Source organism: Myotis nattereri (assembly GCF_964212035.1).
Source record: "Myotis nattereri genome assembly, chromosome: 13".
NCBI lineage: Eukaryota > Metazoa > Chordata > Mammalia > Chiroptera > Vespertilionidae > Myotis > Myotis nattereri.
In genome coordinates, this window is record NC_138088.1 from 8,614,241 (window position 1) to 8,757,249 (window position 143,009).

The 143,009-nt window shown below is 50.1% G+C and overlaps 2 protein-coding genes and 1 pseudogene across 16 annotated transcripts; all 3 read right to left on the minus strand.

The window, feature by feature from the left end:
• Positions 1–7,927: 7,927 nt before the first annotated feature.
• Positions 7,928–47,805, minus strand: CSGALNACT2 (chondroitin sulfate N-acetylgalactosaminyltransferase 2). 3 transcript variants are annotated; one of them, XM_081104454.1, is made up of 9 exons: positions 47,715–47,805; positions 36,506–36,581; positions 30,989–31,924; positions 28,388–28,604; positions 26,387–26,488; positions 20,981–21,159; positions 19,287–19,381; positions 15,413–15,494; positions 7,928–10,192 (listed from the first exon to the last, which is right to left on the minus strand). In XM_081104454.1, the coding sequence occupies exons 3-9, from the start codon at positions 31,647–31,649 to the stop codon at positions 9,900–9,902; spliced, it is 1,629 nt and encodes a 542-aa protein (XP_080960580.1). In that variant the 5' UTR covers positions 31,650–31,924; positions 36,506–36,581; positions 47,715–47,805; the 3' UTR covers positions 7,928–9,899. The 3 variants fall into 3 exon arrangements, 2 of the variants coding, with proteins under 2 accessions (XP_080960580.1, XP_080960579.1); XM_081104453.1 differs by lacking the exons at positions 36,506–36,581; positions 47,715–47,805 and having other exon boundaries at positions 30,989–32,851; XR_013996726.1 differs by lacking the exons at positions 20,981–21,159; positions 36,506–36,581; positions 47,715–47,805 and having other exon boundaries at positions 30,989–32,851.
• A 3,651-nt stretch (positions 47,806–51,456) lies between these two features.
• Positions 51,457–52,604, minus strand: LOC308528793 (casein kinase I-like; annotated as a pseudogene). The gene has a single exon. The product of its transcript is annotated as a casein kinase I-like (transcript).
• Positions 52,605–67,642: 15,038 nt separating this feature from the next.
• RET (ret proto-oncogene) lies at positions 67,643–115,565 on the minus strand (the record flags this gene model as incomplete). 12 transcript variants are annotated; one of them, XM_081105109.1, is made up of 20 exons in its annotated part: positions 67,643–67,800; positions 69,040–69,187; positions 70,429–70,528; positions 71,599–71,736; positions 72,926–72,996; positions 76,767–76,889; positions 76,969–77,183; positions 78,115–78,222; positions 80,291–80,438; positions 82,862–82,983; positions 83,927–84,046; positions 84,590–84,700; positions 85,808–85,933; positions 86,676–86,934; positions 88,545–88,744; positions 90,267–90,462; positions 91,558–91,802; positions 93,709–93,996; positions 95,548–95,811; positions 115,496–115,565. In XM_081105109.1, the coding sequence occupies 20 exons, from the start codon at positions 115,563–115,565 to the stop codon at positions 67,643–67,645; spliced, it is 3,210 nt and encodes a 1,069-aa protein (XP_080961235.1). The 12 variants fall into 12 exon arrangements, with proteins under 12 accessions (XP_080961235.1, XP_080961233.1, XP_080961229.1 ...); XM_081105107.1 differs by having other exon boundaries at positions 69,100–69,187; positions 82,862–83,118; XM_081105103.1 differs by having other exon boundaries at positions 82,862–83,118.
• Between the last annotated feature and the right edge of the window lie 27,444 nt (positions 115,566–143,009).

Consider the following 143,009-nt stretch of genomic DNA (forward strand, 5'->3'; position numbering starts at 1 on the left):
CCATCGGCCCTGCCCTGAGTGTGACAGTGGCGGCGCCCCAACCCCCTGATCGGCCCTCCTCTGTGGGTGATAGAGGACGGCGCCCCAACTGCCCCCCACGGACCCTGTTCTTTGTGTGACGGGGTAGAGCCATAACCTCCCCATCGGCCCTGCCCTGAGTGTAACGGTGCGGTGCCCCAACTCCCCTATCGGCCCTACTCTGTGAGTGACAGGGTGGAGCTCCTCAACCCCCTGATTGGCCCTGCTCTGTGCGTGACAGGGTACGGAGCCTGCCCTCTGCCACCTGGGAGCAGGCCTAAGCCAGCAGGTCGTTATCTCCCGAGGGGTCCCAGACTGCGAGAGGGCACAGGCCGGGCTGAGGGATCCCCCCTTCCCCCCCGAGTGCACAAATTTTTGTGCACCGGGCCTCTAGTATATATATAAAAGCCTAAGCAACTGTTATGACTGAATGACTGGAAAGACCGGTCAACCAGTCGCTATGATGCACACTGACCACCAGGGGGCAGACGCTCAATGCAGGAGCTGCCACTTGGTGGTCAGTGATCTCCTACAGGGGGAGCGCCACTCAGCCAGAAGCCAGGCTCACGGCTGGCGAGTGCAGCTGCGGTGGCAGGAGCCTCTCCGGACTCTGCAGCAGCGCTACTGAGCAGGGAGCTGCAGCAGCAGGTACAGCAGGCCGGGATGAGCGTGACTGGTGTGGTGACCGGCCGCGGTTCAGGCTCCTCCCCAGCTGCCTGCTGCTTGGCACACTGCTACATCCCCCAAGGGGTCCTGGAATGCAAGTGACTATGTCATAGCTTATAAAGTAATGCATCCCACACACAGTTAAACAAGGAAGGTTACTTCTGCAGTATTTGAAAAAGAGATCTGTGGCTGCTTAATCCTAAATCATCAGAAGAATCTCCAAAATGTCCACATCCTGTTTATTCTACATGGGGGTGAACATGCATTCCTATATATTGGGAACAGTCTCTTAGATTTAAAAATTAAAACCTGGCAAGGCTACTCTAACACTGAAGAAACAGGATGATGCAGTGATGACATGCATGGACTCTGGCTTGCACATTTTGTGGTCAGCCCTGATTTGGACACTTATAACTGTGTGACAAAGCCAATTACTTAACTTCTCTCTGCTTCAGTTTTTCCACCCATAAGGTGGGGAAAATGGTACTACTGCCTCAGAAGGATCATGTTACGTACTCCTTTTAATAATCAGGGCAAAAAAAAATGTAGCTGCCCATACAGCAGCAAGATGCCTTTCATCTGTATGAAAAGTATGGTCACTGGTGCATGCAGCATCCCAGATTGCAAGAAGGATGTCCGACTGCCGGTTTAGGCCCGATCCCATGGGATCGGGCCTAAACCGGCAGTCGGACATCCCCCGAGGGGTCCTGGATTGTGAGAGGGTGCAGGCTGAGCTGAGGGAGGGACCCCCCCCCGCCCCATGCACAAATTTTGTGCACCAGGCCTCTAGTTTGCAATATAAAAATCTGACAAAAGACTCACACCCAAAGTACAGAAGTAACTCCTAGAAATAAAATGTTTAAAAAGGCAACTAAAAAATGGCAAAACTTTAAATAAACATTTTACAAAAGGAGATAAATGGCCAATAAGCATATGAAAAGATACTTAACATCATTTCCTTGATGATAAACTATAACCAAAACGGTAACTTTATACAGGGATTGACAGAAGTAGTTTTACAGTGTGAGTGCATGAAACAGTTTATTTTCTTGTATTATTGTTTAACAATAATAATGAACAACTATAAACTAACACTTGCTCACCTTTGTATACCCAACAGAAATTAAAAAGTCTAAATTAAAAACATTGAAAATACTGTTTTGGGAGGATGTGAAGCTGGATCTCTTACATGTAGCTCGTAGGGGCGAGTTATTTGAAAGGATTGGAAAAATCTGCCAACCTCTGGCAAGGCTAATAATAAAAGAGGCACAAATAAACAGTATCAGGAATGAAAGAGAGGCTATCACTACAGCTCCCATACATACTACACAGATAATAAGAGGACAGTGCAACAACTTCAGAGATTTCATCTAAATTTACAAATTTATAGTATAAATTTCTAGAAAATGTCACCTTACCCAAAAGAACTCAATGAAAACTGACTAGAAGAAATTGAAAATCTGAACAGTTCTACAATCATTAAATAAACCAACGATAAAAAAATCTTTCCTCATAGAAAAGTCCATGCCCAGGTGGCATTCAGGGAGTTCTGGAAAATATTCAAGAAGGAAGTAGTTCCAGTCTTACGAAACTTTTCTAGGTACAGAATAAGAAGGAACACTCGTAACTTATTTCATAAGCTAGCATATTTTAATAGAAAAGGTCAACAAGGATGAGAAAGGAAGGTCTGAGGCGTTCTTACCTATGAACATACATGAAAAACACCTGAAATACACATACTCATGTACACATAAATACACAGATATGGCCCTGACCAGTTTGGCTCAGTGGATAGAGCATCGGCCTGCGGACTGAAGGGCCCCAGGTTCGATTCCGGTCAAGGGCATGTACCTTGGTTGCGGGCACATCCCCAGTAGGGTGTGTGCAGGAGGCAGCTGATTGATGTTTCTCACTCTCTATCCCTCTCCCTTCCTCTCTGTAAAAAATCAATAAAAATATATTTTAAAAAAGTACATAGATACGCACACACTCAAGTGTCTGTGTGTATGCAAATTGGATCCAGCAATCTATATATATAAAAGCCTAAGCGACCAAATGACCAGTCAACTGGTTGCTATGACGTATACTGACCACCAGGGGGCAGACGGTCAATGCAGGAGCTTCCCCCTGGTGGTCAGTGTGCTCCCACAGCCAACCTCCTGCGGCCCCTCCCCCTGGCTGGCCGGACCCCCGATTGGCCCCTGTGCATGAATTCGTGCACCAGGCCTCTAGTGCAGTGATGGCAAAACTATTACACGCGTGTCAGAGATGACACGCGAACTCATTCTTTTGGTTGATTTTTCTTTGTTAAATGACATTTAAATATATAAAATAAATATCAAAAATATAAGTCTTTGTTTTACTATGGTTGCAAATATCAAAAAATTTCTATATGTGACACGGCACCAGAGTTAAGTTAGGGTTTTTCAAAATGCTGACATACTGAGCTCAAAAGATTCGCCATCACTGCTCTAGTGTGTAATAAAGATAATACATCATGACCCCACAAATGCAAGGGTACTTCAGAAAACTGATTAACTCATTTCACCAATTTAACATATTGAAGATAGAAAAGAAATCATGATCATCTTAATAAAGTAAAAGTATTTGACAAATGCTCTCCAGCATGATAAAAACTCTCCAAGCAGTGATAGAAGATAACTCTGTTAACTTTATAAAAGGGTATTTAAAAAACACCTCCCGTGAATATCATACTTAGTGATGAAACACAGCACATTCCCCAGGGCTTTGGAAACATGGGCAGGAAGTTCATTATTATCATTTCCAGTCAACACTGCGTGACAAATCCTATTTAGCATAGTAAAACCAAAAAAAGATATAAAAATTGAAGGTAGAAACAAAAGGTTCACTACTCATATATGATTATATAAGGCAAAAAATGCAAAAGAAACTACAAATACATTTTAGAATTAAGTGTTTTTGGCAAAGTTGCTGAACATAAAAATCAAATTTTTCTCTAGACACCAGCAATAAGCAATAAAAATAAAAGATAGTTACAGTGGCATCAAAAATGCAAAACATCTAGGAAAAATTTAAAAATAATACTTGTTTAAGTCCACTATATTAAAAGTATAAAACTTAATTGAAGACAATAAAGACCTAAACAGATGGTTCACATTCAAGGATTAGAAGACTCTATAGCATAAAAATGTGAATTTTCTCCAGTGACCTTATAGATTCAATGAGACTTCAATCAAATTCATAAAAGTTTTTGTGAAAATTAATAAGCTTATTCTAAAACTTATATGAAAGTACCAAGGCTTTGAATAGACATTTTTTAAAACAGGGCAAGCTCTCAGAGATGATGACTTGTATTAGGTTACAGAAGTTAGACTGTGATGAAATGGCATGGTGATGGCCTAATTGAACAGATGAGACCCCAAATCAGACCCGTGAAAGTATGGATGAGAGTGGTTTTGCAGGTCAGTGGGTAAAATATGGACCTTACAGTAAGGTGATGCTGGAAAGAAGTAAAATGTAATCATTACCTCACACAAATTCACAAAATCTCTTCTACTTAGGTTAAAGCTCTAACGGAAAAGCAAAGCCATGTTTGAGGTATTCAGAAGATAGTATTATTCACCAAGATATATGCATCCCTATGTCCATTGCAGCACTATTCACAGTGGCCAAGACATGGCAACAATCGAAGTGTCTTTGGATAGATGATTGGATGTGGTACATACATACAATGGATACTACTCAGCTGTAAGAAAGAATGAAATATTGCCATTTATAACATGATGGATGGATCAGTATGGTGGTTACCAGAGGGAAGAGGAGTGGGGAGCTCATAAAGGGGGCCAAATATTTGGTGACAGAAGATGATTTGACTTTGGGTGGTGGGCACACAATGCAATATACAGGTCATGTATCATAGAAGTATACACTTGAAATCTGTATAATCTTATTAATCAATGCTGGTCTAATAAATTGAATTAAATGAAATAAAATACATTTTGGTTCATATTTCTTCTGGGTTTAGATTAAGCAGATGACAGAATCAGATGGTTTTTGCCTCTCCCATTCTCCCCCAGGGGAGGTCTGAGTGAGGGATGAGGCAAGAGGCCTGTAGGATTGCCCTGGGAAAGCTGAGGAGTGGAGAACAATGTAACCCCCCTAAAGTGCATCATAAAGTCCAACTTCCTTGGTAAAAAAAAAAAGAGGAGGAGGAGGAGGAGGCTGCAGCAGTGGCAGCAAGGAGGCAGGAGGAAGGGGAAAGGGGAGTGGGGGAGGGGGAAGCAGCAGCAGAAGGAACATAGCTTTAAGATATCCTTCCCTTTGAGGGCATACATCAATAATAAAAAGTAGAATACATAAAGGAAGATTAGTCACAGTAAAATTAATTTTTATTCATCAAAAAGTACCATCAAGAATGGGAAAAGACACATCCTGGGAGAAGATATTTGCAAACCTGTAACCAACAATAATTGGTATCCGGAATATGTGAAAAATTCATATGAACTGTTAAAAATTGACAAAAAGACTAATTCATGCCTAAACCCACTAGATTAGAAGAATTAATAAGCCTGACAAAATTAAGCATTGGCAAGAGTGCGAAGTGAACTCTCGCACAGTGCGGGCTGTGGTCAGTGTACTTGGGAGAATAAGCTAAATGAATGACCCAGCATCATCCCTCCTAGAGAAATTCTCGCACACTGTAAGAGACCCATAAAATAGCATTTATAAAAACACTGCTGCCCTAGCTGGTTTGGCTCAGTGGATAGAGCGTCGGCCTGCAGACTGAAGGGTCCCAGGTTCGATTTCGGCCAAGGGCACATGCCTGGGTTTCAGGCTCGATCCCCAGTAGGGGGGGTGCAGGAGGCAGCTGATTAATGATTCTCTCTCATCACTGATGTTTCTATTTCTCTCTCCCTCTCACTTCCTCTCTGAAATCAATAAAGAAATATATTTTAAAAAACCAAACAAAAAACACTGCTTGTGACAGCAAAAGCAACAAAAACTATAGACAACTCAAGTATCTATAAACAGTAGAATTAATAAATAGTGTAGTATACAGTACATGCCACTTAATGACGGGACACATTCTGAGAAATGTATCATTAGGCAATTTCATCCTTTTGCGATCACAGAATGCACTTAGCAAACCTAGATGGTACAGCCTATTGCACACCTAGGCTATATGGTATAGCCTATTCCTCCTGGGCTACAGCCTGTGCAGCATGTCACTGTACTGAATACTGGAGGCAATTACAACAGAATGGTAAGTACTAGTGTATCCAAACACATCTAAGTATAGAAAAGGCACAGTAAAGATACAGTATGAAAGATAAAGTGGAACACCGTGTAGGGCACTCACCATGAACGGAGCTGGCAGGACTGGAGGCTGCTGTGGGTGAGTCAGTGAGTGAGGGTGAGTGCCAGGCCAGGTCATGACTGCCCACTGCTGGAGACTTCACACACCCTGTACACTCAGGCTACACTACACCATGAGATTCCCTCAAGCACAAGAGAAAATGGTGCAATCAAGAGCAGCAGTAAACATGAGACGTGAGCGTTATGCTGCACAGTTTCACAGACTTTCTCTAAGTGGGAGTGCACTCTAAAACCATGGTAACAAGTATAGTGAATGCAGAAACCAGTAACACACTCATTTATTATCACGTATATGTACTGTACTGTATTGTATGACTGGCAGCACAGGTTTGCTTCCACCAGTATCATCACAAACACGTGACTACTGCATTGTCTCTCCAGAACTACAATATAAACTCCACTATTCTTGTTCACGGTTGCACTCCATGTCTAGAACGGTGCTAAGTAAGCATATAGTGGGGTTTCAAAAAACATTTGGAAACAGTTGGTTTAAAATGCAATGGTGTGCTCCATTATAATCCTATGGGACCACAGTCATATACAATGACCCATTACTCACCAATAGGTCATTACATAGTGTATGACTGTATTCATACAGTGGCATACTAGTCAGTAATAAAATAATTTTGAGATTAACATGGGTGAACCTCAAAAACATAGTATTGAATGGAAGTTAAAAATAGATAATTAAATAATCTAGATAATAAAAGCCTAAGCGACTGTTAGGGAACGACCAGAATGACTGCACGCTATGATGCACACTGACTACCAAGGGCCAGATGCTCAACGCAGGAGCTGCCCCCTGGTGGTCAGTGAGCTCCCACAGGGGGAGCGCCACTCAGCCAGAAGCCAGGCTCACAGCTGGCGAGCGCAGCGATGGTGGTGGGAGCCTCCCGCATCCAGGGCAGCACTAAGGAGCACCAAGCCAAGCTGCAAGGAACAGCGAGCAGGTGGGCAGTAAGGGGTGAGGAATCCCGGACTGCAAGAGGGCGCAGGCCGGGCTGAGGGACCCTCCCCCCCAGTGCACAAATCTCATGCACTGGGCCTCTAGTAATGTATATAAATTCAAAAACAGGCAAAACTGCCCTGGCTGGGTGGCTCAGCTGGTTGGAGCATTGTCCTTTCACCAAAAGGGTTGAGGTTCGATTCCTGGTGGGAGCACATACCTACACTGTGAGTTCAACCCCGAGTTGGGGCGCTTATGGAGACAACCAATTTATGCTTCTCCCTCACATTGATGCTTCTCTCTCACTGATGTCTCTCTCTCTCTCTCTCTCTCTCTCCCTTCCTCCCTCTCCCTCTCTTTCTAAAATCAGTAAACATGTCCTCAGGTGAGGATTTAAAAAAGTAAACAGTTCATTGGGTAGAGATACTACATACACAGTTGGGAAAACTAAGAAGAAAAACAAGTGGCCCTGGCTGGTGTGCTCAGTGGTTAGAGCGTTGGCCCACACACCTAAGGGGTCACATGTTCGATTCCTGATCAAGGGCACGCACCTGGGTTGTAGGTTCAATCCCTGGCCCAGGTTGGGGTGCGTGTGGGAGGCAACCAATTGATGTGTCTCTCTCACACTGATGTTTCTCTCGTCTCTCCCCCTCCCTTCCACTCTCTAAAAATCAATTGAAAAAAATATCCTTTGGTGAGGATTAACAAACAAACAAACAAAAAAGAGAGAAGAAGAAAAATTACCACAAAAATCAGGAAGTGATTAGAAGGGGTACACGGAAGACCTTTCACTGGTAATGTTCTATATCCTAATTTGGGTAGTTGGTGCCCTGCTGTTGCTTTATTATTCTTTAAAGTACATAATTACACGCTTTACACATTTCTATACTTATGATATTTCACAACAAAAAGAAATTATCACATTTTCATTTAATTTTTGATAAAAAATACTTTATTGGTACCGTTTAATGTCAAAAACATAGTACTGTTTTCATTGTTTAGCTTCCATCTTTAAATTAAAAGCTAGTTTAAAAAAAAACAGAAGAAAAGATAAAATCATTTGATTATGTCAAAAAAGAAGCTGAAACTTACCTTTGCAAATAATTAGGTTCCCTCACTTTTCACTGGTCTTCATAATAAATAGTTGTATAAAAATGAGACAACAGCCTGAATAATTTTGGACATTTTACATATTTTCAAAAATAAAACAAGCCTAAGTGCTACCCCAACTTAAAACTTATAAGAATAATTAGTAAGAGTTATTGTAAAATTGAATTCATGTAGCACCAAGAAATTTAGAATTTATAATATTTCAAATGGTATGATTTACTGAGCCAAAAGAGAAATGATTTTTCTTCTGTGATTTTTCAGGGGTTTATATACAAATAGAAAGAATACAGCATAGGTCCCTTTTTAAAAACCAAAGATTCAAAAATCTATGCATGCCTTTCACCGTATCTCTAATTTCTGGATCTAGCAATTGACCCTATGGTAAAAGATCCATGTTTGATAAATAACATAGTATAGTCCTATCTGAATATAATTTCTTATTTATCTTTTCTCATTAATATAATTTATACCTCAAAACATCATTCTATCTGCAAGTAATATATATCTCTAAAACAATTCTATAATTCAGATTTCATACTGCTTCCCCTTTTCTCAAATCAGTGTGATCTTATGGCATATCTCATTAAATTGTTTTTTTTCTCTCTTCAGTGAAACTCTCAAAGTATTATAATGCAAATTCATATGTAGAGATAGTAACTTATTAGGAAAGAAGGACAGTAAATACATATGAACCCATGCTAAATGAGATAAGACAAACACACACAGCACCATGCTATGCTCATCTATTTTGAACCACCCACCACTAATGGCCCTGATAGTGCAGGCTCATGTACACTGATGCTCCCTGACACCACCAGTGTCCTGTACTCCAACACAGTAAGTGTCTGTTAAGATGTTTCCATGTTGATTTCAGTTTGTTCAAAACAGTCTACACTCTACAGCAACTTGACTTCTAATCCCCAAAATGATGACAAAGTAATAACACTTTATATTTTAATCAAATCATGGATTCTCATCTAAGTATTTCCCACAGTTACCCATTTGTTTAAAAACAGACATTGAGGGGACTAAGCAACACCGAGTTAAGGGATCTTTACTTCTGTTTCCTCCTGATTGGGGATTTCAGATGTGTCATGTAATTGTCCTCTGCTTCACTGAAAAAGGATTCTTCAAGCAACTGACCAAAAATCTCCATTTAAAAACCAAGCAACAGCCCTGGCTAGGTGGCCCCGTTGGTTGGAACATGTCCCTTATAACAACCAAAGGTTGCGGTTTTAATTCCTGGTGGGGGCACATACCTAGGTTGCAGGTTCAATCCCCAGAGCGCATAAGGGAGGCAACAACTGATATCTCTCTCTCTCTCTCATCAATAAAAAAATAAAAATAAAAACCAAGCAAGTTGACTCAGTGGTCAGCGAAGAGCCCTTGTCCAGACACTCCATCTGTAACTCTCTACCTCTGCGGGAACGGGATGCTCCTTATTGACCATCATCACAACACATTCTATCCCTTAGCCCAGATGCAACCAGGAAACATCAGAACATGGACTCGGAGTACAAACTAACTCAAAACGACTTTGGGACCAAACACCAAATTTTGATTTATCAATGATTCCATAGTGCAATATTCTCACAAACAGGCTTTGCATTGAAACAGTTGCTTTTTCTTCTCATATGAAGTTATACTGCTACGGTAAAGTAATGTCGGAAAGAGCACAGAAGACAAGCATGTATTCTTTGAAAGAGGCACTGCATCTGGCACTGGAATTAAGGCTAAATAAATAGTGCTGGTTGTGGTTTGCTGCTGGTTTATGGTTCAGACTAATGTGTCGATGGTTAGGTTAACCAACAGCTTCACTATTTGTCCGGTATGCCTGCTTGCGAAGATGTGTCTCTATCTCTTCCCTGAAGACCAGCATTCCCATGTGCGAGTGAGAGGCTTCATTCATGGCTTTGGACTGAATGCACATGCGGTACTGCTCAGGGGTCAACTCGTCAGCACAGCGTTTCTCATGCCACAGGTGGAAAAGACCCGGAACAGGGGTCCGAATCACAATCAGGTCACCGTGTAAGTATTTTCGATAAAGATGAACATCTTCTCCACCCCAACCTTTAACTTCCATGTCAAATCCACCTGTAGGATCAAAATTAACACTCTAAGTAAACTGCCTGGCAGCCAGAACAGTTAAACTGGGGAAGTCTAGTTACCAGATGACACCCAGGAACTCGAGGACTGTTGTTGAGTGTTGGAATTAAATTAAATACATATTTGATATTGCTTTGTAAACTTGAAAGATCTATAGAAAATCTTTAGAAAGTCAAGTAAAGAAGGAAATATAAATCACCCATAATCTCACCACCATTAATATTTTATTACATTTTCTTTCTAACCTTTGAAATGCAAGTGTTTCTGGGTCATATAAAACTTACCAACGGGGAAACATAGAAGAAATGGCTAAGCTGGAGATATAAGTCTGAGAATGACTACACAAAGGATTTAAAGCCACAAGGAATGGATGAAATGACTGGTTTACAAGGAGCGTAGAGCCCAGGTCTAAACAGAACTGCCAACATCTAGAGGTTAAATAGGCAGAGAAAGATAAGAGACTGAGAAATGGCCCCAGAGGGAGAAAATATCACAGTGGTCAAGTGAAGAGAGTGTCTTGAGGAGAAATGGTCAAATATATGCAGCTGCTCAGTTAAGAACATAAAATGAACCATAAATATCACTTATAACCTCACATAGAACAATTCTGATGGAGTAATGGGGCAGAGGGCTAACTAGAGGGGGCACAGGAAATGGGAGTTAAAGTTGAGACTAGATTGAGCTAAACAAAAAACTTTTTAAAGAAGCACAAAGAATATTTCTTCAAGTAGATTCTCAATGCCACTGGCTCCTCTCCTTCTGGTACCTCTATGATGTAGATGTTACACTTCATGTTGTTCCAAAGGTTTCTTAAACAACTCTAATTTTAAAAAAAATGTTCTTTTTGCTACTATGATTAGGTGTTTTCTGTTACCTTGTCTTCCATATCATTAATCCAATCCTCTGCTTCATTTAACCTATTGTTTATTCCTTCTAGTGTATTCTTTTTTAAAAAATACTTTTTATTTTTATTGATTTCAGAGAGGAAGGGAGAAGGAGAGAGAGATAGAAGCATCAAAGATGTGAGAATCACTGAATGGCTGCCTCCTGCATGCCCCACACTGGGGATTGAGTCTGCAACCCGGGCATGTGCCCCTGACCGGAATCAAACCCAGGACTGTTCAGTCCGCAGGCCAACGCTCTATCCACTGGACAAAACCAGCTCGGGCTCTAGTGTATTCTTCATTTCAGATATTGTATTCTACTTTCTGACTGGTTCTTTTTTATGGTTGTTTCACTTGGGACATGTTATTTGTCTCCGCATCTTGCTGCCTCTTTGTATTTGTTTCTGTGTGGTGCTGACCACACACAGCAGAATTTGATTCAGCAGGTTCTAGAGCCTGTTGAGATCTCCCTTTGGATGCGCCACTTCTGAAGCTAACTGGATTCTGCTCTGATGTTGTGTGAAGCTCTCAACTGGGTGTGTTGGTTCTGGGGTCTCCTGGGAGGGAGTCTGGTGCAGATCAGTATCAGACGCTGATTGTGACTGGCCCTGGGCAACCTGCTTGAAGTTACAAAGTGATCTACTTTGTGGCTGCCGCTGCATGAGAACCAAACTGTACACCAAGGAGAGCTTCCACCAGCAAGAAGCCTGAGGCAGGTCAGCACAAGGCCTCCACCTGATTCTACCTGCCTCCCCTGTTGGCTGCCTGTTAAGCTGGTTTCTGAGAGCCTCTGGTGGTACGTGAGTTGTGTGCGCTAGGTTCTCAGTGAGTCACCAGGGTGAGTGGTGTCCACCAGCTCAATACAGGTTCAACCTCCATGGCAGTGCTGAGTCTGTGGCCACTCAGCAAACGTCCCAGAGCACAACAAGGCTACCTGCCACTTGCCAGTGCCTGCAGAGCTTTGTGGTAGAGTGGGGTGTCAGGGAGTCATCAGGATGAGGCCAGCAGAGTTTATCAGGCCCAAACAGACCAAGATTTGGTTGTGTGAAGGGAGGGCTCAGCAATGGTCAGATGTGTGAGGGAAAAATGGCCATGGCCTAGAGCACGGGTGGGCAAACCTTTTGACTCGAGGGCCACAATGGGTTCTTAACCTGGACCGGAGGGCCGGAACAAAAGCATGGATGGAGTGTTTGTGTGAACTAATATAAATTCAAAGTAAACATCATTACATAAAAGGGTACGGTCTTTTTTTTTTTAGTTTTATTCATTTCAAACGGGCCAGATCCGGCCCGCGGGCTGTAGTTTGCCCACGGCTGGCCTAGAGCCACACAACTCAGCCTGTTCCAGATTCTGCCTGGACATCCCAGAGAGTTCAATATCGGCCGTGCAGGGTCACCAAAAACCCAAAGGGTGGGGCTGGTGGATCTCCCCTTAGTCACTAAGGTTTAGTGGGAGGTGCTAGCCAGGCTACTGGGATGGTGGGAAAAATGGCCTTGGCCCACTCAACTCAATCACTGACACCCCGAGTCTGCCCAGACCTCTACACCTAGGCCCAGGCAGCTGATTCCTCTGCAGGGTGTGAGCTCTGCAGCATGGGGCCGCAGGGAGTCCAGAGGTGGGACTATGCATTCCCCCAGGCTGATGCCATCTAGAAAGGTGAGCGCCACACAAGAAAGATGGCATCCGCAGTGTGTGAGAAGAACTGTGTGAGGGACCCTGGCAGCTGTCCCTGCAGCCACAAAACCCAGTCTGTCCTCTCAGGATTCTCATCAGCTCTGCCTTCCTTCTGCCAGAGCCCAGGCAGTAGCTGCGAATGAGATCTTGTGTGCTGACCTTTTAGGAGGGTGCTAGGTCGTTAGCAGACTCCGTCTTGCCCTGGTGGTCAGAATCCCAGCTGACTTTCACAGCCAGAGGTTATGTGGGTGCTTCTTCCACACAACACGTGGTAGTCTGGACTGGGGAACCAGTGTGGGGTTGAGACCCATACTCGTAAGGGGGAACCTCTGTAGCTGAGCTATCCCTCAGGAATCTCAGCCAACACCTGTGGAAGTGGCGCCAGCCCTTTCTGTGCCTCTGCCCTTCCTGCCAGTCTCCATGTGGCTTCTTCTGTAAACCTGTGAGCACAAGAATTCTGTTCAGCCAGTCTTCAGTTGGTTATTCAGGTTGATTGTTCTATATTTTTATTGTAATTCGGTTTGGTACTGGGAAGAGGTAAGTGAAGTTACACTTGGGCCGCTGACTAGTTCTTTTTTTATGATTTCTGTCCCCTTGTGTAAGGTCTTACTTGTTCATCTATTCTTCCCCTAAGTTCACTGAGCATCCTTATAATGTTTTCACCTCTGTATCTGGTAGATTGCTTTCCTCCTTTTTGTTTAGTTCTTTTTCTGAACTTTTGTCCTGTTCTTTCATTTGGGACATGTCATTTTGGCTGCCTCTCTGTGTTTGTACATTTTAGGTAGATTTGCTACATCTCCAAGTCTTGGCAGGTTGGCCTTTTGTAGTAGGTTTCTTGTGGGGCCCAGTGGCACTGTCTCCCTCGTCACCTGAGCCTGGTGCTCCAGGGCTATCCTTTGTGTGGGTTGTGTGTTCTCATCCGTTGTAGTTGAGTCTTGATTTCTGTTGGCACTCCAGCAGGTAGAACTGACTCTCTAACTGACTGGCTGTGATGACAGAGGATGAGCTGCTGACTGGGATTTGCTGTCGTGGGACTCTGGTTTCTTTGGAGCCCACCCTTTTGCTGTGTCTTTTTGGAGCTAATTGGTTGGTGCTCTAGTGTGGTCTCCATACAAGAAAGATGGCATTTAGTTCTGTTGGTCCTGGGGCCTCTTGGGAGGGGCTCCAGTGCAGGCCCAGGTCAGCCTCTGCCTATTCCCTCCCTGAGGCCACTTGGTAGGAGGTACAAAGTGATCAGTTCTTGGTAGCTGCCTGTTCTGGGCTTGGAGGCACCTGGGTGTGGTTATGCTGTGAATCAAGGCAGGCTGCTGTTAGTGCCAGGCTGAGGGTCACTTAGCAAGAAGTCCAGGGCATGCTGAGGCCAGCTGATGCTTGTCTGGGGTATGTGGACTTTTCAGAGATTTAAGGGAATTCACAGCATGGGTTGCAGCCCATTGCTTGTGAGGAACAGCTGCTGAAAGATGTTCAGGCCGGTGCACAGGTTGGATGGGGCGGGGTCTCAGGGCATCACTAGGGCGGTGGGAACTGTGTTATCTAGTTTCATGCAGACTCAGATTTGTCACTGCCTGCACCTGCAGGCTGGGTGGGGGAAGGGCTCAACAAAGGAAAATGGTGCCTGCCAGCACTTGTCTTGGACCTGCCTCTCCAGTGCGCACCCCAAAGCCCAACAGTTCAGTTCCTATTTGTCGCTGGTGTTTCTTAAGCTGCTGCCCCAGCACTGGTGGTCTGGGCTGCAGAGCCTGGCGTGGGGCTGGGATCCCTTGTTTCTCAGGGGGGACCTCTGTGGACAACATATCCCTCCTAATTCACATGTGAGTGTGAACTAGCCTGTTACACAACTCTGTCCAGTTAACAGTCCCGACATGGCTTCTTCTTTATATCCTTATATAGAAGAGTTCTGTTTACCTAGTCTTCAGGTGGTTCTCAGGGTGGTTGTTCTGTAATTTAGTTGTAGTTTTGATGGAATTGTGGGAGCAGGCAAACACAGTGTTCACCTACTTTGCCATCATGACTGGAAGTCTCACCCTGCTTTCTGAAACTGCACTGACACTATTTTCTGCTGGGTAAGAATGGAGTCGGGGTGGGGCAGGAAGCTTCAATTAAATTCTTCATGGTCATCTCTGGTTTAGGGGACTAAGCTAGTAACTTCTAGCCCCCCCAATTCTAAATTCAACCAGAGTCAGAGAGAGCAGCTGTTTTTTCATTTGTTTTAGATACTAGAATTTTGCATAACAGTTCAATAGACAATTAAAGGGGGTTTCATTTCTCAATAAAAACAAAAGCTTTTGGACTAGATAACTCAACATTACTTTCTGCTATAACAACCCATGATTACAACAGATCTATTGTTAGAGAATTCAAATCAACTGCAAATATGGTAACAAGTCACACAGATATCAAAACTAGTGTTTTAAAGAAACAATAATATATTACACTTTTATTTTATCTTTATGTCCTCATTTTTGCTATTTAAAGACAATATAATTATAAACTCACGTTGCCTTTCCTATATCCAGGCTCCTCTTTACAGCTATTCTCAGACATTTATAATTTAATAGAAAAATACTCAAATCTGAAACTTTTTAGAAATTTCCATAAGGTAGTACTGTAAATTCATAAAGTCCCATCCTTAAATGTAAGGTATACTTACCAATGGTCAGGAAATCTGATCGGTACTGACAAGTCATTCCAAAGCCAAAATCTCGCCAAAAGCCTGAATCCTTTTTGTGAACCTTACGTTAGAGAAAGATAAATAAATAAAATTAGCCCCTTAAGGACTAGAAAAAGTTTTAATCAACAATAAAAAATTAATGCTTTCCAAATAATTTTCCAGTCATTTATATAACTGATAATGAAAACATTTATATTATTAAATCCTTATAAAACCACAAAATATACAGAGTGGGGAATAAGGTTTACAGTTGTTTATATGGCAAATAATAATTAGTAACTAATAATACAAGAATAAACTCTGTGTTTTGCATATTCACAACTATAAACCTACTCTTTTCCCCACACCTTGTTAAGTAATCCCCAGAAGCAAGGATCTGGCCGCTTTCAATATATTTGAATTCAAGCCCTGTACAAGGTGCAAGCTGAGGCTACTAATAATCAAGCAGTGTGGGGCCTGACCTCAAGGGCCTTCATTCAATCTAGGAGCACAACAGATGCACATACTGTAATACACTGTGATCAAGTGTACAGAGTGGGCCTTATTTGGTGCCTACCCAGCATCCATTCCCCTATTCCCTTCCTGAGTATGTACAGTTTTGGCCCCATGCAACCATGAGTTTCAACTAAACTCCTCCCACCTGTACCTTCAGACTGGGCACTGAGGGCTCTATACCAATCTGACAGTCTCACCCCACTTAAGTAAGGAACTGGTTCATTAATAGGCTTTAGAAAAAAGGGGAGGGGTGTTGAGAACTTTAGAAAACAAAGCCTCCTGTCCCTTTGAGAAAGCTAAAGAAACTAGAGAAGAAACTTGCTCTTTTTGGATGGTGTAGGGCAGAAGTCAGCACATTTCAGCCTCTGGGCTAAATCTGGCCTGCCACCAGGTTTTGTAAATACTATTATTGGAATACAGTCATACTCATTTGTTTACAAATTTCCTATGGCTGCTTTCATGTTATAATGGTAGAGTTGAATAATTGCAACAGGGACTGTATGGCCTGTAAAGCCTCAAATATTTTCTATGTGGCTCTATACAGAGTAGGTTTGCCAATTCCAGGTGTAGGATATAGCAACGTTTGGAACTGCTACAGTCCTTTTCCACCATGAGGGAAACCAGCTTTGAAATAAAGCTGTCACTTCTGAAGTCCAAGCAAAGAAAGAAACTCAGGGCTTTGATGATACTGAGTCCCCAGAATCAAATAAGTTGAAGCCTGATAACCCTCTTTTATTTTACTGATACTCCACTGCACATCAATGTGTTTAATCTGTGGACATAGTTCTGGGAGCTGGGACACAGCAGTGAGTAAGAGGTGACAGAGATCCTGCCTCTTTCATGTCACTGGTTTTTCCCGAGTGTCTAGCTGATCTTACTTAACTGCTACTCACCTTTGTTACAAAATCACTGTTCAAAACCCACGGCTGTTAGCTATGATCACAGGGGCCTCTCTCCAGTAACAGTGGAGGGAGGCTGAACATGGTCTAGGGTACAACGTATCAACAGCAGCTCATCTTTGAATTCTGGGGCTCCCTATTCTCCCTACAACTCAATATTCTCAGTACCCTGTCCCAACTTTATGGCTCCAGGGACTATGCAGACTGCCTCAGACTGCAGGCCAATCTCTGGATGCCTGCTGCTTAGCAACCCCCTGGAGAAGCAAGAATACATATTCCACCATGTCCTCCTGAACATGTTCCAGATTGTTCTCTCCTCCATTAATCCTTTATCTACTGCCATTTTACAGAGATTTCTCAAACTTTAGACTATTAAGGGTAATTCTCTAATTTTCCAATATGAATATGCTTTTTTCTTCTTAATTCATTTTTACAAAGGATGCTACATAAGGCAGATATGGGTGCTTGATTTGCCATTTTTACCCCATTTGTATCAATATTCCTAAGTAATAAGATATAGGTAGATGTGTATGTGTGTGTGTGTATGTACATTCTTTGCCAGGTATTGGTATGAAGATATACTGGTCTCATAAAATATATTAAGTGGATCATATGGCATTAATATTACCTCTTCTTTGAAAATTTGGAAAAACTCACTAACAAAACATTAGTGAGTTTTTCCAAATACTAACATCAGCTTTTATAAAACACTAACAAATTTAGCTCATATTAATGGTTTATAAATTCTCATCTATTTCCTTTTATTTAGAATTTTTAAAACATATATAAAATTCATTTTCTCAATGTTTTCTTATAAATTTCAATGCTGTATTTTCCTTTTTACCTTGAATTTACCTACTATGATTAAAAATGTTTTTGCACATAATAAATAACCTCCTATATTTGTCAAACTATTATTTTTGATTCATGAATTTATGACTTTATATTTTTTCCCTCTGAGTTATTCAATTTTTTAGTATCTTAAATTGATTTCTTAGTTCATTTGTTTCCATTTTTCCCTAATGTTAACAATAAAGAATTAGGCTAAATGCAATATAGTATTCTGGACTGGATCCTGGAACAGGAAAGGGATTAGTAGAAAAACTGGTGAAATCCTAATAAGTTCCTTAGTGTAGCTAGCAGTAACTTAGCAATATTAATTTTTTAATTTTGACAAATGTACCATGGTTACATAAAATGTTAAAATTAGGGGAAACTGGGTGAAACCTAGGAACACTTTATACTATCTTCCCACCTTTTCTGTAAACCTAAATTATTATAACATAGTAAGTTATTTAAAATTAAAAATTCATCCTATATAATAAAAGCCCAGTGACCGAAAAGCAGAATGACCACAACGACCGGTCGACCAGTTGCTATGACACACACTGACCACCAGGGGGCAGATGCTCAATGCAGGAGCTGCCCCTAGTGGTCAGTGCACTCCTACAGTGGGAGCGCAGCTTGGCTAACCTGGATGAGCAGCCGCTCAGAGGGTGGGTCCACAGCTGCTATGCTGACCAGGATGAGCAGCGCTCTCACAGCAGGCTGATCCCCGCAGGCCACACCCCCACCAGTGCATGAATCCCATGCACCAGGCCTCTATTGTAACTATAACTATTATGCTGATATAAGTACCAGTATAAGTTCCGACATGTGACATTCCCATGCCATGACTTTTTAAGTAATTTCCTATAGTATGTTATTCCTTTTTAGTTATCTAATAGTTTTAATTTCTAGTTAAAAAGGTTTTTAAAATTTATTTTTAGTATTACTAAAAATATGTTGGCAAAAATAAAATTTTCACATTCTGAAACATGAAGTTTTCTCTGTGGCCCAAACTTTTTTTTCCTCTGGAATGACAGAATTCTATTTATTTATATATTTTTTTAAATCCAAAGATGACTTTTATTTTTTTATTTTTATTTATTTATTTATTTATTTATTTATTTATTTATTTTATATTTTATTGATTTTTTTACAGAGTGGAAGGGAGATAGAGAGTTAGAAACATTGATGAGAGAGAAACATCGATCAGCTGCCTCCTGCACATCTCCTACTGGGGATATGCCCGCAACCCAGGTACATGCCCTTGACCGGAATCGAACCTGGGACCTTTCAGTCCGCAGGCCGACGCTCTATCCACTGAGCCAAACCGGTTTCGGCTATTTTTTTTTTTATTGCTTAAAGTAATACAAAGGGTATTACATATGTGTCCATTCCCCCCCCCCCGCCCCCCCCCCCCCGCCCTAGACAGTCCCCTAGCCTCCCCTTGGAATGACAGAATTCTAAAACAATAAATATGAAAATATTTTATGGGGATAGCAAAGAGAGACTATGAAAATGTGTTTATAATAACTACAGATTTTTATTGAAATTTTGTTTTCTACTTGTGAAACAAATATAAAGGAACCTAGAAAGGATCTTTGTGGCCTTTCTTAATACAGCGATAGTCTTACCAGCTGCTGCTCCACGGGAGGGGGCACATTCTGATTGGCATAAACAATGGCAGGGTTGTAAAGACTGAACACCACAGGGTAAAACACCTTCTTACCTATAAATTAAAATATACATCTATATCACACAAGGTCATAAAATGAAGAACTGATCTATATTACAATATCTACTAATATTATGTTATCATGTTAAAGTCTTTCTTTGATCCCATATGATGATTTTATTATATCAATATTGTACTTTATTAATATTCAGGCTACTGAACATCCTACTGATTTGATAAACATGATGATGATTTTATAACATATCAGTAGGCCAGGCCAAGGAATTATAACCTTGAAAAACAACAGAGCAAAAAAACACACTAAAGGGTGCTCCACACATTTATTCCCTTGACTTTGGAGAGATACACAAAGCTATTTTCTCGGCTATTCATTAGGTGAGCCATTTATTACTCATTATTTCATCTAATTAGCAGGAATATACAGGTTAACTTTGGCAGTCACCAAGAAACTTATGTTAAATTCACCCTTCAGAATTAACCATAGAAACAGTTAGTAAATCCAAAGAATACTGTACAGAGAATAGAAATATAGAGAATAATGAAAACACAGAACTACAGATACATTTGAACAAGATTTGGAAAAGTTGGAAAGGTAAGAATAAAAAATACCTGATGTACAGCCCCTGCAGAAAGTCTTGTCATTACCATTCAGCTTGATAGCACTGAAGGGACCTTAACAGCTAACTAACTAGCTCATCTCCCCTTAACGGGGAACCCCTTGCTAAGACTGGCCTCAATCAGATGAGATAATATAAAGTGCTCAGTAGTTGTCAAGGACCCTGTATGTAAGGTAGCAGCCTTCTTATTACAAGAATCCTAGCAGATACTAATCTCACTTTCCTTAAAACCCACTTAGGGATGAGGAGCTCAGTCTCCCAGAAGCAAAACTATTTCTGGATATAAAACCATTTCTTTCACATTGAGCAAATATCTCCTTCAACTTACACATTTTGAATTTCATGCTGTCTGGTGTAACAAAGTAAACCTAACCCTTGCTTACTCAATAGGCTCTAAGAGAGTTCCTGACATCCCACCAAACTAATTAATAAGGTGGTAATAATTTGCATGATATAAATAGTTCTACATTGAAAAAACCCACTATGAGATTCTTAAAATACAGAAAAGCTTTTCATTTCAAGATTTAAATTACATTTAAAAGCATTTATAGATTTTATTTATAAAAATGCCATTTGCTCATACATTTGAAAGTATCTATAACATAAAGCAAACTATAGTAAATCATGCCACATGCATAGTCTGGAGACCAACCATGTGTGAAGACCCGTGTGTGTACCGGTGCCATCACCTGACATGGAGTGCTTTTGACTCCCATATCTCCACACAGCTGGCTTGGCTCTTTATCTGATGGGTGCTGCTTCCTCCTTGTCAATTTCAAGACTTTTTATTTCTTTGCATTTGTTTATTTGCATTCAAATGTAGACATTAGAATTTGGTCATAAGAGAACAAGGCGTATGAACTTCAGAGGGACAAATTTTCACCTTTTGACTTAATATTGTTAAAGTATAACTAATATAACTTTTATAAAACATAATGAACTTAATTAAAAATATGCAACATGCTGACCTTGTTCTAAATTCTACACTCAGCTCATCTACTATCATTTTACGCACCTGGCTCAGCATTTAACCGGCAGCTGTTAAGGAATTCGGCTGAGAAATATATATCAACATCACAGAAAAACATCAAGACCTCTCCCTTGTCCCAAGCTCGGGCACCCACATTTAGTCCTCGTCCACGATTAAATTCTTCATTCAATGAGACCAAGGTGTAATTGTGAAAATTAGACTCACTATGAGGAAAGCACATATAACAAATTATAAGTCCCACTTCAAGTTTAACAACTCTCTTCCTTCATTACAACTTACAATGACATTTCAGATAATATTATGTTGGTTCTACATTCATATAGGGAAAGGAAATCATAAGCTTCATGTGTATAATCATCATCAGGGATATAGCTTCACTAAATGCCCACCTGTGAGACAACATGTTGAGGGACCATAGCCCTTCAGAATCTTAAAAGCCTATTGGAGAAGATAAGAACTGTACACATGGAAAAATAGCCAAAATGTTTGGTAATAAGTAATACATTCCACATGAATGATACAAAGAATGCTCTTCTATTGAGTTTCAGATCTTTGCTCAAACGTCCTCTTAGAGAGCTACCCTCATACCCTATGGGAAGTAGCTCCATCCTCCTCTTTTATCTCTATCCCTTGCCCAGCTTAGCTTTTCTTAGTCCCACCAGACATAGTTGAGTGTCTCCCCACTGGAATGTAAGCTCCATGAGAGCAGGGATCCTGTTTTGCTCATTACCCTGGACACAGTGTCCCTCATAGAGCAGGAGTTTAGTAAATGTTTGCTGAATAAATGAATAAACGGCGGTTCTGAGAAACAAAGTTTGCTTCTATCTGGAGTAGAGATGATGTTAGAATTTAAGTTATGCCTTGGTTAAAATCCTGAATTCAGTGGTGAGTAAAGTTGTTCCAATTAATTATTCTCAAAGGCAATGAGGTAAGAAAGTATAAAACATTTTAAAGAACAGGGATCAGACGAATCAAATTGGCAAAGAGGGATCCTAGAATGGGAACAGTGAGAGAAAAACAGAAAAGGGTCAGAGGGAGGAGTTCCTTCCATGAGATCGTAAAGATCTTGGTCAGTGTCCTAAAGGCAAGGAATAGTCAGGGTTTTGCCATCAGGGCAGTGGTTCTCGCTGTGAAGTCCCTGCACGCGGAGCATCAGCTTCCCCTGCACACGTCAGAAATGCAAATTCTCAGGTCCCACCCCAGATTCCTGGATCAGATGCTAGTGGGGTAGCTGAGCATCTGTGTCATAACAAGCCTTACAGGTGACTCTGATGTTAAAAATGGAGAAATGCTGCACTAGAGTATGGTCGGATCAAAAAGGAACTTTCAGAAAGAACACTCTTACCATAATATAGACTGGGAAACGGAAAGATGGAAGCAAAGGCTCAAGTAGTGTATGGAGTGGACTCCAAGTGCTCTGAGTGGCCATGCTCCCCTTCTTAGGGGATATAAATCTCTCCCTACTTTTGGGGAAACTGCTGATCAACACCCCACACTCCCAGCAGCAAGTAGAGGAAGTAATCATAGAGCACCCCAATCACAGTAATTTCCTAGGAGCAGGGACCAGATTCAAGCTGGGCTAATCACAATACCCCCACCTGGCTATAATGATTGGCTCAAGAGTGGGCAAAGTTCTTCGCTGGGATTTTCTCAACTGGATGTGGGAGAAAGCTCTTTCCTCTCTGATGGCAAAGCTGAGAAGAAGTGAGCCAGAGCTACCAACAGCCATACACCTCACATGTGGAAGAAGACAATCTGCAAGTGGAGAATAAAGTCAATATGCAAAGAAAACCAGATAAGAAGACAAGAGAATTTTGATAATTTTCAAGTCTCTGGTTCCAGACCCTAAAGATATCAAAGCTGTTTTGGTTTTCTTCTCCAAATTTGGTTGTAATGACCTCTTTAGTTCGGCGAATTATTCAAGATTCGTCAATAACACTAATTTTCCTTAAGCAAGCTCAAGATAGGTTTCCATCATTTACCACAGAGGAGTTTTGATTAATGCAGCTGAAGGAATACCAATGTGAGTGCTTGCCACTTAGTAGGTGACCTAAAAATGGTGAGGAGGGAAGAGAAGAAGGGAAGAAATGAAGCGGGGGAGGGAACCTGGGTGGTGACAGCGGCAAGGAAAGGACCTAGAAGAGGAACTGACTAATCAGAGGTAGAGAAAGTGAAAGATGTGGGCTCTCAGACATCAACATCTCAGGGGATCATGAGAATGGTCTTCGTCTGAACTGAAAGAGTGCCATCAGGAGGAGAAGGCAATGTTTGTTTTTACACATCAATGCTATGAGAGAGCCCTTAGAAATAGGGACTACAATTTCCTCTTCCATGCCCAGTCCTATTCCTACTACCCGTTAGGCTCCTAAAGAGGGTACCTCAAACATAGCTGGTGGGACTCAGTGAAAGTTATTTGAATGGCCAACCAAATCTGCACTCCTAGGAAGTGTCCACAACTAGTAGAAAGGCAAAGAAGCAAGTAAAGGATACAGAATTGGTGTAGTCAGAAAAGAAAATCAACTTAATAGCTTACATTACAAAATATTTATATTTACAAAATATTTACATTTTACAAAGAGCAGAGGAACGTTTCAAGAAGAAAGTACTCATCGGGTGTCAAATTAAAAAAAGTAATAAAAGAGAGAACCAAGATGGCGGAATAGGTAAACACCGGAAATTGCTGCCTCCCACAACAACTTCAAAAATACAACTAAAAGACAAAACGGACATCATCCAGAATCACAGGAAGGCTGGCTGAGTGGAAATTCCACAACTCGGAACTCGAGGGCGGCTTTCTCTCAGAGGTGCTTGCAGCGATTACCGGGATGCTGAGACGCCGGGCCTCTTAGGGCAGGGCTGAGGATCAGCCATAGTTGCTTGCTCCGCCCTGTTAATTCCCTGAGACCCTGCCCCACCCAAGCTGCAGCAGAGGCTTTTGCATATGAATGCCCTGGCCCTTTGCAATCTGAAAATTACCTAACAAACTGCAGCTGGGCCAGACAGACCAAGAACTTCCAAGAGAAGGCCCAAGGTCCCACAGCAGCTTCCTTTGCTTCACAGCTGGGCCTCATCAGGGCACCTCCAAACCCCAAACAAGGAAGGGTAATCTGCAGATCTCTTTGTAGTTCCTGCTGGGTAGCTTCATGCAGAGGCTAAATTAGCACCTCCTTAGATTCAAGAGCCAGTGTACCCATTGGTCAGAGTGGGATTATCCAGATTATAACTCCTCAGATCCATAAGGGACACACTCAGGGGGCAGACTCAGTGAGCACCAAAGCCCCACTGAAGCAAGTCTTGCCCCAGAAGGGTATCTTCAGCACAGAAGTTCTCCCACCATAGACACAGCTGATGCTCACAGCCAATTGGCCTGGAGGTCAATTCCTCCCAGTGATAACTACAACAATCAAGGCTTAACTACAACAAGACTGTGCACAAAGCCCACAAAGGGGTGCACCAAGAGTGTCCACCTCAGGTAATTGGAGAGGCTGAGCCACTGGGCCCTATAGGACACCTAGCACACAAAGCAACTCTACCAACACAGGGAAGCATAAAAAATGCGGAGACAAAGAAACAGGTCACAAATGACAGAAATGGAGAAAAGCAAACTACTTGATATAGAGTTCAAAACCACGGTTATAAGGTTTTTCAAGAATTTTCTAGAAACTGCTGATAAATTTAGTGAGACCCTGGAGGATATGAAAGAAGAGCAATTAGAAATTAAGCATACACTGACTGAAATAAAGAATAATATACAGAGATCCAACAGTAGACAAGAGGATCGCAAGAATCAAGTCAAAGATCTGAAATACGAAGAAGCAAAAAATACCCAACCAGAAAAGCAAAAAGAAAAAAGAATCCTAAAACATGAAGATAGTGTAAGGAGCCTCTGGGACAACTTCAAGCGCATCAACATCTGAATTATAGGGGTGCCAGAAGAAGAGAGAGAGCAAGATATTGAAAACCTATTTGAAGAAATAATGACAGAAAACTTCCCCTACCTGGTGAAAGAAATAGACTTACACATCCAGGAAGCGCAGAGAACCCCAAACAAAAGGAATCCAAAGAGGACCACACCAAGACACATCATAATTAAAATGCCAAGGGCAAAAGACAAAGAGAGAATCTTAAAAGCAGCAAGAGAAAAACAGTCAGTCACCTACAAGGGAATACCCATACAACTGTCAGCTGATTTCTCAACAGAAACTTTGCAGGCCAGAAGGGAGTGGCAAGAAATATTCAAAGTGATGAATACCAAGAACCTACAACCAAGATTACTTTATCCAGCAAAGCTATCATTCAGAATTGAAGGTCAGAAAAAGAGCTTCACAGATAAGGAAAAGCTAAAAGAGTTCATCACCACCAAACCAGTATTATATGAAATGCTGAAAGGTATCTTTTAAGAAGAGGAAGAAGAAGAAAAAGGTAAAGATACAAATTATGAACAACAAATACACATCTATCAACAAGTGAATCTAAAAATCAAGTGAATAAAAAATCTGATGAACAGAGTAAACTGGTGAATATAATAGAACCAGTGGCATAGAAAGGGAGTGGACTGACAATTCTTGGGGGGAAAGAGGTGTGGGGGTGCAGGAAGAGACTGGACAAAAATCATACACCTATGGATGAGGACAGTGGGAGGGGTAAGGGCAGAGGGTGGGGTGGGAACTGGGTGGAGGAGAGCTATGGGAGGAAAAAAGAGGAACAACTGTAATAATCTGAACAATAAAGATTTAATTTAAAAAAAAGTAATAAAAGAGGATGACAGAGAAAAAGCTTAATTTGGCAAGTAGGTCCTTAGAGATGAAAAGGCTGAGGAGCTATGGAATTAATAATGGAGTATTAAGGAATTACTAATTCATTCATTCTAACCTCTGAGCACCTACTATGTGCCAGGTACTATACGCATTGTTTGGTTAGAGAACTACTGTCCTGTGAGGTTTAGCTATGAAAGGACAGGAACCTAACAATAGCGACTGGATACTGTAGAGTCCAGGGGAAGTGTTGTAAGGATAAGGGGAGAGTTCACAGGGTGAGAAGAAGGAACTTGGGGAAATGGAAAGACAGGTAACAAGGGACAAGCTTAAGAGATGATACCAAAGCGAAGGGATTAGATTTAGAAAAAGGGAACGAGTTCAACAGGAGGAAATAAAGAAGTAATAAATGGAGGCAAACATATAGAAGTGAGTGGGCTGCAGAGTGAGGGCACCCTGATGATGCCAGGCTGTCTGCTAGGAAGTTAAGGGAAGATGGGTCACTTAGAGGTGCATGAGTGAACCTAGAGGTAAAATGAGGAACTTATCAGCACCATTCACATGCTCAGCCAACTTTTAAACGGCGACTATTCCAAATTAACTCATTAAATATCTGACATTCTCACTCTTCTAACGTTATATAACAAGGACTTCTAAGTGGACATGGCTCACCCACCTTGTAACAGACTCTAGGATGGACTTGACTTTAGACAGTCCTTCTTTACCAAAATACACCACTGTGAGATGAATCCTCTTGTCCTGATGAATACATACGTCCCTAACAGAATTGAAAAATAAAGTTCATTCAAGAAAATATATGAAGCTCTGCTCATTCAGAAAGCAATCACATGAAGCTTTAACAAGAAAATGAATGAGGCATTACTAATTAATTTAAAAGAAAATCACATGAAGTTTTAAGTAAATATAGAAGTGGCAATATTGTTGAATTATTAAAGGCATCATAGCAAATGAATAGCAATGTATATGTCTTAAATGACTGTAATCCTGGAAAGGCCATGGAAGCAATCCAACAACATTGCCACTCTTCAAAACATTTTGGGAACTTTTGCTTTGGTATTGCCTTCAGAAGCAAAATACAAGCTACTGAAAGAATTAAGTCCAATCAGTTCAGAGACAAATAAATATTTATCTTTTGATTTGAGAATTATTTTGTCTTCAGACTGGCTAGTACCAGAAGTTACACCTATCATCAAGGAATATTTGCCATGAATGAGATTTACTGTAAAGAATAATGTAGCTTCTGAAGGCAATTCCAAGAAAGGCAATAAAAAATGATTTAGAAAATCAGATCTCAAGTGAGCTATTTTAAAACATACAAGACTCATTTGGAAGCATGATTTTTAGATATTCTGCTACACAAGAGTGTTAACTAACTTTTAAATCCATTAATTTCAATATGAGTATAAAGACTGGGCTTACAAAGCATCAAAACTAGCATATTACAGTATTTAAAACATGGCAATTATTAAAACAAATAAGCAAAACTCTCCAGATAGTTATTCTAATGTGTGGTTATCTTTTAACACTGCAGCATTTTAAAATATCCAAATTAAATGGCAAAAAATTCTTTCAAAAATTGTTAGTCTCTGCTTCCCAACATGGAATAACTTTCTCCCATTTTTAGTTAAATGTTTGTACAGGCAGTCCTCGGGGTATGTCGGACTTGACGCATGTCGTTTCATGGTTGCGTCGCCATCTCCCATTTATTTATTAAAAAAAAAAAAGTTCCGTCATTTCAACGTACGTACATATGTACTTTATGTTTTTTATTATTTATTTACCACAAGTAAAGGTCAGGAATTGTTATCTTTCTTTTAAATTCTTTTTACTGTTTCACTTCATTACTGCTGTGTATGTGCTCCGTGTGAGTGACATAGGTGCTTATGTAGGGGGTTCCGACTTGCACTTGCAGCGAAAATCACGTCAGGTTACGTTGCACTGCAGGAACGGATCTCTGACGTAACCCTAGGACCTACTGTATTTTAAAAATTTATTTTAATTTTAAAATTCAAATTGTCCTTAAGGGAATTTTCTGAGGAGATAGCAATGTTCTATATCTTGATTAGGGAGGTAGCTACATGAATATACATTTGTCAAAAGTCATGAAAGCTGCCCTGGACAGTTTGGCTCAGTGGATGGAGCCTCGGCCTGTGGACTGAAGGGTCCCGGGTTCGATTCCGGCCAAGGGCATGTACCTTGGTTGTGGGCACATCCCCAGTGGGGAGTGTGCAGGAGGCAGCTGATCGATGTTTCTAACTCTCTATCCCTCTCCCTTCCTCTCTGTAAAAAAAAAAAAAAAAAAAAGTAATGAAAGCCATATACCTAAAATATGTGGATTTTATTGTATGGAAATTATGCCTCAATAGTTATTTTTTAAAATTCAACTTGTCCTAACATGAATTCACACACATTTATAAGGGTCATCAAATGTAGTTTCTCATAGTTGTCACCCTCAATTTACTTCACACTTCAAATTGTCAAAAACACAATAAGCTACACATGCTTAAAAAAAAAGAGAATATCAAAAAGTAAAGTTCCCTAAAGCCTATACAATTATCCTGTAATTCTAAGTAATCATACTCAGTGAAGACAAATAAGTGAAGTGTAATTTTTTTTTCAGGCACACTAAGCCAAATCATTAAGCCCTGAGAGTTACCTGAAGTTCTGCATAAATTGCGCAAATGCTTCAGTTCTTTCAGCAAGTGGCACGATTATGTTAATAACTGATCTAGTAATGTCAATCATTTCGCTCTTCACTTTCATGAGAGGTCCAAAAGGGCGGAAGAGGGTCACATGTCTATATTCCATAAGGTCTGCTTTCTTAAAAAAGAGTTCATAGTGTGTGCCCTTATCTCTCTCGGTGCGGTAATAACCTAAAAGAAAGAGTGAGGGACAAAGATGTCTCCATGTCAAAGTTTATACATACAATGTGAATACTGATTTTACTCAAAGATCAAAAGTATGAAACCAGATCTGTAGGGTTTTTATCTGTTTGTGAAAATATTTATCCCACTATTTATCCCCACAACTAACTATCTATCTATCTATCTATCTATCTATCTATCTATCTATCTATCTATCTAAAAGCCTAATATGCAAAGTGTCCCCTCGGGAGTTTGACCAACCGGGAGTTCAATAGCTTGCTATGACAAGCACTGACCACCAGGGGGCGGTGTGGAAGCCCTGGTTGCCAGCAGCCAGGGAAGGGAGGCCCCAGATGGCAGCCAGCAGCCACTAGGGACCCTACCCATGCACGAATTTTGTGCACTGGGCCTCTAGCTCCTTTATAAAAGGAGAGGTTAAAAAAAGTTCACTGCTCTGCATATTATTATTCATTCAATCTATAACATATACTTAACATGACAATTATTCCTTTTTACATATGCATTTTTAAATAGTAGAGCCTATTAACCATCTGATGAAAAGAAAGAAATTACTTCCAGCAATATTAAATTCTAGACCTGAGAGTTAAAACTTCTATTGCTTGGTTCAGCTCAACAAAAAGTAAACTGAATGCCACTGTGTCAATCACTGGTGGTATAAAGAGGGCTACATGGTCCCAGTTTTGAGTAAGGGTCAGTTTAGTGATGGAGACAGAAAAATAAAGAAATAATAATATAGTGATAAATACATGTGTGCACATATATACACACACATACACACACACACACACACATACACACTGAATATAGTGAAGTCAGACAAAGAAAAATTAGTATAGATTTAAACATGGTGACTTGAGATGCCTTTGGGAGAAAAACATGGAAGTTTACTGGGCTGATTTTTAAGAGTGACACTGAGGAGAAAGGTTAGACCTACAGATGTGTGAGTCACTGCCAACGTCTGGGAATAAAACGGAGATAGACTGTTCTCACTCTTCCTGAGGCTTACAGTCAAGCAGGAACTACAAATCAGAAAATGAGCAATACCATAAGACAAGAACTATGCGAGGGAACACAGGCAGAGGCTACAAGCGCACACAGGAAGCACTGCTATCTTAGACTTGCAGGTTGGAGATGACTTCCCAGAAGTGTCTTCTAAGCTGAAGTCTGGAAAGAGGAATAGGAATTGCTCAGTTGTCAGTAATTATTTTTTGGTGAGAGGAGGATCACAGTGGAAGAAAACCGAGGGACAAAATATATTCCACACAGAGAAAAATCTTGTAAGTGACAGAATCCAAGGAAAGTTACAAGCAGAAAATAAAACTGGCCTTGGTTTCTTCTTTTCAGGCAGATGTGAAGACATTTTACACGTTACGTAGTTATCTTTCTCAGCAGCTTTCAATTCTGCTATAACTACAAACATAGAGTGAAAAGACAAAAACCTGAGCTTGCAGAAGAACTGGAAGAATTCTGAGAGAAGCAACCCACTGAAAATGGCAGTAAGTGACAGCAGAAAAAAGAGGTGGCAAAAGGGAGAAGACAGTTGAAATACCAGAAAAGTATAATGCTTTCCCTGATGGCCTCCAAAAGCCTCAAGGTATTACATTTCAGTATAGCAAGTGACATCCATGCTGATTCAGGGTCAAAATCACTACACTGTTTAGAGTTAAGCAAAGAGAAAGATTTATATCTAAAATGGTTTTAAGCTTGTAATTAAATATTCAGCACAGGATATTAAGATGGAGATGAGTGGGGATCTGTAATTATTCCTGTTTATATCAATCAACAAATATCTCAAATTCGTAGCAGTGTTTCTCAACTTTTGAGTCATGTCCCATCTTGATATATAAAAATCCCATGCCCTTTCTGCAGTTTGTATTAGGAAAATACTTTCCCAAATGCCAAACATGCATTTTTAAATCCATGTATGCCTCCTTGATGTTCTCACACATCTTCTCTCCTCTCTCCAAAATAGAGAATAACCACTAATCTACAAAATTAGTTTTTTTCATTACTTTATCAAATGTTTTTTAAATCTTGAGCCTTAGTTCATACATTTTTTTAAAAAAATATAAGGAACAAGACCAGATGAGAGAGAAATGCAAATACATACACATGTAAATACAGAAACAATCCTAAGAGTTTTCAGCTTGGGTAGCAGTCTTCTGAATAAGCTTAGATTTATTCTATTTCCCTGGTTCTTATTCTCTACTTTATTACAATCATATGATAACTTTTTTCAAAAAGCCACTTCAAACTCCTGGTGGAATGCAGTGGATAAACACTTAAATGTTTTGATACTGTGGAAAATGACTGACTTATCAGCATACAATAATAGCATTCTGTCATACTAACATAACTATTTTTCACATTACCTTCTATGAAGTCATTCTCATTAAATATCAGTTTCTCTCCAAGGGGACCATCCTCATCTTCCTGTTCATCATCTTCATCAGGATTATTAATGACCTCCAAGCCAGCTTCAATAACTTCCATCAATTCATCTCTCTTGTCTTTTCTAACTGGCTTTTCCTCAGGATGGCGAGTGAGACCCATTTCCAATTGGAATACTTTCATTAACGTAAAACTTTCAAAGGGAATGACCCCATACTCACTAGGTAGTTTGGCTCCTATACTAACTTCAGCTTTGTCAATCTGGGAATGAAGAAACTCTAAAAGATCACTAGATGCTTGTTCTTTGTGGCCTTGATAGCCTATGCCATTAGCCCCTACATTCTTTCTTTCTTGTAATGATCTCATCTTCTCACTCATTTCTACTAATTCTTGTTTTAGTTGGGCAATTTGGCGTTTCAGGCTGGTTGCCCTGGTTTGATAATGTTCTTCTTGCTCCTGCAGTAGGGCTTGATAATACTCTTTACCATAATTTTCTCCAATGACTCCAGGAAGAGATGCATTTCCATCAGTCTGTGGGGCACATTCCAGAAGATACAAAAACAGTACCAAACTACAGAGTAAAGCAAGACCCAACAGCAACCAGTGGGTCCGGGTTTGAAGAATCAATCCTCTTCTAGGCATTCTTATTAATGTGGACTTGCCAAACGAGGTAAGTTCTTTGAGTGTTCATACCTTTAGTAAAAGGTTATCAAAAAATTCAAAACAAAATCAGGATTTTATAAAAGGCACCAAAATGAATTCTTCTGTAGCTTAAAAAATGTCTTCCTTTAGCACTCAAGTCTACTTGCAGAAATGAGAAGTTATGCATACTTCCTATATTGTTACCGCAATATCCAGAATGAAGAAATCTGATCTACAGAATCAGATAAAATTCCATTATATGGGTGGTGACCTTTCTGAAAGAAACAGATCAGAATCAATCAGAATTTTGTTTCCTTAAGTATATCCACTAATTGTTGGCAGCCTCAGTAAATTTATGTGACAACTATATGTTGAGCACCATGAGAGGTATTAATACAATTTAGAATATTAGTAAATTGCGGGAGAAATTATTAAGAAAAATATTTTATAAAACACAAAAATATGACATGTAATACTCCTAATCAGAGTAATGAATTAAAGAAACATTAAAATTACTTTTAGCATAGTCTGTGTTAATAGATTCTACTGTTCTCTAATTATTTGGACACTAGAGGCCTGGTGTGCAAAATTTGTGCACAGGGAGGTGGGGGGGGGGGGCTCAGCCTGGCCTGCACCCTCTCGCAATCTGGGAACCCTTGGAGGATGTCCGACTGCTGGTTTAATCGCAATCCAGGACCGCTGGCTCCTAACTGCTCGCCTGCCTGCCTGATTGCCCCTAAATACTTGCCTGCCTACCTGATCGCCCCTAACTGCTCCCCTGCCTGCCTGATCACCCCTAACCGACTCTACCTGCCCACCTGATCACCTCTAACCACTCATCTACCTGCCTGGTCACCCCTAACCGCTTCTGCCTGCCTGCCTGATTGCCCCTAACCACTCGCCTGCCTGCCTTATCACCCCTAATTGCCTCTGCCTGCCTGCCTCATCGCCCCTAACCACTCTGTCTGCCTGCCTAACCACCTCTGCCTCAGACCCTGCGGCTTCATCCGGAATGATGTCCAGAAGGTCGTTCAGCTGTCTGGTCTAATTAGCATATTACGCTTATATTATTATAGATTATATTGCATGTAGCTCTATATTAACATAATATTTCAATCAACACACCATTCCCCACCTATTCCATATCACAACTTGGATACTGAGTTTCTAGAAATTGTTTTTGTTATATTAATAATGGCTTGATAGATAGATTTAGGTTCTTTCAGTTTACTCAAGGCAAGAATTTTACTTCATTAATTTCTATGATTCAAATCAGTCAATCTAAGAGCCTTAAAATTAAGTGAAGGGAAAAACAATTTTAAAAGGTCACAGACATCTGAAAAACACATTAAGAAACATTTTTACATCCAAAATCCTCCAGTAGATTATTTGAGCATTAGATCACATAATTCTTTCAGAGTAACAGATTTCCTACACTTCTGGAAAGGCTTAGAGTCTATATAAAGAAAAAACATGAACATTTTAATGTTTTTTGTTTTGTTTTGTTGTGGTTTTTTTTGCAGGGAAAAAAATAAAAAACCTTTTATAAATTTACAAAATTACATGGTACCATCCATACCACAACCAGCTGTGTGAGCTCTCCCGTGTTTCTCTCTGAACAAAGGATTCTTAACTCTAGAAGTAAAGATGGTTAAACTTAGCTGTCAGGAGACAGAGAGAACTTCCATTCTAATGAAGTGTTTGCCAAGAAGGATACGTAATAGCACAGGAGGCTTTTAACAGATGTTCTCTACCAGTGCAGCAGGACCTATGGAAGAAGATCACCAGGAACAGGAGTCCTAGTCACTTTCTTACTGATTAGGAAAGCCTGGATGCTTTCTGTGAAAGATGCGGTACTGTGTGTTTTTTGTGGAACATATATGTATAAAATGTAGGATAGAGTCAAACTTCTTATGGTTAGTAGACCACAAACAATGGGTACCCTTAGCCATTTATTGCTTTAGTTAACCAAATGATAGCGAAGTAGCTTGAAAAATTTAATTCACCACTGAAATAGCAGTGTATATCGCATATACTTTTGTGTTACAATTATATATACATGTATATTTATAAGATTTCCACATAAAATCTTATATAATAAAGATGTAATATGCAAGTGGTTGTTATGCCATGAAGCATATAACAACAGGATCACGGATCAGCAGGAGGGTGGGGCAGCGAGCTACAAGTGGGCGGGGGCGGAGAGCTACAGGAGGGGGCAGGGCAGCAAGCTATGAGGTGGGTGGAGCTACAAGAAGGCGGGGCAGCAGGCCAAGAGCTACTGGAGGGCGGCAGCGAGCTACTAGCACACGGATTCATGCGCAGGGCTGTGTATTTATAAGTGGGTTGAGCTTTAATATGACAACATCTATTTTACACATTATAAATTTTGTTTAATTATAAGTGATGTAGAAAACAGAACAAAATTTTGGTATTAAGAAATTATCTAGAGAGCATATGAGATCTTACTCCCTAGTGTATGCCATCAGTTTGGCTCAAATAAACTCTTAAAAATTCTCTACACATTGGCGTTTAATTGGCATAGTGTGACAGAATTCCGAAGAAGCCCACCCAGGACCATGCTGTGGCCCTGGACCGATACTAGGTAAAGCAAGGGCTCATTGTACCCCACAGACTCTCCACTTTGTATCAAGTGAACTTGGGTGAATCCTGGGCCTCCTTGCTTTAAGTAGCAGGCCATGATTTTATTTGAACTGTTTTTAGAAAATCTTTGAGGTAGATAATGGTTGGGATAACCCGGGGAGAGGGGAAAAAAAGTGGGTTGCTGCTTTTAATTTCAGCTTTTTGACTGGATTGCTTACTGAGAGTCTGCACAAAATCTTTGCTAATTAAATGAGAGACTGAGCTCTCTTTAGCTCTGAGAGAGAAAGAACACTTGCTCCTCAACCCATTAACAGTTGCTCCACACCCGAATCCAGAGGCAGAGAAGGTGCCAGTGAGGTAGTGCAGCCAATCCCAGAGAAGCATGCAGGACCCTGGGAGGACAGAGAGCCTTGAAATGGGTTCACCCTGAGAGAGGGGGGCCTGAGAGAGGGGCCCTGCCTTGGAAAGCATCACTATTTTTGCTGCATTTGATAAGCTCTTGCTGTCCCTTGTTTGAGTATTCTTAGGTGGCAAAGAATCTTTGTGGGGTTTCCAGAGAAAAAACTTTCTCTAGGGTATAAAGCAGTCCTATAAAGATATCCACTGCAATTAGCTTGTCTGGAGATGTGCATGTTTTCCCTAGAACTTTGTTCACACTCTACAGATCTCAAAATTAACTTGGGAAATCATGCCACCCAGGCCAACAAGGCCTACCACAGTCAGCCTCCCATTTATAACTATGGCCAAAATGAGGATCCTCTGATACTTTAAAGGATTATTTGCATGCACAATTAGGAATAGCTGGCTATAAAATTAGGCAGAGTGAATAAAATCATATTTAATTGGTCTCTTGAATCTTCAAAAAGAATATATAAATAAATAGATCACCTATGATGTTGTTTAGGTGTCAACACAATTTTTTTGTGGTATTAAAAATGGCTGTCTTTACAGCCGATCAATGATCCTCTCTCATCATTGGTGTTTCAATCTCTCTTTCCCTTTCCCTTCCTTTCTGAAATCAATAAAAATGTATTTTAATCAATCAATCAATCAATCAATGGTTATCCTTATTTTAAAAGGGAGAAGGTCATTTGGAACTTGACTTGTCAAGGACAGATATGAATTGTAAATGCCTCCTAAACAGAATTTAGATTCAACTGTTCTCTCTTTGTGTCTGTGTCTATATATATCTGTGTTATAAATGTGAGATAATTTTCTACCTCTGGATGACACTGTTAAAATGAATTTAAAGCCAACCACTTGTGAGAATTGAGTATTTTAAAATTCTCAGAAATATAGAAACTAACTCAAATGCTTTTCAAGTATACATGATCTAAGGTTAATCCTTAGTAAATAAAAACTTGCTTAAGTTTATTGCTTTAAATAAAACATGTCTTTATTTTGCCTGGGTTTTACAAAAATAAGTCATTGTTAATAACTGACTTTTATGTCTATATAAAATGTTTTCAGAGGTTATAAAATGTCCAGTTAAAGAACGCTTTCCAGCCCTGACTAGGTTTGGCCTGTGGGCTGAAGGGCCCCAGGTTCGATTCCAGTCAAGGGCATGTACCTTGGTTGCAGGCACATCCCCAGTAGGGGGTGTGGAGGAGGCAGCTGATCAATGTTTCTCTGTCATCAATGTTTCTAACTCTCTATCCGTCTCCTTTCCTCTCTGTAAAAAATGAATAAAATACATTTTTTAAAAAAAGAATGCTTTCCACTAGAAATTGATGTTTTCATTAGAAATTGGAGGTTTTAAGGGTTAAAAGTCTCAATATAGACAGAAATAAAGTGTTCCAGAAAGGCCCCTGAAATATGTCAAAAGACTTGTCTTTTATGGTAAATTGCAAAGGAAAATCAGAGGAAAAAATATGAAGAGTTAGGGCTATGGAAAACCCAACACAGCTGCTTGGTTTTTCCCTGCTCCCTGGCTCCCCATTTTCCAGTTTTTGCATTCTTTCATGCATCACAATGCATTTAAGCTGAACTTAGATGAAGAAACTTATGGACTGACATTACTGAAAGGAGGCATCTTACACTATCACCAAGGTTTGACAGAGCCATTTCAAGACAATGCCAAGTTGGTAACTGCGTCCTTTCACAGTTAATTCCCAGGAGACAAAGACTTTAAAATTTTATTATTGAAAAGGTCATCAAATAAAAGATACTCTTCAACTCCATTAGAAGGGGCCTTATCAGGCACCTAACCACAAATGGACATCCACCCATCTCTGATACTCACTTCCACTTACCACAGTCATCAAAGCCCTCTAGGGTGAGTAACTGCTGACATCAGAAGTAGACAGCTATCCCAAGACATCGACAAACCTGTATACATATGGATTGATACTGAACTCAGAATCCATTTTGTTTGACTGTCATAATAAGTTATTTGTTCTTTGTGTGTTTCTACATAGTTCAGCTGTTTATGATTACTGAGCATGTATAAGAAAACTGTTAGTACTCTTTTCATGAGTTATGTAATTGTTATATTAGATGCCAAATACAGAAAAATGAGACAGAAGGCAAAACCTGGATCATGATAGTCATAAGACAGAAATGATCCAGAGTGTTTTTTTCCTAATGAAGGCCATAAGACCTGTCTTCCATTTACCTGCCCTTTCCTTTTGGGGGGAAAATTTGGCCTCAGTTCAGATCATATGGTTCCAGTATTGCCCCGTCCCCAGTGGTCAACAAGATGAAGTCAATACTAAGACTTCCTAGGAGTGAGCCTTCCTAGCACTGTGAGAACACACTATTTAACCAAAAAGTCAGTCATCAATGCATTCATCATGTTGATTTATTACCAAAAGGGGAAACTGTGAATGAAAAAAAAGTGGGTTCTATAGAAAGTAACCTTACATAGTGATCTGATTGTGTTGTAATTATCTATACTAATAAAAGAGTAATATGCTAATTAGACCGGGAGACCTTCCTGGGGCTTGCCTGGCCTGCAAATCACCCCCAAACGGCCCTCAGCCCCTTGCCCAGGCTGGCCATACCCCCCTGCAGAGACCCCCCCCTCATCCTGATGGGGGCGTGGCCAGCCTGCAAACCTCCCCAGTCCCTCACCCAGGCCAGGCCTGCCTCCCAAGGGGACCCCCACCCTGATCCTGGACCCCCTTCAGGGCAGACCAGCCGGCCCCCACCTGTGCACCAGGCCTCTATCTATACTAATAAAAGGGTAATATGCTAATCAGACTGGACGTCCTTCCGGACAAGGCCATGGTGGCGGGGCCAAGGCAGAGGCAGTTAGGGATGATCAGGACCACAGGGGAGAGCAGTTAGGGGGATCAGGCTGGCAAGGGATGCAGTTAGGGGTGATCAGGCCAGAAGGGGGGCAGCTGGGGACGATCAGGCCAGCAGGCAGAGTGGTTAGGGGTGATCAGGCAGGCAGGCAGGTGAGTGGATAGGAGCCAGCTGTCCCGGATTGCGAGAGGGTGCAAGCCAGGCTGAGGGACACTACCTCCCCCCCCCCCCCAATGCACGAATTTCGCGCATCGGGCCACTAGTACATATATATGATCTCCACAGAATTGTATTTATACATTTTTTTGTTATATTTTGATTGCCATCATTCTATGCAATGTGTTGGTATCATAAATACGGCTCACTCATAGCACAGATTTAATCCCAAGCAAACTTCTAAGCATACACTGCAGATAGTTAAGTGTTCTGAGGAGAGAATGGGATATACTGTGGAGACAAAAAAATAAGCTGTTAAAGATGTGGAATACAAACTCAAAGATCTCAGAGTTGCAAAAAACTTTAGAAGCCATCAATTCTTACTCTCTAAAACAGACTAAAGAGACTTTCTCTTACAGCCCAGATGGAGTAACAGAGACCAGATTTACTCTCACACTTGAAATAACCAAAAACAAACAAACAAAAAAACCCGCCAAATATGAAACAATGGTTTCAAGATACTGAATACTGGTAATAAAAGAGAGTGATCACTGGAGAAACAAGAAACAATTACCCAACTTACTGCCTTTGTTTCAGGCCATAGCAGAACCTAAGCAGAGCCCAACAGACTCCTTAAGCTGATGAGATGGAGCTGACAGTCTGAGCAGACCAAGGCAACTAGGTTCTCAGGATACAATCTGAGAGGTGAGATCTGCACAGAGAAGAGAACTCCAGAGATCTGAAGAGGACAGTCTTTGGGAATTCCGCAGAGCACTGATAAGTGCAGGCATGTGAAGAAATTGATGCTAAGGAAAGAACCATACAAAAAGTTAGAGGACACAGAACTCAGCACTCATATAGGGCCAGGAATAGCGCACGTTCCCACCAGACAGACTGAAAAACCTCCCAAATTCATGGGGAAATGAAATGGGAAGAGTATTCAAAAGGGTCTTGTCTCCAGACTGAACATGGCTCTGGTCCTGCCTAACAAATCTTTTTAAAAAAATCATTTTGAATTTTCAATTACAATTGATTCATATTATTATATTAGTTTTAGGTGTACACCCCAGTGATTAAAAATAACTTACTAAATGATCATCCTGATAAATCTCACACAATACACAGTTAGTAGAATATTACCGACTATGCTGTACTTTACATCCCCATGACTATTCCATAACAACCAATTTGTACTTCTTAATCCCTTCACCTTTTTTACCCATCTCCCAACCCCCCTCCTATCTGGCATCCATCAAAAAGTTCTCTGTATCTATGAATTTGTTTCAGTTCTGCTTGTTATTTATTTTGGTTCTTAGATTCAATTGTTGATAGATAGATATGTATTTATTGCTGTTTTATTGTTCATATTTTTTCTTTTTCTTTGTAAAGAAGACCCTTTAACATTTCATATAATACTGATTTGATGGTGATGAACTCATTTAGCTTTTTCTTGTCTGGGAAGCTCTTATCTGTCCTTTCATTCTAAGTGATGGCTTTGCATTATAGGACCTTGCTTTTCATCATTCTGAGTATTTCTTGTCACTCCCTTTGGCCTGCAAAGTTTCTGTTGATAAATCAGCTGACTGTCTTATGGGAGCTAGCTTGTAGTTAACTAACTGCTTTTTTCTTGCTGTTTTTTTTAAAATTCTCTCTTTGTGTTTAACCTTTGCCATTTTAATTATGATGTGTCTAGATGTGGGCCTCTTTGGGTTCATCTTGTTTGGGACTCTGTGCTTCCTGAACTTGTATGTCTATTTTCTTCACCAAGTTAGGGAAGTTTCCTGTCATTTTTTCAAATATGTTTTTAATTTCTTGCTCTCTCTTCCCCTTCTGGCACTGCCACGATGCAAGAGCCTTCCTAGCACTGTGAGAAGCACTGTTTCTCACCCTAGAGGGCTTTGATGACTGTGGTAAGTGGAAGTGAATACAGTAGGTCCTTGGGCTACATCGGAGATCTGTTCCTACCGATCGACGTAACGCGATTTTCGCCGTAAGTCGGAACTCACCTACATAAGCACCTATGTCACTCACATGGAGCACATGCACAGCAGTAATGAAGTGTAATAGTAAAAAAATTTAAAAGATAACAATTCCTGACCTTTACTTGTGGTAAATAATAAAAATCATAAAGCACATATGTACATACGTCGAAATGATGGAACTTTTTTTTTTATAAGTACTGTAAATGAGAGATGGCAACGTAACCACGAAACAACATACGTTGAGTCTGTCATAACCCGAGGACTGCCTGCATTGGTTGAAGTTGTCCCAGAGACTCCTTACACTATCTTCATTTATTTGGATTCTTTTTTCTTTTTGCTGTTCTGATTGGGTGTATTTTGCTTCCTTATATTCCCAATCGCTGATTTGATTCTCAGCTTTATCTACTCTACTGTTTTTTTATTTTTTTAATATTTTTTATTGATTTCAGAGAGGAAGGGAGAGGGAGATACAGAAACAACAATAATGAGAGAATCACTGATCGGCTGTGTCCTACATGCCCCCTATTGGGGATCGAGCCCACAACCTGGACATGTGCCCTTGGCCGAAATCGAACCTGGGACCTTTCAGTCCGCAGGCCAACGCTCTATCCACTGAGCCAAACCAGCTAGGGCTGTTTTGTTTTTTAGATTCCACAAATAAGTGAAATCATATGGTATTTGTCTTTCTCTGTTTGACATATTTCACTTGGCATAATACTCTCTAGAACAGGGGTGGGAAAACTTTTTGACTCGAGGACCACAATGGGTTCTTAAACTGGACCAGAGGGCCGGAACAAAAGCATGGATGGAGTGTTTGTGTGAACTAATATAAATTCAAAGTAAACATCATTACATAAAAGGGTACGGTCTTTTTTTCTTTTTAGTTTTATTCATTTCAAACGGGCCGCCCGCGGGCCGTAGTTTGCCCACGGTTGCTCTAGATCTATCCACACTGTCACAAATGGCAAGGTTTCATTTATTTAATGGCTGAGTAATATTCCATTCTATATATGTACCGCTTTTTCTTTACCTGGTCATCTACTGATGAACACTTAGGTTTGGGGTCTGAGTGAAAAAGGCAAAAGGATTAAGAAGTACAAAATAGCAATTGTAAAATAATCATGGGGATATAAAGTATAGAATAAAGAAAATAGTCAATAATATTGTAATAGCTATGTAGGGTGCCAGGTGGGTACTATACCTATCAGGGGGAACACTTCATAAGTTATATAAATGTCTAATCACTATGCTGTACCCCTGAAACTAATATAATGCTGAATGTCAAGTGTAATTTTTTTTTTTATAAAGTATGAAAAGACAAGCCACAGACCTGTAGAAAATATGTGCAAAACATTTATTTCATAAAGGACTTTTATTCCAAATATATTGTAAAAACTATTAAACAAAACAATTATAACACAATTATAACAAAACAAACACAACTCAATTTAAAATTGACAAAAGATTTGAACAAAAACTTCAAATAAGTACAGAAAAAAAATGTTCAACATTATTAGTCATTAGGAGAATGCAAATTTAAACCACAATGAGATACCACTACTCAAAATGGCTAATTTTAGAATGGCTAAAATTAAAGACTGATGTGTTAGTGACAATGTGGAGGAACTAGAAGTTTTTCATAAACTGCTGGCAGGAATGTAAGATGTTTTCACAGTTTCTTAACAAGTTAAACATAAACCTCCCATATAACCAAGTCACTCCATTCCTAGATATTTATGCAAGATAAGTGAAAGCATATGTCCACATAAAGAGTCGTACATAAATGTTCAGAGCAGCTTTATCACTGCTCAGCAATAAAAAGGAATAAACTACTGATACAAGCTTTGACATAGGTGAAACTCAAATTACTCTGAGTGATAGAAGCTAGACAACAAAGGAGTACATACTGTACAAATCCAATTATATAAAATTCTAAAAAATGTAAGGTAACTTGTAGTGAAAGAAAGGAGACTGAGTCAGTGGTGGCCTGGAATGGGGGGAGAGTCAGGGAGTGGGGATGTGGTAGGGTGTAAGAGGTGGTATCAAGAAGGAATTACAAAAGGGCACAAAAAAACTTTTGGTAGTGATTGATAATGTCCATCATTTTTGATTTGGTGATGATTTCACAGATGCATACATATATTCAAATTATCAAATTGCATGCTTTAAATATGTATAGTGCCCTGGCCGGTTTAACTGGGTGGGCAGAGGACTGAAAGGTCTCGGGCTTGATTCCTGGTCAAGGGTTTGATCCTGGCCTGGCCCCCGGGTTGGGACATGTGTGGGAGGCAACCAATTGATGTGTCTCTCTCTGATTCTATAATTTTATGGTCCTACTAATACTTATTTCATACATAATTTCCGGGATACATATACTGCAGTATACCAAACTAACTTCTGATATAAGAGTATCCAACGGCCTTTTGCAAAATATAAATAATCCATTTGAATCTACTTATTTTTAAAATTCTATTCTGTATAATCTTCCTAAACTTTCTGTATAGAATAATTATTATTAAAGTTTTAAACAACTGAATTTATAGTTTTGAGTTTTCTTTTTACACAACAAAAACAAAGTCACAAAATTATTTGGAAAAGATGAACACTGTCAGAAAATAAAAAGAAAACAAACTAAAACTGAGGCATAAATATTTGTGAAGGAGGGAATTACATTTTATTTCTTGAGTAATTTATGAATATTAAAAACGATACATAGGTTATTTAACATGTCAATGAATCAACTGTAAGTATTTAAAAATAAAAGTATGATCATCATAAGACAGCACCTCATTCAACAAATATTTTGAGTACTTAGTGTGCGTCAGGCACTAACTGGAAATGTCACTTATCATAAGCAAAATTCCTGTATATACAGAGGTCCAGTTTCTGTCCTCTAACCAGGGGTTAGCAAACATTTTAGGTAGAGTCAGACAGTAAACATCATAATCAGTCAGCTCCATCTTGTAGCACAAAAGCAGCCACAGATGATGTGTAAATGAATGATCATAGCTGTGGTCCAATGAACACTGAAACTTGGACTTCATATAATTTTCATGTCACAAAGTATTCTTCCTCTTTTTCTTTCAAGCACTTAAAATGTAAAAACCACTCTTAGGTAACAGGTCAGATCAAAATAAGTGGCCAGCTAGGTTTGGCAACCCGTGCTCTAAAGTTTTACATTTTTTACACTTCCCCCAATTTTTTATATTTTCCCCAAATAAATACATGTGATTAAAATGTTACCCATGGTATTAGGCATACAATGAAACCTCTCCTTTCTATCTCAGAGGCACAGTTCTCCTCTTTCCAGTTTTTGTGTATCCTTCCAAATCTATTGCCACGATTACACATCCTATCTAATAAAAGAGAAACATGGTAATTGGCATACGACCACTACCCTTCCCATTGGCTAATCAGGGCAATATGCAAATTAACTGTCAGCCAAGATGGCGGCCGGCAGCCAGGCAGCTTGAAACTAACATGAGGCTTGCTTGCTTCAGTGACGAGGACTCCAACGTTCCCCGCCTGCTGCTGCAGACCTCTGAGCTGCAAGCAACTATGTAACAAACATAGAAGCTAAACAAAACCCCAGAAACCTGCCTGGCTTCAGCCAGCAGGATCGCAACATTGTAAGCAAAGGCCAGGAACCTACTTTCAGCAGCGGAGGCCTAAGAGCTGGAGCCAGGCCTCAAAGCTAAAGCTGGCCCAGAATAAAAAAAAAAAAAAGAAAAAAAGAGCGGTTGGGAGCTTCAGTCACCCCCAGCCTGAAAACAGCCCTCAGCCCCTCACCCAGACTGGCCAGGCACCCCAGTGGGGACCTCCATCCTGAAGGGTGTGTGACCAGCTGCAAACAGCCATCATCCCCTCACCCAAGCTGGCCAGGCACCTCAGTGGGGACCCCCACCCTGATCCAGGACACCCTTCAGGGCAAACCAGCCAGCCCCCACCCGTGCACCAGGCCTCTATGCTATATAGTAAAAGGGTAATATGCCTCCCAGCACCGGGATCAGCGGAGCCACAAGGCCTCCCGGCACTGGGATCAGCGTGACAGGGGGCAGCGCCCAAATCCCCTGATTGCCCTGCGGCTCTGTGTGTGACAGGGTGTGGCGCCCCAACACCCCCTCCCCCCCACGGGCCCTACTCTGTGTGTGTGATGGGGTAGAGCCATAACCTCCCCATCAGCCCTGCCCTGAGTGTGAGAGTGGCGGCACCCCAACCCCCTGATCGGCCCTGCTCTGTGGGTGATAGAGGGCGGCACCCCAACCCCCTGATGGGCCCTGCTCTGTGCGTGACAGGGGGCTGCGCCCCAACCCCCTGATTGGCCCTGCTCTGTGAGTGACAGGGGGAAATGCCCCAACCCCCTGATTGGCCCTGCTCTGTGCATGACAGGGGGTGGCGCCACAACCTCCCCATCGACCCTGCCTTGAGTGTGACAGGGGATAGTGCCCCAACCCCCCAATCGGCTCTACCCTGAGCGTGACTGAGGGTGGAATCACAACCTCCTGATCGCCCTGCTCTGTGTATGACAGGGGGCGGCGCCCCAACTCCCCAATCGGCCCTGCTATGAGCCCGACCAGGGGCTGCACCTAGGGATTGGGCCTGCCCTCTGCCACCTGGGAGCAGGCCTAAGCCAGCAGGTTGTTATCTCCCAAGGGGTCCCAGACTGTGAGAGGGCACAGGCCGGGCTGAGGGGCCCCCCTCTCCCCTGAGTGCACAAATTTTTGTGCACCGGGCCTCTAGTTTCAGTATAAAAGGCCTTATATATACATGACTCTCCACACGTATTATTCCATCTATAGGATGAATCCCTGGAGATGGAACTGCTGAGTTATATTTCCTTAAAGAGTTTATTCTAACATGTAATTAGTCAGTATCTACAGCTTCTCCCTGCTCAGGATAAGTCTTCCAAAAAGCCTTTACCTATTTCCCACCATCACAACCAAGTTTAAAAAAATCAGGTTGAATGTTTGTTCCAAATTATAGACTTATTATACCTACTCTGTTTTATGAATCCTTCCTTAGTATTGCATATTTCTTAGCGATGGTTGTCAATACCTTAGAGTTGAGAAATGTTTTACTGTTTTCTTTGATCACTATTTCTTGAACTCCATCTCTGTTTTTCTTAGATTATTTTTTATTTGATGTAAACATGCTGGGGTATTCCTGGGGTCTGGCTGAAAACGACTTATTTTGCTTCTGCTCTGAATGACAGTTTAGAGATAAGATTCAGAGTTCAAAATATGTCCCATGAGCACATTTTAGTTAGATAACTGCTCCACTGTCATCTAACATTCCATGTCCAGATTAAAAGTCTAATTGCAAGTCTGGTTTCCATCCCTTTATAGGTAACCATATGCTTCTCTTTGGAAGCTTATGAGTGTACATTTATCCATGAAGTTCATAAATTTCATCAGAATGTATCAGCCTTTTCTATTCATAAACTCAAATACTTCTACTCAGAGAAATTTCCTTGTTCCTTTTGACAATATTTTGGTTCCATTCTACTATTATAAAGTAGGAATGGGAAATCTGGCATTTAAAGGTGAGTTGCACGGGGAAGAGGTTGGGGAAAAGAAGCTGTTAAAACAGCCAGAAACCCTCAATTTGTGCCGCATCTTTCCAAAAGCTTTCTGAAAAGGTACACTTCCCCCACTGCACAGACGAAGAAATGGGGACCAGGGAGGGAAGGGTTGGTTTATATTCGCCAGCACTTTGTCTCCTAACTGATACTGTCTTTCTGTCTGGCTTCAGCTGTCCAAGACTCTGCCTGGATACTCCGACTCTCATGATCTCTGTTTTCTTTGTGGTTATTTCTCCTCTTCCAATTTCTTTTACCTCCTGGAACTCTTATGAGATGTAAAATGGCTCTTCTAGATCTCTTTTCGATGTTATGGCTATTTTCCAAGTTTTAATATTCAAGAACTGACTGATTGCTTACTTTCAGGGCAGCTTGTATGCGTTCAAATGGCATGATATCCTTCTAAATCTAGCACACGAATATTTCTTTTAAAGTTTCTTCTGTTTCTTACATGGACTCCGTTGTTTCAGGTCTAGTTCTTATGTTTGTTCAGCCTGGGGCATCTCTTCCATGTTACGGATTTCCCACAAATGCTTAGTGATTTTTGTTGCTGATTCCCATGATAAATGTATCAATGCATCGTAGGACCCTAGAAATCACTGTGATCCTGTAGTAAATTCACATTTGTAACTAACTCTATAATTCAATTATATATTCTACTCATACTTGTGTAGGATGACAATAACAGTGTAATAATTCTTTGATGTGCAATCCCATGATTCTTCAATCCATTTTTAGTCATATCTTTCTGGTGTTTCATTTCCCCTAACAACCACTGACTTGAGTAACACAGGTCTTACCTAAGTGTTATACAACAAGCCTCAGGGACAGATCGCCACCAGCTCTAACAGACTTCAACAGACAGTTAGAGCAGCAGTAACAGTCTGGGAGAAGATCATCCCAGGGATGCACCCCAAGGATTAAATAAAGTAATAATGTGATAATGAGTCACTTAAGTTTTGAAATCATAATAGTGATGCCTTTTACCAATCTTTAACATTATAGAAGTTAAAACAAGACATTCTACCTTTTCAAAAAGGCTTCATGTTAAAGATAATTTTCTGCCTATCTGATGATTCAGACATTTCACAGCTGACAGAAACGCATACAGATGTTCACCAAGACGTTTACAAGACTGTCCACAGCAGTCCTCAAAACATAATATACAAAAATTGGAAACACAAATATAACATCAACACAAGAGTAATCGTATAATCACACAAACAAGTATTGCAGAGCAAAAAAGAAAAAAAATGAACCAATGCTACATGAACCAATCTCACCATACATAATGTGCTGGGCATACTGTACAATTATTCATATGAAGCCCCAAGTAGACAAAACTAATATATGAAGACAGAAATCCAAAGGCTGATTAGGGGCAAGAGGTTGGGGAAAAGAAGCTGTTAAAACAGCCAGAAACCCTCAATTTGTGCCACATCTTTCCAAAAGCTTTCTGAAAAGGTACACTTCCCCCACTGCACAGATGAAGAAATGGAGACCAGGGAGGGAAGGGTTGATTTATATTCGCCAGTACCGGAAGAAGCGGAGGGAAATTCCTGGGGGGACAGAAATGTTCTATACAAATGCAGGGGTCACTTCATCCAGCTGGTGGTGACCCAAGTTCACAAACACACAAAAATTCACTGAGCTGTACAATGAAGATTTATGCGCCTGATGACTTCACTCGTGTCTTACACCTCAATTTAAAAAAAAAAAAAATAAGAAAAAAAAATGTAATTTCCAAACTGGTTGGAACTAAAACTGTGCTTCTGTGTGTCAACATCCTCTGAGCCATACATGCTGGAAGCCCAACATCGCTTTTCACGCTGTTTTAGTCACAGGGTCATTTTAAACGAACGGTTATCAAGATGACAACACAAAGCGAGCGTGACCTTCTCAGCCGTCAAACACTGGTCCCCGCTCCGTCTCCGAACGCTCCGTCTCCGAACGCTCCGTCGCGACAACACGCACAGGCCGCGCTCACCGCCCGGGAACCAGCCCCAGCCCGGCTCCGCGGCCCCGGCTGGACGCCAGCCCCAGCCCCAGCCCCAGCCCCGGCCCCACACCAGCCCTGGCCCCGGCCCCGGCCCCGGCTGCAGGGCGAGCCTGCTCTACGGCCACCTTCTCATCCTGCCGACACCACCACCACCAACGGCCGCATCGCGACTGCGTTCACACGCGATTCCTCAGCAAGTGGCTCCAGAACAGCGCAATTTTCAAGATGAACCCACGCCGGAGGTCCCCCCCGAGCGCTGCACCCCTAGGCGGGCGGCCGGGAGGGAGCCGGCACAAGGAGGATAAAAATAAACCCGCAGACAGCGTTCTCCAAAGAACACCCACTGCCCGGATCCGCGGCTCTTCCTGACACCAGAGGCGGCTTCGGGGGGCTCGTCCGCTGCGGCCCCCGGTGACCCGACCCGGACGGACTCGCAGCCCCGAGCCGCGCCCGGCGGGGCCGCAGGCGGGCCAGGCCGAGGGGGACCGGGTACTCACCGCGCTCACCAGCCCCGCACGGAGCCGCCGCCTCCTCCTCCTCGCAGCAGCCGGTCTGTGTTCTGCCCGCCGAGGGCCGCGCCGCGGCGCCCGCCCCGCCACTTCCGGCAGCGCGAGGAAGCCCGCCCCGCGCGCGCGCGCGCCCGCCGGCCCGCCCCGCCCACGCCCGCGGCGGCTCCGCCCACGCCCGTCGTTGCCCAGGAAACGCCTACAAAGCTCAATAACTGGCATACAGTATGGATTAATCGATTATCTGTTAAAAATGTGTGTGCCAGTGTCAACCGGAAATGGTCTGCGGAGGCGAAGAGAGTGCCCGAAGCAGGAAACTGCCCTCGCCCGGCAGCCGCCCGCGGGGAGAGGGGTACCGGCTCAGCCCCAGCGGCCGGCTTTGCGGGAGGGCGAGCTTCGCCGGGGGCCGAGCGTCCTGCCGAGCGTCCTGCCGGGAGTCCTGCCGGGGAGCCCGCAGGGGCGGTGTGTGCTGCCTGCGTGGGCGCTGGGCCCAGGACTGACAGGTCGCCAGAGGTGTCTGAATATTCTGGGGAGCTGGGCCGTTCCCCGGGGAGGAAGCCCGGGGCTGCCAGGGACCTTTAGGCTCCCCCCTCCACGTCTTTGAACCCGAGTTTCCTTACAGGTAAAATGAGGGAAACGTGCCTGGAAATGGCTTCTTGGTCTTACATTGTATGAGTTCAGGGAGGGAGAAGGAAAGGCCCTGCACCCCACTGCTGGCTCCGGGGACAGCCCCATGGCCCTGAGCAAGCGAGGGGGCGCCGGGCAGCAGCCGCCTGCCTGCCTGGGGGGACGGGCTGCGCGGAGTGCCAACGGCTCTGGGCCTGCCTCCCGCCGCGCCGCCTTCCTCACCCGGTTATCTCGGCAGGCTCCCGGGCCTGGGCTCTCCGAGCCCGTTTCCTCAGCAGCCTTGTGGGGACAAAACAACAGCATGTGCTTCCCAAGGTGGTGGTGAGGATGAAACACAATTCCTACTTGCAGTGTTCGGTGCGGTGCTGAGCGGGCTGCAGGCTGCAGGCCGGGAGCTCACTGTGGTCACCAAGTGCGCTAAGTCAGAGCAGAAGGCTCAGGTGGCTGTGGGTGCACCCATAGGAGCGGCATTCCGGGAGAGGATTCTTCCTAACAGCCCTTCCCGCCAGCCCGGCCCAGGAGTACAGAATTCCCGGAGTCGTGGGTCCCCTGGGCCTGTGAGCTCCGGAAGAGAGGAGCTATGCCTCTTCACCTCCTAGTACTTTTTTTGCACATAGCATGTGTCTGATACATATGGATTGAAATGAGCGCATGCAAGAATCTTTGCCACTTGACCAGCTCCTCAAGCAGACAGCATGCCTGATTAAATTGACCACTGGTCAGAATTAAGCTTTCTGCCTGGTTTCTGGTTATTTTTTAGAACTGAGACCAGCCTGGTGAGAGTCTCCTGCCATCTCAGTGGAGTAGGTTATAGTCCTCCGTTTCCGTTGGAGAGAACAGAAACTTGGAGAGGGAACTTCAGAGGCTCTCCCAGCACAGAGCCTGGCATGAAACTGAAACAGCAGGGTTGATCTGGGTTGTCATTTCTTTTAAATTGTTATTTGAATCCTCCACTAGAATTGTTTTCAAAATAATTGAGGTTCCATCAATGGATTTAAATTGTTAGCTTATTGTTATTTTGACTGCCAAGCCAAAATACAATGTATGTAATTTGAATTCGGAGAGAAGATAATGCATAATTCAAATTTTATGGCAGACAATGAATGATATACTGGGGCTTATAAATTAGTAGTTCCCTTGGGGAAAATACTAAAGTACTATTATGGTATGATTAATATTAGAAGAATGTAGTTTTTCTAAACACACACACACACACACACACACATTTCCTCTACTCTGAGGCTTAACAAAATAACTATAAAGCTTTCCCACCCCCCTGGCCTGCCTTTGTGTCTCTGCCAAAGCACGTGATGGGGGCTGACTCCACTGCTACCTATTTTCATTTAAGTGATCTTCTTTCCTCTTCATAGTTTTCCTGGTGACTCCACCAGGACAGGGTCTGCACTACTTGTTGCCTCCAACCGAAGCCTTGTCAGGTGTAGTATACACACAGGCCTCATGTGCCTTGCTGCCCTTAACTTATCAAGTTCTCAAGGCCATGGTAAGTCGGCATTGAGTCTGACCTCACTCTCTTTGCATTGAATTCCTTGGCTATTTATTCTCAGCTTGGTACTCACGTTTTGTTACTGATTCCCATTTGCTTGGCATCTTTGATGGAACCAGGCCATTCATTTCATTTTGCTGTCTTTTTTGTTACTGTTTTGTGTGCTGTCTAAAAGTGCTGTTTATTATAAGAAGGAGAATCATAGGATAGACCACAGGCATGGGCGTCAGAACACTGCTGCTGAAGCTGGCTGGCCTCACAGACCTGTGAGTTTGGGATTCTCACCAGACCAGCATCCACTAGGACAAACTTTGCTGTGGAGTCACCAGTGAAACCGGATGAGGTTCTTCCATCTAGATTTTGTGTCCCGAGAGGTGAATAAGCCTTCTTCTATTCCTAGTCACTGTTTCCAGTTCTCATGGTATTGTCTAAATCTACATCCTCGCCTCCTCCAGGGAAAACTCCTGCTTCTTATATGTACTCTCTTTACAATTCCAATTTTTGCGCCTACTTCTCTAAATGGCATAACTTCAAGAATTGTGGGGCCTTCAGTAACCACGCAAAGGAACATTTAATTTGAACAGGTTGTTCATTTGAGAGATACATTAGAAAAGAAAGGGAATAAGATTTGCCAGACCCAATGGCAGCATTTTTTATTGATATTTGAAGGATTCCAAATAATGTTCTGATTCAAAAATTGTATCACTAAAAGATTCTTTGGCCAGCTAATGAGCAAGCTGACATACTTAAGCAACAAGAAACTCATGTTCCTAGGAGAACGCCCTCGGCCCGTCCTCCTGCCTTCCTATATATCCGGGTCTCCCTCTTCCCCTCATCCTTCTGATCTCTTTCCTACCACACCACTACCCACCTCTCCCTCCTCTTTCCTTGTCTACACCCCTTACTTTTCCCCAGCAACTTTTTTTTTTTTTTAGTTTTTAATGAACTTGTAAACAAAAAAGCTCCCATTTCAAAATAAAAACAAAATCCCAGATCATATAGATGTTTACAGTGATTACATTTATTTAAGCAACATACATACATAATTAGTTTTAAGATGTTAACTAAATTTCTGTGACAAATATGCTTTTTTTAAATACCAAGAACATTATAGAGTTAATGCAGAGTCCTAGGGATAATCTAGTAGTCACTAGTTTTTCTTAAGTCTTCACTTTAGATGCTGTTATTTCTAGCACAGGTAAGCAGGCAGTCTTTCATGTGCTCAAACACTGGAATCTTTGGTTGCCACCGTATCAGCTGGCTTGCAAACAAGAAGCCAACCATTTTAAGAATGTTTTAAGTGAACAACTTGCAAACCCCAGGGGTGGATAAACCCTAAGACTGCACAATTGTGAGCATTTACAACCATCACAGCTGTGGCTGAAGACTGTTCATGCTGTTCTTCTGAAATGAGATCTCAAAGCAATATAGTTCAAAGAAAAAGATTTTAACAAAAAATTGGCATATGCACAATCTCTCCACCAGTTTGTGGTGTCAACCATTTAGTTAACTTTTCCACTTGAAAAAATGCAATAGAAAACTGGACACCATGTTTCACTATCTCAGTTAATATTCACAATTACTGCGGCTACAACTCGGGACACAGCATCACCAATGCTGCCCAGAGCCAGTCTATACTGAAATTAAGTCCTTTACACCAAGTAAATGGTTGTCTACAACCACTGGCTAGTGTACATATGACCTAAAATTTCTAGGTTTTGGGAGAAACAAATGCTGCTCTGATCATCTGCACTGCTTCTTCTGTTCCTTGATTCATGCTTTGAAACCTGTGGGGGTTGGGCCTGCTGACCCTGCCCACTTGAAGAGGCCGCCTGCGGTGCTGCTTTCTGCTTTAACATTGTCCAGTCAAATGTGTAGTCATATTGGTGGTTCAGGGTTCTGAAAAGAATGCGGAATTGCTGCCTCAGATACATGTAATCCGGGGCTTCCTCAAAGCGCAGCCCACGACAACAGTTTAAGTACATGGCAAATTCTGCCGGAAACCCCTTACATAAAACTTCCACAGGAGTGGACATCATCTTTTCACTAATTTTTCCATATTTTTGTTTCTTTGTTGCAGCCTGTAATCCTTGCCATGGCAGGCTGGTTCTATTAAAATACATCAAAACATATCCTAACGATTCCATGTCATCCCAGCGACTCTGTTCAATACCAAGATGTGCATTGATGCTAGCATATCAGGCAGTGCCAGTGAGATTTTTATCTTCACTGTATGGTATGTGTCGCCTTGTTCTGATGTCTCTGTACTTTCTGGCCAGATCAAAATCAATAAGGAATAACTTATAACAGTGACGCCCAATGCCATTAGGAAGTTATCTGGTTTCATGTCTCTGTGTATAAAATTCTTTGTATGCACATATTCAATTCTACTGATCATCTGGTCAGCGAACATAAGGAGTTTTCATTGTGAACCTTGCACAGAAATTGAAGAGGTCTTCCAGGCTGGGTCCAAGAAGACCCATGACTAGCACATTGTGGTCTTTTTCTTGACCATACCACCGTATGTGGGGGATGCCAACCCCACCTTGAAGAATCTTAGAGAGTTTGCTCTCGTGCAGCAACTGCGGGTGCCTGGCCTTCTGAGACTCTAGCTTCACTGACACCTCCTCGCTATGGGTGATGCTGATCGCCAGATAAATGTCCCTGGAGGAGCCAGGCGCAATCTTCCGCACCAGTTTGTCTTTCCCTCCGACGATGAACTCGGCCTTGGAGCCGCTGCTGCTCGCCATCCTGGGAGACGGAGGCGGAGGCTGAGGCCCAGCCCCGACACCTCGGGGAGGAGGATGCGGGGCTCTGGGCTGGTCTGGGGAGCAGGGCTGCGGAGGAGGGCGGCAGGGAAAGGAGCACGTGGGCTTCTGGCCTCTCGGCCGAATCCGCAGAGGGGAACCCCATCACCGCCGCCCAGTCAGGTGCCTTTGTGCTCGGCTGCAGTTTGTGTGGGGTTCCTGCGGCTCCTCAGCTGGGCCACTTGTGTCGGGGTGGCCGCCTGGCCTCGCTTTCGCTTTCGGGGCGATGTCGGGGGGGGGGGGGGGGCTGGAAAGGGGGCTCGGTGAGTTAGGGCGGGGATACCGCTGCCCCCGGCTCCAGCCAACGCAAAATGCCCCCAGTCCCTGGGAGCATTTCACCCCCCAACAACTTTCTAAGACCGGAAATTCCATTTGCCTCTGAATGTCCAGTCCTCTTAGGAACTAGGTATGTAGGCAACTGTAGCATTTAAACCAGGGGTGGGCAAACTTTTTGACTCGAGGGCCACAATGGGTTCTTAAACTGGACCGGAGGGCCGGAACAAAAGCATGGATGGAGTGTTTGTGTGAACTAATATAAATTCAAAGTAAACATCATTACATAAAAGGGTATGGTCTTTTTTTTTTTTTTTTTTTTTTTTTTTTAGTTTTATTTCAAACGGGCCGGATCCGGCCTGCGGGCCGTAGTTTGCCCACGGCTGATTTAAACCTTGGATCCAAACTGAATTAAGAGCTATAATTAAGGATTTCCTCAAACCCAGAGAAGACCAGCAATTATTCATAGAATTATCTAGAACAGTGGTCGGCAAACCACGGCTCGCTAGCCACATGCGGCTCTTTGGCCCCTTGAGTGTGGCTCTTCCACAAAATACCACGTGCAGGTGCGCACGTACAGTGCGATTGAAACTTCGTGGCCCATGCACAGACGTTGGTTTTCAGCCTGGGTGAGTCTATTTTGAAGAAGTGGTGTTAGAAGAAGTGGGGGGTGTCGGTCGGGCGATGGTATACGAAGCGCAGGGGAGGTGCGCGCTATTCATGCAGGAGTTGAGTGAGCCAGTCAGCCAGCAGTCTCATGTGCAGTGGTTAGTGCTAGTTGCGTCCGCAAATCTCACGCCGGTGACAAAAGTACCTACTCGAAGCATAACTTACCTGTATTTTTCCAACCAGCTGCAAAACCTACAGATAGTTTTGTCATCAATTTAAGAATTGTAATTATTTTGTGTTGGTGGCTTTATTATTATAAAATGAAGACGTTTTTAGCAAAGGCCAGCTTAGGAGTACCCTAATTAAGTTAATAACAATGTACCGACCTATATAGTTTAAGTTTAAAAAATTTGGCTCTCAATCAAGAGACATATGAAAACATGCTCAAAGTCACTAATCATCCGAGAGATGCAAATCAAAACAACAATGAGGTACCATCTCACACCTGTCAGAATGGCTATCATCAACAAATCAACAAACGACAAGTGCTGGAGAGGATGTGGAGAAAAAGGAACACTTGTGCACTGCTGGTGGGAATGCAGACTGGTGCAGCCACTATGGAAGACAGTATGGAGTTTCCTCAAAAAACTACAAATGGAACTCCCATTTGACCCTGTGATCCCACTTCTAGGAATATATCCCAGGAAACCAGAAACACCAATCAGAAAGGATATATGCACCCATATGTTCATAGCAGCACAATTCACCATAGCTAAGCTCTGGAAACAGCCTAAGTGCCCATCTGTAGATGAATGGATTAGAAAACTGTGGTACATCTACACGATGGAATACTATGCTGCTGTAAAAAGGAAGGAACTCCTACCACTTGCAACGGCATGGATGGAACTGGAGAGCATTATGCTAAGTGAAATAAGCCAGTCAATGAGGGGAAAATACCACATGATCTCACTCATTCATGGATAATAGAGACATTATAAACTTTTGAGCAATAATAGATACAGAGGCAGAGCTGCCTCGAACAGAGTGTCAAAATGCAGCAGGAAGGCCGGGAAAGTTGGGGGGCAGGAGGGAGGGGTATAAGAGATCAACCGAAGGACTTGTATGCAAGCATATATGCATAACCAATGGACATGGGACGCTGGGGGGTGGGGGAGGCCAGGGGATAGTCAAGGGCGGGGAAAAAAAAAAGACACATATGTAATACCCTTTGTAATACTTTAAGCAATAAAAAAAAAAAAAAGAAAGAAAAGAAAAAAGAAAAGAAAGAAAAAAAAATTTGGCTCTCAAAAGAAATTTCAATCGTTGTACTGTTGATATTTGGCTCTGTTGACTAATGAGTTTGCCGACCACTGATCTAGAATATTGTGGAATGTTATGTGACCCAGTGTTATCTGACCTATATCCACTTGTACATATATTGTTTAAAACCTCAGGTGCTAAATGGAAAAGTTGACTGGATTCACCTGAGAAGGGACTTACAGAATCTTTTCCACAAGAAAGAGAGTACACAAAAAGGTTCTCCTGAAAGCCCTCTGTAAAACATTTCCAATAAAAACAGATGAACCACAATGCAGAGAAAAGAGGAATCTACAGGAGACTTTGGGATAGGCTAGGAACTGCATTGTGTTCTTGCAGCCAATTCAATGCCAACAATAACCCCCAATTTATTGGGGTGCAGTGAGGAAGGAAACTTTATTCAGTGCAAAACATCTCAGCTGTTATACAGCAAGCACTGCTGTGAAAACAGCACAGCTGTGAGGCAGCCCTGGGGCCAAGGCAGTCTTGGGATCAGGCCTCTCTCTGGCTGGACAGCTCTGCTCTGCTCCTGTGGGTCTGGTCTGCCTGGCTCTCAGAACTGTACTCCCAGAGCCAGCTCTGGCTTATATAGACAGAAGTCCCCAGGCCTTGCTCCCTGATTGGTCTGTCCTCATAGTTTGATTAGTCCAAAAGACATTTCCCTAATTGGTCAGAGTGGAGCTTCTCTGATTGGTCTGTAAAGATGTTGACGGGGGAGGGGGGTGGGCGGGAGAGAGATAGCTGTGCAGCTCTGATTGGATGGGGAAAGCCTCAGTCCTATTGGTTGAAATAGGATTCCAGGAACTCCTCTATAAGGGTTGGCTCAGCTGGCAGAAGCACAGTGCAGGCAGGCTGTTCAGTGCTGGCCGCTGTGAAGTGCAGCTTGCAGGAAGGCCTCTGTGTAGAATAAGTGGCTTCTAGGCTCTCTTTGTTACAATTTGAGACCAGTTAGCCACCAGGAGTTCTTCTTAGTAGGTGTCTTCTTTCTCAGGGCCCACAATTGCAACAATATTTGGGAGTTTAAAAAGTTGCCCTTTCACCTCATTTTGTTAATGAAGTTAAACCTGAAACTGGAGACCACATTCAAAAACCGAACTTAGAATGGGAAATAGTTCCTTGAGTGGAACGACAATACCTGGCAGGCATTTTAAAAGGGTTTTAGAACAAATACAAGACAGGACACAAAATAAACTTGGGGCCCTGTAGGTCAGCAGTGAGGTCGCTTACTCCCCAACAAACCACCTACTGACAAGGACACTTGAAAAAAGAACACTGAAATAAAGATGGTCTCATCTTATGAGACAAAGAAAAATTCCTTAATTCTGACTTATGAGGGTGCTCCAAGGAAGAAAAGTACCCGATATCCTGCCATACCCTTAAATACTCCAGGTGAATTAACTAGAAATGTAGATAGTGTGTGAGTTTCCTAGGGCTGCTGGAACACACTACCACAAACTGGGTGGCATATGACTACAAAAATGATGTTGTGGCTTAAAGTCCAACATCAAGGAGTCAGCAGGGCCACCCTCTCTCCAAAGGCCCTGGGGGGATCCTTCCTCACCTCTTCTAGCTTCTGGTGGTTGCCAGCAGTCCTGGGTGTTCGTGGCTTGTAGATGCATCACTCCCATCTCGACCCCCATCTTCACATGTGTTATCTCTGTCCAGATTTCCCTCTTCTGCTGAGGATACCATCCTAACCCAATATGACCTCATCTTAACTTGATTGCATCTACAAAGACCATGTTTCTAAATAAGGTCAAACTCACAGGTTTTGAGGGCGAGGACTGGAACATATCTTTTGTGGGAACACAGTTCTACGCACTATATACGGCAACCTCACGCATTTCTGGTAGATACAAGTAATACTCTTTCTGCACTAAACCCTGCCATCTTTGCTCAGCCTCCTTTTTGGAGTAAACATAAAAGAGCCACAGGTGGCAGGCATTCCCACGAACCCACAGATATTCTCTATTTCCCTGCCCTTAACTATGAGCCTGGGAGCCCTTGATTGCAAAAGATGCCTTCCTGCTCTGTGACACCCTCCTGCAAATTTCATAAGGAGAAACTTACTTTGCAATTTTAAATGAACACCAGAGTATTTGGAACTGAAAAGCACACAAACACATGGAGGCTAAATAACATGCTACTAAACACTGAATAGGGTAACAATGAGATCAAGGAAGAAATCAAAAGATACCTTGAGACAAAGGAGAATAAAAACACAGTCACCCAGAATCCATAGGACATAATAAAAGCAGTCCTAAGAGGAAAAATCATGGCAATACAGGCCTACCTCGAGAAGCAAGATTTCTAGTTTCATACCGATGTGGCTGGAGATGATGCTTGATCGATTTCAGTCTTTTCAAATGTACTGAGACTTGTTTTGTGCCCTAACACACAGTCTATTGTGGAAAATATTCCATATGCAATTGAGAAGAACATATAGCCTGATCTAATTAGTCAGAAACAGCGTTTGACAGTGTCCTGCACTAGTGATTGAGAGGCGTAGCAGATCTACCTAATACATAGTCACAAACCCGCATAGGCAGCCAAAATGAGACAGAAAAAACCCTCAGATGAAAGAACAAGAGAATTCTCCAGAAGAACAGATAAAAGAAATGGAGATAAAGAATTTATCTGATATAGAGTTCAGAATAACGATGGCAAAGATGCTCAACAGCATGAGAAAAGATATAGCCCTAACTGGTTTGGCTCAGTGGATAGAGCGTCAGCCTGCGGACTGACTGGTCCCAGGTCCGATTCCAGCCAAGGGCATGTACCTTGGATGCGGGCACATCCCCAGTAGGGGGTGCGCAGGAGGCAGCTGATCGATGTTTCTCTCTCATCGATGTTTCTAACTCTATCCTTCTCCCTTCCTCTCTGTAAAAAAATCAATAAAATATATTTTTTTAAAAAAGCCCTGACTGGTTTGGCTCAGTGGATAGAGCATCAGCCTGCGGACTGAAGGGTCCCAGGTTCGATTCTGGTCAAGGGCATGTACCTTAGTTGTTGCAGGCACATCCCCAGTAGGGGGTGTGCAGGAGGCAGCTGATCGATGTTTCTCTTTCATTGATATTTCTGACTCTCTATCCCTCTCCCTTCCTCTCTGTAAAAAATCAATAAAATATATATTTTTAAAAAGATATAATATGAAAAAAGAACAGTCAGAAATACAGAATGACATAGCACAAACAATGCAATCTAAAAATGGGGAAAGGACCTATATAGACATTTCTGCCAAGTGGACATACAGATGGCCAAAATACATATGAAAAAATGCTCTAAGTCACTAATCATTGGAGAGATGCAAATTAAAATGACAATGAGGTATTACCTCACACCTGTCAGAATGGGTACCATTAACAAATGACCAGGGCTGGCGAGGATGTGGAGAAAAGGGAACCCTGGCACGCTGCTGGTGGGAATGCAGACTGGTGGAGCCATTATGGAAAACAGTATGGAGTTTCCTCAAAAAATTAAATATGGATCCGCCTTTGACCCAGTGATCCCACTTCTAGGAATATAACTAGAAGAAGCCCAAAACAGCAATCAAAAGGAATGGATGCACCCCCATCTTCATAGCTCAATTTACAATAGCTGAGATCTGGAAACAGCCCAAGTGCCCATCAGTAGAGAAATGGATAAAAAAGCTGTGGTACATTTATGCCATGGAATACTATGCAGCAGTAAAAAAGAAGAATATCTTACCCCTTGAGAGAGCATAAAGGTACCTGAAGAGTATCATGCTAAGTGAAATAAGTTAGTCAGAGAAAGATAAGTATCACATGATCTCACTCATACATGGAATCTAATAATTAACAAAATAAATTGATGAATGGAGTGGATCCAGAGACATGGAAGCATGGAATAGAGTGTGGAATCTTGGAGTGAAGATGGGGGGAGGGTTGTGGGTGGGAGGTAATCAACCAAAGAATTTGTATTCATATCTGCATAACCCAAGGACACAGACAATAGGGTGGTGAAGGCCTGGGGTTGGGGGGAGGGCAGGCTGGAGGGGATCAATAGGGGGAAAAAGGGGACATATTAATACTTTTAACAATAAAGACTGAAAAATAAATAAAAATTTTTATTATTTTGTATAAATAAAATTTCACTGACTTTGACTTCTCATACTTTACTTTTAAACCTGAGATTTTTTTTCACTTATTAAAAAAAGAGAAAGAAAAGAATGTATATTCTGCAGCTTTGGGGTGAAATGCTCTAAAAATATCAATTAAATTAATTTGGTCCAATTTGTCACTTAGGGCCACCATTTCCTTGTTCATTTTGTGACTGGAAGATCTAGCCATTGATATCAGTGGGGTGTTAAAGGCCCTTACTATGATTCTATTACTGTTGATCTCTCCTTTTATAGCCTTCAGTATTTGCTTTATATGTTTAGGTGCTCTGATACCTTGTTATGAATTGACTAAGTTCTCAGAAATTGGTTCTCTCCTCTGAGAGCCCAATTGATCAGGACTTCTGGAACCTGAAGACAGCTTCTCACTAGCCCCCTTCCCTAATCATTCATAACAACTAGAGCCATTTTGTCTATTCGTGTATGAGCAATCTCAAGCTGCCCTTGGAGTTTCGTGGGAACCATCCAAAAACCTATAGCTTATTAGTGCTATAGCCTTCCCTTGACCACGTGCAAAGACTTATCCTCCCCGTGATCTGCTGCAAAATTACTTAATGCTTCTTCTGGGCTCTTTTTAGGCTTACTACGTGGCCTCATGGTTCTCCTGCAGGACAGACATTACTACCAACTGAGAACTCAGCACTTATTAGCCAGTTGATTAACCTCTTATGAAATTCTATTGCTCTCCTTCTATTATTATCCACTGCCACAATACCCTGAATCCTGCTAGTGGAAGGAGGGGAGCCCTGTGATGATCTAACTTCAGATAATTAGGGACCTCTCTGTACCTCACTCAGATTTATTAGTTTCCCATTGAGAATCCTTACCTAATATTGTTTGTTGATACCTCAAAACTAAAGCTGGAAGTTATGAAACAGCATACATTTTCACTAAAGATCTCTTTTAGAATCTAGTCCTCTTATCTGAAGTAAAATCAGCCCAGATGGCAGAACCTATTGAATTTTTTAGCGCTTGTCAACTAAACAAAGAATAGACAGTAAACATATATACAGATAGCCAAAGATGCTTTTGTAGTAGTACATAAGTTTGGGATTTTAAATCTCTGACCAAAATGGATAGGAAGTTAAGCAACTTTCAGATGCACTCTATTTCCTAGAGAGTTGGCTGCAAGAAGAGATAATGTAGAAGCTAAAAGGAAATGTTCTAACAGATTATCCTGACAAATAAGGTCTTAACCAAGGTCATGACCAAATCCAAACCCTCCAAGGATAAATCTCTGCAGGGACTGAAAGACACCATTATAAAATACCCATGTTTAGTCCCTGATTCTGAAAAGGAAGAGTGGGAAGAATCTGACTGTGCTCTTCATTTACATAATCTGTGGTGCTCCCAAGATAGTTGCTTGGTAGCATCAGAGGAGTTCAAATGGATATTAGCTAAATTTCTCCCCCAAACTACTCATAGGGTATAAATTGATTACTAGCTTAAATCAACACTGGAAGAGAAGCTTTAAAGAGACCACAGGTTATTTTTGGGTCATGTGTCACCCGTCAACAACATAATCCAGGAAGAACTATAAAAGTGGGACATGGTCAGGAACCAGAATCTCACGGGCCCTTTCAACATCTTCAGATGGGTTTTATCTAGTTTACACCCTCCAAGGGATTTGAATATGTTTTAGATTTGCATGTGTCACAGAAACGAAACTTTATGGCATCTGTCCCTGGGTTCATGTTTACAACTAAAGAAGAAATCTGGAATTCCGCACAATTGGAAGGCTACTCCAATAGGCAACTTCAAACTGAAGATTCTCAGAGATCTTCTAAAAGCAACCAATCTTCAGAAGCAGACAGCTAACTCAAGACTTGTAGAATGAACACATGATCTAGGTTTGTGGACAACTTCTACCAAGATCCCTGTCTAATTTCTGTTTGTTTTTTAATGTTTGCATGTAACCATTCTTTCTATTTCCGATAGACCCCAGGTTGTCATTTACCAATAACTGGCCTTTTCCTCGCATGTCTCCTCTTTATGTAATTGTTAGGTCAGAATATACTAACGCTAATCCTAATAGTATTGTTAGATTATCCCAAACAGTATGCACGGCCTTAAATCTTACCAATTGCCATCCACCAAATCTTACCAATCACCAAACCTCCACAATGAAAACCTCTGGGAAATTCCAGTCTCATTGAAGATCCATTTGCAGTATCATGAACAAATTACTTTAAACAAGTTAACCTGTGACTTTGCTAGTATCCTGCTTTCCCAGAAAAAGAATCAATTGTTAGAGTCTACCAAGCACACCCTAAATTCAAATTCAACAACCTTCAGAGGGTGATGAGCCAAATACTTGTTTCCTATAAGATACCACTATGGGGTCCAAACATGTAACCAGCTGATGTAAGGCCTGGCTCTGGCCTTCTGTCAAGAACAGATTTCCCCCCTAGATCTCCATGTGTCCCTGCCAGATATCTTTAGTGGTTAGGATGCCTGGTTCTGTTTGCTTCAGACTAACATCTCATGCATGTAGGAATAGCATTTCAAAACTTGTCTGTACACAGAAGTCCTAATTCTATAAATCATCAAGGCTGAAAATTCAGATTCAGACACAAGCTCCAAAAGGAAGTCACCCTTAATTATTCAGTACTCTTCCTGGGGGGATTACTTGCTCATTGCTTAGCAGATTTCCATTGGTGGGAATTATATATATATCCTGTATAATAATGCAAATCGACTGAACAGCGGAACGACTGGCCCCTATGATGTGCACTGACCACCAGGGGACAGACGCTCAATGCAGGAGCTGCCCCCTGCCAGAACCGGGGCTCATGGCTGGTGAACACAGCAGTGGTACAGGAGCCTCTCCCGCCTCTGCCATGGCACTAAGGGTGTCTCAGGGGATGTCCGCCTGCCGGCTTAGGCCAGCTCCCCAGGCCTAAGCCGGCAGGCACACATCCCCCAAAGGGTCCCGGACTGTGAGCGGGCACAGGCTGGGCTGAGGAGACCCCCCACTCCAGTGCACAGACATCATGCACTGGGCCTCTAGTAGAATAATTATAAGAAACTTATCACTAACTCTGGAAAAAGTCATTAGTGGTACCATCTCTTCCCTAGGTGGAACACAGATCAATCCCAACTGTTTGGCATGACAATGATGGATGTTGCTCTAGATTTCTTGTTGGTTAGTCATGGTCTGTGCCAGTCCTAATACAATACTTGGATCCTCGAAACCAGGAAGGTGGAACAGGAGATATGATGCCTTAAGGCAAAAGCTACTTGGCTCTCTAAAGTGGATCTTTATGGCCTATATAGGACTTGTTCTTGGCTTGGGTTGGAGTTCTTGGTTCAAAGGACATTACAGGGATTATTAATTGTTCTTGTTGTTGTCATAGTGATCATGATATTGGTTTATGGCTTTCTATCCAGGGTCTGAAATGCTTCTGCACAGCCACTTTCTTGTCAGATGATCATTGTGATGATATAACAGAAAGATCAAGAAGACTTCATGATGTTGACCATGGAGATGACTGAATAATCAATCTTAAAGTGGTAAAGATCTGGATTTTTTACTTCCTTGAATTTTTCTTTTTTAAGTTTATCTTTACTGTTTAAAGTATTACAAACGTCATCGTTTTCTCCCCATTGGACTTCCTTGAAATTTTCAACCTACAAGCAAAAAAAAAAAAAAAAGACCAAATTTGGGAACGGAGAGACAGAATATGCAAACAGACAATGGCTAGACCACATATAACCAAAGAACTCTAACCCACAACCTTTGCAGTCATCAGCCGGAATCATCAAGACTTGGCCAACGACTGCTAGCTTCTCTACTTTGTGCTCCCATTTCCAACTCAAAACCAGCCTAAGAAAGCCAAATATGCTCCCCAGGTGAGTCACATGACATGCCCTGCTTCCAGTGACAGCCTCCCGCTTGGCCATGCCAACCCCCTCTGATGACAGCCCACCTGAGGCCTCCCACCTCCTTTTGTTTCCACGGACTCCTCTGCCTGCCTTGAGTGTCTGCCAAAATCAGAGTGGAGTCCCCTGCTAGAGCAAGTTCAGAGTAAGTAGCTCTGCTTGTTCTCACTTGGGTGGTCTTTATTTCTACAAAGCTAAGGATTATAGATCATCTGGCCTCTCTTTAAAAATACAACTTTCTCCCACAATACTTCTTTTAATGACTGTCTTGAGAGAGACCAGAATCTTCCTCTCCTCTGTATTATTCCTAGTCTTAAAAATCATTTCCTATAATCATCCCCCTGGCCCCCAGACATTCATGAAGTCTCCCAAACCCTTTGGGTGTTCCTGGCCTCTCAGGCCCTGTGGCCACAGAGCCTTCAAGAAAAATTTCAAGGTCTTTAAAACTCTCTGAAGAAAGGCACAAGCATGGAGCAAGTCCTATGACCTTGGTGAGAAGAGCCCCCAGGCCAGGGGCTGTGAGGCAGGCACTGAATGGGCTCCCTGCAGCCTCTGGACACAGTCCCTCGCCTCAGGTAGCAAGAGGCAGCTTTATGCTCTTCCTTCTCCGGGGCTAGGCCCTTCTCAACTCACAGGAATGACTTTCCTCTCCTTGGTGGGGAAATGACAAGTGCAGAAAGGGACTTGGGGTGGGGGCAGGTGAGAAACAAGAGCAGCCAAAAAAATATGGTTTACTTTGGTGCTATTTACAAATTAACAAAGATCAATTAAAACATGGACATTTCAAATGGACTATGCATTTTTATTCAAGAACTTGACAGTGTGGTGCATGGCAAATATTGTTTGTATTGAAGCATCAAATGACTTCCTTCTCAAAAAATAAATATTTTTCCTTTTTATATTTTCAGTTCTAGAATGCACTTTTCTTACCTTGCCTGTCCACATTTTGAACTTGAATTGTTCCTTGTCATCAGAAGGGATGCAGGATTATGGTCTTTCCTGGCGTGGCACAGAAGTCTTGAAGTCACAGTGGTGGGAGTAGTCTCAGATCATTGCCCTCTCCATGCTGCCTGGCCCAGCGTCCTGTGATGTCCACGTCCCTGCAGCCTGAAGCCAAATGGCCTCCCTGTCATGTTAGCTTGCCTGGGCTCCCGCTGAGAGATCTTGGTTGGCCAGGTCCTGTGTTTTAACACGTCAGAAACATCTGCAAAAGTATCTTGTCACTTGACAGGGCAATCGAAACCTGAGTCGCAAAGATTAACCGTGCTTTCTTTTGGGTGTTCGCAGTGTGCGCCCCATTAACTTGAGGAGTGAAGCTTATTCTCCCAGCTGTTAGACAACCACCCGCCCAGCCTGAGCCGCAGGACAGGGTAGCGTGCCTCAGATCGCAAACTTCTCTACCTACAGGTTCTGGTTTCGTATCACCTCAGCTAAGATAATCCTTCGTGGGAGTCCTAGCTTCCGAAAGAGGTGGGGGACTCTACACAGTTCTAATAGGCCATCCAGGCTGCAGAGTTGGAGAAGGGATGGGGACAGGGCAGGCAGGATCAGTGGCGGGGCACTTCTGTATGTAATGGCCCAGGAGCAGAGGGTAAACTCCACACGTGCCTTTATGCTGAGATGCACCCCATGCTGCACCTGCAGATCCACTCTCACTGCATCTCCCAGGGCCATAGAATTTAGGCATTTCCCAGAACCGCCCTAAACACCACCAACTAAATACCCTTTGTGTGTGTATGTTGGAGGAAGGAGAGAAAGCCATTTACTGTGTGTGTATATGTGTGTGTGTGTGTGTGTGTGTGCAGTGTGGATTATACTGCAAGAAACTGTGCTTTTCCTTCAAATTTTCTTCTATGTGTAAAGTATTTGTCCAAGTCCTTTTCTTAGACATTGTATTCAACATTTGCACCCAAATAAGCTGGCCTTGTGGTGGGAAGGGATTGTTTGTGGAGGCTGGCGGAGAATGTGCTTTTTAAGAAAAATAAACCAGAGACAAATGAAAAAATAAACCAGACAGAAACTCCTTGGTCATGTAAAGGGGTGTTTAGTATGTTAGTATTCACTTTCCTTGTCATGGGTTTCTAAACATGCAGAGGTAAAGGCTGTAGCAAATAACTGAGCCCTAGAAATTAGGTTTATTTCCAGTCCCTGTCGTCCAGATTGAAGAAGAAACTGAGAGCAGACTCAGGCCCTGGGGCGAGCAGCTGCAGTGCCCGGGACGTGGGCAGCCCCCGGGTAAGGCACAGGGAGTCCGTGTGTGCACACGCCTGACCCAGCAAGTGACACAGGCCCTCGGCAACCACACGTAAGATTTATGGTGGCAACAACTTGTGTTTGCTGACTGACCCACTCGTTACCAGGAACTTTGAGGAGGAGCTCATAGAATTTCTGCACAGTCCAACGGGAGGATGGAAACAGAAGCACTTGGTATATTAAACTTCAAAGTGCTTCGGGGCATAATTTCCCCTCCAACTTCCAATGGACTTTCAGTCATGACTATGCATTTTACATCCTCTCTCCCAGAACTGTCCAACTCCAGCCTCAAGAAACCAGGGGCAAGCGCATTGCCAGGGAACCATAAACACCTGAACGTGGCCTTGGCTGCTGCTCTATTCTTGGGAAGGAAACCTGAAGGCAGGGGTTCTTTGAATAGCGGGACTGGCTGAATTTTCAAGTTACTGTCAATGTGCCTGTTCACCTACATATTGTGCAAGACAAGTCCCTAAGACCACCCAGAGCCTCCTGACCTTCCACCACTGTGAGCTCCCCAGGGGCTACCCCAACAGATTCCCTTGTGACACTTTAATCCTTGCACTGCAACTTCCAAATAAAAAACCTGATGTTTCCAATTAGGCAGTTAAATAGAGGAAAGAAGTTTACACATTTTATGATATATGATTTTATTTACATAACTAAAATTATTTTCTTAGTCACCTTGATTTACAAAAACAAATGAACACGGTATGGTTTTAATAACCTTTCATAAATAGATTTTACAAATTTTCATAACTGACAGATTGCTACTTAATACTCAGTAACACTTAAATACTTAGTAACTTCTGCATATATGCATGAAAATTCTGAGAGGACTAGTAGGCACGAGTACTTTTATAACTCAGGACTAGACAATTAGGTTATTAGTCAAGGATTAATTCCCCATCACTGGGTCAGCCACTGGCTCGGAGTCCTCACCCTGCTAACAAACCTGCTATAGCAACTCACTGAGTAGGCATTTTTAATAATCTGAAAGTGAACCCTTAGTTAATAAGACTAGCATTAAGCATGTCTGAAACCATAAACTCCCAACGAGATATTGGTAAAAGAACTGATAGGGCATCTGAAAAATGGCTCCAGCTTCAGCTGTGTTAGTCTCCAGTAAGTGTTTTTCCAGCTTTCTCCGGGTGTGTACCCAGCGCACACCATGAGGCTCCAACACATACTCAGCCGAGCCTTCTTGGCTGCAAAAACGCTGTTGATGTTACTGCTTTTATGCAATGCCTCTAAAACACAGTCTTGTAATAAACCTACAGGTAAGTCCCTCTCCGCTGCTTTCCATCCCAAGGCCAGGCAGTGTTTGGTAACCGATCCTCCCCTGGGAAGTTGTGCTGAGACAAACAGAAGAGCCACCAGGACTTTCCAAAAGCTCCCCCTCCCCCCAAGCTGGGAGGAGCGCGGTGTCTGTGACCACAAACAGGCAGAGAAGAATGACAAGCTTATGAGTCATGGTCAGAATCTAAGAAACAAAAATGTCTTGCTATAGCAGCATCAAGTGCACACACAGGAAGAGGAGATACACGTACTTTTCCACACAAGCTCTATAAGAGCCAGAACACTGTCTCTTCCTCATCAGAACAGAAATCAGAGGCTAGGTGGTCCTTGGTCATTGTCAATGCTACTTCTAACATAACTAGCTGAACAGGCCCTTGTATGCTGAGCACCAGCTCCGCCCATGCCTGAGGTGTGAGATGAGCCACTGCTTTCTGGTGCTGCGCATGAAGTGGATGGAAGGCTGGGGTGGGCTCCCAGCTGCCACCTCTCTGCCTGGACTGGAGGCCACTCCACAAGCACCCCCCCCCCATACTGTTCTAGACCAGGAAGTGACCAGTGACAGGGCAAATGTGTCTCTGAGCTCTCTCCCGACACCCCCTGTCTACACAGCAAATATGGCATCAAATCTCTCCATTGTGCTAATCTAAGAATCATTTTAATCATGATAAAAAAATCAAATGTCTTCCTAAGAAAACGTTTTCTTTTAATTAAAAAAAAAAAAATCCTCAGGATCCCAAATCCTGAGCCCAGGGCTGTGCCAAGACCCCTTCTCCCACACCAGCCCCGGCAGGTTTTGACACCAACACTCGGCCTTGCCAGGCTCCCATTCTCAACACCGTCAGGTCCTTTGGGCCAGTTTTGTCCTTGCTGCCTTTGTGGGGGGCAATGGGGGGGGGGAGCGTGTGCTTCATGTGTACATCTCGTTGCCTTGTTGGGTGGCAACCAGGAGAATCAAACAGATCAGGTAGTGAGTGAGGGACCCGAACGTGTGAGCACAGAGCACGGTGATCCCTGATGAACAGACCAGCACCAGAGCTGCCGAGGGCTGCAGAGGAGGAGGGACCTACACACGGGACCGGGACTCCCATCCAGGGCGCGGCGTCTGCTGGGAGGGAAAAGCCGCCAGCCAGTGGGAAGGGCACAGTGAGGGGCCGGTGGGCCATCTCGGCAAGCGTCCTCTCCTTTTGAGTCCATTACCTTTCACAAAGAAATGTTAACTATCAACCGAGTCCGTTAATTGTGCCGCTGAGGGTGAAACCATCCAGTTAGCATATACACTATCATTGGCATAGCGTGGGCACCCAGTGCTAGTGCCATCGGCTCTCGTGAGTGGTACAGGACTCTCCTCAGGCCAGTTCGGGTCTGACATGCCTAAAAATGAAAACAGATCATTTGCTCTGCACTGAAGAACCCACGCTTCATGTGCAGACAGTAAGGGCTTGGCAAAACTCCCTGTGCCAATTACACGAATGGTCTCCTGCTCCAGGTTTGCAAAGCACGTGCTCAGGGGAACTACCACGAGCTCTCCTGGTAACTGGCCAGACGTGGCCAGTTTTAACTTTTATAAATTTCAAACTCTCAGATCTGACATATATTTGCCGACCTCTTTAGCTCGTTTTCTAAGGCAGCGGGAAGCATCAGCTCATCGCTGTGCTCAGTGGCTTACGGCAGCGGGCAGCTTCCATAAAAAGTTCTCGGACGGAAAGCCTGTCTTCCCCCCAAGTCTAGCCTGGAGGAGAGGGTCTTCCAGATCAACAGTGCACACAGGGGAGCCCACAGCGGCGCCAGGACAGAGGCACGTAGCACCAGACCCCAAGCCAGCGAGGAATCGAGTGACTCAGGAGGCATGCAGAGGGAACACACTCAGCTGAAAAATGCTTGAAACGCCAAGATTTCAAAAACAATCAATGATGAGGTTAGAAAACAGGAAAAATTTCAAGTATTTAATTGAAGACAAAAGAAGGAGTTTTGGCAAGAACCGTATTTACTGTCCATTGCGAGACCACAGCACCACAGACTACGTTCTTCCAGAAGCATCTGCTCTAGCTTTCAGCGCTGACTTCGTAAGTGACAGCCGTCATGACAGTGGGTAACGCAAAGGATGTGAAAACAGCTGCCTGCGTGTGCCCTCCCGGTGCTGGCCTGTGGCTGGGCACCCCGCCCACCCAGACAGGGTCTGGGGCCACTGGCTGCGCTCCGTGCAGGCGCGTGCTGCTGGCTCCTCCTTTCTCAGTCAAACGCCTCCCCAGTTTGGGTAAGTGTGTTCCAGTAGTTAAATTACAAGTACTGTGACTTGATGCCCACCCCAGAAATGACTTATTCATCATAGTCTCAGCGTCCCCTGAGTGTTCTGCCCTGCGCTCTTTATCATCTTAAATTGCTGGGCAGTGTAGTAATTACACTTATTTTCACATCCTTTAAAAAAAACATAGTTGCAAAAATGCCTGAATGTCAACGGATGCAAACTCAGACATTACAAATAAAAAGGTTCAGAGTGGACTTTGGCTTCATTCAGACCAGAGAGACTCTTTAAAAAGCATTCCAGAGAGTAAGGATAGTGCAGAGAGGAACAGAGTCGCTAGAATCTAGTAAATGCATGTGAAATTCTACCATAGAGTTTGTTTTCAATCCACGTGGAGGGGAGGGTTCGAGGGAGGGGAGCATTATTACAGTCCACCAGGGGCATCTCCTCTTCCGAGAGGCCGTCATCGTAAAGCAGGGAGTCGGACGGGGTGGACGCGGCCAGATCCAAGTAGTCCTGGAACAGAGAGATGGCTGGTCACCACTCCCCCCACATGTGCCACGAAAGACATGCCCCTGGGCAGAAGCCCTGGCCTTGTCCCATCCGATGCCAGTCAACGGGCTTCTCCAGGAGACCTGAGCCCCTCACCAGATTGCCAGCTCTGAGGTCCCCCAGCAGCTGCATCACCTGGCCCTGTCCCATAGTCCTCACTGCCTCCCCCCCCCCCCCCGCTAGAAAGTCGCCTCCCGGGGGGCAGGCATGTCCTCCGTTATTGTTCTGGCCCTATCTAGGCAGCGTGCAGCACCGCCCTGGTGAAACGTGTGGAGAACAGCCCCAGCGCTTTCCTGCCTGCTCCTCAGCGCTGTCCCAGGAAGGCCGCCTCGGCATCGCTGTCACTTTTTTAGGGGGACCCTGCGTAGCTCAAGTGATACACTGATGCTAGGTTTCACTACAAATGGCCTCCACCACGCATCTTACTTTTCCCGTCTGAAGAAATTACAACTGTTGGTGAACGTGTACATGTGAGGATGAACGTCGATGGAAACACCACGAGGGCAGGGCCTGTGCGTGTTTCTTTACTTGCGTTTCCATGATCTAAGACGGAATAGGGTGCAGAGCCATTGCTCCATAAATATTAGTTGAAACTTTCTTGACTTTCTCATTTTCCTACAGAGTTTAAACTGAAGGCACATGGCTGAATGTGGCCTCTCAGATCTGTTTTGTTTGGCCCACTGAACTTTTGAAAATGTAAATGAGTTGCCAACATTCAAAACTGGGAAACGTAGCATAAAAATCCCTTAAAACTCAGAAGACCTGACACACTGGAATTCATTTCCCAACAGGTCACATGCGGCTACAACAAGGGTCCTTTAGAGGGGCTGGTGTGCTACTCCCTAGTCCGTCCCTCAGCTGGGCCCCTCCGAACATCTGCATTGAGGACACTCATGTCAACTTTTCCCTGTGATTTTGTTTGGCTTTGGAATATTTCTCTCATACACCTGTCTTTGGAGAGCTCCTCCAGGTGCCATTCTAAAAATCTCAGTGTCTTCATGATTTGAAAAGAAGCCCAAGGGACCTGGTGCCCTCCGTGGTCAGCAAGCCCTCTCCCCTGCATAGCCTCACTCTGCCCCTGCACAGGGACCTCCGGGGATCCGAGTTGGGCCTGGAACGCTTCCCCCCAACCCCCACTTCCCACCTCCCACCGCCATGTCCAGCCCGTTGGTGGCCCACACTGGGCATCTGCTCTAGGTACTCACCCTTCTCTTAACCATCATCTTCTCCAGGTCTTTGCTGATGTCGGCAAACACCGGCCTCTTGTCTGGCTCCTGCTTCCAGCACTGCAGCATCAGGCTATACCTGGTGGGAAGAGCAGACAGGCAGCTATGACCCAGCAAGGACCACCTGTCACAGCCACCACACCCAGCACAGTGCCGGGGCCTGGGGGGCTGTTCCTGAGCCCCAAAGCAGTTTCTGCATCATTGACATCCTTCTGAGCTGGGCCAGGGTGAGGGGTCATCGGGGCTCAGGGTGCCCAGCACTGTAAGCTTCCTTTCCCTTGAGGGAGATTTGTTTTCAAGTCCTTTCAAAGACACTGGAAGCTAGCAAACCGTGCCCACTATGGTGGCTGAGTGGGCAATGCCAGCCCTTCACACTCTTCTGAAGGTTGAACTAGGTGGAGACACACAGAAAGGTCTGCCAACCAGCCACTCACACCTCTGCCTTACACCTTTACCACTCCTTGAAACCACAGCTGCAAGGCCCCCAGGGCTGCCGTGTGTGGAGTGCTGGGCCAGCTGGCTGCCAGCCTGGGCTGCAGGGAGGTGTAGCCACTCACTCTTTTAGCTCTGGGCTGGGCACGTGGCACGGGCACGCGGACTTTGTGGAATAAACATACCAGCCTGTGTCTGCACGCAGACAGCTCCTTCCTCATGTGATCTCCACCCGCATGTGGGAGTAGGACCTCCGTGCGTGAAGGCTGTTGCTTGGGCTGATGTCTGGGTGCTGCTGGCCTACCCCCTGCCTACCCTTGCCCCTCCACTTGGGCACTCCCCAATGTGTGCCCCATGGGCCAGTCTGAACTACCTGCCCCTCTCCAAGTGACCTGCAGGCACAGGTGTCTGGCCTTGGGCTCAGCTGCTTAGTCTGATCTCATCCATCCCATACCCTCTGCGGGGCTCAGCTCCCCCTCATCCTTGTAGGTCCCCCAGGAAGCCCACCCATCCCCAGTGGAGTTGGATCCTCAGCATCTGCTGCCATGGGGTTCTGTGGCTTCTGCCCTGTCATGCTCTCCTTGTCACTACCCACCCCCCAGCTCACCGCAGACTGGCGCCCAGGCTGCTAGGAGAGGAGGAAGAGTGTCTGTGCCCCGCCCCGCCCAAACCCCGTGCCTGTATGAGGGAGGCGGGGCCCAAGCAAAGCCTGCTCACATCTCCTCGCTGCAGTTGTCAGGCCTCTCCATCCGGTAGCCCGTCTTCAGAAGGTTGAAGAGCCGCTCAGGAGGAATCCCAGGGTAGGGGTTGCCCCCCAAGGTCACAATCTCCCACAGCAGGACACCAAAGGACCACCTACGGAAAGCAAGACAACCAGTGAGTGGCTGCACCACGTCTGCCCTGCCTTCTGGGGAGCTCAGACATCTGTCCCCTCAGCAGCTGCGGGCCCATCAGCCCAGAGCCCCCTCTGCCACCTGCAGAGAGCAGGTCTCAGCCTGGGCCCCACCGCAGCAATGGATGCAGGATGGAGTGGGGATAGCCTGCCCCGCCCCTGCTGCTGCGAGGCTTCCCAGCTCAGCCCCCACACCCGCGGGGGCACTGGGAGCCCAGGCAATGGGTCACTGAGGCATCAGAGATGGCCCAGAGCCGCCCAGCAAGTGCAGCAAAATGCAGGCTCGACCCAGGCCACGGGCCCAGGTTCCCAGCACACTTCCTCCACCTTCTCTGTGTGCTTGGAATTCTCCTAAGTCTTAGAAAGAAAAAAAGCACGGCTATAAGAAAACACTTAACTGCGAGGGAGAATTTACTGTAAAGTGGGAACAGAATCGTATCACCAAACAGCATTACCACATGAGCCCACTCACAGGGATGGGACGCAAACACCTGCACACCTGAGGCCACGCTGTGAGCCAGTGGTGACTCGGGGCGGGTGGGGTCCTCCTGACTCAGTCTCTTCATGCTTTACTTTCAATTTCCCAGTTGTCTTATGCTCAACTTCCCAAATCAGGAAGCAGTTGTTTAAAACCGTAAGAACAGCCCACGCTGTTCAAGAGGCGCACGTCTTGGTGACAGAGCACTTAGTCAAAACGCCTGCTGTGTCTTTGAAAACTATCCCGTCTGTAATTTGACTGGAAGACTGAGTTTGGTTCTCACCTTTGAGCAGTTTGGAGCACACTGAACTTACTCGAGGCCATGCCCACCTGTGGGTGGGAACCAGTCCTGCTCAGGCCCACAGGAGGGAACTGTTGGGCTGGGCCTGTGTGTCACTAAGATGCCCACAGGAGGGAGGGGAGAGGGGGAAGGCCAGGGGGATGTGCAGCCACTGCTCACTGCTCTCATGGATGTTACTGCTGCTTTCAAAACTACTGCCTGGGCCCTGGGCACTGGCTAAGTGAAGGCACGAAGCTCCCTCAGGCTGGGGAGTCACTGCTGATGCTTGGCACAAGCTGACAGCACTCAGGGCCAGCATTGTTCCAGGCTAGCTGCCCACTCAGGGGGCATAGTCCCCTTCACACGTAACCCAGGAAGGCACACCCACACTTACACATCACTCTGGGTGGTGTAGATATGATCAAACAGGGACTCAATTGCCATCCATTTGACTGGAATCCGGCCCTAAAGAGGGATCGAAAGAAGGGCATTAACATTGCTGGGAACTGGAGGGGAGTGTGCAGGAGGGTGTGGCCCTGTCTCAGGCACTTCCAGCTCTGGGGGATGCTGAGTAATGACACCAGAATGCTCCCAGGTACAGAACTGGCACGCAGCTTCAGAGGGCCGGGGTCCAGCCTGGCCCTCCTGGGCACAGCTGAGATGCCAGGGGGAGTCAGCTGGCTTGCCCACAGATACACAGGCCTGCTTGTCAAGCACCACATTCCTGCTGAGAAGGAACCCAAGGAATTGATACCAAGCCCATGCTAGGTCCCCTACGGCCATATCTGGGGAGCTCTGTGGTGCCCCAGTGGGTGCTGCCCAGCTGGTGGGCCAAGAACACCATCCAGCAAGATCTGCCCTGATGTCTGAGGATGAAGGACTTTGGGAAACCAGCACTTCTATCTTGGGAGTTCTGATGGAAACCAACACACTAACTGCCCTTCTGGGCAGCGTCAAGGAAGGAATCCGTTTATGGGCCTGGAGGCTGGTTTTTGCCTCGTTTTATGCCAGGGCCCTTTCAGCATCCTCTGGAAGAGTACCCCTCACTGCACAGGTGCTGGGGTCGGTCAGACCTAACAAATCCCTTGAACTGTCCTCATTGTTTTGGATTCTTTCTTTCTTTCTTTGGGTGCTCTGATTGGGTGCTTTCTGCTACCTTGTCTTCCAAATGACTGATGCGATCCTCTGCTTCAGGTAATCCAGTTGATTCCATCTAATGCATTACTTTTAGTTATTGCATTCTCCATTTCTGACCGGTTCTATGATTTCTATCTCCTTTTTAATGTTTCCCATCTCTTTGTTGAAGTTCTCGCTGAGACTACCTCCCCCAAGCTCATTGGGCATCCTTATGACCTGTGTTTTGAACTCTGCATCTGGTAGAGCGCTAGTTTTGGTTCTGGAGTTTTGTTCTTTCATTTGGGATGTGCTGCTTTGTCTCCTCATTTTGGCTGTCTCCTGTGTTTGTTTCTACGTATCAGGTGGATCTGCTATGTCTCCCGGTCTTGGCAGAGTGGTCTTCTGTAGCAGGTGTCCTGTGAGGCCCAGTGGCACAGTCCCCTGGTTCACCTGAGCCGGACGCTCTCAGGGCGTCCCTTCCGTGGGTTGTGTGCCCTCCTGTTGTAGTTGAGTCTTGACTGCTGCTGGCATGCCAATGGTGGGACTGACCCTCATGCTGACCGGCTGTGAAGACTGGCCATGATAGTGGACAAGCGGTTGTGTGAAGCTGACCCCAGGAGTGAGATTGGCTGCAGTGGGGCTCAGACCCCTGCCAAGTCCACCTTTTGGGTGTGATGTCTGTAGTGCCAATTGGGGGGTGTTCTGGAGTGGTCTGAAGCCAGCCACCAGGTGTGTTGGTTTTGGAGCCTCCTGGGAGGGGCTCCAGGCCAAGGTCAGCTGCTGCCTGTATCTGGCCTGGATCACCTGGAAGGGGCTACAAAGTTGATTTTTGGTTGGTAGTTGCCTGTTCTGGGCTTGGAAGCACCTGGGTTATGCTGCGAACCAAGGCTGGTTACCACTAATGCCAGGCTTGGGGCTGCTTAACGAACAGCACAACAAGGCCAGATGCTTCTTGTTTGGGGTTTGTGGGCCTTTGATTTTAGAAAATTCCAGTGTGAGCCCAGGCTAACGGCTTGTGGATTAGCCTCCGAAAGAGGTTCGGCCGGGCAGGGTGAGAGAATCATCAGGTGGAGTGATTCATGGAGACTCAGAGACTCAGTGCCCGGCTGCACTCGCAGGCTGGATTGGAGGAGGGCTCGACTAAGCAACAATGGCGCCTGCAGGCACTTTGCTCCAGGGGAGAGCTGCCCCTCCAGCCTTTGCCCGAAGCCGGATAATCCAGTTCCTCCCTGTTTGTCCCTGGCATTTCCCCATTTTTCGAGCTGCTGTCCATTTGCTGGAGCTCAGGGAAGTGTTTGTGAGCGAGTGAGTCTGTGCTTGGGCCCTTTAAGAGGACACCTGGGTCTACAGCAGCCCTCCGTCTCACCTGGACAGAATCCCCATCGATTTTCAGAGCCAGCTGTTGTGGGGACGCCTCTTCCTGGCACTAATGATCCAGGCTGGTGAGCCTGGTGCAGGGCTGGGCCCTCACTCCTCAGGGGTCCCCTCTGCAGCCAAGACATCCCTCCCAATTTGTAACTGCCACACATGGGCGTGGGACCAGCCCTTTTCCTGTCTCCACCCTCCCTCCTACCAGTCTCAACGGGGCTACTCCTTTAGACCCTTGGTGATAGTTCTGTTCATCAGCTAGTCTTCAGGCGGTTCTGAAGGGTGGTGTTCTGTAACTTGGCTGTAGTGCAGATGTGGTAGTGGGAGGAGGCGAGCAGAATGCGCCTGCTCTGCCATCTTGACCAGAAGTGACCCCAATGCCACTTGACAGAGAGCTTTCCAGTAGGTAAGTCTTGAGGCAGAAATCAATTTTAAAATGTGCGCAGTGGATGTTAATGCAGCATTTACTGTGGCTCCTTTTTCTTTAAGCATCCTGTAGGACGCACGCCCTTGACGAAGTGTGACTGTCTCTGGGGCAGGCGCTTGTAACAACGCTGCCTGCAGCCTGTGCTCCCGGGCCGTGTTTGAACCCCTTGTGCTTCTCTGCTCGGCGGCACAGGGCCTTCTTGGAGGATCAGGGCAACAACAGGAAGGCTCTGTCCACATCCCTTCACAGGGTGGGGGCAGCCCCTCCACTTCCCCTTGGGCAGTACTGAGATGCGCTGTCACAACGGAAACCCAGCAAAAACGAAACACCGTCCTCACAGCCTGGACCACAGGGGCTCCCACCCTCAGGGTGACGCTGTGTGCGGCTGCTCTGTGTGCTACTCTTTTCTGAGCGGCGTCTGTTCTGCACGTCGGGGCAGCTGTGACTCCTGAAGGGCCTGTGAGCTGAGCCCGTCTGGTCTGCTGGAGGGAGGCTGCAGGAGAGGGGCTCAGCGGGCAACACAACGAAGGGGCCCACGACCAATGCCACAGGAAGGCGCGCCAGGCCAGGAACCAGATCTCCCCAGAGGGGCTCCGACCACCGACTTCAGAGATTGGGAGGATGCGCAGTGAATTTCAATGCAGTGTTTACTGTAACCCTTTTTCTTTAAAGCAACCTTTAGGATTCATGTCCTTGATGAAGTCTGTTTCCAGGACACGTGTTTGTAACAGCGCTGCCTGCAGCCTGTGTTCTCGGGGGCCCGTGTTTGAACTTTTTAGCTGTTTCGAGGATGACCCTGTGCTAAGTCTCCAGACCCTCTCTCGGGCCCTCCTTGAGCCTCCCAACTCACCCAGGCTCCCAGGCTCCCGTCCCAGGGAACCTCCACCTGTGACATGCTTCGTGCCTTTCTGCAAAGAATGGCCACACCACTCTCCTCTGCCAAAGAGCTAAGTTACACAGGACGGAAACAGGGACCTTCATTGCGCAGAAGGGAGGGGGACACTGCAAAGAGGATGGCTATTTCCGCAGCATTAGGAGGCCTTCGAAAGGGACAGTGACGAAGAGCAAGAGAAGCTTCGGCACCCGGCTCTCGGCAGCCAGCCCCGAAGGCCAGGTGCGGGTGTGGCCCTCCGGAAGAGGAGCAGACTCCGGGATCAGCCCTGCACAGGGTCTCTGGAGACCCAAGATCAGGGAAGGATTTGGGGATGAGGGCTAGAAGTTTATACTCTAAAAATCTGCTTTATCCTCTCCACCCCGTGGGCACCCTGCCTGCTGCCCCCACCACGCCCGGGGTCTCAGGCCAGCACACCCCAAGACCTGGTACCTTGCTCCTCTTCACATAGGAATCCTCTTCATACACATCCCGGGACAGACCAAAGTCTGAAATCTTCATCTTCCGCCCCTCGGCTACAAGGACGTTTCTGGCTGCTAAGTCCCGATGGACGAGCTGCAAGGAAGACATAGCAGGGACCCCTAAAACTCAGGCCCACCAAGGCAGTGGGGGTGCGGGCTGGGGCAGCACACACCTTCATCTCGGCCAGGTATCGCATCCCCCGTGAGATTTGCCAGGCGAAGGAGATGAGGTCACCCATGGTCAGGGCCCGCTCGTCCGGGTTGTCCAGGTAGCTGGAGTTGCGGCTGCCTCTGCTGCCAACGTAGCCGGGCCCCACCTTGCGGCTCTCTCGCAGGAAGCCCCGAAGGGAGCCGTACCTGGCATATTCCACGATGAGGAGAAGCGGCCCTGGGGGCAGAGGGGGCTGTGGGCTGGCTGCCTACCAGGCCTGGGCAGACGAAAGTCAAGCTAGCTCTGGGTGCCCCACACAGCACGGGAAGGAGGGCATGCAGGCCCCCTCAGGGCAGCTCTGCAGAGGGACACAGCCCTGTTCTGCTGGCAGCTCCAGGACTTAAGTCCCAGCTCATTCTCACATCACTTGCTCTCTCTCTCTCTCTCTCTCTGTGAGGCCCACACTAAGCCGCTGCCTGGGTGGTTGAGCATGATCTTATCCCAGGGCGCCCAAGGTAGGCAGCTCCTGCACTCAGTGCCTCCTGGGGGTGCATCCCTTGCTGCTGGCACAGCATGGTCTGGGAGTGACTGACGGAGGCAGGGTCTGATCACACATGGCCCACCTGCTTTCTGCTCCTGCCTGCTCTCAGCAGCTCCTAGGCCTGAATTCTGCTGGCACTGACCAGCATCCCTGCTGCCCTTGCCCTGTTGGCTCCGTCCCCTCACACCCCCAACACACATGCACACACGTGCACACACAAACAATGAGAGCCCCTGGCGGCTGGCCTCTGGTGTCTTTAGGTGACACATGGTGACAATGCCTTTGTCATGCAGGGCTGGGGTCACCTGGAGATCATCGAATGCCTAGTTCCCAGTAGATGCCTAGGAGGCACCATCCACTTCTGGAATTCCTCCCTGGGGGCTCTGCCTGGAGCAGGGTGCCAACAACCAGAATGCTACCAGAGACCTCTGGGCAGTCCAGCAGGCCTAGGGCTCTGGCCTCATGCCAGCGCTCCTGGGGCAGCCCCTCCCAGGCCTCTCACTGACACAGGGGGTTCTAGGACAGAGAACAGGGGCCAGAGGAGAGGAGGAGGAGGGGAGGAAGAAAAGCGCAGAGGCCCAGAGCTGGGCCTGTGCCCTGCAGCTGCTGGCCTGTGGCTGGCCTCACCGTCCTGGCTGCAGGCCCCATACAGCTTGATGACGTTGGGGTGGTTGACCTGCTTCAGGAGGTTGAATTCTGACAGTAGGTCCCGCAGCTCATTTGGGGAGGCGTTCTCTGAAACACAGGTCAACAGAGAGGGCTGCAAACCCATCCCTTCTGGAAGCCCCGTCTGTGACCATGCGGGGTGGCATTAGCCCACAGCAGGCTTCCGCAGAGACCCACTACCTTCTCAGATACCCTCCCCCTAACTTCCACAGCTTGGAGCTACTCTCCGCCCGCCTGTGGGATGGTTAACAGTGGCCTCCCCTGCCTCTAGGGAATAAGAACCCCGTGAGGCAACGTCCAGCAGTAGGATCTCTCCATGGGCAGCCTCTCAGCTCTGGGCTGGGTGTTAAGTGGAGTTACTTCCTTGCAATCACCATCTTTCAAAGACAGCAGTGCACAGAGACCCCCTCATTAATCCTCTGGGAAGGAAAGGGGACCCCCTGGTGTCCCCAAACACCTGATGACCAAGCGCTCGACATCAGGGCAAAGCCCTGGAGGAAGGCAAAGGCCACAGATTTTACAGAAGTCTCCTGCCAGGAGGAGGGCATGCATCCTGAGAGGGCAGGGCTGGTTTGGGGTCCCATCGGGAGTGGGAGCCCCATATGGAGGTATTTTGAGTCAGAAGCTGTGCTAAACAGTCTTTCTGGGTCAGCGCCCCATGGCCCACTGCCCAACTATGCCAGGCCACTGCTGTGGCTGCAGTCTTGTCTGGAAGCGAGAGGAGATGGGGCATCAGGAATCAGGAACCCCTGTACCACACATGGGAGGCCCTGGGCAGGCCTCACTGTGCCTGCTTAGGGCGTGGGCTCTCTCAGGTAAGGGGCGACATAGTTTGAGGGCCTGGGGAAGCATCCAGGAGCCCTGAATGTGTGGCCCCTGACTGTGTACCAGCCGAGTCTCGCCCACCACACGGCCGCTAGGACCTTGTCAGTCTACTTGGACCAGAGCCCAGCCACGGCAGAAACATGAGTTTGTGTGGTTGGGTGTGTGCCCACTCAGAGCCAAGCCTGTGGCACAACTGGTCACTCACGGCCAGCCTGGGGCGGCCAGCCCTCTCAGGTGGCCTTTCCACCCGGGCCCCAGCAGACACTTAGCTGAGAGGAATGAATGGGGCAGAGTGAGGCGGGGAGAGCTAGCAGTTCAATACCAAACGGCTTTAAAATTTTTTTAAAACTCAAATCTTTACCCAACGTTGGTATAGAATAGTGGTTCCCAACCTCTTTTTGGCCATGCCCCACCTAAGCATCTCTAGAATCCTGATGCCCCCACCGTGACATATTAATCCTTATTATTCAAAAAGTGAACTCCTATTCATGTGGAGGAAGCCTCAAAGGCCATTCACTTGGTCGAAACAAGCTTCCAAAGAACATGGCATCCATGAAAGAGAAAAAGAAAAGAACGAAAGGGCAGTTGAAGTCTGAGGAAGAAATCACTAAGAAATTGTCAAAAATAATAATAATATGAAGTGACATGAAACAATAGCAAGTAAAGTTTCAAAATGTAATAGAGAACTGAAATGCATACATATGTCATAATATATATGTATCTACTATATAAGAAGACCCTAGAACCATAAAAAATGCAAAAAATTCACTGTTAATAACTGATTCTTAAATTTCCCCCCTTAAAAATCAAATTGCCCCCGTGGGGCATGTGCCCCACATGGGGAACCACTGGTAAAAAAGCTACACCACTCTAGAACCTTCCAAGGAAGGAAGGTCCTCGCCCTGCTTCTCCAAGAACCACCTGACCCAGGTCGTCTATGATAGGTGGGGTTCCCAGGCTGCATCCACTCAAGAACAACCTTGGCCCTAGCCGGTCTGGCTCAGTGGATAGAGTGTCGGCCTGCAGACTGAAGGGTCCCAGGCACATGGGCTCGATCCCCAATAAGAGGTGTGCAGGAGGCAGGCGATCAATGATTCTCTCTCATCACTGATGTTTCTATCTCTCTCTCCCTTTCCCTTCCTCTCTGAAATCAATAAAATATATATATTTTTTTAAAAAAGAACAACCCTGGAGGCTCCTGAGGCGTTGCCAGCACAGCGCCACCTCCTGTGCTGTCGGGGGCTTCGTCTACCCCGGGGGCTCCCACAGGTGTGCGTGGCAGAGCCACCCTGTGTGCTGCCTGGACAGGTACCTTTCAGCATCTTCACGGCCACAGTCGTGTACCCAGCTTTGCCTTTCAGCCGGAAGGCTGTTGCCTCGACCACTTTTCCAAATTCACCTTCTCCCAGAGTTTTTCCAAGAACCAAATTCTTCCGCGGGAACTCCCACTTTGGGTCCTCCTGCATTGGGGTTGAAGGAAGGAGAAGACGTGAGGGGAGGAAGACGGTGAGGGTAAGAGAAGGAGAATAAGGCAAGACCCGTGAACATGTCCCGGTGGGTGTGCTCCGATGTGCAGAGAACTGACTGTGATCTGCACCAGCAGGGGACAGTCACCCATGTCCCTAAGGGCAGGACTCCACAGCTGGGCCCAGAGGTGCCGTTCCATGACAGGCCTCCACCAGGCCAGGCAGCTGCTGCCACAGACTGGCCTGGACTCTCCGGATGCCTGTACCCTTACTGGTCCCAGTTCACTGAACATGCCTGGGGCCACCCGGGGCCCGTGTCCTCGTCTCTCTAATGAGCTGTGTGTTGAGGGCTCACTGAGCACGACAGGTGCTCACGTGAGAACATGGCCTCTTCCCTGGGAGCCAGGCCCAATCCTCTCAACACTGCTTCTGCTTTGGACACCAGGCCCACAGGCCCTGACTGGGCTGAGCCAGGTCCTGGCGTGCCCGCTCCAGAGATGCCAGGAACCCCCCAGTGGCCTAAGTCACTACGGGTGGAAGTGTCCAGAGCAACTTCCTGGCAGCCTGTGGAAGAGGCTGCCCCTCCCCCGGAGCCGGCCATCGCTCTGATCTGCACACACCCGCCTGTCCTGTTTCCCTCACACACACCTTGTCCACACACTCAGGACTCTCAAGGGTGCCTTCTAGGCACCTCGCCTGGCTGTGCCCTGGGATTCTGACTGGGGATGCCCATGCCTGTCGGGAGCCTCCCCTCCCAAGTCCCCTGCAGCTGGGCGTGGACGTGGCTTCTGGGGGCTGCTCACAATGTGCCTCACGGGGCTCGCCCGGCCCACAGAGATGACACCCCGAAACTCGCTGCCCCTGAAATGGCCAGAGCCAGGCTTTTTGATGTCTGGGTGCAGAGGCACCTCCTCTCAGCACCGTGGCCAGGGGCACCTTCAGGCCGCTCCAGGGCGTCCTGGTGTTGTCTCAGGTTCCTAGGAACCCATAGTCAGGGTCAGAGTGGACAGCACCATCATCGCTGCCCGGAGTCCTCGCCTCACACGGCCGGGAACTTCAGTTCTACAGAGACCGGACTGAGCACGTACGGCTGTCACCACTTTCATCTTCTTAAGAACATTAAATGTCATTCTCCCCACTTTATGTATCAGCAAACTGAGGTGAGCAGTTGAGTGGCATGTTTGAGGCCTCAGAGCTGGTCAGTGTGGCCCTTGGGTCTCAGGCTGGGCTCTGGTGGCTCTGCAATCTGGGCAGCAGGTGACGTGGGCCGAGGTGGGCGGGTCCACCAGCACGAGCACCATCAGCCCCCCTCTCCCAGGGGCCTCACTGCAAACTACCAGGGTAGATAAAGGAAGCGTATGGCTCATCCCAGAGGCCTCGGAGGAAGCTGAGACACGGCTGGGCGGGGCTGCACCCCCCAGCTGCTGCGTGACTGGAAGTAGGAGAGCTGGGAGGGAGGCTGCAGTGGCCGCTGCAGCTGGGAACCGCCTCTATGGCCCAGACCCTCACTAAGGGGCAAGCACCCCCTGGGTGGCTCCTCCTACAAACCCAGCCACCTCCCAGTCCTGGTGGTGACGGCCAGGACCACGTGGCCCCTGGGTGCTGAGCTTCCTGCCTGAAGTCCATACACTGAGCTCTCCCTTCCCAGCCTCAAGGTGGGACTTCTGTTGCCACACACCCTCTACTCAGCACTTACCTCCGTGCCCCCGCCCCCCCCCCCCCCTTGAACTGGCTCCCAGCTCCTCAGGCAGTTCCCAGCCAGAATGCGAAGGGGCACTGCAGGCTGAGGGGAGACCTGCCCGTAGGGGCCCTGAGGAGCACATGGTGACCACAGATCGGCTTCTCCCACTGAGAAGGGGACTCGGACGCCTACGGGCTCTGGCTGGCACTCTGTCAGCTGGCTGGTCGCAGAGACAAGGGGCTGGCTCCAGCACAGGTGGCCCCCCATGCCACAGAGGGGCTCCCCTCCCTGCTGCTGCCACCATCTCTCAGCTGCATGGGGACAGCGCCTCATCCCGGACTCCCACTTTTGCACCCACCCTACAGGCTCCTCAACAGAGCATCCCGTGGAAACAAAAGCAGACCATAGACCTCCTCTGTTCAACCCCCACCCCAGGGGTCCACACTGCCCCGCGGGCCCCCCAGGTCCTTGGGCGTCGGCGGGTGTAGCAGACTGCCCTCACCGTATCCTGGGGCCCACACCTCAGTCTGTCTGAGTCAGCACCCGTCAGTCTCGCTCACTAAACTGCTTCTGTGCTCTCTGCCCCGGCCCCTGCTCTCCCTGGAAGTCATTTCAGTGAAGCAGGGGGTTGCTGGAAACTCACACACGAGCTGCCTGTGGGTTGCAGGACAGCACCCCCTCCCCCAGTGCAGCCCTCCCCTCCGTACCCCTCCGGGAGCCCCACCTGGAACCTCACCGGGATCTTGAAGGCGTCCACAGAGACCTGGTTCTCCATGGAGTCCAGCGAGGGCCGCCGGGCACTGGAGGAGGAGTAGCTGATGGGGAAGGCCTGGGCCGGCCGGTGGACAGTCATCTCGGCCGAGGCGATGGGCGCCTTGTGGGCGTTCTTGTGGTAGCGGTGGATGCAGAAGGTGGACAGCAGCACGGAGATGATGAAGGAGAAGAGCACGCCCGCCGCGATCACCGTGTGGCACAGCTCGTCGCACAGCGGGTCTGCGGGCGGGCGGCCGTGAGGAACACCCTTGGAGGGCCCCCCCGAATCCCAAGGGGAGCCGGCATGGCACAGCCGCCCAGCCTGGAGAACGGTGGCTGCTGTGACGAACTGTGAGCGGTTGGCCAGTGCTGCTGGCATGGGGGCGAGAATACCCAACACTCCAGGAGCGAGAGAGGCACAGAGTGTGTAAGCCGCCTGCCCGAGGCCACACAGCAGAGGCAGCGCACACCATGTCGTCGGGTGGGGGGCAGGGGGTGAGGGAGGGGGGCGCTGCACTGCAGTCAGCTGGCCTGGAGGGCTGTGGGAGGGAATGTCCTGGTTCCTGATGTCTTTGTGTTTTTTTAATAAAAAGTGAGGGCAGGAGAGTGGCTCAGGACCTGGGGCCATTCAATAACAACTCAAATGCCAGAACAGAAACGTGTCCCTGGGCCCATGTGCTCAGTAAGCCGTGCTGCCCACCACACCTGCTGCCCCGGAGGCAGCACCGGAGGCTCTGGCTGGGACAGCGGCGCCCCAACTGGACAGCGCTGGGCCCAGCCAAGGCCCTGCATTGGACAGTCTGAGCAGCCACGGAGTTATTTGGAGGGAAGACTAGTTTTCCAGCCCAACCCTGTCGTGTAATTTTGGGCTATAAGGCACGTTAGGGAGGCCCTGACCTAGCTCCCTGCCTGCAAAGATGGGGGCCAGAGGCCCAGGGGGATGGAGGAGGGTCTCCAGGGTGACTGCTTCCCTGCAGTTTCCTCCCTGGCTTGTGGGGAGGTGTGGGGAGCCCTGCCCCATGTGTCCGCCCCCCCCCCCCCCACTCACCCTGGCTGTTCTCCGGCTCACAGAAGCACTTCCTCTTCTCAGGTAAGCAGCTGCAGGTCCCAAAGCCGGCTTTAATCCCCCAGCGCTCCCCTGGCTCATGCCCCCCAATGATGCTGCCCCCTGGTGACAAAGGAAGTCACTCAGCCTTCTGGTGGCCTGACCAGCCAAGACCACCCAGAGGAGTGCGGGAGGTCCCTCTCTGCCTGCCTGATGTCAGCTCCTCAGGCCTGGGGGTGGGGGCGAGTCGGGGAGTGAGCTCAGAAGTCCAGGTCATCTGGACAGGAGCCTCAGCATGACCTGTCCCCAAGCCGGTTCCCTGATCACCGCAGGTGGGGGAGGAGCCCATAGGCTGCCCAGGGACCTTGCCAAGGTCCACACAGGGCTGCTTCTCAGAAGTGGAGAAGAGGCAGCAGGGGTGACCAGCAGATTGGGGGCGGGGAGCTGCAGCCCTGTGAGTGGCCAGGGTGACACCGGGTCAGGGCACCTAGCTCCAATTTTTGTTTTGAGGGGGGCAGAGCCCTTCATTCAAATAAAATGTGAGACAAAGGTGGGCACATAAAACCCAGGAACGTGGCTGGTCAGGCTGAAGTGCAGGGGGAAGCCCCCCTCCCCAGGGCCCCGTCTTGGCTGAAGCTGACTGGGCAGGCCCAGCGGGTGGCTTACGGAGGCAGTCCTGGGGGCAGATGTGGGGATTGCTGCTCTCCACGGCATCACAGTGGCTGTCGGGGCAGGTCTTGATGCTGGGGGAGCAGGTGGAGAAGTTCCTGGAGATCCCTGTAACACACAGTGCGCGGTCACTGCCCTGTGGGAGCGCCGCCCTGGTCAGCCTTTCAGATTCAGAGCCCGGAGGGAGGGCGGCACCCCAGGGCCTCTCGGGACAGCCCAGCCCCTCCAAGGTCTGAGCAGTGAAAATCCACACAGGCAGCCCTGGCTGGTGGCTCAGTCGGTTGGAGGACCATCCCGTATGTGGCTGTGGGTTCTATCCCCAGTCGGGATGGGTGTGGAAGGCAACTGATCAATGTTTCTCTCTCGCTCCCTTCCTCTCTAAAATCATCAAAAACATGTGCTTGGATGAGGATTAAAAACCCACCCATGCAGCCCCACCAGCAGGGGCATCCCTGAGAAGTGCCTGGGGGTCCTGAATGGATAAGGACAGGTAGGTGGTGAGGTATGGAGGGGCTGGGCCACCCCAGGGCTGTGTCGGCCTCATGCCCAGGGGACCAGAAGCCAGACAAGGCGAGCCCCCCCTCAAGGCTGCACCAGCAGAGCGGTCCTTGTAGTGGTGGGTGCAGCTTGGAGTTGGCTGCTGTCCACAGCGTAGGTCCGCCCTGCCTGGGGATACACTGCTTGGTCTGGGGCAGGGGTGGGCAAACTTTTTGACTCGAGGGCCACAATGGGTTCTTAAACTGGACCGGAGGGCCGGAACAAAAGCATGGATGGAGTGTTTGTGTGAACTAATATAAATTCAAAGTAAACGTCATTACATAAAAGGGTACGGTCTTTTTTTTCAATAGTTTTATTCATTTCAAACGGGCTGGATCCGGCCTGCGGGCCGTAGTTTGCCCACGGCTGGTCTGGGGCCTCCCAGGGAGAGCCTCTCTGTCCCCTACACATCCCAGCTTTGGCCCAGACCCTCCCAAGTCCAGAGAGAGGCCAGCCCCAACCATCTTTGTTCCCTTGGCAATGACCAGCCTGAATGTCCTCATGCCACCCACACCCTGAACTCATGCCCACCTCCTGGCATCAGGAGCCCTGGATGGGGACAAAGCTCTGGGGAAGAGATGAGACATGAGAGGGATCCGCACAGACCCCATTTCCACTCAGCCACCACCACCCCCGTTGGCTGCCTGGCCGCAGGCCCCGGCTCTGTGTGGGGCCTACCTTTGCCGTCTCCCTGTCTCCACTCGCACCTGCCTGTCAGAGAGCCCAGGCCACCGCACTCCTCACACTCGGGCCGCGTCTTGCTGACGGCGCAGGACAGGGGGCAGCCTGGCTCCTCAGCCACGTCTGGGGGTGGAAGGAAGCAGGTCACAGGGGGCCAGCCCGGGCCCAGTGTCCCGCCAGCACCCAGGGACAGGGCAGCACTGGCTGAGCTGCCCCATGGGTTGAGTCCAGAGGGGATGGAGTAATTCAGCACCAGGTGCAGGGCAGTGATGGGGCTGTTGGAAAACGGGGGGGGGGGGGTGGGGAGGGGGGGCGGGCGCCACAGCCAAAGGGGGCACAGCTACTGGGCTGGATAGTACAGAGGGAGGATGTGAGGTGGCCAGATGTGGCCAAGGACGTAAGGTTAAATCCTGAGCTTCAGATAAACACTGAACACCTGCTTTATGTAAGTATGTCCCTAACATTTCGTTGACACCTAAAAAATTGTCTTCTGAGAGACTCTGCAGAGGTTGCACGGGACATACATCAAGAAATTGTTTTTGTTTGTTTTTAACCTAAAATTCAAGTTTTATCTGGCAGCACGGTAGTAAGTGCAGGTGCGGATGCACTGACAGGGTGACAGGGAGCAGCGCTGACCGCTACGCAGTGTCTCTGGGCGGAGCGGTTTCACACTCCCCGTCACCCTTCATCCTTCCAGCTCGGCTGTGTGGCACGCACTGTTATTCTCATCTTATCGGGGCGGAGACTCAGGCTCAGGGAAGCCACCCATCCCCGAGAGGGAGCAGGAGCAGGCCCCTTCTGTGGGGAAGCCGGCGGCAGGACCATGTCCCACCCTCCCGCACCCTCCACAGGGCCCGGCACTCACACGTCCCCTCCATGGTGACGAGCAGTGGGCCCTGGGCCTGGCTGCCGGTTGGCTGGTCGGTGGCCACCACCATGTACTGGAGCTGGGTGCACTCGGGCCGCCGCAGGGCCGCCGTGTCATTCACGAACAGGGTCCCCGAGGCGTCCTCGGCCGAGGTGACCACTCCCAGGGCGCTGCAGTTGACGCTGGAGAGCTGCAGCTCGTACCGCAGGTGGATGCCCGTGAACTCCTGGCCGTTCTCCACGGAGACTTTCCCAACCTAGGCCGGGCAAAGGGAGTGCCGTGGCTGGGCGGCCGGGCAGGCCCGTGGTGGTGGCTGGAGGGACTCCTTGGCAGCCTGAGTCTTGGCACAGTCCCCTGCTCATCTGGGAAGGGCAGCACCTCCTGGACTCCCCGTCCTCCACGTTCCCGTGCATCTGCCTGGCCCTGCCCTCCCCAGGCATCACACCACCACCCGCCCTGCTTCCGGGAGCCGGGCATTGAAATCCGGGTTAGCTGGACCTCCAGGCAAGGGCCGAGGTGCTGGCTCTTTCCTCACGGCCCCCATCCAGGCACAAAGGCCGACGGCTCCCTCCTATGCACACCCCCGCTGCTCCGGCCAGGCGTTTTGCCCTGGGGACCACCCGTTCCTGTCCTCACTGCATGTGGCCAGGGTGGCCCACCCGCCTGGTCAGAGCATTGCCCCCTGCCACACGTTCATGCAGCGTGGCTGCTGGTCTCATACAGGACCAGGGGCCTTCCTGGGCTTGGCGGAGACCCTGGGAAAGAGGGGCTGCCTTGTCACCTCCCACCATCCTCGACGCCCCTCTGTGGAAGGCCCAGGGTGGTGGCAAGTCAGGGAGCTTGGACGTGACGAAGGGGGGGGGCGCCTTCTCCTTCCTGTGCGGGGGCCCAGGTGGCTGCTGGAAGTGAAGGGGGCCGGGAGCCAACCCCAGGAACTACCACCAGGACAGTGATAGATAGCCCTACCACCAGGCAGTATGTGAAAGCATACACCTGCTGCAATTTCAAGTTAACTGAAACAGTGCTCACACGGCCCTGGCCGGTTTGGATCGGTGGACAGAGCATCAGCCTGTAGACTGAAGGGTCCCAGGTTCGATTCCAGTCAAGGGCACATGCCAGGGTTGCAGGCTCGATCCCCCGTGGGGGGTGTGCAGGAGGCAGCCAATCAATGATTCTCTCTCATCACTGATGTTTTTCTCTCTCCCTCTTCCTTCCTCTCTGAAATCAATAAAAATGTAATAAAAAATAAAATAAAAAGTGCTCACACGAAACATTCTAGAAAGAACTGCACCAACATGCTAAGCACTGTGTGACTCGTCTTCTTTTAGGAATACTGCCGGCTCTAATTGTTTCCACTTCTAATCGTTCTGTGCCTGTGGCAAGTGCAAATGTGCTCACAGAAGGGAAGTGGCGGGGCCCCCCGCCCCCCCACCCCGGGCCCAGTGGAAGGGCCGGCGAGAGAGCCCATCCATGAAGACGGGCTTGTGGACATGTGGAGTGTGTGACCAGCATTTCTGCAAACCACTTTTTCACTTAACCCACCACCAGGAACGTCTCTCCAAGTCAGCATACACACATCTGCTTGGCATTGCTCTTGCCCTCGTACAAAGCTGTCTTACAGATACTAACAGGGGAGAGGACAAAACTTAAAGATAACGGAGAAGAGAGAGGCTCTGTGCCCCTCCCCTCCCCCCCGTGGCTCCTCCTGGGCCACTCCGTGTACTTATTAGCCCAGGGAGGGGTGTCACCCACACCGGCCTGGCTTGCAATCTGCTAGACAGAGTGCCCACCCCAGGAGTGCCCCACCCTGAGGGATTCCCCGCCCCTCCACATCCCGGCCAGGCTGGCAGTGGGCTGAAGGCTCACCTGGGCAAAGAGGTGGGCCCGCCTGCTCACGGTGAAGGAGTAGGCACTGGGCAGGCGCAGGCTGACCGGCAGCACCGACACGTTGAAGTGGAGGAGGAGGGTGCCCTCCCCAGGGCCCTGGAAGCTGGAGTCATTGACCAGCACAGCCAGCTGCAGGGTGCGGCTCTCCGAGATGGGGAGGCTGCGGTTGAGGACCAGCCCTGCGGGGAGGGGGCACGGTGATGACGGCCCAGGCCACTGCACGCCTCCTCCCAGGGGCACACATTGCCCATACACGCACACGGTTGAAAACACGTACCTTCACACACACACACACACACACACACACACACACACACACACGGTGGGCAGGTAACAGACCTGGCGGCTGGCAATATGTTAGAACCCCTATTTAAATGTTAGCTGTTGTACTGAGCTGGAAAGTACTGTATGTACGAAATGTGTGTGTGTGTGTGTGTGTGTGTGTGTGAGCGAGTGTGCACATGTGTATGGATATGAGTGTGTCTGTGTGCAGGGTGTGTATGGAGTATGTATGTGTGTGAGGATATGTATGTGTGCAGTGTGTGTGTATGGAGCATGCGTGTGCATGTGTGTGGGTGCATGTAGTGTATGTATGGAGTATGTGGGTGGGGTATGTGTGTGGCGTGTATGTGTGTGGTGTGTATGTATGAGGTATGTGCATGAGGTGTGTATGTGAGTGTGTGTGTGGTGTGTGTTGGGACTGTGTGTGTGATGTGTGGGCGCACAAGAGGTTAAGACTGGCACCACTGAGGCCCTGGGCAGGCTGCGCTGGCCCTCCTGTCCCCTCCCCGCCGAGAACGCTGGACAGCAGCAGCCTCCAGTGGGTCTGGACTCCCACACCCCCCAGGCCTAGGAGCCCGTCCACCTCTGTGCACCTGCCATGGCCAAGGCTGTGGTGTCAGCTTCATGGAGACTGAAGGATGGATGTGTGGCTCTGGCACACAGAGTCCAGAGCTAGTGGGTGAGGTTCTCCCGGCACAAGGCAGGGAGCCTTCAAGGGCTTGGTAGGGGAGGGGAGGATGTGAAAGAAACAGGAATAGGCCAGGCAGAAAGGGGTAAAGATGCGTGTCCCCAGTTCCCCCAGAAGCAGATCCCCAAATAAGGACCCAACTACAGTGGGGTGTTTGGAGGGTGATCCCAGGAAACGGGCAGGAGGGCTGGGAAGGTGGCGGGGAGGCCAGACAGCTCATGAGAATGCCCTGTGTGTAGGTGGGCCCTGCCAGCACCCGCGCCCAGCCCTGCAGGTCCCTTCCAGGAGCCAGACGGGACAGCATCTCAGGGTCTCCCCGCTCAAGGGTGTGGAGCTGCCGCTGTGCACCAACTGATGTCAGCAGAGAACTGCTGGCCGAGGAGTGTGGAGGGGGGCAGCATCCCCGGGCACACGGCCACCTGAAGGGCAGCAAAGTAGGTGCCAGGGTCGGAGGAAGGACTCAGGCAATGACGTGTAGTGGGCAGTGAGCCCAGGCAAGGTCAGCATGGAGAGGTGATGGGGCCCTGACAGGGGCAGCCAGGGGGCAACTCAGGAAGAGAGGGCAGCTTGTAAAAACCACCACAGTGGCCCAGCAGAGACGGGGGCTGGGCGGAGGGTTGTCTGGCGCTCAGAGGGCCAGGCTCGGTGTCGGTGTGTGCAGGGGGCTTCCCTGGCCAGGAACAGGGGCTGCCGGTTTCCTGGGGCCCTCCAGTCCGCACCCAGCCTCTTACTGTAGTCATGCACCGTTGCCCGAATGAAGCCGCCGTCGGCCTGGACCAAGGTCTCATTGGGTGAGTGCTCCACACGGAAGGTCTGGAGGGCCCAGACATCTCCGGGGAGCAGCGTGCTTGTGTACCGCCTCAGGAGCTCCCCGGATGCTGGCACCACATCCGGATCGAAGACATGCAGGGTGGCCACCACAGTGCCCTGCAGGAAACAGGAGATGCCAGTCAGATCTCCTGCAACCCGAGCGGAGGGAGGGCATGTGCCCTGCAGGTGGACGAGGCATGCACAGAGCTGGCTCTCGGACAGACTGACCTGAGTTCAAGTCCCCCCAGGGCCACTTGCCTAACTGGCCCAGTCACCCTTCCTGGGCCACTGTGCTTCACCTCACCTGTGCAACAGGCATGGTAGGAATCTACAGACTTCCTGTAAAGATGGGTGAGAGCAGATGCCTGGGTGCTCTGCTGACGCGCCCCAGCCAGGTCCCTGCAGAGCACGGCGAATACTCCTCTCCCCCGAGCCAGCCCCACAGGGAGGAGGGTTAGCTCAGTGTCACACAGCGATACATGGCAGAGCCGGAGCCAAGCCCAGGTGTATACCAGAATGCTCCCCTCCAAGCCTCTGGACACCAGGCTGGAGAGGGCTGTGAGGACGGCTCCAAGCAACGTCACAGGACATCTTTGCTAAAGGAATTCCCTACGGTCACCCCAAGGCAGCCCTGCCAGAGTCAGGGGACATTTCCTCACCAGATGTGCTTTCCTCACCAAACCCAGTCCTGCGGTGCCCAGAGAGGCAGGCAGACTACACATCCCCTGCCCACCCTCCCACTGCATTTGCCAGCCGGGTGGCTGCAGGACAGCCTGAAGCCCAGCAGGTGGCAGTTACGCTCCACCTGTGCACCTGAGAGGGGTGGGGCTAGGATGGGTGGGGCAGCTCCTAGAGCCCCCAGTCCTGCCTTCCAGGGGCCTGGAAGCCCTCCCACCCCACCCCGTGCAGACTGAGTGCTGGTGGAAGGGAGCTCCCTCCAGCTAGCTGCTGTCCTCCCCCTCCTGGGAGCACATGTGTGCCCCTAGAGGCAGGCCCTTAGCCTCATCCACCTGCTGGGACACAGGCTGGGTCCCCAGGGCCCTGGCCACCCCAGTCAGGGGCCAGCTGGGAGCTGGCCGGGTTACCCTGGAGGCAGGCAGAATGCCCTGACAACTGACACGAAAAACTAGAGAGATGGTCAGGCTGATGGCTAGATGGAGAAACACTCAACAGATGGGCCGACAGACAACGGGCAAGCACACGGGGACACACCTTCTTCCGCTTGAACTCCACGACGGCACTGGTGGTGCCAACACCGTCCAGAAAGGAGGGCGCCGAGTCGTCCTCGTCGTACACAGTCACGGGGAAGGGCACCATCACCTCCTCCTCCTTGCGTGCGCCCATGCGCACTGTGCAGGCCGCCACCAGCTCATACTTCTCTTGGCGCTCGCGGTCCAGGGCCCGCCGTGTGCTCACCTCTAGGCTGTCGGGGGCGCAGCGGAAGGGCAGGTTCTCACCTGTGCAAAGCAGACCAGGGACCCCCAGTGTGACCCCGGGCTGGGGACAGGCTGTGCTGCGTTCCCAGGGCCCAGCAGGCGCGGTGCAGGGGAGCGGCTCTGTGGCTCAGCAAGGACACCGTCTGCAGGACTGTGTGCTCGTGAGCTTCCTGTGGCTGCAGCCGTCAATGGTGCTGATGGAGGACGAGGACCGGGAGGCCTGCCTCAGGTCCCATCCTCATCACCGCCCCTTTGCCCTCCTGGCCTGGGCTGTGGCTGGCATCAGCTCAGCCAGGCTGCAGGCCCAGAGATCCAGCTGCCAGAATTTGCTGCTTTTCAAAAAAAAAGTTAGTTTTTTTTTAAAATTATGGAAGTAGAACTTGCTCATTTTAGAGAATGTGAGAAGTCAAGGCAGAATCCCACCACTAGACAACAACACAGGGGACAACTAGTGAGGGATTTGCTGTCAACACACGCTATTTCCACTGCCAGGTTTGCATCCTGCTCTACAGCCCCTGGCTGGCTGGCTGGCTCGAGGCTGGTCGCTGGGTGCCTCAGTTTCCCCACCAGAGGACGAGTGGACAAGACTAACACGCCTGCTTCTCGCCAAGCACAGCTGTGCATTTAGTGACTCCTGCATCCTCCCGAAACCCAGCGAGGGGAGGGCCAGTAATGACAACACACTTTCCAGCCCAAGTCTGTCCTGGGATTTCATCCTCCAGGAAAACCCAGAGACGGGGGACGCTGAGGGCGGGGGGTGAGCACGGAGGGTGACGTCACCGCCACTTGGTGGGAAATCACAATTCTCTCACGTCAGAGCCACATAGTAACATGTGGATGACACATGTGGGGAATGCGTATCATATACTGTTTCCCTCTACTGTTATGGTTACAAAAAACATGCTCAACAAAGTTTAGTTATGTGATTCTCAGCCAGAAGGAGCAGCGCGCTAAACCATGTGCTTTGGGACAGTCTTGCAAAGATCTGTATCCCTGCCCCGGACAGATGCAAGGACGGGCAGTGTGAGGGACGGCTTTTATTTCACCGAGATTCCTCTGACGTTAGTGCAGAGTGTGATACACCTGGTGTGAACCCAGGTTCCGCAGACGAGCAGTCCAGCCTCCGTGTCCTTTTTCAGTGCCTGTTTCTTGTCTTTAAATGGTTTCTCACGTGTCCACTCAGCCACCCTCCTTCACCTGCACGGGGATCACACCCCCGCCACCCCCCTCTCCCCCCGCCCGCCCTCACCGCTGCTCAGGCAGAATCCTGCAGCCTGTGTGGGCTCCTCTTCCCCTCAGCACCCACAGGCAGCTCATCGGGAAGTCCTGCGGACCTTCCTTCACACCCCTCCTCCTGTCCTCATCCTCCTAAACCGCCCCACCCCCATCATCCCTAACACAGCAGCCAGACTAAGCCTTTAAAGGTAAGTTAGGTCCTGTCAATGGCCCCCTCGAAAGCCTTCCATGACTCCCCAGTCCCTCCGTGGGCAGCCCAGGCCGCTCCCCAGAAACTTCTCTGCCCTCGTGCAATCTTGACCTCCCGTCACGCACAGCACACCCCTCCGTGGAACTCGCCCCCCCACCCCGCCCGTGGCACTCCCGCCACGGCTCCAGTGCCTCTGTCCCTGGCCACCCGGCTGCAGACAGCAGCTGCACCGCTCCATCCTCCTGGCCTCGCTCCCGCCTCCCCGTTCAGAGGCTGCCTGATGCCTCAGTACACGGGTGCTCTCCATCCTCCACAGGAACGGAAGCCCCGGGCTGGGCTTCTGCAGGTTTGTCACCTCCTTAGCCCTTCGCACGGTGCCTGGCCCACTGCAGGCGCACAGCAGACCTTCTGGACTATGAGAGGAATGGACGGGGTGGTGGCTCACGTCCCTGTGCCTGGCACCCAGCAGGCAACGGGGACGGCCGCGAGGCGCGCACTCACCTCCCAGGAGCCTGTAGGCCATGCTGATGTTGGGGCAGAGGAACTGCACTGCCAGCTGGCGAAACTGGTGGAAGGTGCCCGGAGGCCGGTTCTCCCAAATTCGAAAGGAGGGCTCCTTGTCGGGGAAGCAGAGCTCCCGGGGTTTGAGGGAGCCACACGCCGGGAAGGAGGCGTTGATGAAGGAAAAGTAGATGCGGGCACAGCCTGGCCACTGGCATTCGCCCTCACGCAGGGGTGTGGGATACAGGAAGACCTGGAGGTAGACGGTGAGCTGGGGGAAGCCGCCATCTGCAGAGAGAGCGGTCAGGCCCAGGGGTGTCAGTCACACCTCCAGGTGGCGTGGAGCAGGAAAGGGAGGGGCGGGAGCTCCAGCGGGTGTAAAGTCCAGTCCCCACTGCAGTCCTTGGGTCCTGCTGAGCTCTGACCTGGCTGTCACCTCCTGCTGCCCCCCACTGCCTGGACCTGGGGTCCGTCTGCTTCCTCTGCCTAGAGATTCATCACGGGCCAACCCTTCCTGTCAGTCAGGTCTCAGCTCAAACATTGCCCTCAGAGGGGGGCCCTGGCTGGGTCTAGCCCCAGGCGAGGGCTTCCCGGGGCCTCCACACCCTCCCCGGCAGCTTCATCAAGGAGCCCGGCAGAGACACATACTGTGGACAGAGTACCTTGCACCTAGAGGTGGGATCTCCAGCGAATTCCATGATGGAGGCACCACAGTGACTCCCCTTTGAATGAGGTCTGGACCTCAGCTGGGTGGGGGACTCCTCCTGAACCCCTTCTCTCAGCCGAGGGCAGTGGCTGCCCCTCACATCTCCATACTCATGACTTCTCTTTGCCTCTCACTAGCCTGTGTCTTTTTGCCAGTCCCCCGTCATGGTTAGTAATTCTCTGTACAAATGTTCCCTGTTGAAATGAGTGTGTGCGTTCTCCCCTGCCGGCCCCAGCAGTGCACGGGGCTGCTCTCCTGAAGAGGCCGCCGATGAGACAGCGTCCATAGCAACTTCCACTCGGGCCTCCACCCCAAGCCCTGCTCCTCAAGTCCTCCCAGGGGCCTTGGGATGAAGATGATGGCAACTGTGTGCATAAACAAGACCCGTCTCAGATACCACCTCCTCCAGCAACCGTCTGGGCAGCCCTCTTTACTTGGGGACCCTGATTTCACTTGGCAAATGGGTGCAGTCATTCTGCCCTGCTGGGCAGTGACACCCACGGGTATTCACAGGCTGCCTGCCTCTCACCCGCGCACGGCAGCTCAGGGCTGGTGTGAGGCTCCAGCGGGGACCTACCGGGTGTGCAATCACCGTTCAGTGCCACAAGGCACAACCCTGCTTGCTTCACACCCCTTCCCTTGCCTGCACCAGGGTCACGCATGGCCTCCACCGGGCTCTGACCCCTGCTCTGAGGGCCTGGCCAGATCTTCCATCTGCTCCACTCTCCTCCCTGGCACCCGAGCCAAGTCCCCAGCAGGTGCCAAGAGCAGCTTCTGCTCATGGTGAGACAGGCTTTCTGAGAAACGTGCTGCTTCTCCGGCAAGTGCCAGATCATTTGCTAAATGGAAACCTTGGGGTTTTCCAGCCCCTCGTAACCCTCTCTCATAGCCCCAAATCCTTGTTAACTGGTAAAGGCATCTGGGTCCATTGTGGAGGGAGCACCCCATCCTCACTCAGGTCCTTCCAAGTCCTGGAAGCAGGAGAAGGCCCAGAGCCATCAGCTGCCCCAAAACTTGTCCTGGCTCCCTCCCCAGGTCAGTCTCCTTCACTCTCACACAGCAGAGTCCCCCCTGAGCCTCAGCATGGGTGTGCCGTGGGCGTAGGGGGAGGAGGCGGGGGGGGGCAGCCTTACTGCGTATGTTGAGCTTCTCCCAGGAGCTGTGGTTCAGGCTCCAGTTCAGGTAGAGAAGGCCCGTGTCCTCCTGGATGCGAATCCAGTCATTCTCGTGCAGCCGCTTGCGGTAGGCGCCGTAGAGGTGCTGGCCGAGGCGGAAGCTGGGCACCTCATCGGGGGCGTCGCGCAGGGCGTGCACGTAGAGCAGGGGCGTCCCGGCCGGTTGGTCCACGTACAGCTTCTCCCAGTAAGCGTCCCTGGAGAAGTAGAGTCCCAGCGGGGCTGCGGGGAGCAGGGAATCGCGTGAGGGAGGGGGAGAGGCGGTGATGGAGCCAGGGGCAGGCCTCCGAGGCACAGTGGCAATCCCAGCGGCTTCATTTCACACTTGGATAAAAGATTCTCATGGGCAAAAGAAACTCACTCACTTAAAACTCTGAACTGAGTAGGACTTTTCATCTGCAGTTCCAAGAACATCGACACACAATTATGTGTATAGTTAAACACTAGCTGAAAATGTCCTGCTTTCAAATAGAAGGAGGAGGAAAAGGCAGTCTACCAACAGCAGCTGCAAAGCCATCCTCCATCACCCGCGCTCCATAAGCACGTGACCCACGTGGACGGGGCTTCCCGCAGGCTTCTGAGCAGGTCACCTGGAGCTGGAGTTTCCCGTGTAGAAGACGCCGCCACCCGGGCTGGGCAGGCAACAATGAATGAGTCGCCAGAAATGAATAAAGTACTTTGTCCGAAAGAAACACATTTTTATCTAAAGTTAAACACACTCCTACCATATGACCCAGAAATTCCACTCCATTGGTTCAAGAGGAATGAAAACACACGTCCATCAGATGACGTACTCACAAATGGCAGGGTTATTCACAGCCCTGAGCCAGAAGCAGCCCGACGCCCTTCAAGGGTGTTTACCAGAGCGCGGCATCCCAGGCAGCAATACGAAGGGGCGGGCTAGCGACACACACGATGACTTGGGGCGGTCTCAGACATCAGGCCACGCGGGAGAGTCAGGCACAATCCTACACCGCTTTTAGGTGACAGAAATCTGACTGGCTACCTGTTGGGGCGGCAGGGGACGGGGGCAGCAGACGGGGAAGGACAGGAGAGAACGTTCTGGGGAACAGAGAGGTTTCCACATCCTGATGGGGTGGGGGTCACGTAGGCACATCCACTCGTCAACAATGTACAGCCAAGGTGTGTGCATTTCCACCTATGTGAACGCTGCCTGAAACCCTGCTCACTGAGGGGCTGGGCGTAGAGCTGGGAATGCCATGGGGAAGGGAGAGGCTGACCCCGGCCGGTGGAGGGGCGTGCTCCTGAGATCCCAGCTCCCAGGGCTACAGGGAACCCGGCTCGGGTCGGGGGAGGGCAGGTGCGGGTCCACAAGACAGCACACAGACCTGGGCAGCCTGGGCCCCCAGAGGCCCGACACCCCCACCGAGGTGGGGTCCTTGGGAGCACTGCGGTGGCTGGGACCAGGCGTACATGATGAGAGGCAACAGAGCTGCTGCCAGCTTGCTCTGCTGGGACACACACCCTGGCCCTGGTCACTGGCTGAGAGCCTGCTGCCTTTGGCGCCAGCCCATGAGGAGGGCCTTGAGGACGGGTCAGTGGGGGGCGGGGGGCAAATGCTCTGCCCAGAGGGCCACCTGCCAGGCAGATAGGAGTAGATCCAGTGTGGGGCTCCTCCTTTGGGGAGGGCGGCCCTCAAGCCCACACCTCCAGTGGTTCCGGGGCTGGGGGTGGGATGAGCCGAGCTCCTGGGAGCCCCTACCCCCAAGCTGATCCAGCCCCCAACACAGACCACATCTGCAGGGAATGGGCCCTGTCTGCTCCCGGCTCATGGAGCCCAGCCCTGCAGGATCCGTGTGGGGCCCAGGCTGTTGCTGCCAAAAGGCGTTTGTGGGCCAGGCAATGACTGTGAGCAGAAACAGACCTAAATGCACTTAAAATGCCTTCCAGGTGGCGCCTGGAGCGGGGCATGCTGCCTTAATGCTCCTCCTTGTCACAAACACTTCTAGATGGAAAAACATTTGCTCCAGGGGCGGGAGGGAGAGGATGTGGGTGCAGGGCCGGCCTCAAGGGGGTGTAGCCTGGGCAGTACCAAAAGGGCCCACACTTGGTTGAATGCTCTGTTGTCACCGTCTTGAAATTCTACTCCCAGAAGAGTTTTCTTTACAAGATGTGCGCAAGGGGTGCACATCTCCATTCTATACTGAGCCCCACAAAGGATGCGCCCAGTCTCGGTGGGTGGATGAGGGCCTGGAAGGGCCACTGGTGTCCATTTCCATGGCCTGCAGAGTGCTGGCCTCCTCTGAGCCTCAGTTTCTCCAACTGAACCCGAGGAGGACATGCTGGAGAGAGGAGCAGCCAGTGTGGGTGCAGACAGGCCTCCCCCCCGCACAGGTGCACACTGTGTAAACCTCTCACCTCAGATTCAAAACCACGGTGTGCAGGTGCCTTTACTACCCCATTTCGCAGTTAAGAGCACTGGTCCTGGGAGGGGAGGAGTGTCACCAAAGTCAAACTGCTGGAGGTTCTACATCTTGGGGTTCAGCACAACAGCTAACGAGGTGGTGGTAGGAGTCGAGATAAAGGCAGGAGTCTCCCTGCCACCGAGACCCATAGAGCCCCAGACAACTAAAAATGGCAACATGAAAGCCAGATTTGAGGCCCTTAAGAAAAAGAAATTGTGAAACGGCGTGGCCCAAGAAGAGCGTGTGGTCAGCAGCAGCACCTGCCTGTGTGCAGGGCAGGCCCTTCCCGCAGGCCCCTTCACCAGGCAGCCCACTCCTGCCCTGGCTGAGCACTGGGAGGTGCAGGTAACGGTTTTATTCAGGCCCAGCAGTCCCTTTAAGAGGCGATTTCCTAATACTATCGTCTGTGTTGGATAGGTCTCAAGGTCTCAAGGTCCAGGAGTTCTTGTAAATTCTTTTCTTGCTAAATGTTACAATGTAGCACAGTATTTTGCAGACACAGCTGTAAACAGGATGAGCTTGCCAGGAACCCAATCAGGTAAGTGTAGCCAATTTTAAAGAAGAAATTAACATGTAATTAACCAAATGGTATCTATAAGCAGTGGCTAAGCCTCACTTGAGGGAGACAGAGCTAGGATGTGAATTCCCTGTCTCCTTTACTTGCTGCAAGTAAATAAAACGCCCTAACACCACCAGGTGTCAACCTCCCAAGTGGGTTGTTGGGTAACATCTTCACTGGGAAGCAGGCAGCTATCATGGGCTCCTCCCCAGGTGGCCCACCCCCTGCCGGCCAGCTGTCCCTGTGGAGGGGTCCCTCCAGCCTCCAGCCAGGACCCAGGCACAGGTACTCGGCACCACCAGCCTCTCAGCATTTGGCTTGTCCACCCACGGTCCCTTCTCCTATATCCCATTCACTATTCTCTTTATTCTAGTTGAATATTTGAGACATAGAAGGAATACATTTTGCATCACATCTGCCCTGAAAGTAGACCCTACAGCAAACACCATGAACCCATCCATGGCCAGCCTTACTGGACACTAAGATAAACTGCTGCCCCCACAACCCTCCCATCCACTCCATCCCACTCACAGCAAACACGAACCTGGGTCTTGCCTGCCTCTTTCTTGCCTTTTCCCGACTCTAGACTTACAGGGTGATCGCTAACGTACCACGGCCTGGCAGGGCTCAGTGCGTCTGCACTAAGCGAACTAGAGAATGGGGTCGGGAGTGTCTACCTGAAACTCAGATAATATTGTATGCCCACTGTACTTGGAAAATTAAAAAAAAATTAAAAATACTTTTACCTCCTCCTTGGAAGGCAGTTTAGCCGGGCAGAGCTGTCGGTCCTGTAAAGGCAGAGCCAATGTCTCTCTGCTTCTGTTGCTGCTGGGACTCCACACTCATCCTAATGGGCATTCCCTGGTGTCTCTCCGCTCCAGGTGCTGCAGGACCTGCGCCTGGAGTTCTCCAGTTTCACCATGACCACCTCCCACCTCCCACCAGCTTGCTCACCTCCCATGCTTGTCTCCTCCTCTAGGTGGCGGGAGCACCTATTCTTTTTCCAAATTCTCCTGTAGCCAACGGCAGCCAGTCCCCAGTTCTAACTGCTACCATTGCAGACACTGCAGTGCTTACCAGTTCACCAGCCCGGACTCCTCGACCCCAAGTGCCAGAGGCGTCTCGGCATCAACCGTTCCACTGCCATGGCCTAGTCTGGCTTAGAGGATGCCCTCCCCTGCTCCTCCCACTCTTCCCACCCCAGTCAGGGCCCCTCTCCTTCTGCCCCATTTAGGCCAAACAACTCAGAGTCACCCTGAGCCCTTTCCTCTTCCACCCCTTAGACCAGCCCAGATTGCCCTCTGCCACACCCCAGGCAAGCTGCCATGCCCCCTCACCTGGACGACACCACAAGGCTCACCCAGGCTCCGTCAGCCACTCCTGACCCCACAGGCCACTTGCCACCGAGCAGCCAGGCTCAGCTGAATCATGCTGCCCCGTCTGCAGCGCAGCATGAACTGTCCACTGTTGCAGAGTAAGACACAGCTTCTCATCGGGGGTGGGGGTCCATCTGCCCCACCCCAACTCACCCCTCCCTTCTCTCCCAGGTGCCCGCACCTTCCAGCCACATTGGCCAACTCACTGATGAATGAACCAGTGAATGAATCAATGAAGAACAAACTAACAAATAAATGGTTTCCTGAACAGGGTGGGAGGTGGCTGCACACTTTTGAGAAATGGTCAGAATTTGGGGTGGAAGAGGGCGGCACCAGGGAGGTGAGGGAGAGCATACGCAGCTAAGATGCCCTGGCTTGGTCTGATGGGTGGACGGCCAGTGGCAGGATGAGACACAGAGCCATGAGCATGGATGCCCTTCTGCTCATGAGACTCAGATGGGCGTAGTGCCCTCTCCTGCACTGGCGGCCCTGGGGAGGCCAGCAGCTGGCCCTAAGCCAACAGCCGTCAGGCTGAGGACAAAACCACTGACCCAGCTCAGGAAGCACCTCAGTGGTGATGGAGGAACCCTGCCAGCAGGTAGGTGTCAGTCAGCCAGAACATGTGTGCGCACACATGTACACATGTGTTCGTGCACAGGCAGGTTCACACACCCCACAATCTGGGCTTTGTCCCAGCTGGAGGCTGCTTTCACAAGGGATTGTAATGTATTTTGCTTTTAGGAAAAAAGGGGAGGCTCTGTGGCAAATAACAAATTTGGGGGGGTACTTAAAAGGAATCTCGTTTTAAAAATTAATCGGGGTACCCTAAGAAACCCAAAACACCAATCAGAAAAAATGTATGCACCCCTATGTTCATAGCAGCACAATTTACAATAGCTAAGATCTGGAAACAGTCCATGTGCCCATCAGTAGGTGAGTGGATAAAAAGCTGTGGTACATTTATACCATGGAATACTAGGCAGCAGTAAAAAAGAAGGGTCTCTTACCCTTTGAGATAGCATAGAGGGATCCGGAGAGTATCATGCTAAGTGAAATAAGTCAGTCAGAGAAAGACAAGTATCACATGATCGCACTCATATGTGGAATCTAAGTAACAAAATAACCTGATGAATGGAGTGGATTCAAAGACATGGAAGCATGGAACAGATGAGGAATCTCAGAGGGAAGGTGGGGGAGGGTGGGAGGTAATCAACCAAAGGTCTTGTATGCATAAATGCCTAACACCTGGAGCAGAAAGTGCGGTGGTGAGGGCCTGGGGCGGTGGGCTGGAGGGGATTAATTAAAAAAATAAAATAAAATTAATCATGGTAAAATATATATAACACCAAATTTACCATCTTTCTTCTTCTTCTTTTTTTAATCATTTCCCCCCACTGATTTTTAGAGAGAGTAGAAGGGACAGGGGTGCGGGGAGAGGGAGAGGGAGAGGGAGAGGGAGATAAAGAGAGAGACAGACAAATAGAGAGAAAGAAATATCGATGTGTTAGAGACACATCAATTGGTTGCCTACAGCTTGCACCCCGACCTGGGCTGGTGACTGAACCTGCAATCAAGGTACATGCCCTTGGCCAGGAATCGAACCTGAGACCCTGTGGTCTGCAGGGCCAACGTTCTAACCACTGAGAAACCCACCCAGGACAAATTTATCATCTTAATAATTAAGTGCACAGTTCAGTTGCATTAAGTGCAGAGTTCGTGCCTGTGCACGAACATGTGTGTACACGTGTGAGCACACATGCTCTGCAACCATCACCACCATTCATCTCCAGAACTCTTTTCATCTTGTACAACGGAAACTCTGTGCCCACTAAACAGTAACTCCACACTCCCCATTCTCTCCCTGGTAACCACCATTTGATTTTCTGTCTCTGAATCTGATGACTCTAGGTGCCTCAGATGAATGGAATCATATAGTATTTGCCTTTATGTCACTGGCTTAAATTCACTTACCACAACCTCCTCAAGCTTCACCCATGTGGTAGCATGTATCGTAATTTTCTTCCTTTTTAAGGTTGAATAATATTCTATTGTGGATGTAGTACAATTTATCTACTTTTGTTGCCTGTGCTTTAGTTGGCAGATACGGGCATCTCAGTTTTAAAGTGTGCCCACAGGGCTATCTGTAGCCAGAACCAGGGCCAATCAGAGCCAGCAAGTTTCTGGCCCCATCTGGCATCCCCCCGAGTGCTGCCTGGCTCCTGCCACAGCCCAGGTAAGTACCTGGCACTTCTGCTTTCTGCTGAGGTCCCTGCCTCGCTGCCGGTCACACACAGGAACACAGCGCCCAGTGCAGGAGCAGCTCACCATCCCAGGGTGAGGACACACACCGGCCTGGCCACGTGCACCAACCCTCGGTGCCAGCGTGCCAGGGGTCCTCCATTCCAGACAGGCAGGACTCTGCACCTGCTGCCGCCCATGGGCACAGTGCCTGGGGCCCACAAATATTTTAGGTTCCATTTACTTTAAGATCAGAAGAAAGAGATATAATAAGAAGATATGATAAGAAAGTGGCATGGATTCTATTTGTCTTTAAACCAACACAGTCATAAACCATAACTTTCCTTTCTTATGGGCAAACGGGCACTTGGAGCTCACAGGGCCTGACGCCATAGTGGTCCTGATGTGGCCGTGGTTCCAAAGTCGCCTGATCCCCACAGAGAAGGCCGAGCACAGACCCAGGCCAGCCCAGGCTGATGCAGCCTACTCCCCTCTGCCTGCGTGGCCAGGCCTCCTCCCATGTGCACCAAGGTGCCAGCCCCAGGAGTCTTGGGTAACCACTCATTGCACCCTGCCAGGCTTCCCATTTAACGCTCCAGCCTCCCACCGGCCTCCCTGTCCCCAGGGGTTCAGTGGCCTCCCGGCCTCCCACCTGCCCTCGCAGCCACCACACACACCTCTCCCAGGTGTCTTTCTGACCCCGTCGCTGGGCCTCCCGTGCCGGCCCAATGCCTGCAGCCACGGCCTGCCGCTCCCGCAGTTAGGCCCGGGCTCTGGGCCTTGAGCTAGGTCTGTCCAGCCCTCCTCACAGCTCCTGGGTTCCTGGTCCTCCCCATCCTCTCTCCTGGATGAGCCCGTGTCCAGCTCAGCCCTTTCCCCCTTTCTCCTGACCATGCTGGCCTTTGCTCCCTCAACTCTCAGAGCAATTCCCCCATCGAACGGGAGCAGAGGCCGCCGCTCCCCCATACCAGCCCCCACTCCTAGTGCAGTGCCTGCTCCACTTCACGGCACCATCACCACCCCCAGGGGCTGCTCTCATCAGCCCAATTTCGGGTGAGAAAGCTGAGATCAGAGAGCTCCTGGACATGGCCAGACCCCATGGGGGGTGGGAGCAGCAAGGCCCCGCAGGCCAGCTCGCTGTGGCACTGACTAGGAGTGCTGATGTCTCGTTCAGGCCTCCCCATGTGCGGCCACACCGTCTCCACCATCATCACCCCCATTCCCCAACTCCCATCACCACCACCCACACTATCACCACTACCATAACCCCCCTCACCATAACAGTCATCATCACCTTCACTTCACACCCATCATCACTTACACCCCATCACCACTTCACCACCACCACCACCACCACCTTCAACCCTCCCCATGACTACTTCTCACCACCACCACCACCACCACCACCTTCAACCCTCCCCATGACTACTTCATCACCACCAGCACCACCACCACCTTCAACCCTCCCCATGACTACTTCTCACCACCACCACCTTCAACCCTCCCCATGACTACTTACTTCATCACCACCACCCCCACCACCACCTTCAACCCTCCCCATGACTACTTCTCACCACCACTATCACTTTGCCAGCCATCTGAGGCTTCCAAATGTAAGCAGCGTTTCCAGGTTTGGCCCAAAGAAGTTGTGGGAGAAAAGCTGGGCTGTAACGACCTACAGGGTCAGCACCATGCCTGTCTGGCTCACTGTTGTCGACCCAGAGCCGTGCCTGATGCCTGGCACAGAGCAGGTGTGAAGGGAAGGCTTGGGCTGGCTCTAGTGACTTCATGGCCCAGCCACTCACTCTGAGAGCCAGCGGCCTCTGCTCATGGTTCCCTGGCTTAGCTCAGGGTGCTCACCCACCAGCCAGTGCCTCCCTGAGGGAATCTGATAGCTTGTCCCAATCCTGCTGCTCTGAGTTTAAGCCTCTGCAAAAACCATTGAGAAAAAAACAACACACCTCTGGCCTCTGTAGGAATATGCCCCACAGAGCTGAGTGCATACTCTGGGCACTAAATAACTGCTCCTGGAACAGCTCCTTCCCTGGTGCCCATCCGCCACACTAGTCACCACGGATGCAGTCTCAGTCCGTCTGACATTCCTCCTTCCCCAAATGCTGCCAACAGCCTTCGGTGGGCAGCCTGTGCCACCGTGGCCACAAGGCTGAGTGGCCTTCCTGGGCTGGGCTGGGCACACAGCAAAGGCAAGCCTGATGGGCCCAGCACATGGGAGGGAGCAAACACCATCCGGGCACACACAGGTGCTGGGCTCTCCCTGCCCCACGACCAGCACAGAGTCCGGGGCTCCTGCCACCTGCCTGGTTGGGGGGCTTCACGGCACAGCGCTCAAGGCCCTTCCCACCGTCATCCCTCTAGCCCGAACCCCCATGGTGTGGTCCATGGTGGGGGAGGACAGGGGGCCCAGTGTGGGGTGCAGTGGCTTCCCAGACACCTGTCCTCCTGGGCCCTGGCTGGGCAGGGTGGCTGGCAATCTGGAGGAGCAGCTGGCAGAGGAGAGGCCTGAGGCCAGCCCTTGCCTCAAGGCCCTGCGGTCCCTGCGTGCACAGGGGCCCTTCCATACTTGTGCGGAGCTCTTCCTTGCACACCTTGCCGGAGCTTTCCACGCAGGCCAGGGACTTCACTGTCCCCATTCAACACCGGGCAACACGCCCGGCATTCACCTCTCACACTCATGGCAGAACTGCAAACAGAGCTGACTTTCCTGGAACCCCCATGTCATCCATGCAGCCCTCCGCCCAAGGTGGGGGGGTGCCGGGCTTGGCTAAGGTTTGGCGATGGAGACCTGCGGGCCAGCAGCACGGGAGCCAATTACCCAGACTCATCCTCTGCCCACAGGCCCTGGCCTTCCCCTTCCAGGGACTGGGACCCAGCTGCATCCCGCATGCACCTGCAGCTGCCACCTCCACCTCCACCCCCGCCCAGACCAGCTGCAGTGCCCTCCCTGAGATGACGGACGGACGCTGCTGCCCAAATGCCATTTCCCAGCTGCCGGGTAATCACCATTCCCCACCGCAGTTCCTTCCGGCTTCTGTGCAAAGGAAACTAACAATTAGGCTACAATTAATCTCTTACTCAGGGCAAGGCCGGCCCGGGAAAAGACTGGCCACTCCAGTGGCCTGCTGATGACCGTGTGCGGTCACCAGGCCCCATCGGCTCCAGGGCGCCAGTGCCCTGCAGCCCCAGCAGACTGGGCATAGCAGCCATGGCCTGCCCATTTTTGCCCCCTGTGCCCGCACCCTTCTCACCAGTATTCAATATGAACCAGCGAGACGTCTATAGGAGCATTCCTCCTGAGAGCGCCCATTCAAAGTGCCTCACATGCACTGTCCACTTAACCAACACAGCTGCCAGAGGGAGGGACCACGGGATCCTTGTCTTCTAGAGGGAAATCAGAGCAGAGAGAGGCTAAGTACCTTGTACAAGGCCACACAGACCATGAGCCTGGCCTCAGCCCAGGGTCCCCACAGGCCAGTGTGCAAAGCCATAGGGCTCCCGGGCTCATTGACAGACACGCACACATCTGTACAGAAGCCACGGCACCATGACCTGGGAACCCAGGCCACCTGCCTGCAGACCAGGCAGGACACGGTATCATAAATATCCAAACGTGACTTCCTTCCCCCCCTTCTAAAAGGCAGGTGCCCCTAAAAGTTTCCTGGCATAATTTGCTCTTTTAACATTTCTGTGAAATAGGGCGAAGGCCCAGGAAGGGGTGACAGGGCAGGAGTTTGCTCAGGCTGTGCCCACCCAACAGGGACAAACACAGTCATGGTTGGTGTGTGCACAGGGGGCACCTGCCAGGGGCCCACTGATGCTAGAGACCTGCCACGCCTACCCCAGTTGGGCACGCAAGTGAGCCCTGAGGGTCCTGCCCTCTGGCCCTATCGGGTCCTAGTACCACCAAACAACTGAGAAGGTGGATCCAGTAGAGTCGGCTTCTGCCTATGGATGGCGACTCATGTTCGTACCTTCTTGTGGGGGGTGGTCAGGGCAGCCCCTGGGAGAGCAGCACCCACACAGGGCCACCCATCTGGGGTGTCTGGGACTACAATGTCTCCATGAGCCCTCACAGCCTGTTAGGCAGAGCTGGGCCTCGCTGGGACCACTGCAGCCCACGGGGGAGCTGGAAGGCCACGCTGCAGTCTGAATGTGCCTCCTTGTCATGTCTGAGAGTGGCCCCCTCCGAGGAAGCCATCTCCTGCCATCCTGCCCGCAGCACACACGGAGGGCGGGCAGGCTGGGGAGGTCATGGTGCTCCCGCGGGAGCCTCCCCCTCCGGCCCCTCCCGCGGCTTTCCGCCTCTGTCCTCTCCTTGCCCCACTCCTGCTGCGAGAAGGAGCTCTAGGAGTGCAGCCAGGTGGGCTGCAGGCCGGACCCCAGGTGCAGCCACCACAGTCTCTGGAGCAGAAGCTGGGCTCTCCCTGGGGATGTGGGGGGCCCCAAAGAAGGCCTGAGGATCTTCTCTGCTGAGTGTGGAGGTGAGAGAGCTGGGGAAGCCTTTGAGAGGCAGGTACTGGCAGAGCGTGTGCCTGGGACCCTGGAAGGCAGCGAGTCCTCAGGCCCAATGCACGCCCAGCAGTCCAGTGCTGGGGCACAGGCCACCTCATCTGGACACTGTCATCAAGCCCCTTGGGGCACCAGGCCTCAACTTCAAGAGTAAAAAGGGAACCTCTGCCCTGGCTGGTAGCCAGTGGTTAGAGCACCAAAGAGTCTCGGGTTTGCTTCCCAGTCAAGGGCATGTACCTGGGTTGCAGGTTGGATCCCCGGCCCTGGTTGAGGCATGTGCAGGAGGCAACCATGTTTCTCTCTTCCCCCCGCCCCCCCCCCTTCCTTCCACACTCTCTGGGAAAAAAAGAAAAATACCTCAGATGAGGATTAAGCGGGGGGGGGGGGGGGGCAGGAACCCAGTCCCAGGTCTGGAGGGAGTGTGGAGAATGATTTATGGCAACCAAGTCCTCTAACGGTGCCTCCCCCACATGTGACAGCTCACACCTCCGTCGGGGCCTCAGTTTCCCCATCTGAGAAATGGGAGGCTTGCACCTGATGCTGAGGCTCCTTTCAGATCACAAGCTGGCTTACTGAGTCTGAGATGTCTGTGCTGAGCTTCCTGACCAGCAGCATGGGGGCAGGATGGAACTTGGGGGTGGGCTTTAGCCTAGGTGGCCCCTGTGGGGCGAGGGATGTGGAGCTGGAATAGGATTAGAACCACACATGTCCTCCCAGGCATCTTGACAAGGCAAGAAAACATGAGCCTAAATCTGAAGGAGAGATTTCAGGTGACAGGAGGAAGTGGAAAGAAAAGGGCGGAGCCGGCCCATGCTCCTTCGGGAGAACTCTCTGGAAGCGCTGCAGAATCCAGTTCTCCTTTCCCCCTCCCGACTGTGGAGTCGGATCTGCCCGGCCTGTGAAGGCTTCCTGCTAGTCCTTGGTCAAGGCCTCCATGCTGGGCTCTTGCCGTTGTGCAAGGTGGGGGGCACGCTTCAATAAAGCACCACTGTCCCCCCAAATCCCTTCAATGGATGGCAGCTGCTATCACACAGTGGCAACCCATCTGCCTGGTTATTTTAGAGTCTGGATTGAGGTTTAGCCAGACAAGGCGGCCCGAGGTTCCCCTGCTGCTGGGCCCTGCCAGGTCAGGTGGGTCACTGGTTCCCGGCCCCGCGTCCTCCCCCTTGTCCTCCACAGGGCAGTCTCTAGGCTCAGGGTCCAACACAAGCTGTACATTGCTTCTGGGACGTCTGATCTCAATGTGGCTTTAGGGTCCAGGTCTTCTGAGAGTGTCCTCAGGGTCCCAGTGGGGTCATGGTGACTCAGCCCGCACAGGAGGACGTCAGATAAACTCATATCCTCCCCGAAAGGGACCGGCGGCTCAGACACCGACAGGAACACCACTGATGACACTGCTTCTCAGAAATACTTGGAGATTTGATAAAGCAAAGTAAACCCAACAACAAAAGGACAAATCGCCCAATTAAATTCATGGCAAAGGGCCTGAATAGATTTCTCCAAAGATACAAGTGGCCAAGAAGCCAGTGAAAAGATGCTCAACGTGACTAATCATTAGGAAAATGCAAATCAAAACTATGAGATGCCACTTTGTACTCACTAGGGTGATTATTAAAACAAACAAACAAACAAACAAACAAACAAAGAGAGAGAGTAAGTGTTGGGGAGGATGTGGTGGACCTGGCATCCTCACACACTGCTGGTGGGAATGTGAAATGGGTTGACTGTCGTGGAGAAGAGTTTGGCAGTTCCTCAAAAAATAGAACTTAGAATTACGCTATGAACTAGCAGTTCCGCTCCCAGGTTCACGCCTCAGAGAACTGAAAGCAGGGATTCAAACAGATGAATGTTCACGCATCACTATTCACAATGGCCGAGAGGGGGACACAGCCCCAGTGTCCATCGACAGATGAAAGGATAAATAGATGTGGTTTCACGTGCAATGGACCATTACCCTTAGAAAGTAATGAGATACCAATGTGAGCTGCAACGTGGAGGCACCTCAGAAACATCAAGGTCAGTGAAGGTCCACTTACGAGAAACATCCAGAATGGACGTTTCCATAGCGTTAGGACGCAGCCTGGCGTCACAGGGGCTGGGCTGGGGAGCAGGCAGCTCTGCCTAACGGATACGGGGTTTCCTTTTGTAACACCCGAGGTGCTGCCCACGCAACACTGTTCCAAACGCCACTGCACTGCTCCTTTTAAAACGGTTACTTTTATGCTGTGTGACTCTCACCTCAAAGGAACTGTAAGCTATTTTCCACCCTCCCCCTGCCCCTCTCCCTGCCCTCCCCTGCTGCTTGGCCCAGTACAGGTGCCTGCTGTGTGGCTCGGGAAAGGTGGGCCTGGAAGAGCAGGTGTGCAGGTGTGCGGGGGCACAAGTCCCGAGAGGCGAGCCCCGGGAGGCTGTGGCGGGATTCCATCCCGTGGAACGTGGGCAGCTTGCCGTGGGCCCCACGAGGCCTGGCTGCTTAGAGCTCTGTGCCCCTCACCGTGTGCCCCCAGTGGAGTGGCTGATGGAAGTGTCAGGAGCAGGAGACACACAGATTGTTGAGTCGGGGGGATGGGGGGGGGCGGGCAGGAAGCAGGGGTCTCTGTTACCAAGTGCAGTTCCGCCTGCCCTCACAGACACAGGTGGGCGGGGGCTAGGGAAGTGAAGAAAATCCCAGCGGATCCTGGTCAAGGCTTTTCAAGGTTTTGTGGAGCCATGGCTGTGGTCCAGCAAGGAGCACCTGCAGGCCGCCCACCTGACAAGGCTCCACCCCTCCCAGTGGCACTGGCGCATGCTCGCCCTGCTCCCAGGCAGGCCCTGCACCCACTCCACCGCACAGCCCTGCTCCGACCCCACCCTTCCTCCTCTCCAGAAAGGAGAGGATGGGAAGCCGCAGACGCACAGCCAGGGCTGGAGGCAGAGTGGGGAGCAGGCACAGAAGCAGCGCCTAGGACCAGCCCGGCTCACGTCTTTGCCTGTGTCACTGGCCAGGAGAGTTTCAGGAAGAAACTCATAAACACTCTCGTTCTGCTCAGAGGCCCACGTCACTGTGTGTACCCCAGCTCAGCCCTACCCCCACCCCCACTCCCACCCCCACCCCCACCCCCAGATCCTGGCACAAAGAGCACATATCTTCCCCAGCATTTTCCAGCTATTAGTTAAGTTTTAGGAAATTAACGTCATGAGGATTTCCCGGCAGCCGCACAGGTAGGTGTGGGGGGTGGACTAGAACCAGTTTGGATGACCACTGCCGGGCCAGGGGCGGAGGGCTCTGGCAGCGGAGCCCTTTCTCCAGGCAGAGCCAGGTCACACCGCTGCTCCGGGCAGGGCTGGGAGCTTCGCCGCACTCCCCCCCTCCAGGGCCACACTGTCCCTCTGGAGCCCGGGCCCTGCAGAACCCAGACATCTGCACCGGTGCCACAGAGGGGTGAAGGCTCACGGCTGCGATGAGGCGCAGCTGCCGGCACCCGAATCTGGGAGGGGAAACGGGCCCCAGGACAGGGGCCTGTAGGGACACGGGCACTCCCCCTGAGCAGGTGCGGAGCGAACACTGCTGCTGTCACGGAGAGCAGCATCGGCCGCCCATCAGGGCACCTTCTGTGGCAGTGCCCCATCTGCTGTATCGGTGGAGCCACCCGCAAGGCAAAAGCAAACAGAGGTGTTTGCTCGAGCCTGGCCACCTGCTCTGAGGGCCCAGGTGTGCCTGGACTGCCCCCCTCCACCTCCCACTGGCATCGGCTACTGCTCAGCCACACTTTCTAGGGGCATCGGCTCCCGCGGGGGAGGGGCTAAGGGATCCGTGGCACCTTGCTGCTGCCTCTCGCCCCCCTCTGCCTTGCCCAGGGTTCTCTTGGTGGATGCTCAGAGGTTCCCCTGGCTTCACAGCCTCCAGAGAGGGCTCCAGCCTGCGAGGCCAGAGCTCTATGGAAGCTAAGGTCTCGTCTGGCCCCAGAGCTCAGGGACGGCGGGTGGTGGGAGAACCAGGTGGGGAGGGAGGGCAGGAGGAGGGCTCAGCCCACAGGGGTTCCCAAGTTTCCTGGAGCTGCAGGTCCTCTAGTCACAGCCTCCCCTAGGCCCCGGCACTGGCCCTGGGCTGCCTCTCTGCCACTCGGGCAGGGAGGGAGAGGCAGGTGGGCTGGGGAGGCCTACGCCTTCTCACCCCTGCAAGTCCTCCAGGAGCACCTCCCGGGCCCACAGAGGGACACGCTGGGCCTGACCTCTCTGAGTATAACTGACCTCCCCTCCTCCCCTCAGCCAGCCTCCTGCCTCACCTCCATCTGAAATCACACACACACACACACCCACACACCCACACACACACACACCCCTTCCTTCACTGCCCGTCTCTCCCTGCAGGTGACAGCTCTGAGGTGAAGGGGCCCCCTGTTGTCCCTGCTGTGTATCTCCAGCCCTGGGAAGTGTGCCCCCAGGAGTGTGTGTGACCTATTACTGTAATTGTTACAACCGAGTCACTCAGAAAAACAGCTGCAAAATGAGGAGGAGGAAGATGATGACGGCAGCATGGGGGGTGGGGGATGAGATGAGTGGCAGCCACGGTCAGGAACCTGCACCCCAGGAAGTGTCCTCCAAACCAGGGGAGGCAGAAGGGGCTCCACAGGAAAAATGGAGCCACTTCCACAGGACAGAGGTGCTCCTTTGGGGGGCGCTTCTCCAACTCCGCCATTTTTTCTGGGTGCAGATCGGGCACTTTCTTCTCCCAGCCTGACCTGGCGCCCAGGGGAGAAGGGCCCTAGAGAAGGGTGCCCGGCTGCACCCAGGCCCTCCGAAGCCCAGCACCGTCCCCACCCTCTCTCCTCAGCACAGCGGCTTCTGCCAGGTGCTGGGCCCCTGGGCGGAGGGTGTGTGCAGGGGACACACTCCAGGCCGTGCCACCAGCACAGAGACCTCTTCCTGCCACGCCAGAGCACACTCGTCCCCTCCCCTGGGGCCAGCGATTAGAGCCACACCTGGTGGAAGTCCCAGGCCCACAGGATGCCCAGGCATCAACGAAAGCAGCAGTCCCACCTGAGAAACCAGCCAAGACCCAGAGGGGCCCGTTTCAGGCAACCTCGCCCAGGGCTACCCTTCACTCCCACACGGGGCCAGACTGTCCCCGCAGCCCCGGAGCCCGACAGGTGAGTCACTGGTGGAGGAGAAGGCGCAGGGCCACCTGCCCTCCCAGAACACCTCCTCAGCCTACCCCTGGTCCCCACCACCGCTGGCCCCGAGAAGGGGCTTGCTGAAAGCCAGAGAGCCGGGGCTGGGGACTCAGTAAGTCCTCTCCTTGGGCTCAAGTTCACAGGCTTTGGGCGTCTCAGTTTCCTCACCTGTGCAATGGGACAACAAGGCACCTCCCCCAGGGTTTTGGGAGGACACAGTGGGCTAGCAGACAAGCAGTGAGCTAGTGCTCAGCACGGACCAACAGGCTGTGAGCCCCCATGGGTGCGGTTGCTGCTGGCACCGGCCTCACTCAGGTGAAGCCAGAAGACCAGGGGGCCCTCAGCTTGCAGAGGGGGTGGCCGTGTCAGGCCCGCCCTTCACCTTGGCACCTCAGGCTCTGTTTGAACAGATACCACAATTTTTAATTAGTTTTCTCCTTCCCTGGCTAAAAGGCCATTAGCTTCCCATTAGGTGATGCAGCCCATTTTCTTCACATCACCAAAGAAACAGTGCTTCACTTGGCCATCGTTACAGCAATTCTGCAGAATAAAGGCAATGAAGCAACAGGCTCAATAAACGCCCCTGTTTGTGCTCTGTGCTCAGGCCCCACCCTTAGGAGCCCACCAGTGGCTCCACCCCATGTCCTTGGGTGGCTGGGCCCTGCTAGGGCCTTGGGCAGCCAGTGTGGGGCACAGACCAGAGGGGCTTAGCAGGGTGGAGCAGGAAGAAGACAGGTGAGCCTGGCAGAGCAGGAGCCATTTTCCATTAGGCCCTGGCCACAGAGAGGGGAGGGGGCGACAGAGAAATGAAGACTAGATGGAGTAACCTTTCTGGCCAGGGGCTGCTCCTGTACCTGCCTGCCGGTCCAGGCAGGAGCGCCTGCTCAGGCCCCACTGCAGAGGGGTGGGCCCAGCAGCCTGGAGAGGGGCCTGCCGCGTCATGGAAAGTCTTCCCTTCTTTGGTGCCTGGGAGTCAAAGGTCTGGGGGTCCCCAGGCAGAGAGGGGAGGTCCTTCCTTGTAGCAAGAGGTGACGAGCAAAATGGGACTCAAGAAGCCAGGCAGGAAGATGAGAGATGTAAGTCCCAGGAGGAGCCGCAGGTCAGGAAGATGGTGCTGGTATGGGGTCAGCCTGCAACATGTAGGGGGAGCCCCAGAAGCCGGGATTCTGATTCCTCGGCTACGTAACAGGGTGGCTGCACCTGTGCTGAGCAGCAAAAGACCAGAAACTCTTCTAAGAACAACCTTTAGACGGAGGTTCCTTAGCCCTGGTTCCAGGATACTGGGGGCAGATGGGTGTGGGGGTGAAGGGTACGTCCTGTGTGCACATGCAGCAGCCCAGTGTGTGCGAGAGGCAGGGAGAGGGTGGAGTGTGAAGGGCCAGGCCGTGCTGTGGGAGTGTGTGTCCACAGGGGTCACAAACACACACCCTTGAGAAGGGGCAGGAGTGTATCTTGGTGATGACGGAGTGTGAGGGTGAGCATGGATGCAAGGGTGTGAGTGGGGAGTCTGCCTGCTCTGTGTGCGTTGGCACCTTTTTCTGAAGGTGTGTGTGGTTACAAATCATGAAAGTGTGCACATGGGGCGTGGAGGCGAGGGGTGGGGAGTGGTGGTGGGGGGTGGTGAGTAGGGGAGTTGTCCGTCTGTGTTCCATGGCCTTGCTCTGGGCTCTCTGGGTCCTCCAGCCCGCCCTGCCAGCCCTGAGGCTGGTCTTAGCCATTGCCTCTTTATTAGGATCGCCTCCGAACCCCCTCCTGCCAGCCCCCCAGCACAGACGGAGCTTCCAGCCTCAGCCTCTGGGAGTGTCTGGCCAGCAGGCAGATGGCCTTCATCTTCTACTCGGACCATCCTCCAGGCAACAGGCCAGGCCACTGGAGCACCGCACCCACAAGAGGGCGCCCGAGGCTCAGCGCGAGGCTCAGCTGCTCCCAGCCTGGGTGGGTCTCTGCAGCGGCAGGCAGGCACAGGAGTGGCAGCCTGGAGCAGCTCGTGGAGAGTCAGGCTCTACAGCTCCAAAGGGCACCCACAGGCCTCTCCAAAGGCCCCAGGTGTCTTCTCCAGGGTGCTGTGGGGCCACTTCTCCACTCTCAGTGCCACCAATCGTGGGTTCTTGGTCATCCCAAGGGCAGGGTGGGAGGCTCACTTTCCCTGGATTGGAGAGCCTGTCTTGGGCCACCCAACTCCATGGGCCAGGGGTGTAGACAAGCCACCTGTTCCTGCCAAGTGCCACAGGCCAACCCTCGCAGCCAGACCCCGCAGTCCAGCCACCTGCAGCCTCACTGGGCACGCTGGTTAAGCAGAGGCAGTGGAAGGGCACTGGGGAAACCTCTGGCAGGCACCCCTTTGCTGGCTGCCGAGGCTGCCCCGCACACGCTGCTTTGGACCAAAAGCCCACAATTACAAAGCTGCAGCCTGAGAGCTGGGAGAGGGCTTCACTACACCCTGTTCCCCTTCGCTTCTGCCCTGCCTGTGTTTACAGCCTCCTGCCTGTCTTTCTCTGTGACCTGCAACCCCAGGGGCCCTATACTGGAACGGACTTGCCCTGTTCTTTCCCAGGGCAAAGAAAGGAGTCTCACTCTGGGTATCATTCTGGCTTCCTATCTGCTCCTTGAGACTGGGACCCAGTCACACAAACTAAGCCTTGAGCAAGCCTGTGAACGCAGAGTTTGTGTGAGAGAAAGCTCATTGTAAGTACCGGGGAAGGTGGCCAGAGCGCCTTCCCTCTCAGAGGGAAACGGGATGCACAGAGGGGTACTGCAGGAGCAGATCAGCCAGGCACTGCTGAGGGAAGGTAAAATGCATGGTGGCCAAGGAGGGTAAGATTCCACAGCCTTGGGGTTCATCCTGTTAGGGTTTGGGGTGGGGGCAGTGGCCAGCCTTTCTGCCCACTCGAAGATGGTCAGAAGCTCTTGGAAAAGGCTGGCCCAGAGCCGTCATATGGACACACAGGCCGCACCTTCAGGTGTCCCTGTGGGGCTTGACACCCTGGCAGGCCTCTGCCCCCCGCGCTGGGCTAGTCTGAGCCGGCCATCGAGGGCATCCTGCCAAGAAACACCAGGCTTTTAGGTTTTTAAAGACTTGGGAGGCAAAAGACGCACAAGGGAAAAGCAACCCCTTGTAAAAGAGCAGCCGTCCTCCGCACCGCGGGGCAGGCCAGGGGATCAGAGCCTGGGTGGGGGTGTGTGTGTGTGGGGGGGGGTGGAGATGTACCGATGTGGAGCGCGGAATGGGCGCCAGGACGCCATCTCCTGCAGAAACTGAACTCCGTGCGCAGGTGGCTGGCTTTCCAGGGCTACCCCACCCGTCCGCCCCAACCTGCGCCGAAACCGCAACCAGATCCGTCCGCTTCGCTCCAAGCATCACCGGGCTGGGACGCGCGGCTGCGGCTCGGACCCTGGGCACCCACCCCGGCCGCCGCCCAGCCTGGCCTGCGTCCCGCTCCCCCGAGACCCGCCCAGCTCCGGGCCGGAGGGCCCTGCCCACTGCACCACCTCGCTCCCGCCGGCCCCTCCGGCCCGCAAACGCGCGCCGCACACAGAAAGGCGTTTTCGAACGCGTCCACTGTGCCGTGCTGAGCGGCGCCAACTTCACCCCGGGCGCCGCGGGCACCGGCCGCCCGCAGGACTCACCTTCGCTGAGCAGCGGCAGCAGCAGCAGCAGCCATCGCAGCCCCGCGGTGCCGGCCGTTGCCTTCGCCATCGCCAGTGCGCGCTGGGGCCACGGCAAGAGGGTCGGTGGCTCGGGCAGAGGGTGTCGGGGCAGGGGCGGCGCTCAGCCGGGCCGCCCCATCCCGCCTGGGGCGCGGGGACACTGCGGGCGCGGAGCCTCGGGAGCGACTCGGCCGATCTCCCGTGCGGTGCGCGGGGCTCTGGTCGCCGGACTCAGGCGAAGGAGCGCGGGCTACGAAGGAGGTGCCGGCAGGGGCGGGGCGGGGCGGGGCCAGGGGCCTGCCGGGTGCGGGTAGGGGTGGGACTCGGGAGGACCCGCTGGACTACGCCTAGTGCGAACCGGCGAGGAGCCAGTAGGGGTCCGGCGCTGGACGCCGGGCGCAGGCGTGGGCTGGGCTGGGCAGGAGTAGGAGCGAGTGCGGGGCGCGGAGTGCGGGTCTGCCACCCGCAGCCCAGCCCGCGCCCCTCTGCCCGCACAGCCTGTGCGCCAGCTCAGGGGCCCCGCGCTTCGCCCTCCCCCACCGCCCACACGGGGCAGGGACACCGCCGGGATGTGGGGTCCGGGAGGCCTGCTGGGATGCGCCGGAGCGGTCGCGGGGACTACGCGGTGCCCCGCCTCCAGGCTCTTGGCGCGGAGCGCGTTCTCCGCCATTTGTGTTGAGCGGGGGGCGTGGAGAGGGGGAGCTCAGCCTCCTTGGGAGCACCACGCGAGCTGCGGGGCTGAGGGGCTGGGCCGGGGCACGGGTAGGGGAGCCGGAGGGCTTTCTGCACCTTCTGAGCCCTCCAGGAGGCAGCCTGGAGTAGAGCTTATAATGTCCACGTTTTTGGTGAAGGAGAGGGTGGGGGTCCCCTAGGGCAGTTTGTGAGACCCTCTTCAGGACCGGCCCTGCCGAAGGGAGCAGGAACTGGCCCGGGCACACCTTTCAAAGACGCCTGGTGCGGGTGCCTAGAGGGGTGCTTGGAGGCTGGACCCGCCCCTCAGCAGAACTGTTTGTATGTGGGACTGACTGGGTAGGAGAGTGAGCAGCAGGGAGGAACTGGGGCCCCAAATAATTTAATTCGCCCAAAGAAATGATGCGCACAAAGACATATAATCCTAAAAGGGGAACATTCGGGGCCCTTAGCATGGGGCTCTTGGGGTGAGGTTGGAGGTGGGCTCTGTGCCTCTGGGAAAAGGCCACTGTTCTCCTCCACTCCCAGCAGTCTTTGAGTTCTGGCCTCCACCTGGGCCAGAGGAATGGGAGCCTTGGGGTGGGCGGGTCCAGGGTACCTAAGCTTGGGCGGCCCTACTTCAGGGTCTTTTCTGCCTGCCGTGCAGAGCCCCACCCTCTCGCCTGGCTGAGCTCAGGGCTGAATAAGAGATCTGCGCATCACTCTGCAGATATGAAGTCAAAGTGAAGTCACCCTCGCAGGCGCAGGCAGAGGCGGGAGGAGGAGCTGCCAAGACAGGCTGGCTGGGGGCTCTGCCAGCCAGGATGTCCGGAGTGGGCCTGCTGGCAGGAGGCCAGTGCACAGTGTTGCCAGCTCAGGAGAGCCACCCTGCAGCCATCAGAACTTGTGTTGCCTGCCACACATGCCCAGGGCCCCGACCCTCAGGTTTATGGGGCTGGAGTTGGCCACAGGGGGCTTTGTGGGTGTAGACAGGCCCTACCTCTGGTGCTAATGGCTGCCAAGGCTGCACACTCAGGGCTACTGCATGGGAAAGCGGGGACTGAGGGGGACTTCTCTGCTACAAACAGGCTCCTGTGGCAGGAGAATGCAGACCGAAGAGGCGTGGCTGAGCCTGTTCTTCCAACCAGCCCCTCCCCCCAAGCCTCCCAGGGAGCACCTTGGCCAGGCCTTGGCTGACCCTGGACAGGCTGGGTACCTGGTTGGCCCCATGTGTCCCATCTGAGGCCATGCTCTTGCCTGGGCCCCCTCCCCTCTTCCACCCTCTCTGCGCCTCCACCCTCTGGGGTCTTGAGTGGACACCTGACACTATGGTGAGGGCATTGCCTTCATAGATCAGTGTCTGGTGGGGCCTCACATGTGTGCCGCTGTACATACATGTGTATGGACATATGTGCACACATGTGTGTTCACATATATGGACATGGTTGCATACCTTCCCCCTCATGCTTGCCCAGGGACCTGACCGGAGGGGCACCCAGTAGAGGGCAGGGGTGAGTCCCTGGGCTTGCTGGCCTCAGACTGCAGGTGGGGAGTGACTCAGTGCCGGGGACTGCGCATTGGCTGGGGACCAGGACTTCAGAGCAGCAGGGAGGCGCTTCCTCCCCAGCAGAGGGAGGGAGTGCTGCCTCCCTGAGGCCCCGCGGGGCGAGGTCAGAAGTTCAGCAGTGGCAGAATCCAAAGATGCTAGTCTGATGCCCCAAGAAATCTCTCCCTTTCCCCACCTTGTCCCAGGGACCTCGGAGAGTCTCCAGGAGGCTCCCGTTCCCTGTCCTGGCTTCCCCCAGTCATCTCCCCTGTGCCTCAGTTTCCAACTGTAAACATCCCACTGGGGCCGGATGTCGTCAGAGGGGGGGTGGGAGGGGGGTGCCGGTCCCTCAGGCAGGCACTGTGATGTAGAGGCTGGCAGCATAGACTCTGAGGATGACTGAGTGCTGTAGCTAACTGCTTGGTACCTTCTGCAAGTAGAAGTAATGATAGGACTTACCACTGCATTGCTACCCAGTGGGTGTTGAGGTGCAGGCAGTTCTGAGTGCCTTCCTCCAGGTGCAGCTTGAAGGACAGCCAGTGCCCACCAGCTGGCTCTGAGGGCCCATTGCAAGGCTCATCGCCCGCCCAGTCAAATATGCTGTCCCATAACACACTCACAGCATGCCAGACTGGGGCTCACAGGGCGTGGCCCATTCTGCCCCTGACTCTGGAGGCCCCGCCTGCCTGTCTCATGCCCACAGCTGGCCAGTGAGGGGACCCTCCTCAGCCCTGAGCCCAAGCACACGTGACCAGGTCCTGCACATCTTCAGATCCCGCGAGGCTCAGACAAGGCCCGCCTCCCCAGAAGGCTTGGCCTCAACTCTTTGCCCCGACTCACCTTTCCAAGGCCCCCACCACAGACTTGTCTTTCTCCTCTGAATTTCCTTCTCCCTCCTCCCTTCTCTCCTCTGCTGTTCTCCCCTTCTCCTCCCTTCCCCCTTTTCTCAGAGAAAACTGTCTCTATTTCTGCTACCTAACCCGAGAACCAGCTAGCTGCATCCCTGGGCCTCGGGCTCCTCGTCTGTGACATGGGAATGACATGGCAACTGCCCTGCAGTGCCGTGAGGACAAACCCAAAGGAAGCATTGGCAGGGCCAGCACAGTCCCTGGCTCAGCAGAAAATTGGTGTTCTCCTCATTCCTCCTCCACGGTCCTCCGAAGCCCAGCGAGCTGCCTGGTGGGAGGCGGGGCCAGGGCATGGTGTGAAGCCTGGGAGAAGGCTCTGGGTGTGTCCTGGCTGTGTCTCTTCTCTGAGCGAACCGGCATGTTCCCAGGGCCTCCGGGCCTCTGTGGGAAAGCAGGGTCCCTTCCCCCAGGTGTCTGACAAGTGAATCCCAGGCAGCCAGTGTGAGCTGTCACCACTGATTCCCATCAGCAGCAGGAGTTGAGGCCAACAGGACACAGAGGTCAGAGGCCATTGCTAAGTTAGCACCGAGAGCAGGTGACCCCTAAATCCAAATGACCGCTTTCCTTGTGTTGGCTCCCAACTGCACAGGTAACAATGCACACCCGTGTGGGGTGGCAGCCAACCTGCGTGGGCCCACACCGCCCCTCCCTCTCCCCTCATGACCTGCATGCAGCCTTCTCAGTAGAGGAGAGCGAGCCCAGGAACCAGAGTCCTCGTTGCCACAGCAGCACTTATCTGGCCCTGTCATTGCACATTCAGGAGCCCCACCTGGCTCCTGGGGGCTTTGCTCACACTGAGTAGAGAGTGCCAGCCCGAGGGCACGGCTGACTCAAGGCAGCTGGAGCTTGACGGGGCTCAGGCCCGACGGTACCTCCCTCTGGCATCATCTGGGCCAAGGAGAAGGCCAGTCCTGGCTCCCAAGCAAGCTGTGCAGATATCAGGGAGCTCGAATTGACAAGTCCAGCAAATATGGCCTGGATGCTTTGTAGAAGGAAAAAAAAAACACATCTCCCCAGGCGGTTTCATAATCTGCCTTGTAATGCAGATTTAGACAAGTTTTTACGAATGCACTTTTTAAAATAGGTCTTAATGGATCCTTTGCAGTAGTTACAGTCCATCGCGTAAATGCAAACAGAAGGCTTTTTGAAAACATGTATTATTGATCAGAAGGGCAGCAGCAATTAGAAGCCAGTGTGTCATATCATTCAATACACACTTCCTATGCAGCCCTGCTCGCATTCTCTCGTAACTTTCTGACAAATGATCCTGTCACTGGGAAGGCTTTCTTTCCCCTTTTGCTTCTGGGATCCGAGGAGGGCCGCTTAGCAGCGGGAGGCGAATGAAAAATTAAACTCACTATTACCATGTCCAAACCTACTTAGGACTTCTCCGTTTCAGGCTGAAATGGCAAAACCTTCAGGTAAGATGAGTGATGCTTCTCCATGTGGTCCACGGCTGGCAATAAAGACAAACATTCAAAACACTCGTGACGGCAAAACACTCGTGACGGCAGCAGCAGGTCAGAGCTGGAGGCCCCTCGGGGAAGCTGCTTTGTGAGAAGGAAGCCGAGGCAGAGGGGAGGAGGGACTCAACCAGGGTCCCCCGGGAGAGGTGCCACCTGGCCCCCCAATGTGCCCGATATTTTTGCTTTTCCCTCCCCAGTCATGGAACCTAAAAGGATCAACCAGCATAAAGCTGAGGCTTATTTTTGCTCAAAAACTCATATGTGAGTCTATATTTCACCCAATCTGCACATTTCCCACTTGCTCTCCTTCTTGAAGAATTCGTTTATTTAACGCACATTTGCTTGGCGCCGACCCTATTCCAGGTGCCATTTTCAGCAACGGGGTCACTACAGTCAACAAAACAAAGCCGCTCCCCCCCCCACCCCCCCGTGGTGCCTCTCACAGACCATCACCAACACACGACACACATGTGCGTGCATCGGTAAGTGACCCAGTGGTGAGGGATGTAGGGCAGAGTGTCCCTCTGGGCTGGGTGCCCGGACAGCTGACTTGGGGCAAAGAGGATCGAGCTGCAGGGACAGCACTGCCCTCCCTGGACATCCTGGGATGCAGGAAGGAGGTGGAGGTGGGCCTTAGAGCTCCCCGCACCGTCCCTGCAGGGACAGGAGCCATGCTCTTCTCCTGAGAGCAGCTCTCAGCAGCCCCCCCGCCCCCCACCCCTCTGGAAGCTGCAGCTCTGAGAGGGTCGCAGCCACAGGGTCTGGGGGCGAAGACTCTAGGTCAGCAGTTCTCAACCTGTGAGTCGCGACCCCTTTGGGGGTTGAAGGACCCTTTCACGGGGGTCGCCCAAGACCATCGGAAAACACATATGTAATTACATATTGTTTTTGTGATTAATCACTATGCTTTAATTATGTTCAATTTGTAACAATGAAATTGGGGGTCACCACAACATGAGGAACTGTATTAAGGGGTCGCGGCGTTAAGAAGGTTGAGAACCACTGCTCTAGGTGGTCTTTGGAGCCAGAAGAACCTGCTGTGCAGTTGGAGTGCTGAGGAATAGGAAGCCCATTGACTTACTGCCCTGAAATGGCTTCTGAAGGCGCCTTGCCCAAGATGGCATGGGCTGCAGCTCCCGGCACGATGTGCAACTTCCAGACCATCTCAGGCAGGGGGTGCTGAGGCCGGCACAATGAACTGGGGGAGGGGGACCCACAGCTTGCCAGTGGGCAGGTCTAAAGTGTAGGGGCACAGCCTGGTGGCTCCCCCAGGCCCCTGTGTTTGTGGACAGGCCAGCAGCATGGCACTGACCTGCCCCCAACCCCGTTCGCCCCTGCACACCTAGTCCAGCTATTTCAGAATCCCCAGGGAGCTGGGCCCAGGTGCCCTCCCTGGTTCCTCTCCAGCACCCCCGGAGGTGACTACCCCCACTGCAGACCCCTCACAGAGGCCAGATGGGGCCCCTTCCCTGCTTGCTGAGAAGTTGGCCGGTCTGACCTTTCTCCCCTAGAGCAGTGCTATCTGATAGAATGTTCCCGATGATGGAAACATTCAATGTGATGGCCACTACCCAAGTGTGGCTAGTGAACACGAAAAGTGGCTAGTGTGACCAAGGAACTGAATCTTCAATTTACTGACTTCACAATAATGTAAACTTAAGTAGCCACACGGGGCTAGCATACTTACCGGGCAGTGAGGTTAAAGAGACAGCCCCCAGACTCTCCCTGGAGCTCCTGAGAAGCGAGAGCAGAGAACCCAGAGGTGCCAGCCCCAGGCGTGGCCACTGCTGGCCCAATGGGCTCTGACCCAGCAGCTTTCACCCTGTGCCCGACTTCCTGGTGGTCTGAGGATCCACGGCCCCAGGGAGAAGGGTGGCGTCGCTGGGGTATACCCTGGGCACCCACCCTTCTGTTCCTCCGCTGGCCCAGCCCCAGGCCTGGCCCTGCCTCCTGAAATCCCTGCCCCCCTGCAGGCGGAGGGAGTGCAACTCAGCAGGCCAGGGCCCTCCTCTCAGGGGCCTCTTTGGAGAGGGATGATGAGTCCTGCATATTAAGATGCAGTGATGAAAGGCTGTCAGGGGACTCTGTGCAGCGGCCTGAGACCCAGGGGCCTAATTGCTAATGCTGGGAGCTCAGCACTGGGCCCCAGCCCCTCTCCACAACCCTCATCCCTCTGCTCTTGAGGTTCCCCTCTGTTTCCCAAGCCCCCCCCCCCCCCCGTCCCATCCTCCAATGGCCCCAGACTTCCCACCTGCTCCCTGGCCATTGGCGTCCAGCAGCTGTTCCTTCTGCCCAGAAAGCTCTTCCCACCTCCTCCTGCCCCTTTCTGTTGTTCAACTCCTATTCATCACTCAGAGATGTCAGTTCCAAGGCACCCTCTTCCCAATCCAAGTCCAAAGCTCCGTGAGACACGCCAAGGGGCTCGTGTGCCTCCTGGCCTGGCTGCTGGATTTCCGTCCGAGTCTTTGAATGGGGACCAGAGAGGATGCCGAGTGCTGTCCAACGTCTCGCAGCGAGAAATGGCCCTCCAGGGAGAGAGGATCGCCGGGGCCAAGGCAAAGCGGGGTGCCCAGGGCCTCAGCCGGGGCAGTTCAAGGCCCTCGGTGGAGACCCACGTGCATGCCCTCATGCCCCTCTGTGCCCCTTCTTCGTTGGGGCTGCCTCCCTCAGAGAACAAGATGCCCAAATAAATCATGTGAGGCCTGACATTTGGAGCCTTTGCGTTTGAGACCAAACACAGATGCCCTTTAGATAAATTCCTTTCTGAGAAGTGTTGCGCAGAAGTTTATGACTTTAATAGGTTTTTAGTGTAAGACAAGCATCAGGAAGTGTTTTGTTGAGAGACTTTCTCTTAAAAGCTCAGACTTCTTTTCCCTCTGGCCTTTTAAACATGAGGATACAAGGATCTCAGTGCCGGAACATTCTCCTGCGCGTGCCCTGGGGATCTGTCCTGGGCTGGGGTTGCTCCAATGCAGGATGTTCCAGAAGGTTCTGGAGACCTCAGTCCCAAAGGCCAGCAGAGGTTGGGGGTGGGGTGGGGTGGGGTCTCAGAAAGCTGATATGGAAGCTCAGAAGGATCCTCCACACTCGGAGCAGCTCCCCTGCCCTCCCAGTCCCCCTGAGTGGAGCCTGGGGGCCTCGGGGCTGAGAAGGGCTCTGAGGAGGATGCGGTGCTTCCAGAGGCGGGACCTTTGCAAAGTCCCCGCGCTGAAGGCCAGGAGCGCGCAGCAGCTGAGCTCACTGCGGGCCCCGCGCCAGAGCGAGGAGACACGAAGAGAAGGTCAGATGCAATCATGTCTGGAAGCTTCCCCCTTCCAGCTTCCAGACGGGCTCCCACCTGCTTATCTTGGGCTCTGTCTGCCCAGGTCCTCCCGCAAGCCCTGGGTCCTGCCGCCAGCCTCTGCCCAGCTCTGGCCTGGACACCAAACGGCCACATGTTCCACCAGCCTGTATGCTGCTCTGTTCTTAGCTCCCACTTGCCCCCTACCCAGGACCGGGGCTTTGTTGTAAGGGGAGAGATGCCTCATTCGAATGGCAACTTATCTTCTAACTAAAGGCCCAGTGCACAAAATCTGTGCACTTGTGTGTGTGTGTGTGTGGGGGGGGGCTTCCCTCAGTCTGGCCTCTTGTAGTCTGGGAGTGCTCGGGGGATGTCCAACTGCTGTGGAGGTGGGAGAGGCTTCTGCTACTGCTGCTGCACTTGCTAGCCATGAGCCTGGCTTCTGGCTGAGCAGCACTCCCCCTGTCAGAGTGCACTGACCACCAGGGGGCAGCTCCTACATTGAGCATCTGCCCCCTGATGGTCAGTTGCATCATAGCAACTGGTCGTTCCACCATTGAACCAAAATCAGCTCTTCAACATCCCCCAAAGGGTCCCAGGTTGCAAGAGGATGCAGGCTAGGCATAGGGACCCCTCTGGTGCACGATTGGGGCCAGGGAGGGACGCGGGAGGTTGGCCAGTCAGGGAGGGACTGCAGGAGGGCTCCAGGGTGTGTCTGGCCCATCTCACTCAATCCCAATCAGCTAGACCTCAGCAGCAAGCTAACCTACTGGTCAGAATGTCTGCCCCTTGGTGGTCAGTGCACGTCATAGTGAGCGGTTGAGTGACCTTAGCATATCATTTGCATATTACGCTTTGATTGGTTGAACGGCCGACCAGACGACTGGACACTTAGCATATTAGGCTTTTATTATATAGGATGAGGCCAGCACCAAAGAACTACAGCCCACATGGTCTGTGCTGTGGCTTGGGGCCACGTGGGAGTGGCCAAGCTTGTCTTCCCAGCAAAGTGGGTGTGGGAGAGGAGGTGGCACGGGGAGCCCAGGGAGGAGCAGGAGGGGCTACTGTGGAGACCCAGGATCCGGTCCACAGAAAAGATACAGGAGGAATGGTGGCGTGGGCTCCAAGGACACGGCTGGCCTCCTCCTCGCACAGCTTTGTGATGAGCACTGAGTGAGGGGAATCCGGAGGGAAGGGGCCCAGACAGGATAGGCCATTAGACAGGAACGTCTAATAACCAATGCACCAAGACTCAATGACAGAGACCTCCGCTAAAGTTCCTGACTGCAAGAGAGAGATAAAGCCCTCAAGACATAGGACCCAGGGCATGAGCGCTCTCCCTCTCAGAACATTCCCATGCCTTCCCCTGTCCCATTCTTCTCCTCCCACAGGCACACGGCTCCTAACCTCTAAGAGGCCCCACCAGACTTGCAACCGGGGGAGCAATGGGCAGTGGCAGCTCTTCCGGGCTAGCCCCCTTTCCCTGACTTCCCGTGAGCTAAAGCAGTCCCGCATAGCCTCCCCTGTTGCTTCCACTATGGGAAGCCCCTCCTTGTTTCACTGTCCCCAGCTTTAATAAACGTCCCCTCACCTGACTGATGTGGCTCAGTAGTTGAGTGTTGACCCATGAATCAGAAGATTATGGTTCGATTCCCGGTCGGGGCACATGCTCAGGTGGCTGTCTCATCCCCAGTTAGGGGGCATGCAGCAGGGAGCCAATCAACGATTCTCTCTCATCATTGATGATTCTCTTTCTATCTCCCTCTCCCTTCCTCTCTGAAATCAATAAAAATATATTTAAAAAAGTAAATGTCCCTCAAAGTAAAAAAACAAACTCAATGTTGATTGCAGGAGGGGCCTCACCTTTCACCAGGTGACTTCTGTGGATGCCTGGAGCCGTTTTCAGCAGCTCCAGCTGCTGTGATGGAGAAACTCGGCCTCAGCTTTTCCGTTCCTGTGGATACTCTGCCCTTCCTCCCTGCCCCTCCACTTCACCCTGAGCCGTGGTCCTCGGGGCCGGCTCAGACCTTCCCCAGCCCCTCTCCCGAGGAGTGCGGCATCTTCCTGAACAGGAGCTGTGTGTGAGCCGGATCCTGTGTGGTCAGCGGGCCCGGTCACCTTACCCCGCTGTCTCAGGCAGTGGATGCTGGGAGGCCTGGGCCTGGGTGCCCCTGCCCCAACCCAAGGGCCTGCCCCTCTCTCCTCCCCCACTGCCCCTCCCTCCGTCCCCGTTCAGCCCTGGGACTTGCCAAGACCCTCACCAGGAGTCTGCGATCTTCTAAAGCAGTGGTTCTCAACCTTCCTAATGTCGCGGCCCTTTAATACAGTTCCTCATGTTGTGGTGACCCCCAATTTCATTGTTACAAACTGAACATAATTAAAGCACAGTGATTAATCACAAAAACAATATGTAATTATATATGTGTTTTCCGATGGTCTTAGGCGACCGCTGTGAAAGGGTCGTTTGACCTCCAAAGGGGTCGCGACCCACAGGTTGAGAACCGCTGTTAAAGCATCCTCCTGCTTTGTGATTCATTTCCTTGGGGCACCCAGACGCGTGGATGCGGCTGCTTCCTTGTTCCATTCACAACAACCTTCTCGTTGTTCACAGTGTGTCTTAGGAGCAGCTGCTCACAAGCTGAATGCAGCCCATCAACTATGAACCGTCTTTGGGGTTCCTGGGGGGAGGGGGCAACGCCTTTTCTTTCCCAGGCGGATACCGGGCTGGGGGGAGGTGTTGATTGGTGACCTACGTGCACCCATCATTTATCAGCCTTCTCCAAATCCTGAAGGTTGGGGTTAATTACACATGTCTGACTCCCGGGAGAAAGTATAAGTGAGCCCACTCTGGAAGGCGAACCTTGGCAGGCCCGGATCTTCTCTCCTAGAAAAAGGGGCAGGCCCGGCACAGGCGGGCTCGAGTGACAGCAGCTCACTGTCGGCTGTGGAGAACCCACCTATGGGCAGCCCTGGGCTGAAGCCTCTCACTCATTCAGGGCCGCAGTCCCTGCCCCGTGCGAGCAGTGGCCCATTTTACAGGTGAGGTCACTGAGGCACCCGCCCCATACCACTGTAGCAGAGGCTGGTCAAACACGGTCGGAGCCTGCCCCCAGGCCTTTCTCTGGGTGCGGGGTGGGGGGAGAGACTCCACTTGGAACCGGTTCCCAGGGGCTGCTGCTGCTGCTGCTTCCACTCTGGGATCCGCTACCCAGAGCAGGTGAGAGAGAGAAAGGCAGGGGCTCAGGGTGGAAGGTGCCCACCAGCTTCACCCTCCAGCCAGTGCCCCCCCCCCCCCCCCCGGCAGCACACCTCCCGTCCTCGTCTGTATGTGCTCCCTGTTCCCAGCCTTCATCGCCCGGACTCATGCCCAGGGCCCTGGCTTTGCTGGGAGCCCACCCGGAGCTCCCTGCTGCTCTCCTCTGCAGAGATCCACCTGGGTCGCAGGCAGTTCTCAGACTCCTCCTAAGACCCATTTCCTCAGCTGGGCCCCTCGTGCGAGGCTCAGACCCCGCAGAGTCCACTGCAGGGCCCAGGCCCTCACTGCACAGGCCCACAGGATGGCCATTTCCGTGATCCGGCCAAATTCAACCCAAGATCTGTGAGCGGGTCTGTGTACGGCACTGAGCGCCAGGGACTGTAGAGCAGGCGCGTTTCTCTTGTATGCAGAGCCGGACAGCTGTCGCCATCGTCCCCACGACTGCCTGCTCAGCTCTAGGGGCTTGGTGTCCGCAAGCCGTGGTCAGGAAAAGGCCAGCTCAGGACCTGTGTGTGGCCAGCAGGGGCCCGAGGAAGCTGAAGGCAGAAGGGACGCCATGGGGAGGCCAGGGAACCTGTGTCCTATGTTGGGGCCCCCAGGCCCCTCACAGCACATACAGGTGCCAGGGCAGTGGTGGCTGTGACTCTGGCTGGCCCGTGCATTGCTATTTGCCCAGACTGAGCCTTGGAGCAAAGGGATGGTCCATCTTCAGTGACAACCAAGCAGTCCGAGGAAGCACCGCTCTGAACGACTGATGCTCAATGAGATAGGCACAGCTCGGAAATGTGTCCTGACAGATGGAGAGAAGCTAGCAGTCAGTTGAATGGAAATGACTCTGGCCTGCCCTGGCCGGGTGGCTCAGTTAGTTGGAGGGTTGTCCCGTACACCAGAAAGGACGTCTAAGGGATGCCACCACCGTCCCTGGTTACATACCTCGGACGATGATTACGCTCTGTGCTGCAGGGCTCGGTCGGCATAATCGACAGGGATGAGAAATGACTCCCGTGCCTGCCCATGGGGCTGCCTGGAAGCTACTGGGAGCAGGGGGTCCATCTGAGCCCACCCAGTTTCCTTCCCCCCTTCACCTGTCTCAGGGGTGAGCTCCAGGCCATTGCCGACAAGATTCAGAAGGCCTGGGCCATGGCACTGTCTCAGCAGGCCTCACCCCTGTGCCCGCCTCTGCGGGGCTGCAGAAGGTGGCCCGGAAAGAAGCCAGATAGGCTGGGCCAGGCATTGCCTGAGACCAGAGCAGCGAGACCCCGGCGCTGGGGGAGCCTCCTGGCTGTAAAAAACCACACATACCCCTGTCTTTGCTCTGGACGACGGCTGCTCCCCACTCCTGGACTAGGTGAAACCCGCCTAAGCCAGCATAGAGTCCTCTGCTCCCTTCAAGGAGATGTAAGTCCAAGGCCTTGCTGGCCAGTGCCTGGGGGATTCTCTGCAGGGCGCTTCCAGCTGGGCTCGTGCGCAGAAGCGGGTGGGCCCCGTGCGGCGGCAGCTCTGGCCTTCCTGCTGGGCCAGGTGAGCCAGGGGACAGGCCGCACTGGCTCCCCTCTGCGGGAGGGCTGTGCTCACTCATTCTGTCTCTCATCCTCCAAACACCCACCCACCCGCCCTGGTGCCCACGCTGCACCTGGGCAGGATGAACACTGGGTGGGCAGGTGGAGTCAGGGCCAGCGGGCCTGGCTGCCTGGGCGGTGTCTGCCCTGGACCTGTTCCCGGGGAAGGAACACATTGTCATCTGTCCCACGATATGGAGGCCCCGGAGGAGACCAAGGCAAGGCGGGCAGAGCCTTTATTCCCAGCCCCTCCCTGCCAAGTCCCCACCTTCCCGGGGGCCCCTCTTCATCAGCCATGCTCTCTGCCAGGTCTGGAGTTCCGGCAGCTGCAGAGGGCAAGGACCAGCCCACCGTGCCAGCCTCTCCCCATGTCCTGTCCAGCCCTCTGCCCTTCGCGTGTGCCTCTGCTTCTCTTGGGCTCTGACCACACAGCCCCCGGGGAGACTCCTGAGCGAACAGCAGTGGAAACTCGGCAGGGTTGGCTCCTGTTGTTGCTGACCCCTAGATGCGGTGCCCTGCCCCGAGCGCCAAGACAGCAGCCGTGTGATCTCCGCACAGCTGTCCCGCCCACCCTGGCTGCCCTGGGCCCTGAAGCCAGGCAAGGGCCCCTAACAATCCCAGGATAGAGAGGCCCCGAGGGACCATCTGTTCTCAGCCTCATCACACAGACAGAGAAACGGGGCCCCAGAGAGATGGGTCAAGGCCACAGAGCAAAGCAGTACCCTGTGCCCTCTGCCTACCGGGCCTGGCTGCAGGGCTGCCCGTGACGCGGGCCTAGACGCCGTAGAGTCATGCTGAGCTTACCGAGGAGATAAACATAGACCGGCTGTTACTCTTTACACTGTGGCCCAGGCTGAGCCAGGTCTCCCCAAACCCACACTTCAGTCCTGACTCCCAGGACCTCAGCAGGTAACCCTAGGTGGAGATGGGTCTTTTCAGGTGCAATCGAGTGAAAATAAGGCCATTGGGTGGCCCCTGATCCGATATGACGGGTGTTTTCAGACAAAAGGGAAATTCAGACCCAAAGGAAGAGGATGTGAAGACAGGAGCCGAGGAGGAACCACCCTCAGGGTCCTCAGAGGAACCGGTGCATTTCAGACTTCCAGCCTCCAGGCCTGTGAGGCAGGACACTCCTCTTGTTTAAGCCACCCAGGTGGTACCTTGTGGCGGCCGTGGGAAACTAATGTAGACTGCAAAGAAGTACAGGATAATGAACTTAGAGCACTGTTAGTTTTGTTTGTTTTTAAAAAATATATTTTTATTGATTTTAGAGAGGAAGGGAGAGGGAAGAGAGAGATAGGAACATCAATGATAGAGAATCATTGATCGCTGCCTCTTGCACACCCCCTACTGGGGATCGAGCCCACAACCCAGGCATGTGCCCTGACTGGGAATTGAACTGTGACCTCCTGGTTCATAAGTCAACACTCAACCACTGAGCCACGCCAGCGGGCTTGTTTGCTTTTTTATTTTGAGTATGTGTGTGTGTGTGTGGGGGGGGGGTGTGTGGGGGGGGGATGGTGTTTCAGGTATTTTTTGTGCTATTAATTTTTTAGTTTGTTTTTAGGGATCCACACATCAGAATGTATTGATTAGCGATAAGAAGTTTAGCAGGAGATGCTGATGGGAAGGCAGCCTGGTGCATTCTAGGGGCAGAGGCCCTTATGGGAGGTGGTCCTGAGGTTGCTGGGATGGAGGTCAGATTCGCTGGAGGCAAGAGTGAAGGAGGGAGCCACCGTCCACATCTTCTGCTGTCGGGGTGAAGTTTCCTGTTTCCACTGATGACAGTGACCTTGACGAGGACCCCCTTGGTACCCCAACTAAGGCACCTCCTTCCAGTCGGAGCTGGGGACAGAGGGCTTGCTGGCCCTTTTCCGTGACAGGTAGTCTTATGTGAGCAGGAAGGGTTTCCTGGGCAGTGCTGTGCAGGCGTGATCAATGATACGCATGTTAAATAAAATCACCCACTCGCACTTGGTGAAGCTTGTTCCAGGGCCTCGCGACGTGTTGATGCTGCTTTGACCCACCCTGGTCAGTGCCAGAGTTTGTGCTCTCGGCAGCCCTGTTCTGCTTTCCCTCGGAGACTTAGAGAAAGCAATTTCCCCACAGGCCCGACCTCAGCTTGCTGTGAGTTCAACAGAGGGATTCAGATACCTCCCAACCTTTGGGAAAAGGACCAAATATTCATCACTGAAGGCCAGTGCCTAGCATTTCGCTACCAGGAATACATTTCCAATTAAATAGTAAATCTAAGACTGGGCTTTTGGGCATGAGACTCCTCTCGTCCTGCTGACAGCAGGTCCTGGTGAATGTGGCTCTTAGCCCTTCCTTCTTGCCGACCCAGGACAAGCAGCCCTGTGCCCACAGGGTCCTCGGCCGGCCATCTGCGGAGTGAGTGCTGCATCCCTGGGACAGGGAGCTCCAGGGAAGGCTGGGACCACCCAGGGCCCTGTTCTACTACTGCTGAATAACGCCATCCACAAACCGAGGGTCTGAAAGCAATGCCATCATTTCCTCTGCTCACAAGTCTGCACTTTCAGCTTGGGCAGCACTCAGCTGGGACAGCTCGTCTCTGCTCCACTCCACTGAGCTGAGGGTGGCCTGTGGGCAGGGCTGTGGTTGTGCTGGCTGTCAGCCCAGACCTTCCATCTTCCCGGGAGATGCCAGCCAGGGCACAGACATGCCCCTGTGGAGTCTGGGCTTCCTTACGGCATGGTGGTCAAGTCACATCACCTGTGACCGAGCCTCAGGAGTCCCCTGCGTCCTTGACCTTGTTCTGTTCTTCGTGGCATCAGAAGGCCGGCCCAGTCTCAAGGGGTGGGAAGAATAGAACCCACCAACGCGTGGGTGGGAGATTCGGGAAGAGCATGTGGGGCAGGAATGCTGCTGTCATTTCTGGAAAGTGCAATCTGCCACGCTGTGGGTCAGAGGTCACACCCGGGAGTCTGGGTCAAGGGGGCAGCTCCAGTTAGGACTCACCACCAGGAGTTAGGGACACCGTCCACAATGCCTCTCCACTGCGGCTGAGGCGAGTCTTAGAGTCAGTCCTCCACGAGGCACGTCTGTGCTCCCCTCTGGCCTTGCGGCCCATCAGCACAGAGACCACCACCGTGACCGCCGTCTGGGAAGCCAGGACTCTCCAGCCTATGACATGAGCACCGGAGCAGGCTCCTGCAGGAAGCGATCGCCACAGGGAGGATTTCTCACGCCTGGGGCATTTTAATAAATCGTGTTATAAAATGTTCTTGCTTTATGCCCTTGCTGGTTTGGCTCACTGGACAGAGCATCGCCTGCAGACTGAAGGGTCCCGGGTTTGATTCCAGTCAAGGGCACATGCCTAGGTTGTGGGCTCAATCCCCAATTGGGAGCGTGCAGGAGGCAGCCAATCAATGATTCTCTCTCATCATTGATGTTTCTATCTCTTTCTTCCTCTCTGAAATTAATAAAAATATTTTAAAAAATGTTCTTGGTTTATACACCTGCCGAGCTGTGTCTCCATTAATAAACAGCACAGCCAGCATGAGATGATGTTGCCAGGACCTGTGGCCTGTGCTTGGGCCGCCTCCTCCCCTCGTGGGCCCTCATAACCTACCTGCCCCAGAGAGGACTGGGATGGTCAGCCCTCCCAGCCACAATGATTGGCTGGGGTGGGGCCCACATACTCATCGTGCTTGTACTTCTGTGTTTGTGACACTTACTGGAGTGACAGAACCCTGAGCCAGGCTTCCCGGCCCCAACGAGAGGGAGGAGCTGGTGAGGGGAGTGAGGGCAGCTGGCTGCTCACCACACAGGGACCCAGGCCCAGCCCTCTCTCCCATTGTCAGGTGTGGGACATTGTTCACAGGCCCACCTGAGGCCTCCTCCCTTACCTGTTGCCGTGGCGATGCCCACCTTGCAGCAACGTGCACCAAAGGGCTCAGGCATCCAAGAGCCAGGGCACCTTCCTTCTCTTGCTCTCCCCATGAGGCCTCACACAGCTGGGCACACATGGGGTTCTAGGTCAACACCTCGGGTCACAGGACCTGAGGCCTCTGCTGCCTCCTGCTTATTCTCAGAATGGGGAGCAAGCTGTGGCCACAGATTAGGGCCGCCAGGACTCGGGGAAGGATCTGGCACCCCAGGGTTTCTGAGATGGGTGAGGCGGGCTGTGGCACAGTGCTGGCAGGGCCACTGCTGAGACCAAAGAGGGGACAGAGGGGCAGGGTTGCTCTCCTGCATCTGCTTGGAGTTCCCTTCCAGTTCACATTCCGGGTCAGAGCCAGTGGATTTGAGCCTCAGGAGGGACTTGGGCAATCTCCAAGGCCTACAGCAGAAGTGAGAGGATCCATCGTTCATTCGCACGACAAACGCTTCTCTGAGCCCCGCTGTGTGTGGAACATCTCAGGATGTGTGGGTCCCGACTCCTCGGAGCATCCCCCCCCACCCGCCCCCCGTCCCTCTCCAGGTCAGCCAGTCACTAACCCCCGGTCCCCTCACCTGCCCATTTACTTAATCTTGGCTGCACCTGCTGAGCTCGGGCTTTCATAACTCAGCTGCAAACCTTGTGTCATCAGGGCAGAGCAGGTTCAACCCGCTCCATGTCCCAGAGCAGGTGAGGGCCCCGGGGGTGACCCGGGACAAAGACATTCTGCCCCACACATGATATTTGCTGCGACCTCCTGGCAAAACTCAGACCCTGGGTGGGCTCAGCGTCTGCCTCCTCCTGCCTGACACCAGGCTGTCTGTGTCAGGACACCTCCAGGCTCAGCCCACCCTGGTCACTCCCTCCAACTATGCCACCCAGCCCCTATGCCCCCCAACCAACACCCCTTTCTCTCTTTAAAGGAACCACCAGCCTTTCTCAGTAATTACCAGTCCACTGGCACCAGCACCATCTGTACCTTGTACTCAGCCAGGGCCCCTGAACCCACCCATCCACTTTGTGCATCCTCTCCTGTGGCTCAAGACCTCCTAGGGTACAAGCACATGCAGCGCTCCTCACTCTGAAACCCGGACTCCTAGGCCTTGACATTTCTTGGCCCTTGATCACGTTATTTGTTATTCAGCTGGCCGCCTCCTCCCCCGAATCTGGCCTTGTCTGAGCCTGAAGGCTGGAGGCCTCCACCCTGCTAGGCCTCCCCATCCACCTCTCAGCCCCTGGCAGTGCTGGACCGTGCTCCTGCTTCCCCCTACCCCCACCCTCGCTCTCTGCACTTGGCTTCCCGGGATCCCCCATCTCTTCTCTTCCTCATCTATATGCCTTCCTCATCTTCTTTTATAAACGTGGTTGTGACAGCGAAGGGTCCCCATCCTGGACCCTCAGCTGACCCCACCCTCACTCCTCAGTGACCTCATGCAGGCGCAGGGCTTAAACCCCGCCAGCCCTCCCAACAGCCCCACCATCCCTGCGCCTCACCTGCCCTCTGAAGCCCGTCAGGCCTTCTGCCCCCACAGCCGCTCCACAGGCTTCCCGGGTTTACGTGTCCACACAAACGCTTGCTTCCACTCTTCCCATCCCCACAGCTGGCTCCTCTCTTGGTTTTCCCATCTTACTCAGTTTCTCCCGACAAAAACCAAAGAGGCCCCATGACTCCTTTTTCTCGTGCAGTGTCTGGCCCAATGGCACATTCTGCTGAGTCTCTTCAGAACTTGCTCAAAATCCCACCCCGTCCTGCCCCGCTGCTCAGGGTCACCTCGGTCCAAGCTGCCGCCCCTCTCGGCGGTTTAAAGGGCCTCCGCTGGGGCTCCTGCCCTTTCCTGCTCCCCCTTCTCATCTGTCCCCCCACAGCCCCAGGGTGGTGCTGGGAAATTACAAGGCCTGGCCCCATGGAGGAGGCAGCCGCGGCCCCAGCATGCACCAGTGAGGTGCCTCCTGCAGGTTGCAGGTCAGGAGCTGCTCCGATGTTTCAGCGCCTGTGCAGGGGTCTTCCCCTCCCGGCTCCCCCTCCGCCCTGGCCTCCCCTCCCCCACTGAGGGGTCCAGACTCAAGGCTCAGTGGTAGTGAATGTCCCAAGCTTTGCAGAGGGCTCAAGAGTGCGAGGGCAAAGGGGACGAAGGGACGCAGTTTGACCCAGTTTTATTGTCAAGAGGAGCAAAGAAGTAGGACAGCAGCTGAAGGGCAAAGTGAGTCCAACACAGGGTGTCTCAGGTGGGAGTAACTGTGTTCGGACCCAAAGGGACTGTCTGGCTAGATGGGGAGCGGGGGAGGAGTGTGTGTGGGGGGAGGGGGTGGCAGCGGGACACAGGGGTAGGAGAGTAAGCAGTCGCTGCCCCCATCAGGGAGGGGAGGGAGACTGCCCTGGGGCCAGGGGAGCCAGCGTCTGGTCCTCGGGAAGCCTGGAGGTGCGGGGCCCTGACATTCCGCCACGCTGGCGAGCAGGTGCCCCTGGGGTGACTGAGAGCACGGAGCCGAGCTGGAACGCTGCCCTCGGAACTTCCTGGCCTGGACGAGGTTCAGCCTTTAATCTTACCTTGCATTTAGGGCTTGTTTCATGTGGTTTGTGAGAAGCGGAGGGGGGTGGGGGGCGCGCGCGCGTGTGGAAGGAGCTGACAAGCCTTACAGAGAGAGGAGAGGAGAGGCAATGTGTCCAAACAAACTCTAATTCCTTCCTCCTCATCTGGGCCCAGGAGGACTTGCCGCCTCTCAGTGGCCAAGAGCGCGGTTATAGGAGCAGGACCTACGGGCTGGGTGCCTAAGCAATTTGAATTTTTCTTCTTTTCTGGCCTCTTGGGACTCATACTATTTCCTTCACTGATGCAAATGTGTTCCCAGTGCACTTCCCCAAACTCAGAAGGAATGAACCGCCTCTCCTCCGAGGCCTGGGACTGTGGCCGAGGCTGCCACAGAGCTGGCCCTGGCTCAGGGTTAGACCCTGGGCACCGCGATGAGTGAGCCGGAGGCGTCTGCCTTGAACATGCAGAGGAGAGCAGCCGGGAAGCGTCCGATCCGTCCGCTCCACTGAGGGGGAGCTGGGGCCCAGAGGAGGCACCCCGTTCCTGGGCAGGCGGGGAGTCCTGTTCCCATCCCGCCTCCTCCTCCATGGGTCTCAGACCAGGCTCACTTCTGGGAAGCAGCCAGGAGTTTGGGCTTCAGCCAGGAGTTGGTATTTGTTACAAGACAGGAAAAAGGTGAAACTGTTATCAAGAGGGTGGATCTGGGGTCTGAGTTCACCAAGGGGCCTCAGGAACTAGATACCATCAGCCCGGCCTGCCCAGCGGACATGAGCGGGGCTGTGGGTCACACATGGGAGCTGCCTGCCCCAGCGCTCCCGAGAGACCTGAGATGGAAAAGCAGTTAAGAGTCCAGGAGGAAATGAGCAGAGGAGCCCTGCCACCCTGAAGCTGGCAGCCACGCCCTTCCGGAGTCTGGGAGGTGGGTTTGGGGCCTGGAGGCCCTGGTCGGTCTGCACAGCTGTCAGTCTCGCTAAGTCCCGAGAGAATGTGAAATTTCTGCTGAGAAAACGTTGTTTGGTGAACTCTGTCACCCACGCCCAGTTCACTAAAACACGGTCCCACAGATTTTCCTTTAATGGGATAAAGAAAATAGTGGTGGGCTCTGCGAGGTTATTCCCAAACTCCTTTCCCTTGCAATCTGCACTTTTATAAAAAAAAAGAAAAAAGAAAAAAGATTTTTATTGATTTCAGAGAGGAAGGGAGAGGGAGAGAGCGATAGAAACATCAATGATGAGAGAGAATCATTGATCGGCTGCCTCCTGCACGCCCCAGACTGGGGATTGAGCCCGCAACCTGGACATGTGCCCTTGATTGGAATCGAACCAGGGACCCTTCAGTCTGCAGGCTGACACTCTATCCACTGAGCCTAACCGGCTAGGGCATGATCTGCACTTTTGATGTAAGAAAAGGGAACTATTTTCCCAGCCTGTCTGAACTAAGTGTGGTCAGATGGCACAGCTCTGGTGAATGAGACACAATTGACAGTCATCTAGGGCAGTGGTTGGCAAACTGCGGCTCGCAAGCCACATGAGGCTCTTTGGCCCCTTGAGTGTGGCTCTTCCACAAAATACCGACTTCTGCCCATGGGCCACGCAGTTTCAATCGTACTGTACGGGGGTTCTGGTAAGGCTTCTTTTTCTCAATAAAAGAGCCAAGTGTGGCTGGTGCTTCCAGTGTTCTTTCCATTTCCCTCTTCCCACCTGGAAGGTACATGTGATGCCGGGAGGTGGGGCAGCCATGTTGCAGCACCGAGGCAGCATGCATGAAAGGGAGGCTAAGCATGTGCTGAGACAAGGCCCCTGTGGCCGAACTGCTGGACCTGCGCCAGCTGCTGTCCACTGTGGGCCTCTTGTGAACTGAGGCAAAACAACACCTACCTCTTTAAGCTGCTGTGTTTAGAATTTTTGTAGCTGAAAGCGTTCCTAGCGAGTGCACACCACCATGGCAGACTACCAGCCCGCGGCACCCTGAGCGCTGAGGCCCCAGCTGCATCCCCGTTACACTGGAGACAGGACACTGCCTCCTATGAAGCCTTGGCTCCTGTGAAGGGGCCCCACAGGCTGTCCCAGCCTCAGGCTCTCAGAGATCCCAGATGTCAGCTCCCCAGCTCAGGTCCTGGCTCCCCACCCCCTTTCTGAAGGTAACTGGCTCTCAATGCAAACGATGTTTTTTGAGTGCTCACTACATGCCAGCTCCTAGCCTAAGCATTTGACATGCTTACCCATTTGATCTTCCAACAACCCTATGGAGGGCATTTTTCAGGTGTCGGAGAGGTGGGGGGAACTTGCTCAAGTTGGTAGGCAGTGAGCCCCCTGGATTTAGAAAGCCTGGCCCCAGGATCGGCCCTCCTGATCTATGCAGTACTCTCCAGCTACCCCAAAGGCCAGGAGGTGGGAAGAGAAGCCGTGTCTGAGCCCTCTTGTCCCGAGTCTCATAGCCACCACATTTCCTTCTCCGTGCACCACCCCAGGGGAGCCAGTTACCTTCGGGAGGGAGGTGGGAGCCAGAGTCTGAGCTGGGGAGCGGACACCCGGAATCTCTGAGAGCCTGAGGCCGGGGTAGCCTGTGGGGCCCCTACACAGGAGCCAAGACTTTGGGCAAGGCCCTCCTCAGCTCCAGGGCATGTGCGAGGGAACACTGCTGAGATTTTCTCCTCCTCTTCTTCCTGTTTCCAAAGCTGATTAACGCCACTGTGATAAGATCATTTTATTATTATTTTCAAAGCTGCTTTAGCATTCAATAATATGGTGAGCCTCATAGGCTGGGGAGCTAGCTCGCCGCCTCATCTGCACCTACTATCTCTGCATGCTCGCTCTCTTTTTTTAATTACAAAAGAAATACATGGGTGCTATAAAATTCTCAAATAGTTCAGAAATGTATGAAATCAAAGCCACCCCCTCCCCCCTACCCCCCCCCCCCCCACACACACACACACTCCCTCTACAATTCTAAGAGATAGCGTTGCCTAGGAGGCTGGCCTGGGGCGGGGGCGGGGCGGGGGTGTCCCACACAAACACACTCACCTATGAAAGAGGCACACATCTTATTTGAAGTAAAACAAATCAGCCTATACATAGCATTCTGTGAGCTGCTTCTTCAATAATAATTTATAGACTTAAAAAAATCTGGCTTATTGTTTTCAACATATGCCGAGTGTTCTTTAGGAAGGAAGTACTATGTTTTCTTCAGCTCACCTTGTGTTAATGGACATTGTGGTTGTTTCTGATGTGTTGCTTTTGTGCACTCGTGTGCTAGTTTGGGTTGAAGAGATTCCTACAAGTGGCATGGACGTGCCCACGTGCACACATAACAGTGCCTGACAGGTGTGGCCAAATGTCATTTCTCAATGGCTGCACCAGTCACTCTGCCACTGGCGGAGAACAAGCGTGCTCGCTACCCCTGCCGTCCTTAATCTTGGCTGCTTCCATCTTTAACAATTTTGCAAACACCTCAGTGACATCTAATGCCCTAATCTTGGTTTCTAAATACTGTCTCCACTAAAAGGAATCAGAGACCAGGGCTCCTTAGAGAAATGACTGATCCTGCGGCTAGTGCAGGGAACAAAAGAGTGAGCTTAGAACAGTCTGCTGTGACAGAAAGTAAGGAAATACTCAGAGAATGAGGGGGACATGTCAAAGGGATGCAGGAGCCCACGTAGAGGGGCCCTCATTGACCAAACTGGGCCGTTTTGAGCATCAAAATAAATACAGTAATGTATTATACCCATTGAAATTAAATCTCCACAAGCTTCTAACAATACTAAGTAAATAAAAAGAAAAGGAAAAGCTTTTCTTTGTAGTATAATGTTAGCTAATAAATGCAGATGAAATTTTTAAAATGTCATTATTTGGCAGCAATTACAATAATTGGTTCAGACAAGAATCATCAGCAGATGCTAAATCTGTAGGGGAAAGTCTGAACAGGAGCCGTGGAGTCACAGTCTCAAAGTATCTTCCCACAAAAGTGCTTGTTTATTACAGAAGAAAATAGCAACTTTACGATCGAGAAGGCTCAACCAAACAATCACCTTGAAGACCATCAGCGATGACCAAGCTCCTGCGTCGACCAATACCTCGGGTCACAGGACCTGAGGCCTCTGCTGCCTCCTGCTTATTCTCAAAAGAAACATTTCAGGCCAGAAACCTACAACCAAGACTACTCTACACACAAGACTATCTTTTAAAATCGAAGGGGAAACCACACGGCAGCGCGCAGAGCCTCGGTTGGCGTCGGATAGCCGGTCCCCCGCCGTTTCCGCCTCTGGACCGGGGTCCGCCTCAGGACCAGGTGCGGAGAGCCCTTTGTCCTGGGAAACAGGGTGCAGCCAGAAAGGTGGCCACCCCCACGCCCTTCACGCAACGCACGTTCGTGGGGAACCTGGCACTAAACCATTGGTAGAGGACGTGCTTCTGGGTCAGGGTTTCCTATGTAGCAGAGCAGCTCCCTCGCTGCGATCTATTGAAAGTCAGCCCTCGACACAAGGGTTTGTAAACAACAAAAAACAAAAACATAAAGAAAAAAAAATTGAATGGGAAAAAATTAGCTTCACAGACAAGAAAAAGCTAAAGGAGTTCATTCATCAAAAGATATAGGGTAGTTGAATGGATAAGAAAAGAAGACCAATACACATGCTGTCTGCAAGAGACCCACCTCAGAATGAAAGATACACAGAGACTGAAAGAAAAGAAATGGAAAAATATTTAATTCAAGTGGAAATAAAAAGCTGGCTTAGCAATACTTGTATCAGACTAAATAGACTTTAAACAAAGAATATAATAACATACAAAGAAGGACATTATCTATACTAATAAAAGGGTAATATGCTAATTAGACCAGATGTCTTTTGGACATCCTTCCAGACAAAGCCACAGTGGCGGGGGCCAAGGCAGAGGTGGTTAGGGGCGATCAGGCAAGCAGGCAAGCAGTTAGGGTGATCAGGCAGGCAGGTGAGCAATTAGGGGTGATCAGGCAGGCAGACAGAGGGGTTAGGGGCGATCAGGCAGGCAGGCAAGTCATTAGGGGAGATGAGGCAGGCAGGCAGGTGAGCAGTTAGGAGCCAGTGGTCCCAGATTGTGAGAGGAAGGCTCAATCCCTGGGCCTAAACTGGCAGTCAGACATCCCCCGAGGGGTCCTGCATTGCAAAAGGGTGCAGGCCAGGCTGAGGGACACACCCTCCATGCACAAATTTCGTTCACCAGGCCTCTAGTGGTATAAGAAAGTTGACACTGATGTAATTGTTATCTGTTAGTCATGCTTTAATATGTTATCCAAAGTTGTACTTTAGTTTTGTCAGCTGTCCTGACAGTGCTGTTAGTAATCATGTTTCCAGTCCAGGACCATGTGTTGCATCTGACTGTCATGACCCAGGAGTCTCCTGTAATCTGAAACAGCCGGCACCTTTCTTTGCTTGGGTGACATGGACATTTTTGAAGGGAACTGTCTGGCTACTCTGTGGATAAACTCAGTTAGAACTTAAAGAGATGGTAAATATAAAAAAAAGAACAGAAATCACCAAAAAGAACCAGTCAGAATGTAGAATACAATATCTGAAATGAAGAATATACTAGAAGCAATCAACAGCAGACTAGATGAAGCAGAGGAATGAATCAGTGATTTGGAAGATAAGGTAGCAGAAAACACCCAATTAGCTCCCTTTGAAGCAACTAAGTGTCTTTTTCTTGCTGCTTTCAAGAGTCTCTCTTTGCCTTCAACCTTTGCCATTTTTATTATGATATGTCTCTGTATGGGCTTCTTTGGGTTCATCTTTTTGGGACCCTTGGTGGTTTCTGGTTGTGTGTGTGTGTGTGTGTGTGTGTGTGTGTTTTCTTCACCAGGTTAGGAAAGTTTTCATCCATTATTTCTTCAAATAAGTTCTCTATCCTTGCTCTATCTCTTCTTCTTTTGGTATCCCTAATGTGAATATTGTTGTTTCATGTTATCCCAGAGTTTCCTTGGAAAATCCTCATTTAAATTTTTTTTCTCTTTTTGCAGGTCTAATTGGGTGTTTTCTGCTACCTTGTCTTCCAAATCACTGATTCAGTCCTACATTTCTGACTGGTTCTTTTTGGTGGTTTCTGTTCTTTTTTTATATTTACCTGGATTGTGAGAGGGTACAGGCCAGGCTGGGGGAACCCAACTGGTGCACAAATTTGTGCACTGGGCCTCTAGTATAATATATTTTGAAATTGGGTAGACTGACTTCTTTCACTTTATTATTCTTTTTCAAAATTGTTTTAACTATTCTAGTTCTTTTGCTGTTCTATATGCGTTTTAGAATACTCATATATATCTACAAAAATCATGCTGAGAGTTTTATAGGAGCTGTGTTAGACATATATGCTAATTTAGGGAAATTGACATTTTTAGTATGTGAACATGGTATGTCTCTATTTATTTAGATCTTTGATCTTTTTCATTAGTATTGTATAGGTTTTAGCATAACAAATTTTGTTAAATTTACACTTAAGTATTTCATTTTTTGAGTGATGTTAATTTTAATGTATTTCTCATGTTTTTCAGTTTATCTCTTTGTATAGTTCTTTAAATGGTTGCTGTAGGTATTAAACTATAGTATATACATAATTTATCAGTCTCCTGGTGTCATTGTTTTGCCAGTTTGACTGAAGTGCAGAAATCTCACCCTTGTTTGTCCTTTGCCCTTTCTCACATATAACATAGTTGTTTTTACTATTTCCTCCTCCTACATTTAGAACCAGATCAGACAGTGATATAATTTTTGCTTCAACCATCAAACATCATTTAAAAAACTCAAGAGAAGAAGGAAATTCTGGTGTATTTACTTATATTTTTGTTTGCCACAGTGCTTGTCCTTCCTGATGTTTCAAGCTTTCTTCTCTTATCACTTATTTTCTCTTTAGAGAAATTCCTTTAGCCATTTATTTAGGGTAGGTCAGCTATTGACAAATTCTCAGTTTCCCTTCATCTGAGAATTAGATTTTCATTGGGAGAGTCTGGGTTATAGTTTTTTTCCTTTAACATTTGAAAAATACTATGCCATTTCCTGCTAACTTTCATGGTTTTGATAAAAAAAAAAAAAATCCACTGTCATTCGAATGGGTCATTTCTCTCTAACAGCTTTCAAGATTTATTTCTTTACCTTTATGTTTCAGAAATTTAATTTATCATGTGTCTTGGCATGGATTTCTATGGTTTTATTACTTAGCTTCTTATATCTTCAGGTTTATGACTTTTGCCAAATTTGGAAAGTCCTCAGCCCTTTTTTCTTTGAGTACTTGTCAACCCACCCTCTTTTTCTTTTCTTTCTCAGACTAGAATGACAGGAATGTTAGAGCTTTTGTTATATTCCCTCGGGTCCCTGAGGTTCTGTTCTTTTTCGTTTTGTTTTGTTTTGTTCATCCTATTTCCCTCTATTGTTCAGTTGGGTGATTTCTGTTTTAGCTTCCAATTCACTGACTCTCCATCCACTTATTTCAGTTATTGTATTTTTCAGTTCTGAAATTTTATTTTGGTTCTTTATTATATTTTTTTTTTCTGAAACGTTCTATTTTTCTATTTGTTTAGGCATATTTGTAATTTCTTAGTGGTAATTCCAGCTTGGTCCTAGGAGGAGACGAGTGTAATTCCTACTCATTTTTATGATGGCTGCTATGACATTTTCATCAGATAATTCTAATATCTCTGTCATCTCAATGTCAGCATCTATTGAATGTCCATTTTTATTTTCTTTGCGATTCCCCTAGTTCTTGGTATGGCTGGTAATTCTCTGAAGAAACCTGGACATTTTCATATTACGTTATGAGTCTGGATTTTATTTAAGCCTTTGGATTGGCTGGGCCGTGGCAACACTGCTCTGGTGGGGAAAATGGGGCAGCCCCTCCTTACAACCAGGTAGAATCAGGAGCTCAGGTTCCTCACTGAGCCTCTGTGGACACCGAGGTGGGGTGGGAGACCCTCATTCCTGCTCGGGGACGGGGAGTTCCAGTTTCCATGTGGTACTCACCAACACAACTGGCGGGGACAGAAGTCCCAGCTCCACACTCATGGGTGGAGCTGGCATGGGTGTGGCTGGAGCCACAGTTTTTTTTCTGTGATTCTTGGTTGGAGTAGAAAGATTATTGTCTAAAATTTCCTGTCTTCCTAGGCTGTCCCTTTTTGTACTTTAGCCAGGCAGAGCTGGCTTTTTTGGTGCTTTTTGGTCTATGTGCATTGGGCTTCCTGGCTTGCTGCCTCTTCCACCCCAAGTCTGGGATCTATGAGGCAAAAAGAAAACCCAGAGAATCCACCAAAGTGCTGTCCCTTGGGTCCTGGGCCCAGAGCCAGTTTGCCTTGCTCACTTTACTGTTTCGAATCTTTTTACGTTTGTTTTACATATAATTTCCAGGGTTTTGAGTTATGC

Bases quoted from the DNA above. Each gene is read 5' to 3' on its own strand.
- CSGALNACT2 (XM_081104454.1), bottom strand. From the start codon at position 31,649: ATGCCTAGAAGAGGATTGATTCTTCAAACCCGGACCCACTGGTTGCTG. The intron at 21,160-26,386 runs GTGGGTGAGCCA...CTTTCCTCATAG, and splicing joins ATCCTAGAGTCTGTTACAAG to TGAGTCTAATTTTCACAATT. The intron at 15,495-19,286 runs GTAAGACTATCG...CTCTAACGTAAG, and splicing joins CTCCCGTGGAGCAGCAGCTG to GTTCACAAAAAGGATTCAGG.